The 137,762-nt window shown below is 43.6% G+C and overlaps 3 protein-coding genes across 6 annotated transcripts in view; 1 reads left to right on the forward strand and 2 right to left on the reverse strand.

Annotated features, from left to right (window-relative positions):
- The window catches only part of LOC109904584 (actin-histidine N-methyltransferase-like), a 45,545-nt gene extending 40,067 nt beyond the window's left edge, over nucleotides 1-5,478 (reverse strand). The window contains exon 1 of the mRNA XM_031787901.1: nucleotides 5,357-5,478. The gene's annotated coding sequence lies outside the window, so the exon portion shown is untranslated. The remainder of the gene's footprint in view (nucleotides 1-5,356) is intronic.
- Nucleotides 5,479-20,362: 14,884 nt separating this feature from the next.
- Nucleotides 20,363-110,514, reverse strand: LOC109903223 (coiled-coil domain-containing protein 85C-A-like). The gene is made up of 5 exons (XM_031787902.1): nucleotides 109,115-110,514; nucleotides 53,991-54,055; nucleotides 47,535-47,627; nucleotides 24,631-24,822; nucleotides 20,363-23,070 (listed from the first exon to the last, which is right to left on the reverse strand). Exons 1-5 carry the CDS (start codon nucleotides 109,818-109,820, stop codon nucleotides 22,981-22,983), a joined length of 1,146 nt encoding a protein of 381 aa, XP_031643762.1. The 5' UTR covers nucleotides 109,821-110,514; the 3' UTR covers nucleotides 20,363-22,980.
- A 1,592-nt stretch (nucleotides 110,515-112,106) lies between these two features.
- LOC109904266 (HHIP-like protein 1) lies at nucleotides 112,107-135,079 on the forward strand. Of its 4 annotated transcripts, XR_004202695.1 has the most exons (14): nucleotides 112,109-112,756; nucleotides 115,643-115,875; nucleotides 116,005-116,158; nucleotides 116,401-116,660; nucleotides 122,121-122,264; nucleotides 122,471-122,617; nucleotides 123,002-123,183; nucleotides 124,144-124,270; nucleotides 124,469-124,614; nucleotides 124,847-124,928; nucleotides 125,668-125,750; nucleotides 126,125-126,685; nucleotides 134,349-134,515; nucleotides 134,929-135,079. XR_004202695.1 is itself a non-coding variant. In XM_020501508.2 (13 exons), exons 1-13 carry the CDS (start codon nucleotides 112,466-112,468, stop codon nucleotides 134,402-134,404), a joined length of 2,466 nt encoding a protein of 821 aa, XP_020357097.1. In that variant the 5' UTR covers nucleotides 112,109-112,465; the 3' UTR covers nucleotides 134,405-135,079. The 4 variants fall into 4 exon arrangements, 3 of the variants coding, with proteins under 3 accessions (XP_031643763.1, XP_020357097.1, XP_020357096.1); XM_020501508.2 differs by having other exon boundaries at nucleotides 134,349-135,079; XM_031787903.1 differs by lacking the exons at nucleotides 134,349-134,515; nucleotides 134,929-135,079 and having other exon boundaries at nucleotides 112,107-112,756; nucleotides 126,134-127,197.
- The last annotated feature ends 2,683 nt before the right edge of the window (nucleotides 135,080-137,762 follow it).

Below are 137,762 nucleotides of genomic sequence, written 5' to 3' on the forward strand. Positions count from 1 at the left end.
TTAACATTCTGGCTATAGGCTGACAACAGTGGCTGGGGGAGTGAGAATAGAGAATGGGAGTCTCCTAAATCCTTTTAACAACATGCATGTAGTAGTGACATACACTGAGATTATAAATCAAAAATCTAATGCAAAAGGTAAAGTCTCACAGGAATCACTTTGGTAGATACGTGGTGTGACGTCCTAACTCAGTTTAGTCAGGCTGACTGACAACAGTGGCTGGGGGGTGACAACAGAGAATGGGAGGCTTTTAATCATTCAACAGCATTCAGGGACTGACCAACAAATATATAAACTCAGCAAAAAAAATAAACTTCCTCTCACTGTCAATTTTCAGCAAACTTAACATATGTAAATATTTGTATGAACATAACAAGATTCAACAACTGAGACATAAACTGAACAAGTTCCACAGACATGTGACTAACAGAAATGGAATAATGTGTCCCTGAACAAAGGGGAGGTCAAAATCAAAAGTGTGTGTGGCCACCAGCTGCATTAATTACTGCAGTGCATCTCCTCACGGAGTACACCAGATTTGCCAGTTCTTGCTGTGAGATGTTACCCCACTCTTCCACCAAGGCACCTGCAAGTTCCCAGACATTTCTGGGGGGAATGGCCCTCACCCTCTGATCCAACAGGTCCCAGACGTGCTCAATGGGATTGAGATCTGGGCTCTTCGCTGGCCATTGCAGAACATTGACAGTCCTGTCTTGCAGGAAATCACGCACAGAACGAGCAGTAAGGCCGGTAGCATTGTCATGCTGGAGGGTCATGTCAGGATGAGCCTGCAGGAAGGGTACCACATGAGGGAGGAGGATGTCTCCCCTGTAACGCACAGTGTCTCCTGACCCCTCCTGTCTCAGCCTACAGTATTTATGCTGCAGTAGTTTATGTGTCGGGGGGCTGGGGTCAGTTTGTTATATCTGGAGTACTTCTCCTGTCCTATTCGGTGTCCTGTGTGAATCTAAGTGTGCGTTCTCTAATTCTCTCCTTCTTTCTTTCTCTCTCTCGGAGGACCTGAGCCCTAGGACCATGCCCCAGGACTACCTGACATGATGACTCCTTGCTGTCCCCAGTCCACCTGGCCATGCTGCTGCTCCAGTTTCAACTTCCACCTGACTGTGCTGCTGCTCCAGTTTCAACTGTTCTGCCTTATTATTATTCGACCATGCTGGTCATTTATGAACATTTGAACATCTTGGCCATGTTCTGTTATAATCTCCACCCGGCACAGCCAGAAGAGGACTGGTCACCCCACATAGCCTGGTTCCTCTCTAGGTTTCTTCCTAGGTTTTGGCCTTTCTAGGGAGTTTTTCCTAGCCACCGTGCTTCTACACCTGCATTGCTTGCTGTTTGGGGTTTTAGGCTGGGTTTCTGTACAGCACTTTGAGATATCAGCTGATGTACGAAGGGCTATATAAATACATTTGATTTGATTTGATTGAGATTGCCTGTAATGACAACAACCTCAGTCTGATGATGCTGTGACACACCGCCCCAGACCATGACTGACCCTCCACCTCCAAATTGATCCTGCTCCAGAGTACAGGCCTCGGTGTAATGCTCATTCCTTCGACGATAAACGCGAATCTGACCATCACCCCTGGTGAAACAAAACCGTGACTCATCAGTGAAGAGCGCTTTTTGCCAATCCTGTCTGGTCCAGCGACGGTGGGTTTGTGCCCATAGGCGACGTTGTTGCCGGCGATGTCTAGCGAGGACCTGCCTTACAACAGGCCTACAAGCCCTCAGTCCAGTCTCTCTCAGCCTATTGCGGACAGTCTGAGCACTGATGGATGGATTGTGCAACTCGGGCAGTTGTTGTTGCCATCCTGTACCTGTCCTGCAGGTGTGAGGTTCAGATGTAACGATCCTGTGCAGGTGTTGTTACACGTGGTCTGCCACTGCGAGGACGATCAGCTGTCCGTCCTGTCTCCCTGTAGCTCTGTCTCAGGCGTCTCACAGTACGGACATCTGCAGTCCTCGTGCCTCTTTGCAGCATGCCGAAGGCACGTTCATGCAGATGAGCAGGGACCCTGGGCATCTTTCTTTTGGTGTTATACAGAGTCAGTAGAAAGACCTCTTTAGTGTCCTAAGTTTTCATAACTGTGACCTTAATTGCCTACCGTCTGTAAGCTGTTAGTGTCTTAACGACCGTTCCACAGGTGCATGTTCATGGATTGTTTATGGTTCATTGAACAAGCATGGGAAACCGTGTTTAAACCCTTTACAATGAAGATCTGTGAAGTTATTTGGATTTTTACAAATTATCTTTGAAAGACAGGGTCCTGAAAAAGGGACATTTCTTTATTTGCTGAGTTTATAAATGTGTTGTAGAAAGGAATCACTTGGGTGATATTAAACATCACTGTTGGTGTCTGGGATTTGGGACAGCCTAAATGTGACATTCAGATCCCAATTAAACAGTGTGCAGGCTAAACTCCAACCCTCTTCTTCCACTCAAATGGACAAAGGCTTTGACCCCCTTTCAGTGGTTTTGGCCACTAGCATGCCATGTTATTGTTCACTAGCTCTGGCCCTTGACACTTTTTGAAAGGCTGCCAAGAATCCTCCACCAACACAATCAAGTATGCATCCATTAGGACCAACCAGACCAAATGAGGCATCAGTGAATCAAAGTTCCAAAACCTAAACTACCCTACTGTAAGTCACAAAATGGAGGGGTGATATTGATTTTTAGAGGGAACTATTTATTGATTGTTGTCGGACCCTCCATTTGGCTGGATCTCCACAACCAACATACAGTTGGTTATTGTCCTGTTGAAAGGTGAATGTCTCCCAGTGTCTGTTAGAAAGCAGACTGAACCAAGTTCGCTCTAGGATTTTGCCTGTGATTAGCTCTATTACGTTTAAAGGTTCTTTAAAAGGTTCTTCAACAAAGTACTGAGTAAAGAATCTTTTTTCTCATGGTCAGAGTCCTTTAGGTGCCTTTTGGAAAACTCCAAGTGGGCTGTCATGTGCCTTTTACTGAGGAGTGGCTGCCCTCTGGCCACCCTACCATAAAGGCCTGACTGGTGGAGTGCTGCAGAGATGGGAGAACCTTCCAGAAGAACAACCATCTCCAGAGAGTAACTCTGGAGCTCTGTCAGTGGCCATCAGGTTCTTGGTTACCTCCCTGACCAAGTCCCTTCTCCATTTAAGAATGAAGGAGGCCGTTGTATTCTTGGGGACCTTGCTGCAGACATTTGTTGTGTACCCTTCCCCAGATGTGTGCTTCGACACAATCCTGTCTCACAGCCCTACGAACAATTCCTTCCAAGCCACGAGTTAGTTTTTGCTCTGACATACACTGTCAACTGTGGGACCTTATATAGACAGGTGTGTGCCTTCCCAAATCATGTCCAATCAATTGAATTTACCACAGGTGAACTCCAATCAAGTTGTAGAAAGGATGATCAATGGAAACAGGATGCACCTGAGCTCAATTGAGTCTCATAGCCAAGGGTCTGAATACTTATGTAAATAAGGTATTTACATTTTCTTGTTTTAATAAATTAGCAAAAATGTTTAAAAACCTGTTTTCACTTTGTCATTATGGGGTATTGTGCGTAGATTGATGACGAATTTTGTGAAATTAATCAATTTTAGAATAAGGCTGTAACGTAACAAAATGTGGAAAAAGGGGTCTGAATACTTTCCGGATGCACTGTGGGGTTGCTACAACCTAGCCTAAAAATTCAAGTTTATAACGTAGGTGCACAGGTCAAGATACAAATTGGAGTAATCAAGGTGTGTTGGTTAGCCTTAGCCAGCTAGCTATCAAGGTGTGTTGGTTAGCCTTAGCCAGCTAGCTATCAAGGTGTGTTGGTTAGCCTTAGCCAGCTAGCTATCAAGGTGTGTTGGTTAGCCTTAGCCAGCTAGCTATCAAGGTGTGTTGGTTAGCCTTAGCCAGCTAGCTATCAAGGTGTGTTGGTTAGCCTTAGCCAGCTAGCTATCAAGGTGTGTTGGTTAGCCTTAGCCAGCTAGCTATCAAGGTGTGTTGGTTAGCCTTAGCCAGCTAGCTATCAAGGTGTGTTGGTTAGCCTTAGCCAGCTAGCTATCAAGGTGTGTTGGTTAGCCTTAGCCAGCTAGCTATCAAGGTGTATTGGTTAGCCTTAGCCAGCAAGCTAACATAAATATCATTCCTCTCTGTTTTAGCCGGGTGTTTGAGTAGGCTAAATTAGCTAGCTAAGTAAGTGAAAAAAATAATGAAATATGGAGCTCTCTTGCTGCTGCTTCAACTTAATTTTTGAAGAAATTAATTTGTTCAAAACTGGCCTCCCTCTCTGAGTGAACTACTCACCACATTTTATGCACTGCAGTAGTAGCTGTATTCTCTGATCCTTTGATTGGATAGGCAACATGTCAGGTTATGCTGCTAGAGCTCTGATAGGTTGGAGGACGTCAGTTGTAAGTCATCATAATTACTGTGCAAGTCTATGGAAGGGTGTGAGAATCATGAGCCTCCTAGGTTTTGTATTGAAGTCAATGTACCCAGAGGAGGACAGAAAATAGCTGGTGACGTGAATGTATAGTACAGCTGTATCTAAAAAAGGATAACTTTCTAAATGTTTCAATAGGATGGTCCTCCCCTTACTCCTCTGAGGAGCCTCCACTGGTTTAAATATCACTCTATTCAACATTCTGCCTTGTAGAGACGTGCATTTTTTTTTGTGCAACTTTTTTCAGACTGAGAGCATGGAGTAACCATGGTAACAGTCTGATGTTTTGACAAGCTGTCCACCAATCCAGGATTGTTGAACATTATAAAAAGGGCTTTATTCATCCTGACTTCCCTCAGGGAAGCTTGTTGCTTTAAACTAGCTAATCAATTCCACTGTACTGGCTAGTTCGCAGGATAGCTAGAAAGCTGTTGACACTCACTGGCAACAACAGTTCACTTTAAAACAATTTCCCAGACCAACTGAACTAGCTAGCTTTTCAGCTAAGTCTGTCAAGCTATCTAGGGAGCCAACCGAATCACGCCATCAAACTGGCTAACAGTCGTGGTTTTACAGTGTACTGTAGCAGACGAGCCCATTCATGTCCCTTGTCCAAGAAACATATCGTGGAATGTGATTATCAAACTAGTACGTTAAGGTCTCTCGCTCCTTAGTATATAGAAATGGAAAACAACCTGCAACAATAGTGTTTTTGAAAGGCAAAATTATAACACACACTTGCTAGTTAGCTAACCAGCTAGCTTGGCTCGCAAATATGACAGCGACGTTTGCGCCGCAATGCAGGAGTGACAGGTAAAGCTTTAGCTAAATGGCAAGCATAATGACTAGGAATATCAAACAGTAATTGCATGCACATAATTGCTAATAACTTGCTTTATAAACTAAGTTACCTTGTAATTGAGTACAGTAGCTAGTTCCTCTCCTGTCAAACTGGAATTCAAGCCTCTTGCACAAGGTAGGGGAGCAAAACCTAACATGGATGTTGACTTGGGCGAGCCACGAATGTAACATATTTTTTCTAACGATTTGATTGGATCACAAACGTTCTACACCCACGTAAACAATGTTATCTTTCTTGATTTGTATTGGTTGTTGGAAAGTGTGCGCGTCTTCATGTCTCTGCCTATTGGCACATCTTTGACGGGTTCTTCGTACGGATTGGTCAACATGATCAGATTTCGCGAATGGCAGTTTGGCTTCGGAACGTCAACACAAAAACCATCCCTTCGTGGTTTGTGATTGGACGTTTACTTCAGGGGGATTTAAAAGTATCATAAATTGTTATTTTTCCGGCGGGTCGCTTTAAAAGTCTTACAAAGCGGTTTTGGAGAGCGTGAAATCCGATGGAGGTGGTTGAGCAACATTTGATTGTGACTGGAGCAGAGATGAATGGAAAGGTAGGAGGTGTGAGTTTAGAGTGCGGGATGAGTCTATTGGTGGAAAGGGTGGATCTATTGGTGGAAAGGGTGGAGGTAGAGTAGTGGGAGTAAAGGTTCAGAGTGCAGTGTTGTACTGAGAGTGTTCAAGGTGTTGGTGAAATCTAAGGCCGAGGGCGGAGTCACTCCGATCGCGTAGATTAGGCTAGGGATTTGGAGAGTAAAGCAGGATATGTTGCTGATGTTCGTCAATACTAAACAGCATGACAAGGAGCTCCAACTCAAGCATTGTTCTTCTTCTGTGGGTTTTATGGCGGACTACAACCCACGAGGGTGTATTGCTGCCACCAACTGGACGGGTTGAACCCCCCTGAAAAAAATCCACAGGTAATAGTGAAACTAACTTAAACCACCCCAATAAAAATAGCACATTGCCAAACAAACAAAACTCCCACTTCTTTTTTCCATATCTCCCTTCTCAGGCTCTCGGACCTGAGAGGGTGATACGGCTCTCGGACCTGAGAGGGTGGTACGGCTTGTGCCAATATTCCATGTAACTCCTTCACTGAGAAATCTTTCAGCCCCAGGAACCGCTCTGCTGCATCCACTATGATTTCTATCTTCCTGGACCTTCTCTCCACCTTGGCAGTGCCATTAATTACCATAGCTATGAAGGCCACAAAGTCCACCTTCTTAACCTTTAAAATGTCAGGATCCTGCTGGCATCCTGCAGTGTAGGCCTATCCACCACCATGGACTCTTCTGATGCACCATTCAAACCCTCAACTCTTTTCACAGCTGCTGCTGCATATGAAATGCTCTGTACAGCCCTGACTTTGGCTCCCTCATTCTCTTTCACCCTTGTGGGGCATTCAAAAGATGTGGCTTCATGGTTCCCACCGCAATTACAACGTCACATATTCATTACTTTTATAACACATATCTTATTTTCCACAACTTTGACATATCGGCTTCTCCCTTCTGCAAACACTTGATACATGACCAAAAGCTTTAAAATGATCACACTGCATTGTTCTTGGGATAAATGCTCTGACTCTGTAGTTAATCTACTCTAACTGCACTTGAGTAGGGAGAGACTCCATATCAAAAAAGAACAGATAGACTCTTCACTTTTTCACCATTCACCACATGATTCATTTGACGTGCTTCAATCACTCCAGGAATACTTTTTATCTCTTCAAAATCGACTTCCAACGAGATGCCAGACATAACCCCCTTGAGGGGTGCCCTGTTCCGAAGAGACACACTTCAAACTTCAAAGCATTTCACTACACCTGCAATAACATCTGCTAAACACATGTATGTGACCAATAAGATTTTATTTGACTTTTAATTGATTTGATCAAATCGTTTTAAGACAATGCAAGTTCCTTCAGGTCCGCAAAAGCACAAAAAATCTTATGATGCTCACAGCCTTCACTTTACCTAGCACTCTCTCCACCAGTTTAGATAACTCAAATGGTACTCTGCTCAGCTGCTCCTCATTAACAAACAGTACTCCTACTAGATACGAAGGATCATTCTCATCCCTGTAACTATTTTGTCCGTTTTTCATTATTTTGGTCAATACTCTAATTGTCCTTGATTCTACTGCCATTGTATTCAGAATCCACGTCATCTGCTTCCGCCATCTTTCCTCGCTGGTTCCGAACCTCCAACTCAAGCAGCCATGTAAACATGTGGTTAATAGTAGCATGCTGGATAAAACCAAACTGTAGTGAGTAATGGGAGTTATTACAGCAGTAGCAGAAATGAACAATTCTGCATGCAGGATTTTGCAAAAATATCCTCAGTGTACAATGTAAAAAAACAAATAATGTATGCAGAGCAGAATTAGGCTGATACCTGCTAATTATTAAAATCAAGAAAAGGGCTGTTATATTTTTACAAACACTTAAAAGAAAGCGATTCCCAAACCTCCCATAACAAAGCCATCACCTACAGAGAAATTAACCTGGAGAAGAGCCCCCTAAGCAAGCTGGTCCTGGGGCTCTGTTCACAAACACAAATCATGAGAAAAAAAAAACATAATTACTTGGACACATTGGAAATAATTAACAAAAAAACAGAGCACACTAGAATGCTATTTGGACCTAAAATGAGCGTACACAGTGGCAGAATAACTGACCACAGTGACTGACCCAAAAGTAAACAAATCTTTGACTATGTGCAGACTCCGTGAGCCTTGCTATTGAGAAAGGCCGCCGTAGGCAGACCTGGTCTCAATAGAAAACAGGCGATGTGCACACTGTCCACAAAATGAGGTGGAAACTGAGCTGCACTTCCTAACATGCTCCCAAGTGTATGACCATATTAGAGACACATATTTCCCTCAGATTACACAGACCCACAAAGAATTCAAAAACAAATTTGATGAACTCCCATATCTATTGGGTGAAGTACCACGGTGTGCAATCACAGCAGATTGGTGACCTGTTGCCACAAGAAAAGGGCAACCAGTGAAGAACAAACACCATTGTAAATACAACCCATATTTCTGTTTATTTATTTTCCCTTTTGTACTTTAACTATTTGCACATCATTACAACACTGTATATAGACATAATATGACATTTGAAATGTCTTTATTCTTTTGGAACTTTTGTGAGTGTAATGTTTACTGTTAGTTTTGTGTAGTTTATTTCACTTTTGTTTATCAATTTGACTTGCTTTGGCAATGTAAACTTATGTTTTCCATTCCAATAAAGCCCTTAAATTGAATTGAAATAAAGGACCACTTGAAGGGAGGCTCTCTTATTGAGGCAAAGAGCCTCCAGATAACACCAGATGAGAAAAAGGTAGATAGCCTGTCAGTGCTACTAAACTTTGAAGACAGAAAAAAATACGATTGGGTATATGAGTTACTATGTCAGAGTTTATGTTCCTAAACTGTTGCGTTGCTGTAATCTGTCAAAGGGCATGTGGCAGCGCTGTGTAAAGGCAAAAGGAGATGTGAGACGTGTGGGGGAGGATATGGATATGGGAAATGTGGAGACGTGGTCCAGTTAAAGAGCTGTAACTATGGGGTTTGTGCAGTGATGAAAAGACAGGTGGAAGGGCAGCAGCAGGAGGAGTGAGTGTAAAATATTGTATGCAGAAGCCGTAGTAGTACAGTAATTCACGCAGAAACGAGCGGGGCACCTAGAAGAGTTGGTATTCCAGGGCAGATTGGGATGCAGGTTGGGTGTGATGTAGGGAGCAGAATGAAAGAACACAAGACTGGTAGGAGACATGAAGAAGGCTGTTACATTTGTGACAGCAGCAAACAATTGCTCAGAAACATTACAATCTAAGACTAAGAAGATAAAGATGATAGTGGAGCAGGCAGTGAGGTTTATTGGGATCACAGGACTGACAGGGGAAAATGTACAGGATGACCTCAATAACATTGAGAATCAGTCCAGCCAGGATTCATGTATTGGTTAATTTTCATAATTGTGTTAATCCTCCAATGGAACGCCCCTTACTAAAAAATATTACAGTCCGAGGGCAGTGTATCTGACGTATGCTGTTTGTTTTACTGTCGTCATTTTGCAGTGTAACTGCAATTACTGCAGTTACTGCAGTTTTGAAACTGCAATCTTTTTTTGTAAGGGGCCAAAAGTTTGATGGCTAGTGGGCAAGAGTTCCAAAAGTTTATTGAGGAATTACCAGCGAAACCAGGAGACATGGCTTAAACCTACTCTAGGTGTTGTATTACAAGGTTATGTTGCAGTCCGTAGAGATAGGGGGGAGGAGGAGGGTGTGTTACCTTTATAAAGGGGGCGATCCCATATAGGCGTGTGGGAGAGGGAGTGGAACAGGAGTATCAAATCAAACTGTGTGCCGAATGCAAGACATCAATGTAGCAGTAGAAAAAATATCGGAATATTATATTATAATTTCAAATAAAATAAATCAATGTTGGCTACAGTAGAACACATGTATGAGAATATAGAAGCACATATTCAGATTACAAACTTGTTCTTTACTGTGAAGGTAAAAATATTAAAATCCTACCTTTGTTTTCAAAACCTCCCACAATGACTCCCTATGTCAAGTCCATTTAACTCCCGAGTCCATTTTTTGCTCAAAGTCATGAGCGGGCCTGTGGCTTTGACGTTTAGTCTCCTACGTCTGTTCTGAAGACTGGCTCTAGTATATTTTTTCATTTGGAGTGTTAACTATAACCTGGGTTTTCCCACGATTCAAATTCAGTAGGAAATCAAATCAAATTTTATTTGTCACATACACATGGTTAGCAGATGTTAATGCGAGTGTAGTAAAATGATTGTGCTTCTAGTTCTGCCAATGCAGTAATATCTAACAAGTAATTTAACAATTTCACAACAACTACCTTAAAGACCGTATGTGAGGTTGGGACCTCTTCACTAGCTGACCACCACTACCAAGACCTGTGTCAGTTACTTACAACATCGTCCCTCCCCTCAACCTCTATGTACACATAAGAGAGCAGGTCTGGAATCAGTGTGGCAGGATAGGATGACAGGAGACTGTTGCAGTGAGAGATATGGGGAAAGCAGAGATTTTAGCCCAGCCATTTGTGAAGGTACACAGCTCAAATAATCTGACGGAAGAGGGGCTGCGTGGGAGATGGGTTTAGAGGAGAACATCCGGGGGTCCTGGATCAGAGAGAGATGGTGGGGGATGCATTGAATGACCCTTTTTTCCCCAATGGCTGAGATGAAGAGAGAATTAGCTAAAGCCGGGGTATCATCACCTGGGAAGGATGAGATGTGTTACATCATGATAGCTCATCTCAGTGACACTGCAATGGGGAAAGTATTGGACCTTTAAAAAAACATGTGGCAGGAAGAGAAACTGCCTGGAAGTTGGACGCAGGCGGTAGTGGTGTCAATATGGAAACCAGGGAAAGACCCTACTCGTCTTTCAAGCTACAGACCGATAACATTGACATCTCATGCATGTAAACTTATGGAAAGGATGGTAACAGAAAGGCTGACTTACTTTCTACAGAGTAGAGGACTAATGTCACCAGATGAAAGTGGAACAATGGATCCTGTACTGTGCCTTGAGTTAGTCATACGGAAGGCACAGGCAAATAAGGTTATCATGGGGGTTGGAGGAAGGATAAAATATTGTATTTTTGGGCGATCAATAGAAGTGAGGGTGAGGAGCTCTATGTCAAAAAGCTATGAAGTAGATAAAGGTACCCCCCCAGGGATGTGTCATTCCACTGTTTTAAAGTGGAAGAGAACCCCAAGAAATGTAAAGACACCATCAAGACGTGTGTGTAAACTAATTTAACCTTTTGCAATTGTCTGGATTACAAGATGTTATATATTCAGTAATAGTTGGTACTTTGATATTGAGGGTACCTCGTCCATCGAATAGATGTGTCCATTGCATTAAACATGTCCCCCTCCCCCCACCAGTACTGCACAGCTACTTAAAATATCCAGCTCATCATCAAGCTTTGATTATTTTAATCAGCTGTGTAGTGCTAGCGCCACAACCAAAATGTGCCCCCCTTGGCGTCCCCAGGACTGAGTTTGGGAAGCGCTGTGCTAGTATAAAGTTGTGACCCCTGACCGGGTAGTAAATTATATTTCCATCCCTGCGAAGGACAGGGTCTGGTCCTCCACCTCCTATCCTACACCCTCGCCCGCCTACCCCCCGCCGGGGTACAACCACAGCTACCCTCCACATATGCCCCCAGGACACGGGGACTACCTGCCTGGGATGGGCATCCCTCCTAGCAGCTATCCCCCACACCCTGGAGGACAGATCTAGGTATCCTCTCCACTGCCCCCTGGCATGCCCCTCATCGGTGGCCTGAGTTGAGCTTGGATGGGGGGGTTGAGACTGGATGTGCCAAACCAACACCAGTCTCCTACTACAGGGGAGTTGGGCAACAGTTAGAGCATTGGGCCAGTAATCAAAGGTTGCTGGTTCGGATCCCTGAGCAGACTAGGTGAAAGATCTATTGCTGTACCTCTTGAGCAAGGCACTTAACCCTGTAGGTAGCGCTGGATAAGAGCATCTGCTAAATGACTAACATTTTAAATGTCTCTCCAGTGTTACTAAGATGGCCAATTGAGGAGACAGACCTTATAAACCTTATAAATTCTTTGAAGCTGACAATTTCTGTAATTTTTTGACAAAATGATCAGATTTATAGATATCAAATCAAATCAAATGTATTTATATAGCCCTTCGTACATCAGCTGATATCTCAAAGTGCTGTACAGAAACCCAGCCTAAAACCCCAAACAGCAAGCAATGCAGGTGTAGAAGCACGGTGGCTAGGAAAAACTCCCTAGAAAGGCCAAAACCTAGGAAGAAACCTAGAGAGGAACCAGGCTATGTGGGGTGGCCGGTCCTCTTCTAGCTGTGCCGGGTGGAGATTATAACAGAACATGGCCAAGATGTTCAAATGTTCATAAATGACCAGCATGGTCGAATAATAATAAGGCAGAACAGTTGAAACTGGAGCAGCAGCACAGTCAGGTGGACTGGGGACAGCAAGGAGTCATCATGTCAGGTAGTCCTGGGGCACGGTCCTAGGTCTCAGGTCCTCCGAGAGAGAGAGAGAAAGAAAGAGAGAATTAGAGAGAGCATATGTGGGATGGCCAGTCCTCTTCTGGCTGTGACGGGTGGAGATGATAACAGAACATGGCCAAGATGTTCAAATGTTCATAAATGACCTGCATGGTCGAATAATAATAAGGCAGAACAGTTGAAACTGGAGCAGCAGCATGGCCAGGTGGACTGGGGACAGAAAGGAGTCATCATGTCAGGTAGTCATGGGGCATGGTCCTAGGGCTCAGGTCCTCCAAGAGAGAGAAAGAAAGAGAGAAGGAGAGAATTAGAGAATGCACACTTAGATTCACACAGGACACCGAATAGGACAGGAGAAGTTCTCCAGATATAGCAAACTGACCCTAGCCCCCCGACACAAACTACTGCAGCATAAATACTGGAGGCTGAGACAGGAGGGGTCAGGAGACACTGTGGCCCCATCCGAGGACACCCCCGGCAGGGCCAAACAGGAAGGATATAACCCCACCCACTTTGCCAAAGCACAGCCCCCACACCACTAGAGGGATATCTTCAACCACCAACTTACCATCCTGAGACATCCTGGTTGAAAGATTATTTGAATCGTAAGGGAATAACCAGGAAATCTGGAATCCTCCAAGCAGGATTTTTTGGAAAACCTTGAAAATTTACTGGAATTATGCAACCCTACATCTCCTTCGCCAAACTCAGCACAGCCATGCCTCATTAAGAATCAACCCATTAACTTCCATTGTTAGTGAGTTTCAAATACAATATGTTGTTTATTTGTACTTGTGGCTGTTTTTAAATGAGCCTTTTGGTAACATGTTTATTTGTCATTTTTATATGGAAACTTTTAGACGAGTTTACTGTACAAAGGAATAATGGGACCAAGAAGGAAAATGGCAGCTGCACTCTGAGGCTATTAGGAAACTAACCCTAACACTTACCTAATTTTAACCAATTCTGAAATTACATATCTGTTTCCATGTCTGGAGTGGCCCTACAGCCTTTTCCACTCTTCACTATACCATGGCTTGAATATACACCATAAATGACACAAGCATGTGGACACCTGCTCGTCAAACATCTCATTCCAAAATCATGGGCATTCGTTTTTTGTGATTGCTTACACACTTGTTGCGGAATTTGGCTCATTGTGTCAAAACTCTACACACAAGCCAAATAAGACACAACACCTCACTATGTCAAAATGAAATTTTGCAATCAAAATGTAACATTCCTTTTTCAAAATTGCATTTTTGCAACAAAATGATACACACATGCACCATTTAAATGACTCTTTCAAAGCAGCAACAACACATTGATGTACTTTATACAAAACACTGTTGTCTTTAGTACTTTGTAAACCTTTACAATTGTATACAGGCTTCTGTGAAGGATTGTTCCAGTGCAGCACATCTAGTCACATTTCAATCAACACAAATAGAAAGGCTTCAGAAACAAATATAAACAGCTCTTTTTTTTGCCATTGCAGGTTTTTACAACAACAGAAAAACACAAAGAAAAGTAGAATTACTGTACACTAATCAATACAATATGTTACTGTAAACTCACGGAAAGAAAAATAATTACAGTTAAATTACAGTGCAATGGTAAACAAAAAATAGTATTGTAAGGCCACATCACCTCATCCACATCACAAGCAATGTCATCCCTGGTTAGGCAATGGGGAAAATATCACCTTGTCGTATCCAATCCTGGACTGACCCCACCTCAATGTCGCTGCAGGCCTCTTCCATTGCTTGCAGAAGTGGCAGACGGGCATGTGGTTGGCAGTCATACACTTTCCAACACCAAAGCCGTAAATAATTCCTCAATCGAATTGAGAAGTGTGGAGTAAGGGGGCAAGTATATACAACTGTGACATTTTTGTGGGTGGTGAACCAGTCCCTGACCCCCCCCCCCCCCCGGATCCCCCACGCTTCCCAGGGACATTCATAGTGGCTCTTTATACTATAACATTCCCCCATGCTTCCCAGGGACATTCAGTGGCTCTTTATACTATAACATTCCCCCACGCTTCCCAGGGACATTCACAGTGGCTCTTTATACTATAACATACCCCCACGCTGCCCAGGAACATTCACAGTGGCTCTTTATACTATAACATACCCCCACGCTTCCCAGGGACATTCACAGTGGCTCTTTATACTATAACATTCCCCCACGCTTCCCAGGGACATTCAGTGGCTCTTTATACTATAACATTCCCCCACGCTTCCCAGGGACATTCACAGTGGCTCTTTATACTATAACATACCCCCACGCTGCCCAGGAACATTCACAGTGGCTCTTTATACTATAACATACCCCCACGCTGCCCAGGAACATTCACAGTGGCTCTTTATACTATAACATACCCCCACGCTGCCCAGGAACATTCACAGTGGCTCTTTATACTATAACATACCCCCACGCTGCCCAGGAACATTCACAGTGGCTCTTTATACTATAACATTCCCCCATGCTGCCCAGGAACATTCACAGTGGCTCTTTATACTATAACATTCCCCCCATGCTTCCCAGGGACATTCACAGTGGCTCTTTAGGGTAGCCTAGTGGTTAGAGCGTTGGACTAGTAACCGGAAGGTTGCAAGTTCAAACCCCCGAGCTGACAAGGTACAAATCTGTCGTTCTGCTCCTGAACAGGCAGTTAACCCACTGTTCCCAGGCCGTCATTGAAAATAGAATGTGTTCTTAACTGACTTGCCTGGTTAAATAAAGGTCAAATTAAAAATTACAAAAATTCCCCCGCGTTACCCAGGGACATTCACAATGGATCTTTGTCCTAGAACATTCCGGCCCCAATGCCTGGTTTTAGCTAGATTGAATTCAGAAACATCAATGAAAATTAACTCATGAGGCTGTGTAGCTGCATTAAAGTCCAGGACTCTGTAACAGAAAATGCATACCATGAATATGGTGTAACTCAAAACAGAGAAAAGCTATGTCTACATTTTCACTCAAGGATGGGATTGGTTTGGGTCAGACACATTCAAAACTAAAGACAAGGCAGGTGCCAGAATGGGGCCTCCTAGGTTACACATTCTACCGCCATTACTGTATTCCAGTATAGTACAATGACACTTTTGACAAATGCTGTTCCTTTCAAATGGAACCCTGTACAGCTGCTTCATCATAAGTTGGTGTTGCGGCAGAGTGTCGACATACTGACATGATTGATATTATGGAATGTTGTGTGATCTGCGATGATTTGCTCTTGTAGTTGATGTAGGCGGATGGTGTTGTTTACCAACACTAGCTTGACAGCGGCCTGTTCATGGTGAACAGACGTTGTCTTCCACCCACAGGAAGTGGTCTGGCAGTTCTCTTCACAGTAATATACCTACAAAAAAATTTGCTGAGGAAAATAGACCTAATATTGTAGGACTACATTGTATTGTACTGTGATGCAGAATGATGTGAAACAATTACATAGGTACAGTCTAGTGTAGAATGTTGAAGACATACCTGTTCTCCAGTCTAAATGTCCGTATTATGGATGCTACCGTGAAGCGACTCAGGTTGGTCTGGACTCTGTGCCTCCCTCATTGTCAGGCCATGATTTATGACACGGTCCACCAAAGTGGCCCTAATGTCGTCGGAAATATGTCTCCGTCTGTTGCTTGGTCCCCTTCTTTGTCTTGTCCTCCTCCTCTCTCTCTCTTCCTCTCGCTCTCACTGCCTCCATGTTTGTAAAGTTCTCACCAAAGAGGTGATCTTACCTGAGGTCTGTTTGTAGTGCTGAGGCTCAGTGTAATTGGTGTTCAATTACTGTAGAAGTATTTGCGTGTGTGTGTGTGTTGCCAATTTCAGGTATGTTTTGCATGTTGAATAGAAGTGTTTTCCCGATGATTGCAAGAGATTTCATTGTTGAACGAAGTGTCTAATTAATGTAAGTGCAAGTGTGTTGCAGAATTGCAAACAAAGTGCAAAGGAGAAAATGTGTTTGTACTTTTGCTGCCTTTAAGACATGATTACAAAAGTTAAGGTTTTGATGCTTTTGCCTAAGCATTCACTTTCAGTGTGTAAGCAATCGGCAAAAACTGTAATATGGATTTGGTCCCCCTTTGCTGCTATAACAACCCCCACTCTTCTGTGAAGGCTTTCCTCTAGATGTTGGAACATTGCTGCGGGGACTTGCTTCCGTTCAGTCCCAACCATAAAAAACAGCCCCGGACCATAATTCCTCCTCCACCAAACTTTACAGTTAGTACTATGACTATTCATTCGGGCAAGTAGCGTTCTCCTGACATCCGCCAAACCCAGATTTGTCCGTCGGACTGGTGAAGTGTGATTCATCACGCCAGAGAATGCGTTTCCACTGATCCATTGCAGCGAGTTTTACACCACTCTAGCCGACACTTGGCATTGCGCATGGAGACTTAGGCTTGTATGAGGCTGCTCAGCCATGGAAACCCATTTCATGAAGCTCCCGACATACAGTTATTGTGCTGACGTTTCTTCCAGAGGCAGGGTAGCCTAGTGGTTAGAGCGTTGGACTAGTAATAGCGTTGGACTATTTGTCTATGGAGATTGCATGGCTGTGTGCTTGATTTTTTATACACCGGTCAGCAATGGGTGTGGCTGAAATATCAGAATCCACTCATTTGAAGTGGTGTCCACATTTTATATATATATATATATATATATATATATATATATATATATATATACACACACAAAATGATCTTCCATATGCATTCCTTTCTGTTTCAAACACACTACTAAACCAGTGTTATATTCTGATTCCACTGTATCAAGTATTCCATTGTAACATTGTGCATGGTGTGGAACATAAACACACCCATGCATGGCACACACACACTCTAAATAATCACACAGTTTATGGGATGTTTTAGACTTTATTGAAAAAAGTTTGTGTTTGATTTTTTTAATGTTGAAGTTTTTTTATTACACCTTGTATACTTTCATATCTTCCATTTGTTACTTAGTTGATGTTTGTATATGTCAAGTTACTGTAAGCAAAGTCACATGGCATAGAACACTGTTGTTTTGTCTTTGGAGAAGCTGTCATACTGAAAAGAAGTCAATCTGAACCTTGTAGTTTACATGCTGCCCATTAACTTTTGCCCATGCTTCATGTCATTACATGTGTTAGCCACTAGGGGGTGTCCTTGTCAAGCCATTGAAATTGAGGCCCTGAATGAACCAACACCTTTAAAGGCATCCTCTCTTCCTTGAAAATTTGACCAATGTTGCTTGTTAACCATCTCTTGTTGTCCTCCACAATGAAATTGTGGATCTGTTTTCGTCCGTTTATATGTTAGTCACACGCGCTATCTCAGACTGCACTGGCCTGATTTTGACGAAACTCTGGTGAATTATGCGTCTTGCCATAGAGATCTGCCGTTTACAAAATAACACAGATTGGACTAAGGCGGGAGCTATAGTAATTAACTGAAATGTGTTAGTCACACACAGTATCTCAATTGGCCCAAGGGTGCTGCATCATGTTTACTGTTTTTAACCGTTTCACTAGGGAGAGGCTATAAGGAAACTGCTTACCAAATTCTAAAACTGACCCCTACCTTAACTGTAACAACCTCATTTTAACCAATTCTGAAATGAAATATTGGATTGCAGGTCAGGAGTATCCATATAGCCTTTTCCGTATCACTAAGTTACACTTTCATCAACATTCGTAAACAGGTGAGGGTTTAAAACTTAAACTCCATTTTTATTTCAAAATCATATAAAAGCAGCTTATTTAAATTTTCACATTTTACAATTTGCTAAAATATACATTTTCAGCTACATACAGGTTGTGGGGAAACATAGGCGGGCTAGTTGCAGGTATGCTACAGGAGCAGCAGGTATTTATGTACACAGCACTGTGTATATCCTAGGATACAACTTAAACTGTGCATATCCTAGGATACAACTTAAACTGTGCATATCCTAGGATACAACTTAAACTGTGTATATCCTAGGATACAACTTAAACTGTGCATATCCTAGGATACAACTTAAACTGTGCATATCCTAGGATACAACTTAAACTGTGTATATCCTAGGATACAACTTAAACTGTGTATATCCTAGGATACAACTTAAACTGTGTATATCCTAGGATACAACTTAAACTGTGTATATGCTAGGATACAACTTAAACTGTGTATATCCTAGGATACAACTTAAACTGTGTATATCCTAGGATACAACTTAAACTGTGTATATCCTAGGATACAACTTAAACTGTGCATATCCTAGGATACAACTTAAACTGTGCATATCCTAGGATACAACTTAAACTGTGTATATCCTAGGATACAACTTAAACTGTGTATATCCTAGGATACAACTTAAACTGTGTATATCCTAGGATACAACTTAAACTGTGTATATCCTAGAATACAACTTAAACTGTGTATATCCTAGGATACAACTTAAACTGTGCATATCCTAGGATACAACTTAAACTGTGCATATCCTAGGATACAACTTAAACTGTGCATATCCTAGGATACAACTTAAACTGTGTATATCCTAGGATACAACTTAAACTGTGTATATCCTAGGATACAACTTAAACTGTGCATATCCTAGGATACAACTTAAACTGTGCATATCCTAGGATACAACTTAAACTGTGTATATCCTAGGATACAACTTAAACTGTGCATATCCTAGGATACAACTTAAACTGTGCATATCCTAGGATACAACGTAAACTGTGTATATCCTAGGATACAACTTAAACTGTGTATATCCTAGGATACAACTTAAACTGTGCATATCCTAGGATACAACTTAAACTGTGCATATCCTAGGATACAATGTAAACTGTGTTTATCCTAGGATACAACTTAAACTGTGTATATCCTAGGATACAACTTAAACTGTGTTTATCCTAGGATACAACTTAAACTGTGTATATCCTAGGATACAACTTAAACTGTGCATATCCTAGGATACAACTTAAACTGTGCATATCCTAGGATACAACTTAAACTGTGCATATCCTAGGATACAATGTAAACTGTGTTTATCCTAGGATACAACTTAAACTGTGTATATCCTAGGATACAACTTAAACTGTGTTTATCCTAGGATACAACTTAAACTGTGTATATCTTAGGATACAACTTAAACTGTGCATATCCTAGGATACAACTTAAACTGTGCATATCCTAGGATACAACTTAAACTGTGTACCACAGTGAAAGAGGCAAAAAAAGAGAACATAGAATTTCATCACAGGTTCCACGTAGAGATGCCTCATTCAGAAAAGAAGCCGTGCATTTGAATGTAACAAAAGGAAAATTGTCAAACTTTAAATCAGAACTTTGTGCTTTCAAATGAACATGTAGTAAGTTGCGTGTAGACTGTTAAATAAACCTTTTGCTATAGTTTTAATTTGTGAAGACTGAGTGTGTGTATAGACACGCATTTGTACATTTCTTTCCATTATGAAACTCCTTAGTCATCAATGCCTAACTATTACAACAACAACAACACCGTACAGAACAGTAATGCTTTTATAGCAGTCCTCAATTCAAACACATTTATCTTCCTTGTTGATTTGCTGCTCATTTTGTTCATACAGTCCTTCTATGTTACGAGTCAGATCAGACACACAGCCAGCTGCATCCAGACTCCTCCACACTGAAACACAGCGTATTAATCCCAAATGGTAGTCTATTCCCTATTTAGTGCACTACATTTTACCAGGGTAAAAAGGGTCTCTGGTCAAAAGTAATGCACTATATAGGGTGCCATTTGGGATGAACTCAGCCACTCTTCTGCTATCAATAAAATGAGAATATTTTTTGTGTAAACATAGATTTATACACACTCTTCTGTATAATAACAATTGGGGTATACATGTATTATACCCCGAAATAGATTGACAATGTGTCAAACTCAATTCAGAATAATTTACCAATCTGACATCAAACCTTTTGTTCAGATTTTAGAACACAAATCCGAGAGAATACAGCAAGTTTATTTTAACACAGTTTGTAACTGCCTATTCAGAACTCAACCTAGCCAATATTACTCCTACACTATATAGACTCTGAGTGCTCATAAACAGTATTCACTGGCCTAACATATGCATGTACATAGAACTCAGCACAGCTATGACACTTCATTCATTGTACATGCATTGTACAACTCCCTATAAAGAAGAGATTAGGATATACATAGATGTTATTACTCTTAATGACATCTGTCTGTTAAAACTCTTAATGACGTCTTATGTCAGTCTTATGACGGTGTTATATAGGTAATGTCACCTAAAAGACCCCGTACAATACTGAGATGACTCAAATACACAGAAATCGGCTAGGAGCCACCGTAGAGTATAGAACACAGCTATGAAGCTTCATTTAGCTACATAGTGTATTGTACACTGAAGTCCCGCTGGAAGACCTCACATAGAGATGACATCTATGAGACTTCATACAGTATACATAGGGACCTTAGGATACTTAATTACACACAGTGATCATCTATGAGACTTCATACAGCATACATAGGGATCCTAGGAGACTTAATTATGCACAGTGATCATCTATGAGACTTCATACAGCATACATAGGGATCCTAGGAGACTTAATTACGCACAGTGATCATCTATGAGACTTCATACAGCATACATAGGGACCCTAGGAGACTTAATCATGCACAGTGATCATCTATGACACTTCATACAGCATACATAGGGACCCTAGGAGACTTAAACACGCACAGTGATCATCTATGAGACTTCATTGAACATACATAAGAATTGTATGAGACTTGCCAAGGATTGCTAGACTCACTGATTGTACAGTGATAATCTATGAGACTTCATACAGCATACACAGGCCTAACACATGTCATAATGTACAGGAGCCAGCTAAGACACCTTATAAAGTATACATAGGATCCAGCTCCGAGAACTCAGTATACATGCATTGAGTGAACAAAACATTAAGAACACCTGCTCTTTCCATGACATAGACTAACCAGGTGAATCCAGGTGAAAGTTATGATCCCTAATTGATGTCACTTGTTAAATCCACTTCAATCAGTGTAGATGAAGGGGAGGAGACAGGTTAAAGAAGGATAAGCCTTGAGACAATTGAGACATGGATTGTGTATGTGTGCCATTCAGAGGTTGAATGGGCAAGAGCTCATAGAGAATACTTAGGACTGGTCAAAATAAGTTGTTTTCAAACCGTTTCAACGATTGTCATATATAAGATCTGCAGATTTGTAAGTGAAAAGTCCGACTTCCATCTAGCAAGAGTCTGACTTTCTGGCATGAACCGTAACCTTCCCTTGAGTTCATGTTTCAGTTAATAGTATGACAGCCTTCTAGTCTGGTCCCAGAACTGTTTGCTTTTACCAACTCCATTGCTGTCATTGTAGTCATGTTTGTCATGACAGTTCTATCAGGAGTTTTCAGGAGTGGCTAAGCAGGCTGGCCCCCAGGCTATAAGCTTTCTGCCTTGGGATTACATTTATGAAACTGCACTCGGTGTGCCACTTTCTGTACTTAGTTATAAAGTGTGCATACCAAATGTCACCCTTTTCCCTATATAGTGTTGGTATAAAGAATAGGATGCCATTTGAAGCACAAACAAACATGAACACCAAAAACAGGTCAAAAAAATAGCACTACATTTTGTTAAACATAACCTACTTTAGTGCTAGAATTTAGTTTAACACTTTGAAAGGATTTCCATCTACATTTGTACACATACTTCTCTCAGACAAAAGAGGACTACATTATTAAACAGCATCCTACAGCAGCTAGGTTTCACGTTGTATAAACCTATGGCTTGTGATTCTACACTGAAGGAAATGACAGTATTTGTCCTCATCTATGTTGTAAGGAGTTGCCAGTCAGTTGGCTGTTGAATGGAAAAGTAATGGAAGTAAAGTCAAGAACAGAACATATCAGGGCCTTGACTTCAGAATAGTAGAATGGTTTGTCCTGGAGTGGTTGTCAGTCTTGAACACTTGGTAGGTGAACATTTACAAACACCAAAACAGACGTTGGTTGGAGATGGCAGAGGGTCAGGTAAAGTACTGTAGCTCAGGTGTAGTGACTGGTTGTAAGGGACAGTTTATCCTCTTCCTTCTCTTTAAGGATGACCCCATAACCAACGTTGGCCGTGGGCACTAGATTACCTGGTATTGACAAACGGTGTGTCATTCAACATGTACAATTGTCTTGAAATAAACAGAAAATGAGAGCCAACGTGGTCAGAGGCTATAGGATTGCCAACCGCTGTTTTTAACCCTTCATCGGCGCAGCCTATTTTGTCCGATCTAAACTGAGATTTACTGTACCCAGTATCCAGGTCAGGTGTAGCCTACATTCCTATATTCACCAGGGGACAATGTTAGGGGAGGCTAAGCACAGAGGTTTGGGTTCAGGCTAGAGTTTGTGGGGATCATCTAGCCACGGTCACACAGTGCTGAGAAAATAGGAGGGTGTCATTTGAGATGTGCCCCTTGTTGTTCATTTGAGATGGTTGTTGTTGTTCATTTGTCTGTCTGTCCGTTTGTCTCGTCTGAGTGCTGCTGTGCGCTGGTTAATGTGGTCTTAAGGACTACAAGGGCCCTTTGAACTGGTTCCCAGAGAGATGCTGGCGGATGGAAGGCTTGGATCCTGCAGCGTCACCTAGTTTACGCCACACCACCTGAGAACACAACAGAGTACAGGGAAGTGGGAGAGGGGACACAAAACCCTGTTACACAACGGCTGTATACTATCTACAGTATATCCAGTCCCTTCAGATGAGGGTCTCTAGAAGTGAAATGTAGTACTAATTGACCCTGTGGGTCAAAGGGAGGTCATAGAGAGATGGGAACCATATATATGACTGGAATCCAGCCAACCAATGGGTGTCAACAAAAATGTGCTCCACATAATCTGAGCAGAAAATGCAATTTTAGGGGGACACAACAACAGCTGTGCAACACTTAACTCCCAACTCTGTGATGAGAGAGAGAGAGGTCGACCCAGGACCATGTAACATAGACCTCATTAGTGACCAGGATGTCTTTATGGTAGATGGGATACTTGACTGTAAATGGCTGCATTGTGTCTCCATGTTCTCTGTTTCTCATGTACAGAGCTCTGTATGGAACAACCAACAGGCATGGCTACTGAAAGCCTGGAAGGGCCCCAGGGTTGTCCCTACGAGAACACTGGTCCCATACTACCCTGTACTCCTCGCCAGGCCTGTCACATAGTGTATATTATCTTTATAGTGCACTACTTTCTATCCTCCTATTTTATCCTAGGCCTGGGAGGTTTACAGGGGGAATGTATCTGGGAGGTTTACAGGTGGAATGTATCTGGGAGGTTTACAGGGGGAATGTATCTGGGAGGTTTACAGGGGGAATGTATCTGGGAGGTTTACAGGGGGAATGTATCTGGGAGGTTTACAGGGGGAATGTATCTGGGAGGTTTACAGGGGGAATGTATCTGGGAGGTTTACAGGGGGAATGTATCTGGGAGGTTTACAGGGGGAATGTATCTGGGAGATTTACAGGGGAAATGTATCTGGGAGGTTTACAGGGGGAATGTATCTGGGAGGTTTACAGGGGGAATGTATCTGGGAGGTTTACAGGGGGAATGTATCTGGGAGGTTTACAGGGGGAATGTATCTGGGAGGTTTACAGGGGGAATGTATCTGGGAGGTTTACAGGGGGAATGTATCTGGGAGGTTTACAGGGGGAATGTATCTGGGAGGTTTACAGGGGGAATGTATCTGGGAGGTTTACAGGGGGAATGTATCTGGGAGGTTTACAGGGGGAATGGAGCTTGAAGGCTTAAGAGGCCACAATAAGAGCTTCCATTGTTTCTCCCAGTGAAGTTATTTTAATTACGCTGACAAGTGTGTCGTAAACACTATGGCTCCTTTATGGGAACCTCCAATTATAGCACGGGGAAGTGAAGGGGTGAGAGAGGAGGGGTGAGAGGGGGGAGGTTGAGAGGGAGGGATGGAATGGGGGTAATTGTGCAGTAATTGAAACACTGCTCTCCGTCAAAGCGATGGCAGGCTTGTGATTCGGACAGGCAAACAAACAGAAACTGGGAGGGAGAGGGGGAGGGGGAGGGATATGGAGAGGGAGAGGGAGAGGGAGACGCAACTCATGTATCTTAATCAAGCTCTCATTATTAGCTTACTGGGATAGGATAGAGGAGATGAGAAAGGTAATATGGAAGAGAGGAGAGAGAGAAAGTTTCTTACATTACACATCTCCCTGACGATGGCCTTCTCCTTCTCACTGAGGTCTTCGTCGTAGTCTTCAGGGATCTTCTTCTCCAGGTTCTCATGGACCTCCAGTACCTTCATGGCATGGACCACAGCCTCTGGCTTCTGGCCCACTGGGAGGTAGTCTGCTGGGGGGGGGGGCTCATCACTGGGGGACCTACCAGAGCCCTGGAGAGAGAGGAGAGATGGTCAGTGTGGTCACACACACATGAATATACTTTATTCTCTCTCTCTCTCACACACACACACCATCATGTTAGTAACATCATGCTAATCCCCCCTCTCCCCTCTCTCTCTGGGGTACTATAGTTCACCACCCACCGAAATGAGATTAAATCCTTTCATTCTGGGTCCTGCCCTGGTCCTACCCTGGTTGGGTTACATCTCCCCTGGTAGGGTTACATCTCCCCTGGTAGGGTTACATCTTCCCTGGTGGGGTTACATCTCCCTGATCCTAACCTGGTCCTACCCTGGTGGGGTTACATCTCCCCTGGTCCTACCCTGGTGTGGTTACATCTCTCTTGATCCTAACCTGGTCCTACCCTGTTGGGTTTACATCTCCCCTGATCCTAACCTTGTCCTACCCTGGTGGGGTTACATCTCTCCTGATCCTAACCTGGTCCTACCCTGGTGGGGTTACATCTCCCCTGGTCCTACCCTGGTGTGGTTACATCTCCCCTGATCCTAACCTGGTCCTACCCTGGTGGGGTTACATCTCTCCTGATCCTAACCTGGTCCTACCCTGGTGGGGTTACATCTCCCCTGGTAGGGTTACATCTTCCCTGGTGGGGTTACTTCTCCCCTGGTCCTACCCTGGTGGGGTTACATCTCTCCTGATCCTAACCTGGTCCTACCCTGGTGGGGTTACATCTCTCCTGATCCTAACCTGGTTCTACCATGGTGGGTTTACATCTCCCCTGGTCCTACCATGGTTGGGTTACATCTCTCCTGATCCTAACGTGGTCCTACCCTGGTGGGGTTACATCTCTCCTGATCCTAACCTGGTCCTAACCTGGTAGGGTTACATCTCCCCTGGTAGGGTTACATCTGCCCTGGTGGGGTTACATCTCCCTGATCCTAACCTGGTCCTACCCTGGTGGGGTTACATCTCCCCTGGTCCTACCCTGGTGTGGTTACATCTCCCCTGGTCCTACCCTGGTGGGGTTACATCTCTCCTGATCCTAACCTGGTCCTACCATGGTGGGTTTACATCTCCCCTGGTCCTACCATGGTGGGGTTACATCTCTCCTGATCCTAACATGGTCCGACCCTGGTGGGGTTACATCTCTCCTGATCCTAACCTGGTCCTACCATGGTGGGTTTACATCTCCCCTGGTCCTACCATGGTGGGGTTACATCTCTCCTGATCCTAACCTGATCCTACCCTGGTGGGGTTACATCTCCCCTGATCCTAAACTGGTCCTACCCTGGTAGGGTTACATCTCCCCTGGTAGGGTTACATCTTCCCTGGTGAGGTTACATCTCCCCTGGTCCTAACCTGGTCCTACCCTGGTTGGGTTATATCTCCCCTGATACTAACCTGGTCCTACCCTGGTGGGGTTAGTCTCTCCTGATCCTAACCTGGTCCTACCATGGTGGGGTTACATCTCATGTGGTCCTACACTGGTGGGGTTATATCTCTCCTGATCCTAACCTGGTCCTACCGTGGTGGGGTTACATTCCCCCTGATCCTAACCTGGTCCTACCATGGTGGGGTTACATCTCCTGTGGTCCTACACTGGTGGGGTTACATCTCTCCTGATCCTAACCTGGTCCTACCATGGTGGTGTTACACCTCTCCTGATCCTAACCTGGTCCTACCATGGTGGGGTTACATCTCCCCTGGTCCTAAACTGGTTCTACCCTGGTAGGGTTACATCTCCCCTGGTCCTACCCTGGTGGGGTTACATCTCCCCTGGTCCTAACCTGGTCCTACCCTGGTGGGGTTAGTCTCTCCTGATCCTAACCTGGTCCTACCATGGTGGGGTTACATCTCCCGTTGTCCTACACTGGCCGGGTTACATCTCTCCTGATCCTAACCTGGTCCTGCCATGGTGGGGTTACATATATCCTGATCATACCCTGGTGGGGTTACATCTCCCGTGGTCCTAAACTGGTTCTACCCTGGTAGGGTTACATCTCCCCTGGTCCTAACCTGGTCCTACCCTGGTTGGGTTATATCTCCCCTGATCCTAACCTGGTCCTACCCTGGTGGGGTTAGTCTCTCCTGATCCTAACCTGGTCCTACCATGGTGGGGTTACATCTCCCGTGGTCCTACTCTGGTGGGGTTACATCTCTCCTGATCCTAACCTGGTCCTACCATGGTGGGGTTACACCTCTCCTGATCCTAACCTGGTCCTACCCTGGTGGGGTTACATCTCCCCTGATCCTAACATGGTCCTACCTACCATGGTGGGGTTACATCTCCCGTGGTCCTACACTGGTGGGGTTACATCTATCCTGATCCTAACCTGGTCCTACCCTGGTGGGGTTACATCTCCCCTGGTCCTACCCTGGTGGGGTTAGTCTCTCCTGATCCTAACCTGGTCCTACCATGGTGGGGTTAGTCTCTCCTGATCCTAACCTGGTCCTACCCTGGTGGGGTTACATCTCCCCTGATCCTAATATGGTCCTACCATGGTGGGGTTACATCTCCCGTGGTCCTACACTGGTGGGGTTACATCTCCCCTGGTCCTAACCTGGTCCTACCCTGGTGGGGTTACATCTCCCCTGGTCCTAACCTGGTACTACGCTGGTGGGGTTAAACTCTCCTGGTCCTAACCTGGTCCTACCATGGTGGGGTTACATCTCCCGTGGTCCTACCCTGGTGGGGTTACATCCCCCCGGGTCCTACCCTGGTCCTACCCTGGTGGGGTTACATCTCCCCTGGTCCTAAACTGGTTCTACCCTGGTAGGGTTACATCTCCCCTGGTCCTACCCTGGTGGGGTTACATCTCTCCTGATCCTAACTTGGTCCTACCCTGGTGGGGTTACATCTCCCCTGATTCTAACCTGGTCCTACCCTGGTGGGGTTACATCTCCCCTGTGTCTTTCCATCTCTGGGTCACAGCTGATGCACAAAGAGGTCTTTGAGGGAGAGGAGCAGTAGTCCTGACTATCCTATCCCTCCCCAGTACATGTCAGTCCCAGCACTCACTGTCCAAGCTCTTAGCTATCTCTATCCCTGGTCCTATCCCAATACAGCTCAGTCCCATCACTCACTGTCCAAACCCTTAGTTATCTCTATCCCTGGTCCTATCCCAATACAGCTCAGTCCCATCACTCACTGTCCAAGCCCTTAGCTATCTCTATCCCTGGTCCTATCCCAATACAGCTCAGTCCCATCACTCACTGTCCAAACCCTTAGTTATCTCTATCCCTGGTCCTATCCCAATACAGCTCAGTCCCAGCCTTTTGAGCACCACTCTTGCATTAAATCCTCAACAATCCCAGCCAGCATTCCAACACTGGTGCCCCTGGGGGGGGGGGGGGGGGGGGGTCTGACTGGAGTGTGAGCAACACACACAAAGGAGAGAGGCAATAACAACAGCTCCAGGGTGAATGGTGTAGGCCCCTGCTGTAGAGGTATTATAGAAGAGGAAGGAAGTGAACCTGATCCGCCTGACAGTCTACTGTTACAGAGCCTGTATCAATACCTAGTAGCAATCCTCAGAGAACACTGAGATAGACACCACACTTATGTGCATCCCAAATGGCACCCTATTCCCTGTATAGTGTACTACATTTGACCAGGGCCCATATGCCTCTGGTCAAAAGTAGTGCAATATGTAGGGAATATGGTGGCATTTGGGATGTTTAAAAGAAAACATAAATAGAGGCTCTAGTTTAAAAGACATTAACAACCAACCATTTTTACAAGACAGAATCACCCATTAAAAGTACATTGTAACTGCTACTGTGTCAAAGAGAATCTTGATTGACATTTGATTGGCTGCTCTTGTTATTAGATGGTTGGGATTTTGCCTCAGTCAGTGCTACAGCGATGTGATCACGATCACTGGGCTAATTTTAGCATGTGACGGATGTAGGGGGGTGTAGGGGCTATAGAGGGGGGGTTAGCAGGGGTGGGGGCGACCCCCTCAACAATAGGTACCATCTCTCTCTACGTATCACAGGTAACCCCTCACAACATATTGACGTAGCACACAGGTTATGCCAAACAATAAGCAAATATGTTCTTTATTTCTACAACACTGGACACCACCCACCATAAACTTTAAAGTGTGTATCAGTCCATGTCATTGTCTGAGCGGAATGTGAATAGACGTGAGAGAGAGAGAGAGGTCATAATCAGATGAGCTCCTGCATTTTTCAGCATGTTCTTAAAAAATATAGATTTAGAATTGGATAAACTTGGATTTTTTTTGTCATATACATATAACAGGATGCTACCCTCTACAACATAACCTTCGCTCCAAATCAAAACCCACAGCTAATACAGTTGAAGCTGGAAGTTTACATACACCTTAGCCAAATACATTTAAACTCAGTTTTTCACATTTCCTGACATGTAATCCGAGAAAAATTCCCTGTTTTAGGTCAGTTAGGATCACCATTTTTTTTAAGAATGTCAAATTTCAGCTCTTATTTCTTTCATCACATTCCCAGTGGGTCAGAAGTTTACATACACTGAATTAGTATTTGGTAGCATTGCCTTTATTTTATTTTTTTACTTGGGTCAAACATTTCAGGTAGCCTTCCACAAGCTTCCCAACATTCACCCAGATGGGTGAATGTTGGCCCATTCCTCCTGACAGAGCTGGTGTAACTGAGTCAGGTTTGTAGGCTTCCTTGCTCGCACACACTTTCAGTTCTGCCCACAAATTGTCTATAGGATTGAGGTCAGGGCTTTGTGATGGCCACTCTAATACCTTGACTTTGTTGTCCTTAAGCCATTTTGCCACAACTTTGGAAGTATGCTTGGGGTCATTGTCAATTTGGAAGACCCATTTGCGACCAAACTTTAACTTCCTGTGTCTTGAGATGTTGCTTCAGATGTTGCTTCAAAATATCCACATAATTTTCCTTCCCTCATGATGACATCTATTTTGTGAAGTGCACCAGTCCCTCCTGCAGCAAAGCACCCCCACAACATGGTGCTGCCACCCCCGTGCTTCACGATTGCAAGCCTCCCCCTTTTTCCTCCAAACATAATGATGGTCATTATGGTCAAACAGATCTATTTTTGTTTCATCAGATCAGAGGACATTTCTCCAAAAAGTACGATCTTTGTCCCCATGTGCAGTTGCAAACCATAGTCTGGCTTTTTTAAAGGCGGTTTTGGAGCAGTGGCTTCTTCCTTGCTGAGCGGCCTTTCAGGTTATGATACTTTTGTACCTGTTTCCTCCAGCATCTTCACAAGGTCCTTTGCTGTTGTTCTGGGATTGATTTGCACTTTCGCACCAAAGTACATTAATCTCTAGGAGACAGAACGCATCTCCTTCCTGAGCGGTATGACGGCTGCGTGATCCCATGGTATTTATACTTGCGTACTATTGTTAGTACAGATGAACATGGTACCTTCAGGCGTTTGGACATTTCTCCCAAGGATGAACCAGACTTGTGGAGGTCCACAATTTTTTTTCTGTAGTCTTGGCTAGTTTCTTTTGATTTTCTCATGATGTCAAGCAAAGAGGCACTGTGTTTGAAGGTAGGCCTTGAAATACATCCACAGGTACACCTCCAATTGACTCAAATTATGTCAATTAGCCTATCGGAAGCTTCTAAAGCCATGACATCATTTTCAGGAATGTTCCAAGCTGTTTAAATGCACAGTCAATTTAGTGTATGTAAACTTCTGACCCACTGGAGTTGTGATACAGTGAATTATAAGTGAAATAGTCTGTCTGTAAACAATTGTTGGAAAAATGACTTGTGTCATGCACAAAGTAGATGTCCTAACCAACTTGCCAAAACTATAATTTGTTAACAAGAAATTTGTGGAGTGGTTGAAAAACTAGTTTTAATGAGGCCAACCTAAGTGTATGTAAACTTACGACTTCAACTGTATAAATCTCTATAAGTTTGGAACAGTACTGGTACAGGGCAACCCCAAAAAGTTTCAGCTGGACTTTCACCTAATCAAAGAATTAGCTCAGCAGGAGAAGCTCTCCCTTGAGAAAGATATCCCCACCCCGAGCGGGTCAGACCAGAGCTCTTCATTATATAACCCCACAGACGAGCAACCCCAAGCGGAAAGTCATCCTCCCAGCAGAGTACTACCCCCTCATTGAAATGAAGGATACATTTACCCAGCTGGAGGTAGGGCAGGTGGAGCTGGAACAGCAGGTGATTACACTCCAGTCAGCACAGACCCAGACAACAGTCCAGCACAACAACACCCCCTTCACCAGACCCGGAGAGCTGGGGGTGGAGAGAGACATATCTGCACTCTGGACTGTGGTGAGACAACTTCAACAGGAGAAAGAGCAGGAGAAGAACAGAGCACTAAAGGAGAGGATCAGACTGCTGGTGGTGGGGGTGAGGGGGATGGTGTGTGACAGAGAACAACCCACTAGAGAGGTGGCAACCCCTGCAGAGAAGCCAGCAGACCAGCCCACCTCAGCTCCTGACAAAAGTCTCGACACCACAGCAGAAGAGTCCACCCCAGACCCTGACCACGTCGACATCAGAGTAGGACAGACAAATGAAGAACCCCAAGCCCTGGGGATCTCACCCCTTCTGGGCACCCCCCTGTCAGCCACTCTGATAGCCCCCCCCCCCCCACACACACACACACCCAATGAGGACATACACAAGACACAGATTGTACTCCTTATGGACTCAGACGGAAAATACAGTGGGGATAACAAGTATTTGATACACTGCCGATTTTGCAGGTTTTCCTACTTACGAAGCATGTAGAGGTCTGTAATTTTTATCATAGGTACACTTCAACTTTGAGGGACGGAATCTAGAGAATCACATTGTGTGATTTTTAAGTAACTAATTTGCATTTTATTGCATGACATAAGTACTTGATACATCAGAAAAGCAGGTCCTTAATATTTGGTGCAGAAACCTTTGTTTGCAATTACAGAGATCATACGTTTCCTGTAGTTCTTGACCAGGTTTGCACAGACTGCAGCAGGGATTTTGGCCCACTCCTCCATACAGACCTTCTCCAGATCCTTCAGGTTTCGGGGCTGTCGCTGGGCAATACGGACTTTCATCTCCCTCCAAAGATTTTCTTTTGGGTTCAGGTCTGGAGACTGGCTAGGCCACTCCAGGACCTTGTGATGCTTCTTACGGAGCCACTCCTTAGTTGCCCTGGCTGTGTGGTGTTTCGGGTCGTTGTCATGCTGGAAGACCCAGCCACGACCCATCTTCAATGCTCTTACTGAGGGAAGGAGGTTGTTGGCCAAGATCTCACGATACATGGCCCCATCCATCCTCCCCTCAATACGGTGCAGTCATCCTGTCCCCTTTGCAGAAAAGCATCCCCAAAGAATGATGTTTCCACCTCCATACTTCACGGTTGGGATGGTGTTCTTGGGGTTGTACTCATCCTTCTTCTTCCTCCAAACACGGCGAGTGGAGTTTAGACCAAAAAGCTCTATTTTTGTCTCATCAGACCACATGACCTTCTCTCATTCCTCCTCTGGATCATTCAGATGGTCATTGGCAAACTTAAGTCGAGCGCTGGCTTGAGCAGGGGGACCTTGCGTGCGCTGCAGGATTTTAATCCATGACGGCGTAGTGTGTTACTAATGGTTTTCTTTGAGACTGTGGTCCCAGCTCTCTTCAGGTCATTGACCAGGTCCTGCCGTGTAGTTCTGGGCTGATCCCTCACCTTCCTCATGATCATTGATGCCCCACGAGGTGAGATCTTGCATGGAGCCCCAGACCAAGGGTGATTGACCGTCATCTTGAACTTATTCCATTTTCTAATAATTGCGCTCTCACCAAGCTGCTTGCTTATTGTCCTGTAGCCCATCCCAGCCTTGTGCAGGTCTACAATTTTATCCCTGATGTCCTTACACAGCTCTCTGGTCTTGGCCATTGTGGAGAGTTTGGAGTCTGTTTGATTGAGTGTGTAGACAGGTGTCTTTTATACAGGTAACGAGTTCAAACAGGTGCAGTTAATACACGTAATGAGTGGAGAACAGGAGGGCTTCTTAAAGAAAAGCTAACAGGTCTGTGAGAGGCGTAATTCTTACTGGTTGGTAGGTGATCAAATACCAGGCTCTGTCGTAACCGGCCGCGACCGGGGGGTCCGTGGGGCGACGCACAATTGGCCTAGCGTCATCCGGGTTAGGGAGGGTTTGGCCGGTAGGGAAATCCTTGTCTCATCTCCAATCCAAAGTTAAATCTAGAATTGGCTTCCTATTTCGCAACAAAGCATCCTTCACTCATGCTGCCAAACATACCCTTGTAAAACTGACCATCCTACCAATCCTCGACTTTGGCGATGTCATTTACAAAATAGCCTCCAATACCCTACTCAACAAATTGGATGCAGTCTATCACAGTGCAATCCGTTTTGTCACCAAAGCCCCATATACTACCCACCATTGCGACCTGTACGCTCTCGTTGGCTGGCCCTCGCTTCATACTCGTCGCCAAACCCACTGGCTCCATGTCATCTACAAGACCCTGCTAGGTAAAGTCCCCCCTTATCTCAGCTCGCTGGTCACCATAGCATCTCCCACCTGTAGCACACGCTCCAGCAGGTATATCTCTCTAGTCACCCCCAAAACCAATTCTTTCTTTGGCCGCCTCTCCTTCCAGTTCTCTGCTGCCAATGACTGGAACGAACTACAAAAATCTCTGAAACTGGAAACGCTTCTCTCCCTCACTAGCTTTAAGCACCAACTGTCAGAGCAGCTCACAGATTACTGCACCTGTACATAGCCCAGCTATAATTTAGCCCAAACAACTACCTCTTTCCCAACTGTATTTAATTAATTTATTTATTTTGCTCCTTTGCACCCCATTATTTTTATTTCTACTTTGCACATTCTTCCATTGCAAAACTACCATTCCAGTGTTTTACTTGCTATATTGTATTTACTTTGCCACCATGGCCTTTTTTGCCTTTACCTCCCTTCTCACCTCATTTGCTCACATTGTATATAGACTTGTTTATACTGTATTATTGACTGTATGTTTGTTTTACTCCATGTGTAACTCTGTGTCGTTGTATCTGTCGAACTGCTTTGCTTTATCTTGGCCAGGTCGCAATTGTAAATGAGAACTTGTTCTCAACTTGCCTACCTGGTTAAATAAAGGTGAAATAAATAAAATCGTGCACCAGCGACTCCTGTGGCGGGCCGGGCGCAGTGCGTGCTAACCAAGGTTGCCAGGTGCATGGTGTTTCCTCCGACTCATTGGTGCGGCTGGCTTCCGGGTTGGATGGCGGATAGTAGCTACTAAAACAATTGGATACCACGAAATTAGGGAGAAAAAGGGGTCAAATTCAACAACAAAAAAACAACAACAAAAAATAAATCCTTATGTCATGCAATAAAATGCTAATTAATTACTTAAAAAGCATACAATGTGATTTTCTGGAATTTTGTTTTAGATTCCGTCTCTCACAGTTGAAGTGTACCTATGAAAATTACAGACCTCTACATAAGAGTAGGAAAACCTGCCAAATTGGCAGTGTATCAAATACTTGTTCTCCCCACTGTGTAGCTCATCTCGTGGCAGTAGTACTGTAGACTACTTTATCACTGACCTCATCCCAGAGTCTTTCAGAGTGTTCACGTCCTGCCCATTAACACCCCTATCAGATCACTGCCAAATCACAGTCTATCTGAACAGAGCAATTCTCAATCATGAGGCATCAAAGCCAAAGGAACTGAGTAATATTATGAAAAAAAAGGCAACAACAAATTCAATCCCTTTATGACAACTTCCTGGACAAAACATTCCACTGTAATAGTGAAGGTGTAAATTTGCCAGTAGAAAATGTTAACAATATATTTAACCTCTCAGCTTCCCTATCTAATCTAAAAATGTAAAACAGAAAACCAAAGAAAATGGACAACAATGACAAATGATTTGATGAAGAATGTAAAAACCTAAGAAAGAAATTGAAAAACCTGTCCAACCAAAAACATAGAGACCCTGAAAACCTGAGTCTACGCCTTCACTATGGTGAATCACTAAAACAATACAGACATAGAGACCCTTCACTATGGTGAATCAATAAAACAATACAGAAATACACTACAGAAAAAGAAGGAACAGCACATCAGAAATCAGCTCAATGTAATTGAAGAATCCATAGACTCTAACCACTTCTGGGAAAATTGGAAAACACTAAACAAACAACAACAAAAACAATTATCTATCCAAAATGGAGATGTATGGGTAAAGCACGTATCCAATCTTTTTGGCCCTAACAAAGAACCATTGGCAAAAACATATATGTGATCAAATACAAATCTTAGAATCAACTTTTAAAGACTACCAGAACTCACTGGATTCTCCAATTACCTTGAATGAACTACAGGACAAAATAAAAACCCTCCAACCCAAAAAGGCCTGTGGTGTTGATGGTATCCTCAATGAAATGATAAAATATACAGACAACAAATTCCAATTGGCTATACTAAAACTATTTAACATCATCCTTAGCTCTGGCATCTTCCCCAATATTTGTAACCAAGGACTGATCACCCTAATCTTCAAAAGTGGAGACAAATTTGACCCCAATAACTCCCGGGTGATATGCGTCAACAGCAACATTGGGAAAATCTTCTGCATTGTCATTAACAGCAGACTCGTACATTTCCTCAGTGAAAACAATGCACTCAGCATATGTCAAATTGGCTTTTTACCAAATTACCGCCTGTCAGACCACATATTCACCTTGCACAACCTTATTGACAAACAAACAAACCAAAACAAAGGCAATGTCTTCTAATTATTGTTGATTTAACCAAATATTTTGACTCAATTTGGCATGATTGTCTGCTATACAAATTGATTGAAACTAATGTTGGGGGGAAAAAATTCAACATTATAAAATCCATGTACACCAACAACAAGTGTGTGGATAAAATTGGCTGAAAACACACACTTTTCTATCCACAGGGCCGTGGGGTGACACAGCCTAAGCCCCACCCTTTTCAACATATATATCAACGAATTGGCGAGGGCACCAGAACAGTCTGCAGCACCCGGCCTCACCCTACTAGAATCTGAAGTCAAATGTCTACTGTTTGCTGATGATCTGGCGCTTTTGTCCCCAACCAAGGAGGGCCTACAGCAGCACCTAGATCTTCTGCACAGATTCTATCAGACCTGGGCCCTGACAGTAAATCTCAGTCAAACAAAAATAATGGTGTTCCAAAAAAGGTCCAGTTGCCAGGACCACAAATACAAATTCCATCTAGACACAGTTGCCCTAGAGCACACAAAAAAACTATACATCAGTGCCACAGGTAACTTCCACAAAGCTGTGAACGATCTGAGACAAGTAAAGAAGGGCCTTCTATGCCATCAAAAGGAAAATACAATTTGACACTGCCAATTAGGATCTGAAAAAAATATATATGAATCTGTTATAGAACCCATTGCCTATATGGTTGTGAGGTCTGAACCAAGAATTCACAAAATGGGACAAACACCAAATGGAGACTGCATGCAGAATTCGGCAAAAACAATCCTCTGCATGCAGAGCAGAATTAGGCAGACACCCGCTAATTATCAAAATCCAGAAAAGAGCCGTTAAATTCTACAACCACCTAAAAGGAAGCGATTCCCAAACCTTCCATAACAAAGCCATCCCCTACAGAAAGATGAACCTGGAGAAGAGTCCCCTAAGCAAGCTTGTCCTGGGACTCTGTTCACAAACACAAATAGACCCCACAGAGCCCAAGGACAGCAATAGAATTAGATCCAAACAAATCATAAGAAAATAAAAAGATAATTACTTGACACATTAGAAAGAATTAACAAAAAAACTGAGCAAACTAGAATGCTCTTTGGCTCTGAACAGAAAGTACACAGTTGCAGAATACCTGACCACTGTGACTGATCCAAACTTAAGGAACACTTTGACTATGTACAGACTCAGTGAGCATAGCCTTGCTATTGAGAAAGACCGCCGTATGTAGATCTGGCTCGCAAGAGAAGACAGGCTATGTTCACAATGCCCACAAAATGAGGTGGAAACTGAGCTGTACTTACTAACCTCATGCCAAATGTATGACCATATTAGAGACACATATTTCACTCAGATTTATTTTTCCCTTTTGTACTTTAACTATTTTCACATCATTACAACATTGTATGTAGACATAATATGGCATTTGAAATGTCTTTATTCTTTTGGAGTGTAATGTTTACTGTTCATTTTTTATTGTTTATTTCACTTTGGTTTATTATCTATTTTACTTGATTTGGCAATTTAAACATGTTTCCCATGCCAATAAACCCCCTTAAATTGAAATTGAATTGAGAGAGAGAGAGATATGATGCATTATTCAAAGCGTCACCTTCTGTGTTTGAAGTTGAAGTTCAAAGCCATGCTAATCAGGACAGGAGTCTAAAGTTGGTCTGTATTTCATTTCATTCCAAAACAGACACACACACACTTTTTGCACACGCCACACTCTTGTTCTTTTTTACCTGAGTGGTTACCATGATGACTCCAAAGTTTTTTTTTTATCAGGACCAATCAGAGTTCTGATTAGCTAAAGAAGAGTACTCTCCTCTCTCTTCTCTCCTAGCTCTGCTCTCTCTACTCTTTCTGCTCTCTCTCCTCTCCTCTCCTCTCCTCTCCTCTCCTCTCCTCTCCTCTCCTCTCCTCTCCTCTCCTCTCCTCTCCTCTCCTCTCCTCTCCTCTCCTCTCCTCTCCTCTCCTCTCCTCTCCTCTCCTCTCCTCTCCTCTCCTCTGTCTCTGCTCTCTCTCCTCCCTCTGTCTCTGTTTCCTCTCCTCTCCTCTCCTCTCCTCTCCTCTCCTCTCCTCTCCTCTCCTCTCCTCTCCTCTCCTCTCCTCTCCTCTCCTCTCCTCTCCTCTCCTCTGTCTCTGCTCTCTCTCCTCCCTCTGTCTCTGTTTCCTCTCCTCTCCTCTCCTCTCCTCTCCTCTCCTCTCCTCTCCTCTCCTCTCCTCTCCTCTCCTCTCCTCTCCTCTCCTCTCCTCTCCTCTCCTCTCCTCTCCTCTCCTCTCCCCTCCTCTCCTCTCCTCTCCTCTCCTCCCTCTGTCTCTGTTTCCTCTCCTCTCCTCTCCTCTCCTCTCCTCCCTCTGTCTCTGTTTCCTCTCCTCTCCTCTCCTCCCTCTGTCTCTGTTTCCTCTCCTCCCTCTGTCTCTGTTTCCTCTCCTCTCCTCTCCTCTCCTCTCCTCTCCTCTCCTCTCCTCTCCTCTCCTCTCCTCTCCTCTCCTCTCCTCTCCTCTCCTCTCCTCTCCTCTCCTCTCCTCTCCTCCCTCTGTCTCTGTTTCCTCTCCTCCCTCTGTCTCTGTCTCTGTCTCTGTCTCCTCTCCTCTCCTCTCCTCTCCTCCTCTCCTCTCCTCTCCTCTCCTCTCCTCTCCTCTCCTCTCCTCTCCTCTCCTCTCCTCTCCTCTCCTCTCCTCTCCTCTCCTCTCCTCTCCTCTCCTCTCCTCTCCTCTCCTCCCTCTGTCTCTGTTTCCTCTCCTCTCCTCTCCTCTCCTCTCCTCTCCTCTCCTCTCCTCTCCTCTCCTCTCCTCTCCTCTCCTCTCCTCTCCTCTCCTCTCCTCTCCTCTCCTCTCCTCCCTCTGTCTCTGTTTCCTCTCCTCTCCTCTCCTCCCTCTGTCTCTGTTTCCTCTCCTCCCTCTGTCTCTGTTTCCTCTCCTCTCCTCCCTCTGTCTCTGTTTCCTCTCCTCTCCTCTCCTCCCTCTGTCTCTGTTTCCTCTCCTCTCCTCTCCTCTCCTCTCCTCTCCTCTCCTCTCCTCTCCTCTCCTCTCCTCTCCTCTCCTCTCCTCTCCTCTCCTCTCCTCTTCTCTTCTCTTCTCTTCTCTCCTCTCCTCCCTCTGTCTCTGTTTCCTCTCCTCTCCTCCCTCTGTCTCTGTTTCCTCTCCTCTCCTCCCTCTGTCTCTGTTTCCTCTCCTCTCCCCCCTCTGTCTCTGTTTCCTCTCCTCCCTCTGTCTCTGTTTCCTCTCCTCTCCTCTCCTCCCTCTGTCTCTGTTTCCTCTCCTCTCCTCTCCTCTCCTCTCCTCTCCTCTCCTCTCCTCTCCTCTCCTCTCCTCTCCTCTCCTCTCCTCTCCTCTCCTCTCCTCTCCTCTCCTCTCCTCTCCTCTCCTCTCCTCTCCTCTCCTCTCCTCTCCTCTCCTCTCCTCTCCTCTCCTCCCTCTGTCTCTGTTTCCTCTCCTCTCCTCCCTCTGTCTCTGTTTCCTCTCCTCTCCTCCCTCTGTCTCTGTTTCCTCTCCTCTCCTCCCTCTGTCTCTGTTTCCTCTCCTCTCCTCCCTCTGTCTCTGTTTCCTCTCCTCTCCTCCCTCTGTCTCTGTTTCTTCTCCTCTCTCTCTCTGCTCTCTCCTCGCCTCTTTCCTCGCCTCTCCTCTGTCTCTGCTCCCTCTCCTCTCCTCTCCTCACCTCTCCTCGCCTCTTTCCTCACCTGTCCTCTGTCTATGCTCCCTCTCCTCTCCTTCAGTCTCTCTTCCTTACATCCTCACTTCTCTCCTCTCCTTTCACAGCCTCCTATGTTCTCTCCCTTCTCTTCCTTCCCCCTCTTCTCCTCTCCCTCTTGTCCTCTCTCTCCCCTCTCTGCATTACTGCTGGAGGAAGAGGAGGAGTGTGTGTGTGGGGAGGGGGGGGGGGGGGGTAGAGAGGAAAGGATGATGGAGGAAGAGGATAAGAAGGAAGAAGAGGGATTAAGAATGAGGACAATGATGCCCCCAAGGTGAGAGCTGGAGAGGGGGATGAAAGAGAATGAGAGAGCAGAGGGTGTCTTTGCCCTTCTGTAAGGAGGGACGCTAATTTAATTAGTGGTCTTTAAGGGACGACCTCTGGTTAAACATGGAAGCAACAGAGAGACAGGTGAAATCTCTGGGCTATAAAGGAGAGAGACAGAGAGACAGGCATATAGAGAGTGAAATAAAGAGAGAGAGATAGAAAGAGAGAGGGGGAAGACAGAGTTAATTTATTTTCTCTTTTGTACTTTAACTATGTGCACATTGTTTCAACACCCTATATAGACATAATATGACATTTGAAATGTCTTAATTTGTTTGGAACTTTTGTGAACGTAATGTTTACTTACTGGTCATGTTTTATTGTTTATTTCACTTTGAGAGAGAGAGAGAAAGACCATTTAATTGACTTGAGAGAGAAAGTAAAGCCCATTGAATTGAATTGAATTGAATTGAGAGAGAAAGAGTCTTCAGCTTCAGTCTCCAGCTGGGCTAGAGAATTTGTCACGCCCTGATCTGTTTCACCTGTATTTGTGCTTGTCTCCACCCCTTCCAGGTGTTGCCCATATTCTCCACTTATCCTCTGGGTATTGAAAAAACGTAAGCGCTATGGCTTTTCAACCTCTGCCATATCGTGGATTCGGAGCTATCTATCTAATAGAACTCAAAGGGTTTTCTTTAATAGAAGCGTCTCTAATGTCAAAAATGTAAAGTGGGGTGTACCGCAGGGCAGCTCTCTAGGCACTATACTCTTTTCTATTTTTACCAATGACCTACCACTGGCATTAAACAAAGCATGTATGCTGATGATTCAACCATATACGCATCAGCAACCACAGCTAATGAAGTCACTGAAACCCTTAACAAAGAGTTGCAGTCTGTATTGGAATGGGTGGCCAGTAATAAACTGGTCCTAAACATCTCTAAAACTAAGAGCATTATATTTGGTACAAATCATTCCTTAAGTGCTAGACCTCAGCTGAATCTGGTAATGAATGTTGTGGCTGTTGAACAAGTTGAGGAAACTAAATTACTTGGCGTTACCTTGGATTGTAAACTGGCATGGTCAAAACATATAGATTCAATGGTTGCAAAGATGGGGAGAGGTCTAGCCGTAATAAAGAGATGCTCTGATTTTTTTACACCACGCTCCAAAAAGCAAGTTCTGTAGGCTCTAGTTTTGTCTAATTTTGATTATTGTCCAGTCATGTGGCCCAGTGCTGTAAGGAAAGACCTAGTTAAGCTGCAGCTGGCCCAGAACAGAGCGGCACGTTTTGCTCTTAATTGTAATCAGAGGGCTAATATTAATACTATGCGTGCCAGTCTCTATTGGCTAAGTGTTGAGGAGAGACTGATTGCATCACTTCTTCTTTTTATAAGAAACATTGTGTTGAAAATCCCCAAATGTTTGCATAGTCAACTTACATACAGCTCTGACACACACACTTATCCCACCAGACATGCCACCAGGAGTCTTTTCACAGTCCCCAAATCCAGAACAAATTCAAGAAAACGTACATTATTATATAGAGCCATTATTGCATGGAACTTCCTTCCATCTCATATTGCTCAAATAAACAGCAAACCTGGTTTCAAAAAACAGATAAAACAACATCTTGCAGCACAACGCCTCTCCCCTATTTGGCCTAGATAGTTTGTGTATAGGCATTGTTATGTAGGCTACGTGTGCCTTTTTTAAATGTATGTTGTTCTGTCCGTGAGCTGTTCTTGTTTATTGATGTTCTTTATTATGTCATTCTGTATTATGTTTCAGATTTTGTGTGGACCCCAGGAAGAGTAGCTGCTGCTTTTGCAACAGCTAATAGGGATCCTAATAAAATACCAAATGCCTGTGTTTTCTGTCTGTCTGTGCCACTTCACCTTGTTTGTCAAGCTTACCAGCATTCGTCCTGTCAGCTCCAGTCTTTTCCCAGCCTCTTTTTTTCTCATCCTCCTGGTTTTTGACCCTTGCCTGTCCTGACCCTGTACCCGTCCGCCTGACTACTCTGCCCATCTCTCAACCTGCCTGCCGTCCTGTACCTTTGCTCCACCTCTGGATTACTGAAGTCTGCCTGTCCTTGACCCTGAGCCTGCCTGCCGTCCTGTACCTTTGCTCTTACTCTGGATTATCGACCCCTGCCTGCCTTGACCTGTCGTTTGCATGGCCCTGTGGTTACAATAATCATTGTTACTTCACACAGTCTGCACTTGGGTCTTACTTTGATTCATGATAGAATCAAAGCTAGATAAACAGAATGAGGGGTGGAAGTTAGGGTTAACATGATGTATTGCTGTTGTAAGGTCTACTTTATTACTCTGGGTTATTGGGTAAAGTCTGAGCTGTGTTTACATTAAAGACATGAGGTTATTGTCTCTTAACACTCAGGGTGGAATGTGGAAGAGGCAGAGCAGAGGCAGGGCTGGAGTAAAAGTGCATATACTGGAGACTGACATTCAATATTGCAAGATGGCGCCAACAGAGATGATCGCCTCACTTCAAGTCCTTAGGAAACAATGCAGTAATTTGTCATTTTTTTGTTGTTACATTGTTAGCCCAGAAAATCTTAAGTGTATTACAAACAGCCGGGAAGAACTATTGGATATAAGAGCGACGTCAACTTACCAACATCACGACCAGGAATACAACTTTCCCGAAGTGAATCCTTTGTTCGGACCTCCATGCTGGACATTGGATCTAATCCCAGAGAACGACCCAAAACAACGTTGTTGCCGCAGGAGAGGAAGGAGGAGGGGCCTCCTGGTCAGACTTAGAAGGTGAGCACACCATCCACCGCTTCTGAGCATATTACTCGTCAATGTCCAGTCTCTAGACAACAAGGTGGACGAAATTAGGGCACAAGTTGCCTTCCAGAGAGACATCAGAGATTGTAACATTCTCTGTTTCATGGAAACATGGCTCACTCAAGATATGTTGTCAGAGTTGGTACAGCCACTGGGTTTCTTCATGTGTCGCGCCAACAGAAACAAACATCTCTCTGGTAAGAAGAATGGCGGGGGTGTATGCCTCATGATTAACGACTCATGGTGTAATCATAACAACATACAGGAACTCAAGTCCTTTTGTTCACCTGACCTAGAATTCCTTACAATCAAATGCCGACCGCATGATATAGCAAAATAATTATTTTAGATTATAGTATACCCCCCAAGCAGATACCTCGACGGCCCTGAAAGAACTTCACTGGACTCTATGTAAACTGGAAACCATATATCCTGAGGCTGCATTTATTGTAGCTGGGGATTTTAACAAATCTCATTTGCGAACAAGGCTACCTAAATTCTACCAGCACATTGATTGTGCTGGACCACTGCTACTCTAACTTCCATGATGAATACAAGGCCCTCCCCCACCCTCCCTTCGGCAAATCTGACCATGACTCCATCTTGTTGCTCCCCTCATATAGGCAGAAACTAAAACAGGAAGAGACCGTGTTTAGGTATATCCGACGCAGGTCTGACCAATCGGATTCCACACTTCAAGATTGCTTCAATCACGTGGATTGGGATATGTTCCAGGTAGCCTCAGACAATTACATCGACGTATAGCCTGACTCTGTGAGTGCATTGGAGATGCATTGGAGTGCATTGGAGATGTTGTACCCACTGTGACTATTAAAACCTTCCATAACCAGAAACAGTGGATTGACGGCAGCATTCGCACAAAACTGAAAGTGTGAACCACCGCATTTAATCATAGCAAGGTGACTGGAAACATGACCGAATAAAAACAGTGTAGTATTCCCTCTGCAAGACAATGAAATGAGCAACGTGTCAGTACAGAGACAAAGTTGAGTCGTAATTCAACGGCACAAACACGAGACATATGTGGCAGGGTCTACAGAAAATCACGGATTACAAAAAGAAAACCAGCCCTGTCGCGGACATCAATGTCTTGCTCCCAGACAAATGAAACAACTTCTTTGCTCGCTTTGAGGACAATACAGTGCCACCGACACGGCACACTACCAAAGACTGTGTATTCTCCTTCTCCATGGCCGACGTGAGTAAAATATTTTAGAGGCACTATGTTCAGCATCCCTAGCTGAACATAGTGCCTCTTCAACCTCATGGGGCTGAAGAAATTTGGCTTGTCACCAAAAACCCTCACAAACATTTACAGATGCACAATTGAGAGCATCCTGTCGGGCTGTATCACTGCCTGGTAAGGCAACTGCACTGTCCTCAACCGCAAGGCTCCCCAGAGGATAGTGCTGTCTGCACAACGCATCACCAGGGGCAAACTACCTGCCCTCCAGGACATCTACAGCACCCGATGTCACAGGAAGGCCAAAAAAATCATCAAGGACAACAACCACCCAAGCCAATGCCTGTTCACCCTGCTATCATCCAGAAGGCGAGGTCAGTACAAGTGCATTAAAGCTGGGACCGAGAGACTGAAAAACAGCTCTATCTCAAGGCCATCAGACTGTTAAACAGCCACCACTAACATTGAGTGGCTGCTACCAACATACTGACTCAAATCTCTAGCCACTTTAATAATAAAACATTGGATGTAATAAATGTATCACTAGTCACTTTAAACAATGTCACTTTATATAATGTTTACATATCCTACATTACTCATCTTATACAGTTGAAGTCAGAAGTTTACATACACTTAGGTTGGAGTCATTAAAACTCATTTTTCATCCACTCCACAAATTTCTTGTTAAAACTTCTTGACGCTACCCATCCCTGTAGTGGGATCATTTTCGTCAGCAACCGCTGAATAGCATAGCGCAACAGTCAAATAATATTACTAACAAATATTCATATTCATGAAATCACAAGTGCAATATTGCGAAACACAGCTTAGCCTTTTGTTAATCACCCTGTTGTCTCAGATTTTGAAATTATGCTTTACAGCGAAAGCAATCGAAGCTTTTGTGTAAATGTATCGATAGCCTAGCATAGCATTATGTACACTTAGCATCAGGAAGCTTGGTCACGAAAATCAGAGAAGCAATCAAATTTACCTTTGATGATCTTCGGATGTTTTCACTCACGAGACTCCCAGTTACACAGCAAATGTTATTTTTGTTCCATAAAGATTATTTTTATACCCCAAATTCTTTAAAAAAAAAAAAAAAATTATTTCACCTTTATTTAACCAGGTAGGCTAGTTGAGAACAAGTTCTCATTTGCAACTGCGACCTGGCCAAGATAAAGCATAGCAGTGTGAACAGACAACACAGAGTTACACATGGAGTAAACAATTAACAAGTGAATAACACAGTAGAAAAAAAGGGGGGTCTATATACATTGTGTGCAAAAGGCATGAGGAGGTAGGCGAATAATTACAATTTTGCAGATTAATAACACATAAATGATCAGATGGTCATGTACAGGTAGAGATATTGGTGTGCAAAAGAGCAGAAAAGTAAATAAATAAAAACAGTATGGGGATGAGGTAGGTAAAAATGGGTGGGCTATTTACCGATAGACTATGTACAGCTGCAGAGATCGGTTAACTGCTCAGTTAGCAGATGTTTGAAGTTGGTGAGGTAGATAAAAGTCTCCAACTTCAGCGATTTTTGCAATTCGTTCCAGTCACAGGTAGCAGAGAACTGGAACGAAAGGCGGCCAAATGAGTTGTTGGCTTTAGGGATGATCAGTGAGATACACCTGCTGGAGCGCGTGCTACGGATGGGTGTTGAAAAAATACCGGCGTTTGTTTGTCGCGTTATGTTCAGAAATCCACAGGAAAAAGCGGACTCCACAACGCAGACATATATTCCAAATAATATCTATAATGTCCACATTAACATGTCAAACGTTTTTTATAATCAATCTTCAGGTGGTTTTTAAAATATATATTCGATAATATATCAACCGAGTGTGTAGCTTTTTCCATAACAGCGGGAGGAACAATTTACGCAATTACGCACAAACTCACTCTGAGAGCCTCCACCTCTCCACTTACGCATTGTGATCCTTCACACTAATTTTTCAAAATAAAAGCCTGAAACTATGTCTAAAGACTGTTGACACCTTAGGGAAGCCACAAAAAAAGGAATCTGGTTGATATCCCTTTAAATGGAAGCTAGACATGCGTAGGAACAGAAGGGTTTCAAAATAAGAGGCACTTCCTGGTTGGATTTTCCACAGGGTTTCGCCTGCAATTTCAATTCTGTATATTTTGACAGTTTTGGAAACTTTTGAGTGTTTTCTATCCTAATCTGTCAATTATATGCATATTCTAGCATCTGGACCTGAGAAATAGACCGTTTACTTTGGGAACATTCCCCCTAGCTTCAAGAGGTTTTAACAAACTATAGATTTGGCAAGTTGGTTAGGACTTTGGCATGACACAAGTCATTTTTCCAACAATTGTTTACAAACAGATTATTTCACTTAGAATTCAGCGTATCACAATTCCAGTGGGTCAGAAGTTTACATACACTAAGTTGACTGTGCCTTTAAACAGCTTGGAAAATTCCAGAAAAGTATGTCATGGCTTTAGAAGCTTCTGATAGGCTAATTGGCATAATTTGAGTCAATTGGAGGTGTACCTGTGGATGTATTTCAAGGCCTACCTTCAAACTCAGTGCCTCTTTGCTTGATACCATGGGAAATTCAAAATAAATCAGCCAAAACTTGAGAAAGTCTGGTTCATCCTTGGGAGCAATTTCCAAACACCTGAAGGTACCGTGTTTAGCTGTACAAACATTAGTACGCAATTATAAACACCATTGGACCAAGCAGCCGTCATACCGCTCAGAAAGGAGACGCATTCTGTCTCCTAGAGATGAACATACTTTGGTGCAAATCAATCCCAGTACAACAGCAAAGGACCTTGTGAAGATGCTGGAGGAAACGGGTACAAAACGATCTATATCCACAGTAAAACGAGTCCTATATCATCATAACCTGAAAGACTGCTCAGCAAGGAAGAAGCCACTGCTCCAAAACCACCATAAAAAAGCCAGACTATGGTTTGCAACTGCACATGGGGACAAAGATTGTACTTTTTGAAGAAATGTCCTCTGGTCTGATGAAACAAAAATAGATCTGTTTGGCCATAATGACCATCGTTATGTTTGGAGGAAAAAGGGGGAGGCTTGCAAGCCGAAGAACACCATCCCAACCATGAAGCATGGGGGTGGCAGCATCATGTTGTGGGGGTGCTTTGCTGCAGGAAGGACTGGTGCACTTCACAAAATAGATGGCATCATGAGGGAAGGAAAATGATGTGGATATATTGAAGCAACATCTCAAGACATAAGCACGGCCATCAAGCATCCATATATTTATATGTACATATTCTTATTTCATCCCCTTACATTGTGTGTACAAGGTAGTCATTGTGAATTTGTTAGATTACTTGTTAGATATTACTGCACTGTTGGAACTAGAAGCACAAGCATTTCACTCATCTCGCATTAACATCTACTAACCATGTATATGTGACCAATAACATTTGATTTGATATTGGAAATTGGGATCGTACACCTTTAAATGTAGAGGAGCTGGAGAAGGTTTGAAAGTGTTTGAAAGTCCAGTTCAAAGCAAGTCTGTGAAGTGATACTGAAGTCAGCGAGGGAAACTCTTAAAGCACTTCAAAGGAGTTAAGGCCGCAATAAGAGGAAGAAAATACCGATGTAGGTATAGAAATCTGTGGACTGGTTTCAACCTTGTGTGAGTCTTTGAGACTCAGGAAATGCTTTCCAAATGTCTGAGCTTCCAGAACTCTCTTTCTCTCTCCCTCTGAATGTGTCCCCCATGTGTGTGTTTTTTCCCTGTTGGCTTTGATCTTTCCTGACAGATCATGACCCCTGACCTTGACCCTTATCAGCCGGAGTGAGAACATAAAACAACAATGCTGCTGCCACAAAGACCTCTGCTTTGGTGACCACTGCTATGGTGACCGTTACCGCTGTGACCTGTAATTGTTAAAATATACTGCAAATCGGCTCAAAACAGATACGGTATTCTGGTAGCTAGGATTTATCCACAGAGCCAAACAGAGAGGTCAGGGCTGGGAGAGGGAGTGGTTTGGCGCCATACTGTACGTACATTCTGCAGTGGGTCTTGCTGGTACTGTGAGAGCTGAGACTCAGAGTGGTAGAAGCCCTTCCTCAGACTCTTCAGATCACCACTTTTAGACTGCTGTGAGAGAGGGGGGGGAGCAGCAAGAGGAAGAGAGAGTGAGAGAGAGGGGTGAGAGAGAGCAGCAAGAGGAAGAGAGAGCGAGAGAGAGAGGGGGGAGAGAGAGCAGCAAGAGGAAGAGAGAGCGAGAGAGAGGGGGGAGAGAGAGCAGCAAGAGGAAGAGAGAGCGAGAGAGAGGGGGGAGAGAGAGCAGCAAGAGGAAGAAAGAAAACACATTTAGAGGAGTAGACCGTGCACACAGAAGTCCAAGAGGAGAAAATGTGCTGCTGATATCTGTACAAGAGAGAGGAGCTCAGCACAGAAGTTGAGAGGTTTGATGCTGAGGATTGTCAATAGGCCATTTTAGAACACCTTGCAAGACAGCAGATGTCAGTTCAGTTCATTTATACCCAATCTATCGTATACTTGAAAATGGCCAGCATGTGTTTTGTATCCTCATGCCTGGGGTAAAATAAATGGCATCCCTCTGCCTCAGGACACTGGACTGAGTGTAGCTCAGAACCTGCAGCTCTGCATGTAAAGTAGTCTAGAACTTTGACCAAAGAAACGAGGAAGATCTCATCGATCTCATCAAACAACCATTGGAACATCTGATGTATCTAGTCTTCCAGAAGAAAGAAAGCTACTACTACAACTACTAAGGACATGGTGATCTCTAGTGGACAACCAGAGACTTACACAACCAGAGACTTTCTGTTGAACTATTCGTCGCAGATGGAATGGACAATTTCAACAGAGAGAGATGACAAAGACATACAAGCGTAAATATGTACATTGCATTTCTAAATCCGAATGAGCGGTTGTTGGGGATGCTAAATATCCATATTAACGATGAGCGTATTATTCAACTGTATGTACGATAAAATTCCTTTCTCTCCTTCTCCCGCTCTTTGTTCCCCACCTTTTCATTGTGTAACCAGACATCATATCGGGTTAGTCCACTAGGGACTTTTCATTGCATTATGTTAGTAATCAATTCAACCTTTACTGTGTGTGTTTACATATTTCTGTGTGATTATTTCATTAGTTAAGAAATAAATAATTAAGCCAATTTGTGTAAACTGAGTCATCATGTAGACTAGGGTTCGTGTAGATTAATAGAATATTACGACATTCAGAATGAGACTGATATGAGGAAAACATACATGAATAAGTGACTGTTATCTATAGATATGAATATATCTTATAAGAGTATAATTCGGGAGATAGTAACTTGTTAAATACATTTTCCCGTGGTGCCCCAAGTTACTGAGTTAATTGTAACATTATTAATTTAATCACGTAATCAATTAAACATAGTTCATTGATTTGATAAGTTAACAGTCATCGCGTTAATGATAATAAGTCACAACAAAATGTTATATTATGGCTATGTATAGTGTTTTAAAGTGTCACGTTCTGACCTTAGTTCCTTTTTTATGTCTTTATTTTAGTTGGTCAGGGCGTGAGTTGGGCTGGGCATTCTATGTTGTTTTTCTATGTTTTGTTCTGTTGTTATATTTCTATGTGTTTGGCCTAGTATGGTTCTCAATCAGAGGCAGGTGTCAGTCGTTGTCTCTGATTGGGAGCCATATTTAGGTAGCCTGTCTTCTGTTGTGTTTTGTGGGTGGTTGTATCCTGTGTTAGTGTTTTCACCATATGGGACTGTTACGGTTATTTGTTTGTACTTTTGTTATTTTGTTCAGTTGATTTATTAAATATATCATAATGGACAATTACCACGCTGCACATTGGTCTGATCCTTGCGACTCCTCCTCTGAAGAAGAGGAATTGCATTACATAAAGTACAAAAGGGAAAATAAATAAACATAAATATGGGTTGTATTTATAATGGTGTTTGTTCTTCACTGGTTGCCCTTTTCTTGTGGCAACAGGACACAAATCTTGCTGTGATTGTACACTGTGGTATTTCACCTAATTTTGAATTATTGGTTGGTGAGCGGACCCCACACCTCAAAACCATAAAGGGCAATGGGTTCTATAACTGGTTCAAGTATTTTTAGCCAGATCCTAATTGGGATGTCGAATTTTATGCTCCTTTTGACGGCGTAGAAGGCCCTTCCTGACTTGTCTCTCAGATCGTTCAAAGCTTTGTGGAAGTTACCTGTTGTGCTGATGTTTAGGCCGAGGTAGGTATAGTTTTTTGTGTGCTCTAGGGCAACGTTGTCTAGATGGAATTTGTATTTGTGGTCTTAGCAACTGGACCTTTTTTGGAACACCATTATTTTTGTCCTAATGAGATTCACTTATGGCCTAGGTCTGACAGAATCTGTGCAGAAGATCTAGGTGCTCCTGTAGGCTCTCCTTGGTTGGGGACAGAAGCACCAGATCATCAGCAAACAGTAGCCAGTTGACTTCAGATTCTAGTCAGGTGAGGCTAGGTGCTGCAGTCTGTTCTAGTGCCCTCGCCAATTTGTTGAAATATATGTTGTTCAGGGAGTGTCTCTGTCGCTCTCTGTTCTCATTGGTGTTATGGGTTAGGTTCAGTGGGATGACAGTACTATCTCCATAGACGGGTTGGTTGTTTAGCAACAAATCTCCGTAGTGAAGTCTCTTACGACAGCAGTATGTGTATTATGTAATCACAGAGCTGTATGTATGGAGAAATGTCTACATCAATAGGACACTCATATCTGTGACCCAAATGACACCCTATTCCCTATTCCCTTTAGAGTCCAACACCTCGGACCAGATCACTTTTGAAACTCATCAAAGCCATTCAGGGAATTACAAAAACAGAGTTTTCATCCCAAAAGTCTGTTTAAATGGATAAATAATTTTACAGTGCAGCAGGGTTACTTGCTTCTGTGATTCTTAAAATACAGAGCCTGGAATTAGGCACTGCATCTCAGTGCAAGAGGTGTCACTACAGTCCCTGGTTTGAATCCAGGCTGTATCACATCCAGCCGCAACTGGGAGTCCCATAGGGCGGCGCACAATTGGCCCAGCGTCGTCCGGGTCTTCACTGTAAATAAGAATTTGTTCTTAACTGACTTGCCTAGTTAAATAAAGGTTACACACACACACACACTGACCAAAAAGTTATTTTGTTGCATTTACGTATGTCCCCATTACCAGTAAAACATCATCAAAACCTATTTCTTTCAATTACTTGCTGTGCTGTTTCTTTGTTCATTTGTTTAGAAGTTTCTTTCTCAACCAGGATTTCTGCGAAACACCGTTTGGGTCTTCGCGTGTCAAAAAAGTTACACGTCAAATAACAGTATTTGACGTTTCAAATAATCTTGTTGACCAATCAGGACCTGAATATGACTGCACGTCACATAATAATTTAACGTGTTCATAAATTTTTTACGTAATTATTACACATTGATTACACTATCACTCGTATTTCATATGTCACAACGATTCAGCGATACGTATGCTATGATGCTGGTAAAGTTGTCTCGCGCACCTCCAGTGCTGGTCATTAACAATGTTCTTACCCAAAAACATAGCAAAACAACATAATCTAGGTGTCATCATCTAAAATAACCCTAATTTATAAGACAGTTCTTATTTGATTAATGGTGGTCAGACCCATCTATGTGAAGCTAGCCACAAGAAGGACTAGCCACAAGAGTGGACTTTGCGGTTAGCCTTCAAAATAAAAGTATGGCATTCTACTATTTGTATTAATTTGCATCACTGTCAATGACAGGCAAACCGCAAATTCCACGACTGTGCCTAATCCTTATTGTGGCTAGCTTCACAACACATAACCCGGTCCGGTCGAGCCTCACTAGCCAGATGAAGCTAGCTGGCTGCTTATAACGTTAGCTTTGGGCAACAGGGTTAAGTAGCTGGCTAGCTATTTATTTTCATGAACTGAAGTTCAATTTCAATAGGAGAACAATAAGTGGCAACCTAGCTAATACTTACTCACAAGAATTCCTAAATCATTGCCAAGAATAATGAAAATGACTGCAGTTTCCACTGGTCATTGTTTTCAGGCTGTTTGTATTGGTGCTAGCTATGTACCCCAGAAGTTGCAGTCGAAGAAATGCTTTACCAACGCGGTATTGTAAACACATCGTTCGTGGCCTGTGTCGCTTGTTTGCAAGAATAATGAAAATGACTGCAGTTTCCACTGGTCATTGTTTTCAGGCTGTTTGTATTGGTGCTAGCTATGTACCCCAGAAGTTGCAGTCGAAGAAATGCTTTACCAACGCGGTATTGTAAACACATCGTTCGTGGCCTGTGTCGCTTGTTTGCAGACTTTTTTTTTACAGCTTTGACGGTGCTACTGTATCTTTTTTGACACACAAAGACCCAAACGGCGTTCCATAGTATGTATGTCGTGAAGCTAATAGCAGTGACGCCATTACTGTGTAACTCCGGTAGGGTAACGTCTGAAAAATAGCTCACTTGGTAGTGTGTACCGGTGCTCGACCAGCTGGCGAAAGCCAACATCACCCACGACAGAGAACGGTTGATTGTCAATGGCAATGAATTCCATTATCTTGGCTTTAATGGATTTCACCTTTGAGTTGACTTGCTGAAATTGTCTTACTCTTTCAAATGATTGCTCGACTTGTTAACTGCTCGATCCATAAAGCAGACATTGTGGGCTAGGTTAGGAATGCTACGTTGCATGTGTAGCACAACATTTTACGTGGCGTCATTACGTCATGTACCTACGTTATATAGGTATGGACGGTAGCATTGACAACAGTTTTTAACATCGCCGTTAAACTAGACATCGGGCCGATACCGATGTTGGCATTTTTAGCTAATATCGTCCGATTACGATATGTTCAGCGATATATTAGGCATCCCTATTGCTAACGCTAGCTAGCTAGCCATTTAATATAACTTGTTTTTTCTAAATGTACTGTATCTACCTAAGTTAGCCACGTTATGAATACAACTCTCATTTGCTGTTGACATCAGGATACGATTTGAGAGCATTAATTAACTCCAAAAGTGGTTAGTAATTTTGGCTGCATACCGACAGTGCATTCAGAGCCATCCAGTGGCTAGCCACATTACAACCAAAGACAGTACAGTATGAAGATAGGCAGAAACTGCTTCTCCAATAGAAATCTTTGTAGGCGATGTCATGGCGATATTGGCTAGCTAAGCTCATGCGTAGAAACACGGTTCTAAAAGTCGTCTCTCGCCGAACTGCGCATGTTCAGGCCATCAAATCAAAGGCACTTCTTCGATATAAAGTTGAAATGAAAATGTGTCAGTTTGTCACTTTCATAAGGTTGGAGTAATAACAAGTTCAACTACTTAAGACATTGGCTCAAATCTAGGTTGTGCCTTTAGATTTAAAGAAAATTAACAACTAAGGAAGAATTTTTCACTTCTCTCATTGACTTCTCAAACCCCAAACCCCGGCCTGGTTGGTTTCGCAGACGTTTCCGGAAGTCTTGTGATATTGCACCTCTGGGTTTAGAAAGTCTGTGCTACAACCTTCATTTTCACCAGGTGAAAATGAAGCATATGTAATGACAGTCCACCACCACATACCAGAGAGTCTCCTGATTAGCAAGGGGTAGTCTGTGTTTCATTTCATTGTGTATTAAAAACACAGTTTGAAATCATTGTGAGGGGTTTTCACCAGTGGTCCGAAGAGGGAATTGTTTGCCACAGTAACCAAGAGGGTGGCATTTGGGACACATACCTATTCTATTCACCTCTAGCTGATGTCATAATGATGCTCCCTCTGGTCATTACAATGTTACTAAAAATCTTTACTACTCTGAGTGCACTCTCTTCCCTGTAGTATCCCATCTCTCTCGGGTATGTACTTTAGTGTATATGTGTGTGCATTCATGTGTGAGTAAATGTATGTGAACCTGTGTGTATGTGTTTTAACATCTCCTAGTAGAGAGTAGAGATAGTACAAATGTGTGCCTGTGTTCTGGTTGTTGTGAAATCAGACCCCAGACAGAATGGCAATGAGAAGCAATGAAACATTCATCCCATGAGTGAGTTCTCCTGCTCTCCCATCATTTATCCCAATCCATTATGGAAGTTCACTTTCACTGTGGAGCTGAATTATTCACTTAACCATGTCATCCCAGCAGGTAGAAACAAGCTCTCTCTCTCCCTCTCTCCCTTCCTTCCTCTCCTCTGTGTAGCCGATTACTTGGCAATATTTAGCTTTCTCTATTAGCTCCCACTACATCTCTCTCATTCTCTGTTTATACTTTGAAAATGACACTCTCGTCACTACTGCCTTCTCTGCCTCTCCCACGAGAGAGTTTAGGTTTGAAAAAGTGAGAATGGAAAACATGGAGAGAGTTTAGGTTTGAGAAAGTGAGAATGGGAGACATTAAGAGAGAGTGGAAATTGAAAAACAGAGCGGTGATAGTTTTCACCATGGTAACATACAGTAGCTGAGAGTTTTACCTGTGATAGAAGCTGCTTGTTGTCATCCTCCAGGACCTTGGTCTCCATTTGCCTGATGTAGTTACCTGGAAGAATAAAGAGGCAGAGAGAATATCAATGAAAAGAATGTCAGTCACACTGATCCAAGGCCTGTCTCATATCAATGACAGTGTATGTCTCCCAAATGGCACCCTATCCCCTTTAAAGTGAACTACATTTACTAGGGCTTTGGTCAAAAGTAGTACACTATATATAGAACAGGATTCCATTTGGGACGCAGCCTCTGTTAAATCCAGGTGTCCATTCCGGCTCTGAAACAATGGAGTTCAATAGACCAAGACCCATGTGTGCCCACAGATTCCCTCCAGTCTCTGTTAATACCAATTAGGTTGTGTTTGATGTATTCTGAGTTGGGCTCTGGGTCCCTCTGTGTGACGCTCAGCAGTCCTCTCAGCCTTAATCCCCCACCAGTTCTATTGTTGACTCTCCCATGGGGATTATGTTGTGTTAGCGCTCCACTAAGACCAACATTGCTGTCTTTTCTCTCCTGTAAACTGCTGATACCCAACACTCAATACCGGATTTCACAACTATTTCCTTTAGAGAGATCTATATCCAATACATCAACCAAAGCACTGGAATTCTGGAATTCTTCAGTGGCATGAAAACGTCTTGGTTTTCATTATTTAAATGGTCTGTATCAGCAATGGCAGTGATTATTAGGCCCTACACACACACACACCTCTCTCTATCTGTTCTATCTATCTCTGTTCTCTCTCTGTTCTATAGCCATCTCTCTCTCTCTATCTCTCTCTGTTCTCTCTCTCTGCATAAGCATGCTCTATCCTCCGTCTCAGTAGTTACCTTAATGAGAGGGGAGGCCCTGTAGAGGTGTGTGTGTGTGATGACCTTAGTGATGACTGAAACTTAGTAAGAGGGGATCTCTCTGCCATACAAAGGAACACACCTGTTCCTCCATAACTCCCTCTGAAGGAATGAGAGAGAGAAAGAAAGAGATGGGGACTAGACAGTGGAACCAATCCCAAGGAGACTAATGGTCTAGCTGGTAGACATAAAGATGTGAAGGCCGTGACACATGCCAGAGCTCATCTCATGTACCATATAACCTCTGACCTTATGACTAGTAAATCACAAAAACCCAGTTACATTGTCGCTGGACAAGGGTCGAGGCACAAATGGCACCACATTCCCTATATAGTGCATTAATTAGAACAGAGCCCTATGGGTCCCGGTCAACATTAGTGCACTAGAAAGGCTGCAGGTATCCTAGTGGTCAAGAGCGTTGGGCCAGTAAAGGCTTGTTCACATTGGCAGTCTGAAGTGACTCAAATAAAAAAAATGCATATCCTATTAGAATCTGTTATCTTTTATTGTCTAAACAGCCAAAAAGCACCACCAATCAGCCTACACCACTGTGCACACACCCATCGTTACTATGACAACTAGCGTAGCCATGTCAACAAATGACTGCTGTCTGAAATACAATGTGGTCACTTGTAACTTGCTGTTTGGACAGTCAGTACTCCAAAACAGATTTGAAAAACCAAACTAATTTGAGCATTAAGGCATACAGTGTGAATACAGTGTGAATTCAGTGTGAATACAGTGTGAAGCCAGGTTGCTTACGGCAACTTGTGTCTACTCCACCACCAGGTGTCAGTATATTAAAAATAGAACCAATGACACAGCCAAGGCATTCATGGCCATTAGACTGGCTGTTTGTCGCTGACTGTCTCTGTCTCAGCTGTGAGAATGAGAGGCACAGACAGACAGATACAGTAGTGATTAACTTGATTCATCCCCCACAGGGTGAAGAGAGAGCGAGAGAGAGAGAGAGAGAGAGAGGCAGAGAGAGGCAGAAAGAGGCAGAGAAAGGCAGAGAAAGGCAGAGAAAGAGGCAGAGAGAGAGGCAGAGAGAGGCAGAGAGAGAAGAGAGAGGCAGAGAGAGAGAGAGAGAGGCAGAGAGAGAGAGAGAGAGAGACAGAGAGAGAGAGAGAGAGAGAGAGAGAGAGAGAGAGAGAGGCAGAGAGAGAGAGAGAGAGGCAGAGAGAGAGAGAGAGAGACAGAGAGAGAGAGAGAGGCAGAGAGAGAGAGAGAGAGGCAGAGATAGAGAGAGGCAGAGAGAGAGAGAGAGAGGCAGAGAGACAGAGAGAGAGATAGGCAGAGAGAGAGAGAGAGAGGCAGAGAGAGAGAGGCAGAGAGAGAGAGAGAGAGAGGCAGAGAGAGAGAGAGAGAGAGAGAGAGAGAGAGAGAGAGAGAGAGAGAGAGAGAGAGAGAGAGAGAGAGAGGCAGAGAGAGAGAGAGAGAGGCAGAGAGAGAGAAGAGGCAGAGAGAGAGAGAGAGAGAGGCAGAGAGAGAGAGAGAGGCAGAGAGAGAGAGAGGCAGAGAGAGAAAGAGAGAGACAGAGAGAGAGAGAGAGACAGAGAGACAGAGAGAGAGAGAGAGAGAGAGAGAGAGAGAGAGAGAGAGAGAAGAGAGAGAGAGAGAGAGAGAGAGAGAGAGAGAGAGGCAGAGAGAGAGAGAGAGAGAGAGAGAGAGACAGAGAGAGAGAGAGAGAGAGAGAGAGAGAGAGACAGAGAGACAGAGAGAGAGAGAGAGAGACAGAGAGAGAGAGCGAGAGAGAGAGAGAGAGAGAGAGAGAGAGAGAGAGAGAGAGAGAGAGGAAAGGCGAAAGGCTCCTGTAACTCCTGTAGGCCCCTTTGCCCTTTTGTGACCCTCTAATCTAACTACAGTAGAACTGCTCTGGTCAGCTGACCTGTCCTGTACCCTGCAGCTAACTCCAAAGCCAGGCAGACAGGCCGGCTAGCAGCGGTAACAAGGGGGTAACAAGGGGTTATAAACCCTACAGATAGACCTGGGGCCAGTGGGTAATTAGGGGTTAAACCCTACAGATAGACCTCGGGCCAGTGGGTAATTAGGGGTTAAACCTTACAGATAGACCTCGGACTAGTGTGTAACCAGGGGTTAAACCCTACAGATCAACATCGGGCCAGTGGGTAATTAGGGGTTAAACCTTACAGATAGACCTCGGGCCAGTGGGTAACCAGGGGTTAAACCCTACAGATAGACATCGGGCCGGTTCCTATGTGTCCAAAACACTAAGGACTTAAAATAGTCCACAAACACACCAACACAATCGTGAAGAAGGCACGACAGCGCCTATTCCCCCTCAGGAGGTTGAAAAGGTTTGGCATGGGTCCTCAAATCCTCCAGAACTTCTACAGCTGCACCATTGAGAGCATCTTGACTGGCTGTATCACTGCTTGGTATGGCAACAGCACCACCCTCGATAGCATGGCGCTACAGAGGGTGGTGTGGACAGCCCAGTACATCACTGAGGCCGAGCTCCCTGCCATCCAGAACCTCTATGCTTGTCGTGATGTGTGTTTTGTCCTATATTTTTATTGAATGTATTTGTATTTTTAATCCCAGTCCGTGTCCCCGCAGGAGGCCTGTATCCTTTTGGTAGGCCGTCATTATAAATAAGAATTTGTTCTTAACTGACTTCCCTATTTAAATAAAGGTTAAATAAAATAAATAAAAAGCATAAAGTCTAACACCAACACCAACACTGACACTCCAACACACACACACACACACACACACACACACACACACACACACACACACACACACACACACACTCACTTAATTTGCTCACACACACACACACACATAACATGCACACACATTTACATACAATCATCATATACGCTGCTACTACTCTGTTTATCATATCCTGATGCCTAGTCACCTTACCTCTGTACATATCTACCTCTATCCCTCCAGTATCCCTGCACATTGTAAATATGGTATTAGAAATGACGGACCCTGTATACATTATAACTTACTTACTTACTTATGTTCTTCTTATTTCTTATTTCTCGTGTGTTTTTGTTCTACCTTATGTTATTTTTACTTCTACACTGATAATGATTACTGCATTGTTGGGTTCAAAGCTTTTTCACTACTTGTGTACATGACATTAAAACTCCAAACATAACCGTTGGGTAAACCCAGATAGACCTCCAGTTATGGAATTGATTTAAATCAAATTAGGTCACCTTGCCTCCCCCACTACTCCTGTCATTTTAAAAACTCAAGTAAAAAATGACTCCTACCGTACCTCTGGACACGCACACACGCACGCACACACACACACGCACGCACACACACGCACACACACACACACGCACGCGCGCGCACGCACGCACACACAAAACACTTCCTTTAGGACTGTAACATAGGGATAGTGTATATCCCTACTCTCTCTTCATAGCAGACCCCCTTACAGCAGTACAATAAAGGAGAAGGCCCTGAGCTCAGTGAGGTGAACTCACACAGGAATGATTTCAATTACGGTGAGGGGGGAGTTAGAGCAGGGCCCCTGGAAATGCATTCACACACACACACTTATGTCCACACACACACTCATGTCCACACACACAGCCGCAAGGTCGACCTAGTAATGATTTCAAGTACAGTACCGTGTAGGTGGAGTTAGACTAGAAAGGCTAGTGGGGAAGGGAAAACGCACTCACATGGACACACACTCACAGTGGCCGGTGGGGCAGGCAAACAGTGCCGTATTGTTACGCTCTAGTTCAAAGTGTCGCTGTAGTAACCTGACCTGGCCTGACTCTGAGGCCATAAGGTTCTGATGACTGAGTCCTGGGTCCGGCTGCATAAAACATCTGAAGTGTTTCTCTTAAGGGTTTACCTTAAGGGATATTTTTACCTGACCTCAGGAAATTGTTTAAAGGTGTTGCATAGAGCCCCTCAAACATTTCCTTATAGGTAACTGCATCATTTAAGAGAGAGAACAATGAGACAGATATCTCACCGGATGTAAAATGTGAAACATCCGCTTGGCATTTCCACTCACTACCAAATATGGTAGTGAGAGGAAGCCCACTGGCCGGCAGTGGGAGAAGATGGAACGAGGTGGATTTTAGCCAACATTCAGAAATGTCTATAAAGCATTAGATCTCAATACAGTTTTCTGTTCCTAAAACTGTAATATATTATGAACAGAGTGGACTAAGTTTTGTAGACTTTACCCTTTGTAAAAGTTTTTAAAAATGGCTTTGTTAGAAGGAGTGCAAAGGTGAATTGAGTTATTGCACCCGCGCACTTCACAGAGTAGGCGTTCCCTAACGGAAATATGCATATGCTGCTAGATCGCGCCAATAGGATCTTGCGAGCTCGTGCTTGGCTCTACCCACTTCCTTGCTTGTTCTGCCCACTTTGACTCATTTGTCTATCTTGGTTTATTTATACAAATCTTTGGTTTCACGGTAGTTTGAAGGCATCTAGGCAGAAGGCTTCCAGGTTAAGCGAGCAGTGTGTCAACAGGAGTGGCAGAGTCGTGTTTCGGATGGCTCTCGACCTTGGATCTCGACTTTTGCCTCTCGAGTCCGTACAGGAGTTGCAGCGATGGGACAAGACTGTAACTATCAATTGGATATCACGAAATTGGGGAGAAAAAGGGGTAAAAAGTATATTAAAAAAGTATATATATTTTTATTTCAAAAGACTCTCTGGTTACCATGGAGATGATTCACTGAAGGAACGTCTTGTCAAAGATCTCGCGAGATCGCGACCAAATGATACAGAACATAATAAAACATGTTTCTTTTAGTTACTTTCTTCTCAACTGGTTTCTATTACTTTCTAGCATGTCAAGCTAACTTACAGAGTAGCTAGCTAGCTAGCCAGCTAGCTTTGTAGCCACGGATTGTGTGTGCACCTTCCATTGTTTAGCTGGTGGATGTTTTCCTTTTGAAACCAGGGCAGAGGAAAGCAATATATTCACCTCCACAAATACTGTTTATATTAATATCCATACTGAATGAAGCACTTAAGAGACCTCATAGACAACCATTGAATTTGCTTAAAATGTTTTCTGCAAATTACTTAAAGTTAAGGAAACTTTAAGGGAAGAGATAAGGGGGAAATTAACTTAAGATGTTTTTATTCAACCGGGCCCTGGCCCTACACAAGCCCTACACTGGCACTACACAAGCACTACACAAACCCTACACTGGCACTACATAAGCCCTACAGAGGCCCTACACAAGCACTACACAGTCTGGGATAGGGGAGGGTTTGGCCGGCTGGGATGTCCTTGTCCCATCGTGCTCTAGCGACTCCTTGTGGCTGGCTGGGCACATGCACGCTGACTTCGGTTTCCTCCGACACATTGGTGTGGCCGGGTTAGGCGAGCAGCGTGTCAAGAAGCAGAGCGGCTTGGCAGGGTCGTGTTTTGGAGGATGCTTGGCTCTTGACCTTCACCTCTCCCGAGTCCGTAAAGGAGTTGCAGCGATGGGACAAGATTGTAATTATCAATTGGATACCACAAAATTGGGGAGAAAAAGGAGATGTGCCAAATGGTGGAATTGTGTTTGGAAAATAAAGATTGACGTGTTTTTTTAAATGATAGGTAGTGGTAATATTTAATTCAGTACAGAAATGTGTAAGAGGTTTAACTTACCCTGTCCTGCGGCTCAATTTACCTTATACCTGGGCTAAGTTGTGCCAAGAGACCACTTTTTTTGGACAAGCAATTTTTTTCAAAACTTTACATGAATTCTGATTATTTCCAGGGATACACATCATCCTGAAATATATGTAGATATATGTAGACTAAGATCGAATCGTACTACACCGGCTACGACACTTGGCGGATGTGGCAGGGCTTGCAAACTATTACAGACCACAAAGGGAAGCACAGCCGAGAGCTGCCCAGTGACCAGGCCTACCAGACGAGCTAAAATATGTCTAAGCTCACTTCGAGGCAAGTAACACTGAAACATGCACATATTACTTGTTTTAAGTATAGATTTTTTCCCCCAATAAATATCGATAAAATAATTTTGATAAAATAATAAAACACATGCCATAGATATATACCCACAGCTCTTCTACTGGCTCTTTCAGACACACACACACACACTCACACACATGCCACAGATATATACCCACAGCTCTTCTACTGGCTCTTTCAGACACACACACACACACTCACACACATGCTCACACACACACACACACACACACACACACACACACACACACACACACACACACACACACACACACACACACACACACACACACACACACACACACACACACATGCCACAGATATATACCCACAGCTCTTCTACTGGCTCTTTCAGACACACACACACACTCACACACATGCCACAGATATATACCCACAGCTCTTCTACTGGCTCTTTCAGACACACACACACACACTCACACACATGCCACAGATATATACCCACAGCTCTTCTACTGGCTCTTTCAGACACACACACACACTCACACACATGCCACAGATATATACCCACAGCTCTTCTACTGGCTCTTTCAGACACACACACACACTCACACACATGCCACAGATATATACCCACAGCTCTTCTACTGGCTCTTTCAGACACACACACACACACTCACACACATGCCACAGATATATACCCACAGCTCTTCTACTGGCTCTTTCAGACACACACACACACGCACACACATGCTCACACACACACACGCTCACACACGCTCACACTCCCAGAGGGCTCATTACAGAGAGGTGGGACCTGATCTGGACTGAAAGCCGTAACACAGAGATAAAATGTGAACCCTGCAGGGCTTTTAAGGTCAAACACACACACACACACACGGCCATTGACACACACAAATACACAGACACACACACACGCACACGGCCATTGACACACACACGGCAATGCCCAGTTAGATAAACTGCATTACAGAACAACATAATAAATGGTAGGCTAACTGTGTTAAGCATCATGGCCTCCTAAATCGAATGACTTATTCTGGAGGACACAGCCTGTCTCTGGACACAGACACAGACAATGCTGACCACTGGAGAGGAGAGGAGGGCATCCTAGAATTACAGTCCGTCAGCAGCTGTCCACTTCCTGCTAACTCTTATGGATGGGTGGTGCCCTCTGCTCTGTCCCAGACACAGACAAGGTAGAGGCTGCTGGGGACAGAGGTATAGAGGTGCTGTCTGAATCAGGTGTCACTGGTGGGGACAGTGACACCGTCTCTGATGTCGCTCATTCTGATATTTCTTAATTTCGTACATTTTCTGTATACTGCGTGTATTGTTCATTTTATATACAGCTATACTCAGTCCCACCAGCTCATCATTCTTAATATACAGCTACACTCAGACCCAACAGCCCATCATTCTTAATATACAGCTATACACAGAAGTGGAGGAATTGGGATTTCAGTGTGTGGGGGGGTGAAGGAGGTGTAGAGAGAGATGGAGAGAGGATTTTTAGGTATGATGAAGAATAGAAGAGGGAGTGAGGGAAAGATGTAGGGAGGAATGAGAGAAGCTACATAATTTAATGTGGGGGAGTATTCACACATTGTTTGGTGAAAGTGATGGAGTGTCTGCTTACACTACACACCCCATGTGGAAACCAGTGTCAGCAAACACTCCCCTTTTCCTCTCACCTACAGGACTGAGAACCATGGAGGAGGAGAGGTAGAGGGAAAGAGAGAGCGAGAGAAAGAAAGATGGAGAAAGAGAGTTAGAAGGAAGGAGAGGGAGAGAGAGAGACGAGTCACTCAAGTCTGTGTTTGAGCCAAAGGGGTAAGTAGGAAACCATACATAAAATGAATCAGGTCATCATTTCATGGAGTTTGTGAAGGAAGAAACTATAATGGAAGAGTGGTAAGCAAGTTAGGCCCAAAAAACTGATTGAATTGATTGTGTTAGGGGTTTCATGATCCTATAAGCTTCAATATAGCTTATAGCTATATGCAGCTGTTCAGGGAAGCTAGAAATCATTATACACAGGCAGTTAGAAAAGCCAAGGCTAGCTTTTTCAAGCAGAAATTTGCTTCCTGCAACACTAACTCAAAAAAGTTCTGGGACACTGTAAAGTCCATGGAGAATAAGAACACCTCCTCCCAGCTGCCCACTGCACTGAAGATAGGAAACACTGTCACCACTGATAAATCCACCATAATTGAGAATTTCAATAAGCATTTTTCTACGGCTGGCCATGCTTTCCACCTGGCTACTCCTACCCCGGACAACAGCACTGCACCCCCAACAGCAACTCGCCCAAGCCTTCCCCATTTCTCCTTCTCCCAAATCCATTCAGCTGATGTTCTGAAAGAGCTGCAAAATCTGGACCCCTACAAATCAGCCGGGCTAGACAATCTGGACCCTTTCTTTCTAAAATTATCTGCCGAAATTGTTGCCACCCCTATTACTAGCCTGTTCAACCTCTCTTTCGTGTCGTCTGAGATTCCCAAAGATTGGAAAGCAGCTGCGGTCATCCCCCTCTTCAAAGGGGGGGACACTCTTGACCCAAACTGCTACAGACCTATATCTATCCTACCGTGCCTTTCTAAGGTCTTCGAAAGCCAAGTCAACAAACAGATTACCGACCATTTCGAATCTCACCATACCTTCTCTGCTATGCAATCTGGTTTCAGAGCTGGTCATGGGTGCACCTCAGCCACGCTCAAGGTCCTAAACGATATCTTAACCGCCATCGATAAGAAACATTACTGTGCAGCCGTATTCATTGATCTGGCCAAGGCTTTCGACTCTGTCAATCACCATATCCTCATCGGCAGACTCGACAGCCTTGGTTTCTCAAATGATTGCCTCGCCTGGTTCACCAACTACTTCTCTGATAGAGTTCAGTGTGTCAAATCGGAGGGTCTGCTGTCCGGACCTCTGGCAGTCTCTATGGGGGTGCCACAGGGTTCAATTCTTGGACCGACTCTCTTCTCTGTATACATTAATGAGGTCGCTCTTGCTGCTGGTGAGTCCCTGATCCACCTCTACGCAGACGACACCATTCTGTATACTTCCGGCCCTTCTCTGGACACTGTGTTAACAACCCTCCAGGCAAGCTTCAATGCCATACAACTCTCCTTCCGTGGCCTCCAATTGCTCTTGAATGCAAGTAAAACTAAATGCATGCTCTTCAACCGATCGCTGCCTGCACCTACCCGCCTGTCCAACATCACTACTCTGGACGGCTCTGACTTAGAATACGTGGACAACTACAAATACTTAGGTGTCTGGTTAGATTGTAAACTCTCCTTCCAGACCCATATCAAACATCTCCAATCCAAAGTTAAATCTAGAATTGGCTTCCTATTTCGCAACAAAGCATCCTTCACTCATGCTGCCAAACATACCCTTGTAAAACTGACCATCCTACCAATCCTCGACTTTGGCGATGTCATTTACAAAATAGCCTCCAATACCCTACTCAACAAATTGGATGCAGTCTATCACAGTGCAATCCGTTTTATCACCAAAGCCCCATATACTACCCACCATTGCGGCCTGTACGCTCTCGTTGGCTGGCCCTCGCTTCATACTCGTCGCCAAACCCACTGGCTCCATGTCATCTACAAGACACTGCTAGGTAAAGTCCCCCCTTATCTCAGCTCGCTGGTCACCATAGCATCTCCCACCTGTAGCACACGCTCCAGCAGGTATATCTCTCTAGTCACCCCCAAAACCAATTCTTTCTTTGGCCGCCTCTCCTTCCAGTTCTCTGCTGCCAATGACTGGAACGAACTACAAAAATCTCTGAAACTGGAAACACTTATCTCCCTCACTAGCTTTAAGCACCAACTGTCAGAGCAGCTCACAGATTACTGCACCTGTACATAGCCCACCTATAATTTAGCCCAAACAACTACCTCTTTCCCAACTGTATTTAATTTTAATTTATTTATTTATTTATTTTGCTCCTTTGCACCCCATTATTTTTTTATTTCTACTTTGCACATTCTTCCATTGCAAAACTACCATTCCAGTATTTTACTTGCTATATTGTATTTACTTTGCCATCTTGGCCTTTTTTTGCCTTTACCTCCCTTCTCACCTCATTTGCTCACATTGTATATAGACTTGTTTATACTGCATTATTGACTGTATGTTTGTTTTTACTCCATGTGTAACTCTGTGTCGTTTTATCTGTCGAACTGCTTTGCTTTATCTTGGCCAGGTCGCAATTGTAAATGAGAACTTGTTCTCAACTTGCCTACCTGGTTAAATAAAGGTAAAAAAAATAAAAAATATGAGGTCCTAAACCTAGCATGAAAGTGCATCCATGTAGCAGTGTGACTAATATAGTACAAATGTTTGCCTTGGGGTAAGTTGATCCAATGGTCATGAGGTAAGTTAAGCCAATGGTTGAGCTAATGGCCATGAGGTAAGTTAAGCCAATGGTTGATCCAATGGTCATGAGGTAAGTTAAGCCAATGGTTGAGCTAATGGCCATGAGGTAAGTTAAGCCAATGGTTGAGCTAATGGCCATGAGGTAAGTTAAGCCAATGGTTGAGCTAATGGCCATGAGGTAAGTTAAGCCAATGGTTGAGCTAATGGCCATGAGGTAAGTTAAGCCAATGGTTGAGCTAATGGCCATGAGGTAAGTTAAGCCAATGGTTGAGCTAATGGCCATGAGGTAAGTTAAGCCAATGGTTGAGCTAATGGCCATGAGGTAAGTTAAGCCAATGGTTGAGCTAATGGCAAGTTGAGCAAATGTAAGTGTTTTCTCCTCCGGTGTAATGCAAGACATTATCGCTGGGATATGAGGTAACAACAGGGCCTAGCCTATGTTAAAAATACAAATAAATAAAAGTACAAAGTGTTTGTTAGGTGTTAAGCCTGTTTTAAAAGATGCTTAACATGATTAAAATACTAAAACAGCCAATTTGTTGAATTGTGTTTGGAAAATAAAGATAGACATGGTTTTAAAAATGATACATAGTGGTAATATTTAATTCAGTACAGAAATGTGTAAGAGGTTTAACTTACCCTGTACCGTGGCTCAATTGACCTTATACCTGGGCTAAGTTGTGCCAAGAGACCAGCTATTTTTTCTCAACTTTAATGTTTGCATGAATTCGGATTATTTCCAGGGATACACATCATCCTGAAATATATGTAGATACTATATTTCCCTTGAGTGATGCTGAATGTAAAACATGGGTAAATTTACCTCACTGTCCCCTAATAAGGCACAGCGCAGCACAGACACACACAGCTTTGACCCTGTTGCTCTCCTCTCCTCTCATACCCTCTACCCTCAAAGATACACACACACACACACACACACACACACACACACACACACACACACACACACACACACACACACACACACACAGCTATGACCCTGTTCTCCTCTCCTCTCATACCCTCTTCCCTCAAAGATACACACACACACACACACACACACACACACACACACACACACACACACACACACACACAGCTATGACCCTGTTCTCCTCTCCTCTTATACCCTCTTCCCTCAAAGATACACACACACACGCACACGCACACACACACACACACACACACACACACACGCACACACACACACACACACACACACACACACACACACACACACACACACACACACACACACACACGCACAGCTATGACCCTGCTTTCCTCTCCTCTCATACACTCTTCCCTCAAAGATACACACACACACACAAACACACACAAAAACACAAACACACACACACAGACACACACCAACTCCGTGTGGAAGGAGGCAACCTGCCACCTGATCTTTCAGAACCTCCCTCCCTGTTTTTCATAATGCACCACTGAACTCACACCAAACTGTGTTACTCTGCTATTTCAATACATTTCCATGGGAGACAACTGCTCCTGTGTGTGTTTATGTACCTACATCTGATGCTCCTGTGTTTGTGTATCTAGATGTAAACTCATGACGCCGTTTCAGGGAACATGCAAATCCCAGCCACATCTCCTGCTACAGGATGTTTGCTTCCCAATACGAACATTGCCCTTGACCACAAATTACATCACCTGATAGTTTGAGTCCTACAGGCACTTTAGTTCATCTCTTTCCTCATTTAGTCAAAATCCAACACAAACAGACACGATTTTGTGTTTACTCTTAATGGGTCAAAATTCTACAAAGATCCAGAAAAAAAGGACCTTTTGCATTTCAGGTAAAATAACAACCCAGTGTTTATATCCCAGGATAAATGAGCTAGAAACAGCAAGCCAACTATTAATTCTTAATTCAACTTAATTCTCCATGAATGTTTCATGTGTTTCGACCTGTCCCCAAATTAATATCATTGGTTCAGAGTTTGTTTTGATGTTTCAACCTTTGTGTCCTGATCGCTTCTGGTGTGGAAATTGTTTTTTTGTAGGATTTTGTTTTGATAAATGCCGAAAATAAGGTCTGTAGTAAACACAGGCTTGGGAGATCTGTATTTCATCTTCATCAGTTAACGTCACTTGTTGTGAAATGTGAAGCATGTATGTAATCATAAGAAAGACATAAAGGCGTCATAATTCATAAAGGTCATGTTAAATGACTAACATTATCTCAGAACAAAACGTAGATCTCCTAAGCCTGTGTTAACCTTATTTTTGGTGAATATCCCCATTCATTTCACCCATAGGAATGGCCAATGAACCAATGGTAGAAGCGTTTTTAGGACGACAAGCTGGCAAGCTCTATTCTACTGTAACATATAACTAGTCCATGGCCACATGGAAGCCTGTGATGTGCTCCAGTCAACGGCATAGTTGGCATTGCAGGCATAACACACATGTAGTTAATACACACACACACACAGATGCACACACACACAAACTCTCACACACACTCTCACACATACACACACACACACACACACACACACACTCAGAATGGATTCAGGTCAAAAGTGTCAGAAGGAGCAAGGAGGTTCAGTACAGTAGAGTTCAGTACAGTACCTTAGGGTTCAGTACAGTTCAGTACAGTACAGTAGGGTACAGTACAGTCGGGTACAATATATTTCAGTACAGTAGGGTACAACAGAGTTCAATACAGTAGGATTCAGTACAGTAGGGTACAGTAGAGTTCAGTACAGTAGGGTACGGTAGGGTTCAGTACAGTACAGTAGGGTACAGCAGGGTTCAGTACAGTACAATAGGGTATTGTATGGTTCAGTACAGTACAGTAGGGTACAGTAGGGTTCGGTACAGTACAGTAGGGTACAGCAGAGTTCAGTACAGTAGGGTTCAGTAGGGTTCAGTACAGTAGGGTGGAGCAGAGTTCAGTACAGTAGGTTATAGTAGAGTTCAGTACAGTAGGGTACAGCAGAGTTCAGTTCAGTACAGTAGAGTTCAGTACAGTAGGGTACAGCCGAGTTCAGTACAATACAGTAGGGTTCAATACAGTACAGTACAGTACAGTAGAGTTCAGTACAGTACAGTATGGTACAGTACAGTACAGTACGGTACAGTAGAGTACAGTTCAGTACAGTAGGGTTCAGTACAGTAGGGTACAGCAGAGTTCAATATAGTACAGTAGAGTACAGTTCAGTACAGTACAGTATAGTTCAGTACAGTACAGTACAGTACAGTACAGTAGCGTGTAGTAAAGTACAGTACAATAGGGTACAGCAGAGTTCAGTACAGTACAGTAGAGTTCAGTACAGTAGGGTACAGCAGAGTTCAGTATAGTACAGTACAGTAGAGTTCAGTACAATAGGGTACAGCAGAGTTCAGTATAGTACAGTACAGTAGAGTTCACTACAGTACAGTAGTACAGCAGAGTTCAGTACAGTACAGTACAGTATAGTAGAGTTCAGTACAGTAGGGTACAGCAGAGTTCAGTATAGTACAGTACAGTAGAGTTCACTACAGTACAGTAGAGTTCAGTACAGTAGGGTACAGCAGAGTTCAGTTCAGTACAGTAGAGTTTAGTACAGTAGGGTACAGCAGAGTTCAGTATAGTACAATACAGTAGAGTTCACTACAGTACAGTAGAGTTCAGTACAGTAGGGTACAGTAGAGCTCAGTACAGTACAATAGGGTACAGTAGAGTTCAGTACAGTACAGTAGGGTACAGTAGAGTTCAGTACAGTACAGTACAGTAGGGTTCAGTACAGTACAGTAGGGTCCAGTAGAGATCAGTACAGTACAGTAGGGTTCAGTTCAGTACAGTACAGTACAGTATAGTTCAGTACAGTACAGTAGGGTACAGTAGAGTTCAGTACAGTACAGTAGGGTTCAGTTCAGTACAGTACAGTACAGTACAGTAGGGTTCAGTTCAGTACAGTACAGTACAGTACAGTAGGGTTCAGTACAGTACAGTAGGGTACAGTATAGTTCAGTACAGTACAGTAGGGTACAGTAGAGTTCAGTACAGTACAGTAGGGTTCAGTTCAGTACAGTACAGTACAGTACAGTACAGTACAGTACAGTACAGTACAGTACAGTACAGTACAGTAGGGTTCAGTTCAGTACAGTACAGTACAGTAGGGTTCAGTACAGTACAGTAGGGTACAGTATAGTTCAGTACAGTACAGTAGGGTACAGTAGAGTTCAGTACAGTACAGTAGGGTACAGTAGAGTTCAGTACAGTACAGTACAGTAAGGGAAGATAAAACATTGTGCAGCCCTGAACACCATAACAACTTGGCTACAATGAAGACAGATTGTCTTTCTACCTGTTAGGCTCCTCAGTGTTTGGTCAAGCAAGATAACTACTTTCCATGGTTCAGCTGCAGTGGCCGTCTGAGATTTAACCAACATCCCCCGTCACTCCTGCTCTACGACACTATAATAGAGAGATCCAGACCTGAGATCCAGACCTGGTGCATGTTAGACACCTCTATGTTACCTAGCAAGGCTTTATCTCCACTCTTTCTCCAGTCTGCATGATTGTGTATACAGTACATACCTTCACCTATCAGGTTAGGTTCCAATCCCCTGTGGAATTTACCAGCCTTTAGTAACCCACCAATCCATCCATACCTGACTACATCTCATCACAAACAGAACTAGAATAGCGCCATAGGTTGATATGTCTCTAAATAGTTCTACAATGAAGGAGGACACTTCTACTATTGAATGAGTTGTTGTCAGAAGGGTCCAATTTGGGACACACCTCAGTGAGTGTTAGCATAATCTTGGTCCCTGGTCATGCTTTAGATGGGAAACAGCCATTTTATGCAAATGTGTTTCACACATACAGACCCATACCGTACATTTACACATCTCTACGAGCCTGGTCCCAGATCCATGAGTGCTGTCCTGCCAACTCATACGACAATGACCAGAGTTGACAAGACAGCACAAACAGATCTGCGACCAGACTAGCTTTCTATTACTACAACGGCTGAAATGCAGCCTACATTAGCACAAAGTGTCCCACTCCAAAGATGTTCTATATATTTGATGTTCTAAATGTTCTAAGATGTTCTAAATACGTAACTGTTTGTTACGTTATGTAAGCTACACCAAAAACGTTGTGTACTAACTCCGCCCTCGCAGCATCATAAACACAGCTAGCTAAAGCAAACACAATATGTCCAAAGTTTATAGTCAGGCCTGGGCTTTTGTCTTTAGTGAAGTATGAGAGAGAGAGAGAGAGAGAGAGAGAGAGAGAGAGAGAGAGAGAGAGAGAGAGAGAGGGGGGGGGGGGGGGGGGGTCTTCACAGACCAGGTATAGCAGAGAGAGAATTCTTCACAGACCAGGAAAAGCAGAGCCTAATCTACAGCAGTGCTATAAACAGCCTTTTAGGGTCAATCCCTCTACACATTTTTCAGCACCATGGTTTTAAACCCCCCTGGACGGAGCAGACGTGAGTCACACACTCGGAGTCAGGGAGGAACCGTGTGCATGTCTCACACAATGGCTAAGTGACTGATGGCTTGTTTATAAGGTCAAGTTTGGTTGTGTAATTACTACTAAATGACATAGTTCCAGGGTCTATAATCTAGGTCTACTTCTCCATACCCATAGGTGTTAACAGGGATACAATAACCAGTTGTGAGCTGCCAAATTCTTTGTAACATAAACTTTGTTTATGTGGAGTGAATTAGTGTGGAGTAAATTAAGGCCTTCTTCCTTGTCCCTGTCGCACCATTCAAAGTTGAAACACAGTTGAACAAATAGGTCTCAGTTGGCTGGCCTCACACAAGACTAGAATAAACAGTGAATAAACAGTGGAATAAACAGTGAATAAACAGTGAATAAACAGTGGAATAATCTGTGGAATAAACAGTGGAATAAACAGTGAATAAACAGTGGAATAAACAGTGGAATAAACAGTGGAATAAACAGTGAATAAACATTGGAATAAACAGTGGAATAAACAGTGAATAAATAGTGGAATAAACAGTGAATAAACAGTGGAATAAACAGTGGAATAAACAGTGGAAAAACAGTGGATAAACAGTGGAATAAACAGTGAATAAACAGTGGAATAAACAGTGAATAAACAGTGGAATAAACAGTAGAATAAACAGTGAATAAAGACGATGGCTGGGCTGAGAGCGATCGTTAGGGAAACAATGTGGAGAGGAGATAGACGGCATACCAAGGTATTGATAGCGGTGTCTCCTAGAATCAAGCCTCACTGTTTGACTCCAGGGCCTGGCTACTTTTAAGTTTGAGTGGCTTCCTCTGCTGCAGTCCATATTGATTCACAGTGTGTGTGTGTGTGTGTGTGTCACACCACAGCCCTGCTGCCTAGAGCTAACGTCACTGAAAGAACAAGGCATCTGTCACGACTTCTGCTGAAGTTGGTGCCTCTCCTTGTTCGGGTGGCGTTCGGCGGTCAATGTCACCGGCTTTCTAGCCGCCACTGATCCACATTTCTGTTTCCATTTGTTTTCTGTTTCCATTTGTTTTGTGTTTGTGTTTGTTTGTGTTTGTGCACCACTACTTTCACGCTTCGTTATTGGTTTATTGTTTAAAGTTTAAAGTTTCACCGTAATAAAGATGTGGAACTTCAATCCCGCTGCGCCTTGGTCCACTCACTACGACGGTGGTGACAGCATCGTTACCAACACAGACTCAATGATCTTACACATGAAATATTACAAGGCCAATTACATTGAAGCCACTAGAAAAGTCTGTTTTATTTGTGTGGCTTCAGTTTATATCTAAATAACAGTGAAAACTGCTTAAAATTATGAAAGTTTCTCTAAATCTTCAAATGAGACATTATAAAATCAGGAAAAAAGGCATTTACCACTGTGATAAATGTCATTTCTAAGACAAGGATAATCACTCCACTAATACCAGAATGGAGGAGAGTTGGTTTCATAACTGGGCAGAGACGAGGGAAAATACTACAGACATCCTCGGATTGATATTTAACCCAGACACAGAGAAAGAGAGAAAGGGTGAAAGAGAGGAAGGGAGAGGGAGAAAGAGAGAAAGGGAGAGGGAGAATGAGAGAAAGGGAGAGGGAGAACGAGAGGAAGGGAGAGGGAGAACGAGAGGAAGGGAGAGGGAGAATGAGAGGAAGGGAGAGGGAGAATGAGAGGAAGGGAGAGGGAGAATGAAAGAAAGGGAGAGGGAGAACGAGAGGAAGGGAGAGGGAGAACGAGAGGAAGGGAGAGGGAGAACGAGAGGAAGGGAGAGGGAGAATGAGAGGAAGGGAGAGGGAGAATGAGAGGAAGGGAGAGGGAGAATGAGAGGAAGGGAGAGGGAGAATAAGAGGAAGGGAGAGGGAGAATGAGAGGAAGGGAGAGGGAGAATGAAGGAAAGGGAGAGGGAGAATGAGAGAAAGGGAGAGGGAGAATGAGAGGAAGGGAGAGGGAGAATGAGAGGAAAGGAGCGGGAGAATGTGAGGAAGACAGAAAGAACAACAGAGAAGGAAAACAACCTATTCCTATCAGAAATGATATATAAACGCTCTAAACTGCATGGGTAATGTGAGCGGTGAGCATCATGGGCTGGACCAACATTAGCCTAACTTGGGTATGTCTAATGCTTATCGGGGTTAGGGTTAAATCTGTCCTCTTTCTCCAAAGAATAACTAGATACTGTTAATAATAATAACCCTGTACACGTATCTAGTCTCCTCCTCGAGGTGTAAAGTGTCCCCCCTGAAACAGAGAGTCTGTGTCTTGGGGACATGGGATAAGATACACATCTAGGATCTTAATTTGATCACCCTGTTGTTCCTGACAAAAAATGTTAGCAAAATATTCATTAATTATAATCCACATAATAATTCACATTTCCTATTGCTGCAGAAATGTTTTCATGCTGTGAGAAACTGGACAAATTAAGATCCTACATATGCAGCAGCACTAGTTCAATCTGAATTTGATGTGAGGTAGACATGAAAAATGATGCTGACACACACACACCCACCGTAGAGAGAGTGATGTGGCAACCGGTGACATCATGCATGGCCTGTGTACATTAGGAGTGGTGTGAGGATTTACAGGGTTGACTTCTACTTCTTCTCTTTCATTCATCTCTCTTTCATTATTCTCTCTCTTTCATTCATCTCTCTTTCATTATTCTCTTTCTCTTTCATTATTCTCTCTCTCATTATTCTCTCTCTTTCATTCATCTCTCTTTCATTCATCTCTCTTTCATTATTCTCTCTTTCATTCATCTCTCTCTTTCATTATTCTCTCTCTTTCATTATTCTCTCTCTTTCATTCATCTCTCTTTCATTATTCTCTTTCTCTTTCATTATTCTTTCTCTTTCATTCATCTCTCTTTCATTATTCTCTTTCTCTTTCATTATTCTTTCTCTTTCATTCATCTCTCTTTCATTATTCTCTCTCTCTTTCATTATTCTCTCTCATTCATCTCTCTCATTATTCTCTTTCTCTTTCATTCATCTCTCTTTCATTATTCTCTTTCTTTCATTATTCTCTCTTTCATTCATCTCTCTTTCATTCATCTCTCTTTCATTATTCTCTTACTCTTTCATTCATCTTTCTTTTTCTGTAAATCAGTCATGAAGAATTGCTGGATGTGTCTCTGAAAGACTAAACCCACTGGGCACAGACGTCAATTCAACGTACAGGGCCTTCAGAAAGTATTCACACCCCTTGACTTTCTCCAAATTTTGTTGTGTTACAGCCTGAATTTAAAATGGATTAAATTGAGATTTTTGGTCACAGGCCTACATACAATACCCCATAACGTCGAAGTGGAATTATGTTTTTAGAATTTTTACAAATGTAAAAAAAACTGTCTTGAGTCAATAATAATTCAACCCCTTTGTTATGGCAAGCCTCAATAAAATCAGGAGTAAAAACTTAAAAACATAATAAGTTGCTTGACCTCACTCTGTGTTCTATAATTGTGTTTAACAAGATTTATAATGACTACCTCATCTCTGTACCCCACACAAACAATTATCTGTAAGGTTCCCTAGTCGAGGAGGGAATTTCAAACAAAGATTCAACCACAAAGACCAGGGAGGTTTTCCAATGCCTCACAAAGAAAGGCACCTATTGGTATAGGTGCCCTGAAATCTACCTGTAACACAAAAAAGTCAAGGGGTATGAAAACCTTCTGAAGGCACTGTATATTCCACATTGGTTCAATGTAATTGAAGTGGAAACAACGTTGATTCAACCAGTGTGTGCCCTGTGGGAAGTCATTCAACAAAACAGATCCAGCCATTTCTCCATTAAGAAAGGTATTTCTAAAGCACACAGAGGAAATCTATATGATATTGATTGTGCGTATACAATGCATGAACTACAGTTAGCTCTAGTAGTTTTGAATTTAATAGTTTGTTCATTTCACATGAGTGCTGCAGCGGTAGTCATGAGGCCTCACTCTACAAGTAAGGTTTTTAAACATGTCAACACTCATAAGGCCACAGGGATAGAGGGTATTCCAGGGCGTGTCCAGAATGTACAGACCAGCTGGCAGGCATCTTCACAGACATCTTCAACCTCTCATTGTCCCAGTCTGTAATCCCCACATGTTTCAAGCTGACTACCATCAATCCTGTTCCCAAGAACTTTAAGGCATCCTGCCACAATGACTACAGCCCTGTGTATTATACACATGTGTGTATTGGACATTTGTTTTTTTGCATATCCCGCTCGCCCTGAGAGTTGGGTCACAGCCAGGGATCAGCCATTACTGCTGGAAACCCTGGAGCAAATTGGATGCCTTGCTGAAGACCAGATCCACATATTTCTTCACCTAGTCAGTTCGGCGACTCAAACCAGTGACCTTTCGGTTACTGGCCCAACACTCTTAACCATTAGGCTACCTGCCACCCATAAAATGAAGTGCTTTGAAAGGCTGGTCATGGCACATATCAACTCCATCATCCCAGACCCACTCCAATTTGAATACCGCTCCAACCGCTCCAAGGCTGTTGTATAGCATAAGGCTGTTGAATAGCATAAGGCTACTGAATAGCTAACTACTTCTGCCCTCCCTCTCTCCCAGAGACTAGCTGCACTGACTACATGGTCCTTTGTAGCTCAGTTGGTAGAGCATGGTGTTTATAATTCCAGGGTAGTGGGTTTGATTCCCTGGCCCACACATATGTAAAATGTCTGCACGCATGACTGTATGTAGCTTTGGATAAAAGTGTCTGCTAAATGGCATCTACTACTACCTGCATGGACTCTGTCCATCCTCAGGTCTCTACCATTCAGCCACACTCACCGCTGACACCTCACAAATACACTCACTCATTATCATGCACGCACCACATACGCTGCTGCCGTAAATGATTGATTATAGTGATTAATATTACCATTTGTTGCTGCTATATTGTTTATTAGGATTATTAGTATTGATCAGCCACTAGCCACTTTTACCCGTTTACATGTACATTACTTCCTCAATCACTCCAGCACTCGTGGACACTGGCAAAATGGTACTGGCACTGCATTGACCTGTATATCAGACCTGTGTATCAGACCTGTAAATCAGACCTGTATATCAGACCTGTATATCAGACCTGTATATCAGACCTGTGTATCAGACCTGTGTATCAGACCTGTAAATCAGACCTGTGTATCAGACCTGTATATCAGACCTGTAAATCAGACCTGTGTATCAGACCTGTATATCAGACCTGTATATCAGACCTGTATATCAGACCTGTAAATCAGACCTGTATACCAGACCTGTAAATCAGACCTGTATATCAGACCTGTATATCAGACCTGTAAATCAGACCTGTATATCAGACCTGTATATCAGACCTGTATATAACATTTATTTAAAAAAATAAGTTGTATTTCTTATCTATATTACTACCTCTATTGTGCAAGTTAAGCATTTCACTGTACTGTTTAACACCTGCTGTATCCTGTGCATGTGACAATACAACTTTAAACTTGATAAATGCAGAGAGGTAAAGCCTCTATAAAACTTGAAACTTGAGAAATGCAGAGAAAATCGTTTTTATTGAGTTTCTATTTCCCAAATTAACTCAAAGAATATCAGAATATCGATTTCACAAAAAAACAGTTACCTCTGCCAATCTCGTTCTGAACATCGCATAGCCCGTGAATCTGCACGGACCCGGGTCTCACCAATGAGTTTGTACCACACCAATCTTAGTTGAATATTTATTTACGTGGGGTAGACCTCCGAGGATTCTCTGCGTGGACCGTTCAGGGGACCGTTCAGCTGCTCGATGACGCACTTCTCCAGCGCACCTCTCTGATCGTCCTTTTGATGTCAATGTCCTTTTGGCTTAGGAGTCTGTTCCCTTACCCTTGCTATGGAAGGGGTCTTCTGAGGACAGACAGCTCTGTAGCTCAGAGCTCACAGCATAGGAACAAAACCTTTTAGATACCACGATTCGCTGGGATTGGATGCTAAGGGGGTCCGGCTTGAATTCACCCGCTTAGACACAGCTACTCATCCGTAGCTTGGGTAGAAAATGATTTCTTTGTCTTCAAACTTGTGTTGGGTTCTGGGTTCGTTGACTTTTTAGACCTTGGCTGCAGCTTGGGTCACGTAGTCTTCTCTGTGAATTCTTTACTCACAGGCTTTATACCCTTGGGTCAGAAGTGGGCGTAACCGCCTTTAGGGCAATTCTCTGGGCATACCAAGTTAATGATGGCAAGGTCTAGATTTCACTCAAATCCAATTTTAGACAACTAACTTAACATTTCATCTTTACCAAAACATTCCCTTTGAGTTGGACATTATCCACACAACGTACAATGTATAAACATCAAACATATACTAGGAAAACTCTTCAATGTTTTCGTAATAACGTCATCTATTAACCTTTAATAACAAATCAAAAATGACATACATTTTCATATTCCATCTATCGTCATGACCACCATTGTGGCTGATGGAAACCATTGTTCCAAAGGTCTTTTATTTCATGTTTAATGTTCTGAGGCTGGTTCTCCATAGTAACAGGACAAAGGAATGTATCTGTGGCCTGAGATTTACCAGGGGCGTGAGGGGTCATAAAACCCCCACATCTTCAGACCCCTAGATCTCTCCTCCTCTGTTGGGGTTGAGAGATAATCTGTAGGGTTGTGGTCTCCTGTAACCTGACCTGATCAGGACAGTCATGACAGGGTCCTGTAGTGCTGTAGTAGGGTGATGTGAAGTGATGCTCCTATTCACCCATTCACCATGCTGGGGCTTTGAAGAGCCCCAAACCCTTCTGTCTGCAAAGCAATAGAGTCGGACAGGTGGTCCAGGCAGACACAAGTAAGGGGCTCACAAAACATTTGAATACAAGCATTTCTAAATTTCTATTCTAATGCCACACACAGCCTTTCCGTCCATGAGACTGACAGAGTCGAAGATTTGACAGAGCGGCAGAGCTGGTGGGATTAAGAGATTGGTTAAAGATTAAACCAAGAGGACAACTACACACTCAGGAGAAGAAACCACTCAGGTTTATTGTTGTTATTGGCTTCCTTCATAGTTCACACTAAACACATGTCTGCTCCGTCCAGGGGGGTTTAAAACCATGGTGCTGAAAAATGTGTAGAGGGATTGACCCTAAAAGGCTGTTTATAGCACTGCTGTAGATTAGGCTCTGCTTTTCCTGGTCTGTGAAGAATTCTCTCTCTGCTATACCTGGTCTGTGAAGAATTCTCTCTCTCATTCTTTCTCTTTCTCTCTCTCTCTCTTCCCCCTTATATTATCAGACAGACAATGACAGACAGACAAAGTCTAGTCATAAAGTGTTAGTGCTTACTGAAAACACATCACTATCATCCGTTAGCCACTAGTGGAAAGCTTGGCATCTGATGTGCATCAGAATGACATAAAACACATCTATAAATAAACCCCTTAACAGACAGTCTGTCACATCTAAATGGAGGATTTGGCCCTAGTGACTGGTGACTGGTGACTGCATGGTGAGGTTATTCAACTCATTGGCCCGAGGAGGTTACTCATCTATCCACATGCTTACATAACAGGTTTCTCCTGCACTGCCCTGACCTTTGTCTCCACTCTCACTCTGTCTGGCTGCAGTGTTGCAGTGTTTAAAGGAGAACGACACGCTCTGTGAAACCACACGTCTGAATATGCCACACCCTCTGGGGTTAGAAGATAAGCCAGCCACACCTTCTATAATATAAAGCAGAAACCATGCATACAAACTCACACATACACACATGGACCTCTCACTCATCCTAACCCTTTTTGTTCCCTTCTCTCTCATCTCTCCCACTCTCTGTCTTTTTCTCCCTCCCTACCTCCCTCCCCCTCTCTCTACCAACATTCCCTCGAAGCCATCTCTCCCACTTTTCCCTCTCTCTCTCTCTCTCTCTCTCTCTCTCTCTCTCTCTCTCTCTTCCGTTCTACCAGTCTCCTGGGATCAATCGACCGGAGGAAATGTGTCTGTTGCTATGGCATTTCCACAACTATCACCTCGTAGCCATGAGAGACCAGCCAATCCCGGCCTCCCGCTCCCCTTTGACCTCCTTTTCCATCCAATGAGGTCACTCTCTCCACATGGTCAGGGGATGGGGAGAGAGAGGAGAGATAGAGGGGGGAGAAAGGAGATATAGAGGAGAGATAGAGGCAGGATAGAGGAGAGATAGAGGCAGGATAGAGGAGAGATAGAGGCAGGATAGAGGAGAGATAGAGGGGGGAGTGAAAGAAAAGAGAAATATGAAAATTTCATAACAAAACGTACCCCATGAAACTCTATGCCTCCACATGACTAGCTAGCTCATTAATTCAATCAGAACAGCCCACATTATACTGCTGGAGAGCACAGAGCAGACACAGAAAGTTCTGTAGGGTGCACACACACGCACACACACATACAGACACACACGTGTCTATTTATTTACCTAATGCTGATTTCATATTTCCGATAGGGCCTCTGCTGAGACTGCTCTAGTAAAGTTAACTATTTCCTTGTTGTCTCAAACCCTACAGGTGTGTTCATGCAACGGAATGCTTGGGGATTTGGGAATACAAACTAATTCCTGTTGTAATGTGACAGCCAGACTAAGAAGTCCTATTGGGAAGAGCCCACGTTGTCACTATGTTGCGGTTTTATTTCCTGGGTGTATCCCTTTCACACAGTGATACCCAGTAATATCCAACTTCGTCAATTGTCTGCAGAGGAATGTGGTGGATCCTAACACACACACACAGTTGACGTGATGGAAACCCTGACCGTGAGAATTTCTCCTACCTCTCTGTCAATAAACCAGAACCACTGGGTACCTACCTGTGTATGGCTAGCCTGGTCCCAGATCTCAGTGTGCTTCCGCCAACTCTTAGGACATCACAATAATAGTCTAACGAGTTGAGCTAAAAACATATACAGATCTGGAACCAGACTAGCACTAAACCAGCGTCTGTTTTTTGTATTTTGACTTTGCTGTGTAATCTGATATTATAGAGCCCTCCTGATATTATAGACCCCTCCTGTTATTATAGACCCCTCCTGATATTATAGACCCCTCCTGATATTATAGAGCCCTCCTGATATTATAGACCCCTCCTGATATTATAGAGCCCTCCTGATATTATAGACCCCTCCTGATATTATAGACCCCTCCTGATATTATAGAGCCCTGCTGATATTATAGAGCCCTCCTGATATTATAGACCCCTCCTGATATTATAGACCCCTCCTGATATTATAGAGCCCTCCTGATATTATAGAGCCCTCCTGATATTATAGAGCCCTCCTGATATTATAGACCCCTCCTGATATTATAGAGCCCTCCTGAGATTATAGACCCCTCCTGATATTATAGAGCCCTCCTGATATTATAGAGCCCTCCTGATATTATAGACCCCTCCTGATATTATAGAGCCCTCCTGATATTATAGAGCCCTCCTGATATTATAGAGCCCTCCTGATATTATAGAGCCCTCCTGATATTATAGACCCCTCCTGATATTATAGAGCCCTCCTGATATTATAGAGCCCTCCTGAGATTATAGACCCCTCCTGATATTATAGAGCCCTCCTGATATTATAGAGCCCTCCTGATATTATAGAGCCCTCCTGAGATAGAGAATGAGAAATCTGCGATATTCAAACAAATTGTGATATTCATATAGTTTCCATCTGGAGAGTCGTGTTTGGATTTAATGGGTTTCAAAATGATACAAATCAATTTCAATATATTTATATTGCTCCCTCCACTCCCACTGTGATACAGATGATAAGATATGCAGTTTCCTGAGTTTGACAGCTCTGGGAAAATGCATGAAGCAATATTAAAACCAATATTGAAGTAATAGAATATTATGATTATTAAGGCTCTCATATGGATCTATTATAAAATAATTGAAAACCAAATGTTGTTTGGCTTAAGTAAAGGACTTCCTCTGGGATGGTCTCCAGCGATGCACACACATCACATACAGACACGCAAACACAAACAAACACACACATCACATACAGACACGCAAACACAAACAAACACACACATCACATACAGACACGCAAACACAAACAAACACACACATCACATACAGACACGCAAACACAAACAAACACACACATCACATACAGACACGCAAACACAAACAAACACACACATGGGCAGACAGAGAGTGAAGTCAGACCAACTAGCCTAGTTTACCAGCTGATCAGGTCCTGTAGCCGAGCGTTACTGCAACTAGTCATGGTGAGAGACAGACAGGGGAGTTTGAGGAAATAGAGACAGGTTTTCCTTTTCCTTTTTGTAATTTGCATGTCTCTGTCTTGCATTCTCTGATCTTAGATCAGCAACCCTACTCTGAGACTTTTTTGACAACAGGTCCTGATGATCTATCGCTGTCTCACCCAGCCTGCCTCCCCTGTCTCGGTGTCTCGGTGTCTGGGTCTAGAAGACGCTCAGGCAAAAACATCCCAGTAATCTGAAACCTCAGCCTCCCTGTTGACTCTGGCTCCATGTCCATCTGTCCAACCCTCCACATGCAGACACTGTGGGATGAGGCCTCTCTGTGTGTGTGTGTGTGTGTGTGTGTGTGTGTGTGTGTGTGTGTGTGTGTGTGTGTGTGTGTGTGTGTGTGTGTGTGTGTGTGTGTGTGTGTGTGTGTGTGTGTGTGTGTGTGTGTGTGTGTGTGTGTGTGTGTGTCCAGTTACTGGCCAAGGTTTAAGGGAATCCTTAGAGACAAAACCTTGCGTTCTCCATCTGTTAAATAAAAGAGGTTACTCTCCCTTCAGACAGTACAACTATTCTTACCCAGTCTTTCATTGGCTCACACCCATAAAGGCAGTCTTTCATTGGCTCACACCCACACCCAATAACAACACAGCTTTCTCTTCTCTGTCTCTTCTCTCTCTGGGCTGTGAACAGCTCCAGGCCAGCTGAGCACTAACATGCTAGCTGTAACAATAAAACACACACACTCACACACACTCACACACACACACACACACACACACACACACACACACACACACACACACACACACACACACACACACACAGGGCCAAGAGGAATTCCGTTCACATAAACAAGAAGCATCATCTCAGGGGAAGAGCACTGAAAGGATATTCATTGATCCATCCATCCATTCATCCATATATTCATCCATTCAATGATCCATTCATCTATCTATCCATCCATCCTTCCATCCATCCATTCATCCATCCATATGTTCATCCATCCATTCATTCAGTGGCTCAGACAACCCAAGTCTCCCCATCAACAAATACACAGCCTTCTTCAATGTAAACACATCACCCCACTTTGTCTGTGGAATGCTTATCAAACCCCTCATGGTTTGAAGAATGAATAACAAGCTATGATTGGACCAGACTGCCAAATAACAGGCAATTAACAAACTGACGACAAACTAGGAAATGTAGAAAAAACTCCCCATCCAGATCCTCTGCCCCCAAAGGTTTTAATAGACGTTGTAGCATGAGTCTCCCAATAAAAACGCTGGACATTGTGTCTCCCAATCGTCTACGAAACTCTCCAAGAAAACTCTAGAATCATCTAAGAACAGTTTTTCTCCCTCTACATGGGTTCACCAGGCTGCGGTCCCTAGTGTGTTGTTAGTGGCTCTCTGTGAGGCCTGGGTATGGACAGGCCAATGACAGGCTGATGTAGCAGTCAACACCGGACCAGCCGATGTGTGCCTGCATCCCAAATGGCACCCTATTCCTTTTATAGTGCACTGCTTTCCTGCATCCCAAATGGCACCCTATTCCTTTTATAGTGCACTGCTTTTGAACAGGGCCCATAGGGCTATTCAGCTTTATTCTTATGGGGGTGTAAAAAATATGTAAAAAATATGTAAAAAAATATGTAAAAAAATGTAAAAAAATGTAAAAGATGTAAAAAATATATATACTGTATATTTAAAAAAATATATATATATTTGCAGGGGGGCCGGACATTTTCTACATGTGATTATTATTTGAAACAACTGTATAAAAAGCAACACACAACCACCAATAAAGAGCTTTTCTGTCACGACTTCCGCCGAAGTTGGCTCTCCTGCCTATTCGGGCGGTGCTCGGCGGTCGTCGTCACCGCCCTACTAGCCACTACCGATCCCTTTTTCGATTGTCTGTTGGTTTTGTCTTATTAGGTTCATCTGTGTGTAGTTTAGTTTAATTAACGTCCTTATATGTAGTAGGTTGTCAGGCGTCAGGAGACGAGGAGCGTACAGGACTTTGCTCTGGAGTTCAGGACCTTGGCCGCAGGAGCAGGATGGAACGACAGGGCCTTGATCGATCATTTCAGATGCAGTCTCAGGGAGGACGTCTGCAGGGAGCTGGCATGTCGGGACACTACATTCACACTGGATGAACTCATTGACTTGGCTATCCGTCTCGACAATCTGCTGGCTGCTCGCGGGCGTTCGGATCAGGCCCTGTCGTTTCCACTTCCAAGACCTCCTGCCCCTATCCCTATGGAATTAGGAGGGGCGGCTTCGAGGGGGACCGGAGGAGGAGTGTCCTCCTGCACCAGTTGTGGTCGACGAGGGCACACGTCCGACCGGTGCTGGAGGAACTCGTTTGGGAGTCGGGAGGGCAGGCGGTCATGTGTCGGTCATGTGTATGTGTTGACTTCTTTCCCTGGGTTTTTTCCCTCTCTACAGCATAAGGCGCTAGTCGATTCAGGCACAGCTGGGAATTTCATGGATCGTGGGCTTGCGTTAAGGCTAGGGATTCCCCTTGTGTCGTTAGACCTACCTTTCCCCGTGCACTCCTTAGATAGCCGACCATTAGGGTCAGGAGTAATTAGGGAGGCTACGGTGCCGCTGGACATGGTAACGCAGGGGGATCATAAGGAGCAGATTAGTCTGTTCCTTATAGATTCACCTGCGTTTCCAGTGGTGTTGGGGGTTCCCTGGTTAGCTCAACACAACCCGGTGATTTCCTGGCGACAGGGGGCTCTTAAGGGGTGGTCAGAGGAGTGTTCAGGTAGGTGTATAGGAGTTGCCATTGGTGCGACTACGGTGGAGAGTTCAGACCAAGTTTCCACCGTGCACATTCCCTCTGAATATGCCGATTTGGCTATCGCCTTCAGTAAAAAGAGGGCGACCCAATTACCACCTCATCGTCGAGAGGACTGCGCGATAAACCTTCTGGAGAACGCTGCACTTCCTAGGAGTCACGTATATCCATTGTCCCAGGAGGAGACGGTAGCGATGGAAACATATGTTGCTGAATCGCTGGGACAGGGGTACATTCAGCCCTCCGCATCACCCGTCTCCTCAAGCTTCTTTTTTGTGAAGAAGAAGGATGGAGGTCTGCGTCCGTGCATTGATTATAGAGGTCTAAATTCCATCACAGTGGGGTTTAGTTACCCACTACCTCTCATCGCTACGGCGGTGGAATCTTAAGCCTATGGGGGCGCTATTTCATTTTTGGATAAAAAGACGTTCCCGTTTTAAGCGCAATATTTTGTCACAAAAAGATGCTCGACTATGCATATAATTGGTAGCTTTGGAAAGAAGACACTCTGACGTTTCCAGAACTGTGAGTGCCCCAGAACTCATGCTACAGGCGAAACCAAGATGTTTCTGCAACCAGGAAATGAACAGGATTTCTGAGGCTCCGATTTGCATCATCTCCTTATATGGCTGTGAATGCGACAGGAATGAGCCTACCCTTTCTATCGTTTCCCCAAGGGGTCTGGAGCATTGTGACGTATTTGCAGGCATATCATTGGGAGATTGACCATAAGAGACTACATTTTCCAAGTGTCCCGCACGGTGTCCTGCGTGGAAATTGATGCGCAAAACTCAGGTGCTGGTATTTTTCCATGGGATTCAGAGAAAAACCATGCTTCCACGAACGGCATATCAATGAAGAGATATGTGAAAAAACACCTTGAGGATTGATTCAAACAACGTTTGCCATGTTTCGGTCGATATTATGGAGTTAATTCGGAAAAAAGTTCGACGTTTTGGTGACTGAATTTTCGGTTCGTTTCGGTAGCCAAATGTGTAGTAACAAAACGGAGCGATTTGTCCTACACAAAGAATCTTTCAGGAAAAACTGGACATCTGCTATGTAACTGAGAGTCTCCTCATTGAAACATCTGAAGTTCTTCAAAGGTAAATAATTTTATTTGATTCCTTTGCTGGTTTTTGTGAAAATGTTATGTGCTAAATGCTACGCTAAATGCTAAGCTAGCCATCAACACTCTTACACAAATTATAGATTTTCTATGGTTCAAAAGCATATTTTGAAAATGTGAGATGACAGTGTTAAGAAAAGGCTAAGCTTGAGAGCAGGCATATTTATTTCATTTCATTTGCGATTTTTAGAAATCGTTAACGTTGCGTTATGGTAATGAGCCTGAGGGTGTAGTCACGCTCCCGGATCCGGGTTGGGTAGTTCAGAGAGGTTAACGGGGCGCGCTTCTTCACAAAACTGGACCTGAGGAGCGCGTATAATCTGGTGCGTATCCGGGGAGGAGAAAACCGCATTTAGTACTACATCTGGTCATTATGAGTACCGCGTCATGCCATACGTGTTGAAGAATGCTCCAGCCGTGTCCCAATCCTTCGTAGATGAGATTCACCGAGACCTGCTCGGGCAGGGAGTGGTAGTGTACATCGATGACATCTTGATCTATTCTGCCACACGCGCGGCGCATGTGTCTCTGGTGCGTAAGGTACTTGGGCAACTACTGGAGCATGACCTGTATTGCAAGGCGGAGAAATGTGAGTTTTTCAAACAGTCCATTTCCTTCCTGGGGTATCGTATTTCCACCTCCGGGGTGGTGATGGAGGATGACCGCGTTACAGCCGTGCGTAATTGGCCGACTCCGACCACGGTGAAAGAAGTGCAGCGGTTTTTAGGGTTTGCCAATTACTACCGGAGGTTTATCCGGGGTTTTGGTCAGGTGGCTGCTCCCATCACCTCACTGCTGAAGGGAGGACCGGTGCGCTTGCGCTGGTCAGCAGAGGCGGGCAGAGCCTTCAGTCGTTTCAAGGAGCTGTTCACCAATGCGCCCGTGTTGGCGCATCCGGACCCCTCTTTAGCGTTCATAGTGGAGGTGGATGCGTCCGAGGCTGGGGTCGGAGCCGTGCTGTCCCAACAGCTTTCTTTTCGGGCAAGCTCAGCCCAGCGGAGCGAAACTATGATGTGGGGGACCGGGAGTTGTTAGCTGTAGTCAAGGCTCTGAAGGTGCGGAGACATTGGCTTGAGGGGGCTAAACACCCTTTTCTCATCTGGACTGACCATCGTAATCTCGGGTATATCCGGGCAGCGAAGAGACTAAATCCACGTCAGGCTAGATGGGCCATGTTTTTTACCAGGTTCCGGTTTACCCTCTCATACCGGCCAGGCTCCCAAAACACCAAAGCCGACGTGCTGTCCCGCCTCTATGATACCGAGGAGCGGTCCGTTGAGCCAACTCCCATCATTCCACCGTCATGTCTCGTGGCCGCGGAGATAGAGGAGGCCTCACGGTCAGAGCCGGCCCCCCCTAACTGTCCAGTGGGTACGTGCCGAGGGGGGTCCGGGACAAGCTGATCAGGTGGGCTCATACTCTCCCCTCCTCGGGTCATCCTGGCATCGAGAGGACAGTGCGGAGTCTGAGAGGGAGATACTGGTGGCCCACGCTGGCTAAAGACGTGAGATTTTATGTCTCCTCCTGCTCAGTGTGTGCTCAGAGCAAGGCTCCTCGGCACCTGCCTAGAGGGAAATTACAACCCCTCCCCGTTCCACAACGGCCGTGGACACACTTATCGGTGGACTTTCTTACCGACCTTCCCCCGTCCCAGGGAAGTACTACGATCCTGGTCGTTGTGGATCGGTTTTCTAAGTCCTGTCGTCTCATCCCGTTGCCCGGACTCCCTACGGCCCTGCAGACTGCGGAGGCCTTGTTTACCCATGTCTTCTGGCACTATGGGGTGCCTGAGGACATCGTTTCTGATCGGGGTCCCCAATTCACGTCCAGAGTGTGGAGGGCGTTTATGGAGAGACTGGGGGTCTCGGTCAGCTTAACCTCAGGTTTTCACCCCGAGAGTAATGGGCAGGTGGAGCGCGTAAACCAGGATGTGGGCAGGTTTCTGCGGTCCTATTGCCGGGACCGGCCTGGTGAGTGGGCAAGGTATGTTCCCTGGGCTGAACTAGCTCAGAACTCCCTACGCCACTCCTCAACTAACTTGTCCCCTTTTGAGTGTGTGTTAGGTTACCAGCCGGTCCTGGCCCCATGGCATCAGAGCCAGACCGAGGCTCCTGCGGTGGAGGAATGGGTACAGCGCTCCAAGGACACCTGGAAAGCCGTTCAGGACTCACTACGGTTAGCGGGAGAACGGCAGAAGAGGAGCGCTGACCAGCACCGCAGTGAGGCCCCCGTGTTTGCAAAGGGGGACAGAATCTGGCTCTCGACCGGAAACCTGCCCCTCCGCCTGCCCTGTCGGAAGCTGGGGCCGCAGTGTGTGGGGCCGTTCAAAGTCCTGAGGAGAATAAACGAGGTGTGTTACAGGTTACAACTTCCTAGGTATTACCGTATTAACCCATCGTTTCTTGTGTCTCTCCTCAGGCCGGTGGTGGCTGGTCCCCTGCAAGAAGGTGAGGTGCCTGAGGTCCCTCCGCCCCCTCTGGACATCGAGGGGTCCCCGGCGTACACAGTTCGAGGCATTCTGGATTCGAGATGCCGGGTGGGGGGCCTACAGTACCTCGTGGACTGGGAGGGGTACGGTCCGGAGGAGAGATGCTGGGTTCCGGTGGGGGACATTTTGGACCCTTCTCTCCTGAGAGATTTCCACCGCCTCCACCCGGATCGCCCAGCACCTCGTCCTCCGGGTCGTCCTCGAGGACAGTGGCGGCGCGCTGCAGGGGCCGCGTGTCAGAGGGGGGGTACTGTCACGACTTCCGCCGAAGTTGGCTCTCCTGCCTATTCGGGCGGTGCTCTGCGGTCGTCGTCACCGTCCTACTAGCCACTACCGATCCCTTTTTCGTTTGTCTTATTAGGTTCACCTGTGTGTAGTTTAGTTTAATTAACGTCCTTATATGTAGTAGGTTGTCCCGCCCTTGTTTTGTGCGGGATTGTTTTTGTATTCATGTCATTTGGTGTAGCACTTGTGTTTTATTCTCCGGTCTATTTTGATCCTGTGTTGGATTATTCACCCTGTGTGTTGGATTATTCACCCTGTGTGTTGGATTATTCACCCTGTGTGTTGGATTATTCACCCTGTGTGTTGGGTTGACCGTGTTTTTTGTGCGCCGGAGAATAAACTGTTCGAATCACTGAAACCTGCTCTCTGCGCCTGATTCCACCCACCTTGATAAAACGTGACATTTTCTTCAAATGAAATATTGCTCAACGTAATCAGGAAAGAAGTGCAGGTGGAGTCGAGGTGCAACTCTCGCTCATCATCATTTTGTTTTATGAAGCTTTTAAAGGTAATTAGGTGATTTAAAAATTATCTGAAACTATGCATCTCAATAAATTACAAAGATATGGCAAATCAGGTCATTCCAAATTCCAGTCTGAAATAAGTATGCTTTGAATTAATTTCCCTCAGTCATTAGGTGTCACATTCATTTTTCTAATGAGTCGTTGTGAGCATCAGAGAGGGGAACAGAGACATGTATCTGTTCCTGAGAGTCATAGCTTTCAGGAATGGGGTCAACATATTCATATGAACAATAAGGAATCAACATGCCACATAGTCAGGGGCTCCCAAAGTGTTTCACTCAGGCCCCCCTTCCAGCATCGGGGAACATATATAACGCAGTCGCAAAAACCATCAAGCGCTATGATGAAACTGGCTCTCATGAGGACCGGCACAGGAAAGGAAGACCCAGAGTTCAAGTAACAGACACATCTCAACATCAACTCTTCAGAGGAGACTGCTTGAATCAGGCCTTCATAGTCGAAATTCTGCAAAGAAAAAACACTACTAAAGGACACCAATAAGAGGCTTTGTGAGATGCAGAGTAGATGAACAGATGATCTCATCATGTGTGGTTCCCACCGTGAAGCATGGAGGAGGAGGTGTAATGGTGTGGGGGTGCTTTGCTGGTGACACTGTCAATTATTTATTTAGAATTCAAGGCACACTTAACCAGAATGGCTACCACATAATTCTACAGCGATAGGCCATCCCAACTGGTTTGCGCTTAGAGGGACTATCATTTGTTTTTTTTACCAGGACGATGACCCAAAACACACCTCCAGGCTGAGTAAGGGCTATTTTACCAAGAAGGAGAATGATGAAGTGTTGCATCATATGACCTGGCCTCCACAATCACCCAACCTCAACCCAACTGAGATGGCTTGGGATGACTTGGACCGCAGAGTGAAGAAAAATCGTCCAACAAGTGCTCAGCATATGTGGGAACTCCTTCATGACTGTTGGAAAAGCATTCCGCATGAAGCTGCTTGAGAGAATGCCAAGAGTGTGCAGAGCTGTCATCAAGGCAAAGGGGGTCTACTTTGAAGAATCTAAAATGTTTTGGTTACTACATGATTCCATATGTGTTATTTCATAGTTTTGATGTCTTCAGTAATATTCAACCATGTAGAAAATAGTAGTAGGCGTGTCCAAACTTTTGACTGGTACTGTATATATTTTGTATTATCATTTTGGGGGGGAGGGAGGGGACCACTGCTACAGTTTGGGAACCACTGCTATAGACGCTCAACCGTTTCCTGTGTGTATCAAGAATGATCCACCACCCAAAGGACATCCAGCCAGTTTGGGAACCACTGCAATAGACAACCACCATAGTGCTTGTCATTTTGGCACTGAACATCGGGTTTTGACTGGGATTTTTTTAAATTATCATCTATTAATGGTCAGAATTTTTCAAAGGGCTAGTATAAATTAATAAACGGGATCTGGCCCGTTGAGACAATTGAGACATGGATTGTGTTTGTGTGCCATTCAGAGGCGAGAATGGGCAAGACTAAATATTTAAGTACCTTTGAATGGGGTATGGTAGTAGGTGCCAGGCACACCGGTTTGTGTCAAGAACTGCAACGCTGCTGGGTTTTTCACGCTCAACCGTTTCCTGCGTGTATCAAGAATGGTCCACCACCCAAAGGATATCCAGCCAACTTCACACAACTGTGGGAAGCATTGGAGTCAACATGATCCAGCATCCCTGTGGAACGCTTTCAACACCTTGTAGAGTCCATGCCCCGACGAAGGCTGTTCTGAGAGCAAAAGGAGAGGGGGGGTGCAACTCAACATTAGGAAGGTGTCCTTGATATTATGTAAACTCAGAGTAGGTAGGATACATATACCAGTAGATACATAACTGGGTACTCATATTGCTACATTCAAGAAAACAAGCTCACATCCTCAGCAGTTCTGATTTGTTGATTATAGAATCAGAATTCTGGGAAAATCACATCTGCTTCTGGTTTGTGCCGTTGGTTCCAGAACGTTCCGTAGACGTTTGGCAGACGGATATAGCTTTGATCTCTGTCGCAGTTTCATGTTACTGACCCAAAAACGCATGACTAAACATGTATAACCCACCAGTGGCATGATGGGTTATACAACACAGCAGAGGCCTAGGTATGGATGACCTGGTGAGTACTGGGGCATACACAAGGCATGGAGATTACATGGTCACACAAGATATATGGCTTCCTGAAAGATGGATGTGGGATTCATGTCATATTCCCTATATAGTGCACTACTTTTGACCACTGCTAGAACACTATATAGGCAATAGGATGCCATTTGTGACGCAGCCCTGACTCCTCATGGGATCTTAAAGGATCAAAACAATGGGATTATATCACATCCAGAAATGAGCAACATGACCACCAAACACTCAAAGAGCCTAATACTAATTTGAGATCTGTGCTTTAGTGCAAGTAAGACATTGATGTCAATGGGAGATTTGAAAGAAATAGTCAGTTATATGTATGGTTCTAACATAATGATTCAGCCTGAAGACCCTAACTTTTGTACCAGTCAAAAGACTGATGATCTAAGCCAAGCTGACAGTCTCCAGATCCTCATCCTCTATAATAATCATCTCGTTGAATGTCCTTTTAGAATAGAGCTTATCTGGGCTCTGGAGATGCTCTCTCTGTGCCTTGCACCCATACTGAATTGCCTAACCCCACGTAGCGTGCCCTAACCCTTTGTAAATGTGTGCCCTCTACTCCTACTGGAAACCCCAGGAGACTCTCTCTCCTCTCTCTCTCACCCTCTACCCCTACTAGAAACCCCATGAGACTCTCTCTCTCTCTTCTCTCTCTATTTCTCACCCCCTACCCCTACTGGAAACCCCAGGAGACTCTCTCTCTTCTCTCTCTCTCACCCTCTACCCCTACTAGAAACCCCAGGAGACTCTCTCTCCTCTCTCTCACACCCTCTAGCCCTACTAGAAACCCACAGGAGACTCTCTCTCTCTCCTCTCTCTCTCTCTCTTCTCTTTCTCTCTCTCTCACCCTCTATCCCTACTAGAAACCCCAGGAGACTCTCTCTCCTCTCTCTCTCTCTCTTCTCTCTCTCTCACCCTCTACCCCTACTAGAAACCCCAGGAGACTCTCTCTCTCCTCTCTCTCTCTTCTCTCTCTCTCACCCTCTACCCCTACTAGAAACCCCAGGAGACTCTCTCTCTCTCCTCTCTCTCTCTCTCTTCTCTCTCTCTTCTCTCTTCTCTCTCTCTCACCCTCTACCCCTACTAGAAACCCCAGGAGACTCTCTCTCCTCTCTCTCTCTTCTCTCTCTCTCTCTCTTCTCTCTCTCTCACCCTCTACCCCTACTAGAAACCCCAGGAGACTCACTCTCCTCTCTCTCTCTCTCTCTCTCTTCTCTCTCTCTCACCCTCTACCCCTACTAGAAAACCCAGGAGACTCTCTCTCTCCTCTCTCTCTCTCTCTTCTCTCTCTCTCTCTTCTCTCTCTCTCTCACCCTCTACCCATACTAGAAACCCAGGAGACTCTCTCTCTCTCCTCTCTCTCTCTTCTCTCTCTCTCTTCTCTCTCTCTCTCTTCTCTCTCTCTCACCCTCTACCCCTACTAGAAACCCCAGGAGACTCTATCTCTTCTCTCTCTCTCGATCTCTCTCTCTCTCTCTCTCTCTCTTCTCTCTCTCTCACCCTCTACCCCTACTAGAAACCCCATGAGACTCTCTATCTCTTCTCTCTCTCTCGATCTCTCTCTCTCTCTCTCTCTTCTCTCTCTCTCACCCTCTACCCCTACTAGAAACCCCATGAGACTCTCTCTCTCTTCTCTCTCTCTGTGGGAATAGGGGGCTGAAATGTTATCTGAAAGTTGAAACAGGACCCAAAACCCAATCCGACCCCAAATGGAGTGGCAGATTGAGCACCCTCTGTCCCTAGGTTGGCTAGCTGGGGGGTCTGGATGGTCACATTTCTAGATGCCTTTTTTCTGCAACGCTCTCCTGATTGAAATGTTCATGGCTTTCCAGATGAACAGAGCCACAGAATTACAGTCAGAGAGAAATATAGAGGCTGTAACTGCCGATTCATTCAACAATGACTTACGGACAATTTGACTGTCGTAAAACAATAACAGACACACACTATAGTGTACAAACATACAAACACACACTATAGTGTACAAACATACTAACACACACTATAGTGTACAAACATACAAACACACACTATAGTGTACAAACATACAAACACACACTATAGTGTACAAACATACAAACACACACTATAGTGTACAAACATACAAACACACACTATAGTGTACAAACATACAAACACACACTATAGTGTACAAACATACAAACACACACTATAGTGTACAAACATACAAACACACACTATAGTGTACAAACATACAAACACACACAAAAAGAGGGCCGCAGCTGTATATAGCAGTTTTGGCACGAGACTGACTGGCTGGATAGTGTGACATATTTGAAAAGCTTTTAATTTCGTTGCTGTGTCTGGATGTGTATTGACTTTCCCATTAAGCCTAATCGTTGTGGGGTTCAGAATGATTTATGCCACTAAGTACCAAGGTGGGCTAAGTGAGTCGGGAGAATGAAAGCAATAATAAAAATACTGTACAGAAACAGACACTTTATTCTAAATCTATCCACACATACAGTGCCTTCGGAAAGTATTCAGACTCATTGACTTTTCCCACATTTTGTTACGTTACAGCCTTATTCTGAAATGGATTTCAAAACAATTATCCTCAGCAATCTACACACAATCTACACCATTATGACAAAGTGAAAACAGGTTTTCAATATTTTTGCAAATTTACATTAAAAAAAAAAGAAATACCTTATTTATGTAAGTGTCCATGTAAGTATCCAATTGTATGTAAGTATCCAATTAATTGGACATGATTTGGAAAGCCACACACCTGTATATACTGTATAAGGTCCCACAGTTGACAGTGCATGTCAGAGTAAAAACCTAGCTATGAGGTCGAAGGAATTGTCCGTAGAGCTCTGAGACAGGATTATGTCAAGGCACAGATATGGGGAAGGTTACCAAAAAATGTCTGCAGAATTGAAGGTCCCCAAGAACACCGTGGCCTCCGTCATTCTTAAATGGAAGAAGTTTGGAACCACCAAGATGAGAGCTGGCCGCCCGGCCAAACAGAGCAATCAGTGGAGAAGGGTCTTGGTCAGGGAGGTGACCAATCAGGCCTTTATGGTAGTGACCAGCGGAAGCCACTCCTCAGTAAAAGGCACATGACAGCCCACTTGGAGTTTGGAAAAGGTACCTAAAGACTCTCAGACCATATTTTTTTTACATTAAAAAAACATTTTTACTTATTTAACCAGGCAAGCCAGTTAAGAACAAATTATTATTTACAATGACGGCCTACCCCGGCCAAACCCTAACCCAGACGACGCTGGGCCAATTGTGCGCCGCTCTATGGGACTCCCAATCATGGCCGGTTGTGATACAGCCTGGAATCAAACCAGGGTCTGTAGTGACGCCTCTAGCACTGCGATACAGAGCCTTAGACCACAGTGCCACTCGGAAGCCCCCAAAACAAGATTCTCTGGTCTGATGAAACCAAGATTGAACTCTTTGGCCTGAATGCCAAGTGTCACATCTGGAGGAAACCTGGCACCATCCCTACTGTCAACATCATGATGATTATCACTTGGCTGGAAAACAACATTTTTATTTATTTTATTTTTATTTCACCTTTATTTAACCAGGTAGGCTAGTTGAGAACAAGTTCTCATTTGCAACTGCGACCTGGCCAAGATAAAGCATAGCAGTGTGAGCATACAACAAAGAGTTACACATGGAGTAAACAATTAACAAGTCAATAACACAGTAGAAAACGAAGGGGGGGTCTATATACAATGTGTGCAAAAGGCATGAGGAGGTAGGCAAATAATTACAATTTTGCAGATTAACACTGGAGTGATAAAAGATCAGATGGTCATGTACAGGTAGAGATATTGGTGTGCAGAAGAGCAGAAAAGTAAATAAATAGAAACAGTACGGGGATGAGGTAGGTGAAAAGGGTGGGCTATTTACCAATAGACTATGTACAGCTGCAGCGATCGGTTAGCTGCTCAGATAGCTGATGTTTGAAGTTGGTGAGGGAGATAAAAGTCTCCAACTTCAGCGATTTTTGCAATTCGTTCCAGTCACAGGCAGCAGAGTACTGGAACGAAAGGCGGCCAAATGAGGTGTTGGCTTTAGGGATGATCAGTGAGATACACCTGCTGGAGCGCGTGCTACGGATGGGTGTTGCCATCGTGACCAGTGAGCTGAGATAAGGCGGAGCTTTACCTAGCATAGACTTGTAGATGACCTGGAGCCAGTGGGTCTGGCGACGAATATGTAGCGAGGGCCAGCCGACTAGAGCATACAAGTCGCAGTGGTGGGTAGTATAAGGTGCTTTAGTGACAAAACGGATGGCACTGTGATAGACTGCATCCAGTTTGCTGAGTAGAGTGTTGGAAGCCATTTTGTAGATGACATCGCCGAAGTCGAGGATCGGTAGGATAGTCAGTTTTACTAGGGTAAGCTTGGCGGCTTGAGTGAAGGAGGCTTTGTTGCGGAATAGAAAGCCGACTCTTGATTTGATTTTCGATTGGAGATGTTTGATATGAGTCTGGAAGGAGAGTTTGCAGTCTAGCCAGACACCTAGGTACTTATAGACGTCCACATATTCTAGGTCGGAACCATCCAGGGTGGTGATGCTAGTCGGGCATGCAGGTGCAGGCATCAGATTGAGGATAAACAGCGTCAGCGTAGATGAGGTCCATAAATGGACATCCACATGTTTTATATAAATCCAAAGACTGTTCTGAGACTTAACAGTGCCATATGGTGACATGGTTCATAGGAGAACACAAGACTACAGCATTTACTGTTGAGGGTTCAAGCCAGGCCACATTCTCCTATTACTGGACATACTGTAGGTCATGGGATGTTTGAATAGACTCAATGTTCAAGCTTTCAAGGTTAATGTTCCCATTAAGTTCAAGACATTCTTTCAAAAATACTGAATAAGATTTCTGCAATCAAGAAATAATCAAGATTATTCATTTTTCCCCCAGATATTTTATTTATTTTGATCTGCCACAGGGGGTCATAACGCACAAATGTTTCAGCTCAACATCCTAACTAAACTCAGTGTGCAGGTGAGAGACGGGTTTCTCACATTGAGCCATCATTATAACGTGAGTTGGTGAATATATAACGCTACTGTATAGTTAATGAGGAAGTGACCTATATGGTGTAACATTTCAATTAAAACCACCGGTGTGTTTATTCAAACAAACAGACGCATACTAGAACTAACTGTCTCCTGTGTTACTGAAGGACGTTTTATAGAGAATGTCACCAATGTCAGGTATGTGTTAGTTGAAACTACCTAGATTCAAATTCAAACTCTTCACCAACTGATAACAGCCACTGTAAAAAGTCTTATCTCGAGAGAGAGGTATCCTTGGTTGTTCACAAGGGTGGGGCCTGAGTGTGGCATTGTGCAGATTGCCTTTAGACCTTGGTCAAATACATTATGTATTTGACACAGCCAAATCTCTCTCTCTCTCTCTCCCTCTCTGGGTACTAGTGTTGCACAGTATACCTGTACCACGGTAATATTACGGTACCAAAACATCATGATACTTATGAAACTAACTTTTTGTAATACTGTAGTACTGTAGTACTTCATATAATACTACCGACTTTTTCAGCCCTACACTCTTAGAAAAGCGGTTCCAAAAGGGTTCTTCGGCTGTCCCCATAGGATAACCCAGTTCTGGGTTTGGGTTCCATGTAGAACCCTCTGTCGAAAGGGTTTTACATGGAACCAAAAGGGGATCTTCAAAGGGTTATCCTATGAGGGCAGCCGAAGAACCCTTTCAGGTTCTAGATAGCAAAACAAATTCTAAGAATGTACCGATATAAAGAACTTGCTGGCGCCTGTTCTAAAATGTTTATACAGTCAGTTCTGTTTATAAATTCAGCATATTTCATCAACAGCCACTAGACTATTGTATGTACAGGTACAATAATATCCACTTCACTCACCTGTTCACCACCACGTAATCAACCAGATGTATCATACCAGCCCTCACTCACCTGTTCATCTATTCCTCATCAGTTTTTAAAATATAATTAAGCCGTGATGTCGAGGGGGGATGCAGACCCCGATGAGTCTTCTGTTGTTCCATTTGTTCCATTGGAGCAGCGTGCAGAGCAAGCAATGTTAATAAACTTGTTCAGCCATGTTACCTAGCTAGCTAACAAGCTATTATCTTGACATTAGGTCCAGGCACATTTGATTGGCACAGGAAAAAAGGAAAAGGGTCTGCTACTCATGAGATATGCTTCAAACTGTAGCATTCATATAGGCCCAATGTAAGCCTGAACTACAGTGCCTTCAGAAAGTATCCAGATCTCTTGATTTTTTCCACGTGTGTTTAGGTTACAGCCTTATTCTGAAGTGGATTAAATAAAAACATATCCTCAGCGATCTACACACAATACCCCATAATGACATCACAATACCCCATAATGACATCACAATACCCCATAATGACATCACAATATCAAATCAAATCAAATCAAATTTATTTATATAGCCCTTCGTACATCAGCTGATATCTCAAAGTGCTGTACAGAAACCCAGCCTAAAACCCCAAACAGCAAGCAATGCAGGTGTAGAAGCACGGTGGCTAGGAAAAACTCCCTAGAAAGGCCAATACCTAGGAAGAAACCTAGAGAGGAACCAGGCTATGTGGGGTGGCCAGTCCTCTTCTGGCTGTGCCGGGTGGAGATTATAACAGAACATGGTCAAGATGTTCAATGTTCATAAATGACCAGCATGGTCGAATAATAATAAGGCAGAACAGAGCAGAAACTAGAGCAGCAGCACAGTCAGGTGGAAGTTGAAATGCCCCATAATACCCCATAATGGCATCACAATATCCCATAATGACAAAGCAAAAACAGGTTTTTAGAAATATTTGCAAATGTATTACAAATAAAAACAGAAATACCTTATCTACATAAGTATTCAGACCCTTTGCTATGAGACTCCAAATTGAGCTCAGGTGCATCCTGTTTCCATTGATCATCCTTGAGATGTTTCTACAACTTGATTGGAGTCCACCTGTGGTAAATTCAATTGATTGGACATGATTTGGAAAGGCACACACCTGTCTATATAAGGTCCCACAGTTGACAGTGCATGTCAGAGCAAAAAGCAAGCCATGAGGTCGAAGGAATTATCCGTAGAGCTCCAAGACAGGATTTTCCCTTACTGCCACAATGGCTTGCATATTATTATGCATGTACTGTATATATCCCATTCCTCCAGCCAAATTACATGTAGGCCTTTGAAAATATGAGCAAATCAGCCATTCTATGCAGCATTCTATTATACACTGAAGAGTGTGAAGTTAAAATCAATATGTTGCATTGAACCCCCCCCCCCCCCATACTCGGTATCGTGATACTTGGCTTGGTATCGTATCATTAGTACAATGTTGGTATCGTGACAACACTAGTGGGAACCAAAGAAAGAGTGGGGGGAGAATGGGAGAGACACTGAGTGCAACAGACAGAGAAAGGGGGGGGGGTTCAGAGTTTGGACAGAGGAGGACAACAAGTGCAACAGGGGAAGTGAGGGAAAGAGAAAGAGAGGGGGCAACACAATTAGACCCAACCAAATCATGAGAAAACTCAAGTAGAATTACTTGACAAAAATAATTAACAAAAAAACAGAGCAAACTAGAATGCTATTTGGCCCTAAACAGAGAGTACACATCGGCACCTGACCACTGTGACTGACCCAAACTTAAGGAAAGCTTTGACTATGTACAGATTCAGTGAGCACAGTCTTGCTATTGAGAAAGGCCGTAGAAGGCAGACCTGGCTCTCAAGAGAAGACAGGCTATGTGCACACTGCCCACAAAATGAGGTGGAAACTGAGCTGCACTTCCTATCCTCCTGCCCAATGTATGACCATATTAGAGACACATATTTCCCTCAGATTACACAGATCCACAAAGAATTAGAAAACAAACCAATTTGTGTTAAACTCCCATATCTATTAGGTGAAATACCACAGTGTGCCATCACAGTGGCAAGATTTGTGACCTGTTGCCACAAGAAAAGGGCAATCAGTGAAGAACAAACACCATCGTAAATACAACCCATATTTATGTTTATTTATTTTCCCTTTTGCACTTTATATGACATTTGTAATGTCTTTATTATTTTTGGAACTTTTGGGGGTGTAATGTTTACTGTTCATTTTTTATGTTTATTTCACTTTTCTTTATTATCTAGTTCACTTGCTTTGGCAATGTAAACATATGTTTCCCATGCCAATAAAGCCATTGAATTGAATTGACAGGGGGGAATGAGGGCTTGATAGGGTGGGCAAACAAGTGCAACAGGGAAAGAGAGAGAGAGAGAATAAATGAGAGTAAATGAGTGAGTGAGTGAGTGAGTGAGTGAGTGAGTGAGTAAGCGAGTGAAAGAAAGAGACCCATTGATAAAAGTTTGGGGGGTAGTGGGTGGAGGAGGAGAAGGGCAGCTGGGAAGCAGGGCACAGAACTGAACACAACAGAGATGGCTGAACAAAGACCTCCACAGGCCCATACAGCCTCACACACAGCCCCCAAGCCTGACTCTATAGTGCCTGATCAAACACATCATCCAGGAAGTGAGCCAGGACCCGAGACAGGGCAAAACCAAACACACACAGAGCCATAACACAGAGCACACAGAGCCATAACACAGAGCACAGAGAGCCATAACACAGAGCCATAACACAGAGCACACAGAGCCATAACACAGAGCCATACCACAGAGCCATAACACAGAGCCATAACACAGAGCACACAGAGCCATAACACAGAGCCATACCACAGAGCCATAACACAGAGCCATAACACAGAGCACACAGAGCCATAACACAGAGCACACAGAGCCATAACACAGAGCCATAACACAGAGCACACAAAGCCATAACAAAGAGCACACAGAGCCATAACACAGAGCACACAGAGCCATAACACAGAGCCATACCACAGAGCCATAACACAGAGCCATAACACAGAGAACACAGAGCCATAACACAGAGAACACAGAGCCATAACACAGAGCACACAGAGCCATAACACAGAGCACACAGAGCCATAACACAGAGCACACAGAGCCATAACACAGAGCACACAGAGCCATAACACAGAGCACACAGAGCCATAACACAGAGCACACAGAGCCATAACACAGAGCACACAGAGCCATAACACAGAGCACACAGAGCCATAACACAGAGCACACAGAGCCATAAAACAGAGCACACAGCTTTTAACAGCACAAGTGTTCCAGCAGGACCATTAGACAGGAGGACCAAACCAAGAGGCAAAGCCAACCAAACATACCATAGTCCTAAGAGCAACCGGAACCCATGGACCAAAAATATCTCAAGGTGCATTAAAAATACAGTATTACTGAATACTGATGATTCTGCCCTAATGGAGGTACTGTAATCAGACACAAACCAACAAAGCTCAGTGCTTTCAGGGCCCCACCACACCTCCCCACTGTACTGCTGGGTGTTTCAGCCAAAGTCAACCTCCCCCTCACCTCCCCTCTCTCCAAACAAGATAAGAGTTATCACTGCACTGCCAACTATGTAGACTGTCTAATCACCTCAAAACGGTGTGAAGTGAACAGAGTAGGGGAAAATATTTAGTCAGTTAAACACTACGACCAAACCCTTTCCTGAAAGGCATTCTTGTTATGGACAAGTTTATTATACCTGATTATCATTATGAAATTATTAAAACAACTTCTAAAGTACATAAGTGAGTGGGAAAGCTTAAGAACAATAGAACAAAAGAGTGAAGTCATTGCAATTCCCAGACTGTAGAAGAGACAACAAAAAAAGCCAGATGGATGGAGAGAGAACCCTTTTCAGAGAGAATCCTGTTTAGTCTCATGAGAACGACTGTAAAGCTTTCAGTCCAGTGATGTGTTTTAGTCATAAATAAAGCTGTGTACTTGCTGATTGACAAGCACCTTAGTGGTGTACAGTAGGTTGTATATAAGATGGTCTCACACACAAGCACACACACGGCATGCCACCTTTGCGATAGAACAGGCCTGAATTCTTCAGGGTGTCGGAGACGTTCCACAGGGATGTTGGTTCATGCCGACGCGATGGCATCACGCAGTTGTTGCAGAATGGATGGCGGTACATTCATGCTGTGAACAGCCCGTTCCATCTCATCTCAAACATGCTCTATAGGGTTGAGGTCTGGGGACTGACCAGGCAGGTCAAGTCAACTGAACTCACTGTCATGTTCCAGGCAATGTTTTTCCACTCCTCAATTGTCCAGTGTTGGTGACAGTGTGCCCACTGGAGCCTCGTCTTGTTTTTAGCTGATAGGAGGGGAACCTGGTGTGGTCGTCTGCTGCAATAGCCCATCCGTGACAGTGATCAATGATCAATGAGTTGTGTCTTCCGAGATGCCGTTCTGCACACCACTGTTGTACTGCGCCGTTATTTCTCTGCTTGTGGCCCACCTGTTAGATTGCACGATTCTTGCCGTTCTCCTTTGACTTCTCTCATCAAATCAAATCAAATGTATTTATATAGCCCTTTGTACATCAGCTGATATCTCAAAGTGCTGTGCAGAAACCCAGCCTAAAACCCCAAACAGCAAGCAACGCGCTCTTTTATTCCACATGACGGCCCTTGACTGGATATTTTTTGTTTGTCGCACCACTCTCTGTAAAACCTAATCACTGTCATGCGTGAGAAGCCCAGGAGGGCGGGCGTTTCTGAGATACTGGATACGGCTTGCCTGGCACCGACCATCATACCACGCTCAAAGTCGCTTAGGTCACTTGATTTGACCATTCTAACGTTCCATCAAACAGTAACTGAATGCCTTGATGCCTGTCTGCCTGCTTTATATAGCAAGCCACGGCCATAAGACTCACTGTCTGTAGGGTAAAGGGGCAAAGTGTACCTAATAAACTGTCTGCGCTGGAATGAATCCTCTGAATTTACAGTCGGACTAATCTCAACAAGTGGGCTCTCTCACCATACATATCCCTCTACACACACACACACACACACACACAGAGAGAGAGTCTAAAACTGTGACTGATAACCCTCCCACATGGCTCGGCTAGTAAATAAAAGCAGTGGGTAAAACTGACAGCGACACTGTGGCACCTCGTTCCCCTCAGCTACAGCGGCTGATTTAATAGGCCAGAGCGCAGAGAGAACCAATAAACTGGCAAAAACTCTTAGATTGATCTCACCATGACCACTGCATCACACACAGATGAGAGAATGCTGGAGGAGAAACATTAGTCTTGGTGGGGATAGAATTTCACTGTTAGTCTACACCCGTTGTGACACTGTGACAATGAACCAACCAGAATACAACAGCCAGCCAGGCTCTGACCGAGCAGCTTGTGCCAAAACCAGACCACATTCACACAACATGGCACTATGATCAATACAGTTTGTCCATCAGAGTATTATTAACAAAGGCCACATGCAGGGCTGTATGCCCACTGTAACAATGGCTTTGTCACAGCGACCACCAGCTAGTCACAGACCTGACACTGCAAATTTCACACATCGAATGCATTCCAAATGGCATCCTATTCCCTAGTACTACACTACTTTTGACCAGGGCCCATAGGGCATACCCATAGGGCTCTGGTCAAAAGTAGTGGTCTAAATAGGGAACCGGGTGCTATTTGGGACAGAAACACATTGATTAGCCTTAGCCGCATGGACAAAAGAGACACACATATGTCTCAGTCTGTACTGTAGCTGTATTAAGGAGACGGTCTGTACTGAGGCTGTATTGATGAGATAGTCTGTACTGTAGCTGTATGGAGGAGAAGGTCTGTACTGTAGCTATATTAAGGAGACGGTCTGTACTGTAGCTGTATTGATGAGATGGTCTGTACTGTAGCTGTATTGAGGAGATGGTCTGTACTGTAGCTGTATTGTTGAGATGGTCTGTACTGTAGCTGTATTGATGAGATGGTCTGTACTGTAGCTGTATTAAGGAGACGGTCTGTACTGTAGCTGTATTGATGAGATGGTCTGTACTGTAGCTGTATTGAGGAGAAGGTCTGTACTGTAGCTGTATGGAGGAGATGGTCTGTACTGTAGCTGTATTGTTGAGATGGTCTGTACTGTAGCTGTATTGATGAGATGGTCTGTACTGTAGCTGTATTGTTGAGATGGTCTGTACTGTAGCTGTATTGATGAGATGGTCTGTACTGTAGCTGTATTGTTGAGATGGTCTGTACTGTAGCTGTATTGTTGAGATGGTCTGTACTGTAGCTGTATTGATGAGATGGTCTGTACTGTAGCTGTATTGATAAGACAGTCTGTACTGTAGCTGTATTGAGGAGAAGGTCTGTACTGTAGCTGTATGGAGGAGATGGTCTGTACTGTAGCTGTATTGATGAGATGGTCTGTACTGTAGCTGTATTGATGAGATGGTCTGTACTGTAGCTGTATTGATGAGATGGTCTGTACTGTAGCTGTATTGATGAGACGGTCTGTACTGTAGCTGTATTGATGAGATGGTCTGTACTGTAGCTGTATTGTTGAGATGGTCTGTACTGTAGCTGTATTGTTGAGATGGTCTGTACTGTAGCTGTATTGAGGAGATGGTCTGTACTGTAGCTGTATTGATGAGATGGTCTGTACTGTAGCTGTATGGAGGAGATGGTCTGTACTGTAGCTGTATTGATGAGATGGTCTGTACTGTAGCTGTATTGATGAGATGGTCTGTACTGTAGCTGTATTGTTGAGATGGTCTGTACTGTAGCTGTATTGATGAGATGGTCTGTACTGTAGCTGTATTGTTGAGATGGTCTGTACTGTAGCTGTATTGTTGAGATGGTCTGTACTGTAGCTGTATTGATGAGATGGTCTGTACTGTAGCTGTATTGATAAGACAGTCTGTACTGTAGCTGTATTGAGGAGAAGGTCTGTACTGTAGCTGTATGGAGGAGATGGTCTGTACTGTAGCTGTATTGATGAGATGGTCTGTACTGTAGCTGTATTGATGAGATGGTCTGTACTGTAGCTGTATTGATGAGATGGTCTGTACTGTAGCTGTATTGATGAGACGGTCTGTACTGTAGCTGTATTGATGAGATGGTCTGTACTGTAGCTGTATTGTTGAGATGGTCTGTACTGTAGCTGTATTGTTGAGATGGTCTGTACTGTAGCTGTATTGAGGAGATGGTCTGTACTGTAGCTGTATTGATGAGATGGTCTGTACTGTAGCTGTATGGAGGAGATGGTCTGTACTGTAGCTGTATTGATGAGATGGTCTGTACTGTAGCTGTATTGATGAGATGGTCTGTACTGTAGCTGTATTGTTGAGATGGTCTGTACTGTAGCTATATTGTTCTTGTCTCTCGTTGGCTGGCCCTCGCTTCATACTCGTCGCCAAACCCACTGGCTCCATGTCATCTACAAGACCCTGCTAGGCAAAGTCCCCCCTTATCTCAGCTCGCTGGTCACCATAGCATCTCCCACCTGTAGCACACGCTCCAGCAGGTATATCTCTCTAGTCACCCCCAAAACCAATTCTTTCTTTGGCCGCCTCTCCTTCCAGTTCTCTGCTGCCAATGACTGGAACGAACTACAAACATCTCTGAAACTGGAAACACTTATCTCCCTCCCTAGCTTTAAGCACCAACTGTCAGAGCAGCTCACAGATTACTGCACCTGTACATAGCCCACCTATAATTTAGCCCAAACAACTACCTCTTTCCCAACTGTATTTAATTTTTATTTATTTATTTATTTTGCTCCTTTGCACCCCATTATTTTTATTTCTACTTTGCACATTCTTCCATTGCAAAACTACCATTCCAGTGTTTTACTTGCTATATTGTATTTACTTTGCCACCATGGCCTTTTTTGCCTTTACCTCCCTTCCCACCTCATTTGCTCACATTGTATATAGACTTGTTTATACTGTATTATTGACTGTATGTCTGTTTTACTCCATGTCTAACTCTGTGTCGTTGTATCTGTCGAACTGCTTTGCTTTATCTTGGCCAGGTCGCAATTGTAAATGAGAACTTGTTCTCAACTTGCCTACCTGGTTAAATAAAGGTAAATAAATAAATAAATAAATTGTTGAGATGTTCTGTACTGTAGCTGTATTGAGGAGACGGTCTGTACTGTAGCTGTATGGAGGAGAATGTCTGTACTGTAGCTGTATTGAGGAGACGGTCTGTACTGTAGCTGTATGGAGGAGATGGTCTGTACTGTAGCTGTATGGAGGAGATGGTCTGTACTGTAGCTGTATGGAGGAGATGGTCTGTACTGTAGCTGTATGGAGGAGATGGTCTGTACTGTAGCTGTATGGAGGAGATGGTCTGTACTGTAGCTGTATGGAGGAGATGGTCTGTACTGTAGCTGTATTGTTGAGATGGTCTGTACTGTAGCTGTATTGAGGAGATGGTCTGTACTGTAGCTGTATTGATGAGATGGTCTGTACTGTAGCTGTATTGAGGAGACGGTCTGTACTGTAGTTGTATTGATGACATGGTCTGTACTGTAGCTGTATGGAGGAGATGGTCTGTACTGTAGCTGTATTGATGAGATGGTCTGTACTGTAGCTGTATGGAGGAGATGGTCTGTACTGTAGCTGTATTAAGGAGACAGTCTGTACTGTAGCTGTATTGAGGAGATGGTCTGTACTGTAGCTGTATTGATAAGACAGTCTGTACTGTAGCTGTATTGATGAGATGGTCTGTACTGTAGCTGTATTGTTGAGATGGTCTGTACTGTAGCTGTATGGAGGAGATGGTCTGTACTGTAGCTGTATTGTTGAGATGGTCTGTACTGTAGCTGTATTGAGGAGATGGTCTGTACTGTAGCTGTATTGATGAGATGGTCTGTACTGTAGCTGTATTGAGGAGACGGTCTGTACTGTAGTTGTATTGATGACATGGTCTGTACTGTAGCTGTATGGAGGAGATGGTCTGTACTGTAGCTGTATTGATGAGATGGTCTGTACTGTAGCTGTATGGAGGAGATGGTCTGTACTGTAGCTGTATTAAGGAGACAGTCTGTACTGTAGCTGTATTGATGACATGGTCTGTACTGTAGCTGTATGGAGGAGATGGTCTGTACTGTAGCTGTATTGATGAGATGGTCTGTACTTTAGCTGTATTGTTGAGATGGTCTGTACTGTAGCTGTATTGAGGAGATGGTCTGTACTGTAGCTGTATTGATGAGATGGTCTGTACTGTAGCTGTATTGAGGAGACGGTCTGTACTGTAGTTGTATTGATGACATGGTCTGTACTGTAGCTGTATGGAGGAGATGGTCTGTACTGTAGCTGTATTGATGAGATGGTCTGTACTGTAGCTGTATGGAGGAGATGGTCTGTACTGTAGCTGTATTAAGGAGACAGTCTGTACTGTAGCTGTATTGAGGAGATGGTCTGTACTGTAGCTGTATTGATAAGACAGTCTGTACTGTAGCTGTATTGATGAGATGGTCTGTACTGTAGCTGTATTGTTGAGATGGTCTGTACTGTAGCTGTATTGTTGAGATGGTCTGTACTGTAGCTGTATTGAGGAGATGGTCTGTACTGTAGCTGTATTGAGGAGATGGTCTGTACTGTAGCTGTATTGTTGAGATGGTCTGTACTGTAGCTGTATTGTTGAGATGGTCTGTACTGTAGCTGTATTGTTGAGATGGTCTGTACTGTAGCTGTATTGAGGAGATGGTCTGTACTGTAGCTGTATTGAGGAGATGGTCTGTACTGTAGCTGTATTGTTGAGATGGTCTGTACTGTAGCTGTATTGAGGAGATGGTCTGTACTGTAGCTGTATTGTTGAGATGGTCTGTACTGTAGCTGTATGGAGGAGATGATCTGTATTGTAGCTGTATTGATGAGATGGTCTGTACTGTAGCTGTATGGAGATGGTCTGTACTGTAGCTGTATTGATAAGACAGTCTGTACTGTAGCTGTATTGATGAGATGGTCTGTACTGTAGCTGTATTGATGAGATGTGATGTATGTCCAGCCAACTGTCCTTACTGTAAGAGTAGCATATGGGCCACAGAGTTTATCATCTAGTAAAAAGAGGGGTTGAGGGAATAGGGAGTAGGAGTAGTGGAAAGATGGGATAGAGGTAATTTAGAAGTGAGTGGAGAGCAGTGGATAGCGATAAGTGCATATCTAAGATAAGAAAAAGACTTGGTTTATAGAGAGGCTCCATTAGCAGACTGGGTCCTTTCAACTTTTCAACACAGCTAGATTACTATGAAGTTAAACACAGCTTGTCTAAAAGTTGAATACATGTTGACTGGCGTGCGTCCTACTTAACATGTCAACATATGGACAGTTTGCAGAGCTCAGGCAGTGCACTGTAACAGAAAACTGTAAATTATATGCTAATTTGGGGTATTATCAACAGTAATATACTCTGAAACATTTTACTGCTGCATACTGAAAATGATGGTGCATTGTGGGAAATGTTGTGGGTGTGGAAAGAATTGCTGTAGTTCCAATGGTACTGGAATTTTTGGAGAGCCAAAAGCCTTTTGACCACTAGTGGGGGTGCATGCTATTGTTGTTTCTTGCTCATTAACATATTTTGAGGCATGCCTTGTAAGAGGATATATTTGTTGCACTCATGAGTGAGAACGCCATACCAACTTAACTTATAAGTGGTTATAGTGCCCCATAACTTGTGTAGGGGACAGATTGGCATAGCAGCAGGTCCTAACCCTTTCCTGCAATCAACGACCAAAGGTTCTCTCTTTGCCCTCATGGGTGAAATGTACAAAATGTAAACAAATCTAAATTAGCTATATATTTTTTTTATGTTCTATTCTGAACAGTTTTGTTAAATTTCAGTCTTTTGTGATGTATATAAAGTATAATATTGGGATGAAAACTTAAAATGAAATACATTTGTAATACAAATCTCTTAAATGGTTGAGCATTTTTGGGTCTGTTTTGCATTGTAGTCACTGCCAGTTTAGTAAACCTTTGTTAAGGCCTCTAGAAGTGATACAGAACACCAAATATGTATTAATGTACTGTAATGTGTAAACACTTTACCTAGCAGCCAACCTGCTCTCACCAGTCTCTTGTAATTACAGTAAAATAATGTAAAATACAAACCCCTACCCTCAATGAACTCATTCATTCAATCATTCATTTATTCAGATTATGGTAGCATTTAGTTTTTTTTACAGTACAATATAATACATTTTACGGTGTGGTACTGGGTGTCATTACACAGTACTTGCTTTGATACTGTATGTATATTACAGTCAGTGTACTGTAATATGAAATACAGAATTAGACTCGCCACTGAGCTGCCTGTAAGCTACTGTCAAATTCATGTTTTTTTAAATAAAAACCCTGGTGTGGTTCCCACCTTGAAGCATGGAGGAGGAGGTGTGATGGTGTGGGAGTGCTTTTTAGGTGACAGTCTGTGATTTATTTAGAATTCAATGCACACTTAACCAGCATGGCTCCCACAGCATTCTGCAGCGATATGCCATCTCATCTGGTTTGCGCTTAGTGGGACTATAATTTGTTTTTAAACAGGACAACCCAAAACACATCTAATTGAGATGGTTTGAGATGAGTTGGACCTCAGAGTGAAGGATAAGCAGCCAACAAGTGCTTAGCATATGTGGGAACTCCTTCAAGACTGTTGGAAAAGCATTCCAGGTGAAGCTGGTGGAGAGAATGCCAAGAGTGTGCAAAGCTGTCATCAAGGCAAAATGTGGCTACTTTGAAGAATCTCAAATATAAAATATATTTGGATTTGTTTTTGGTTACTACATGATTCCATATGTGTTATTTCATAGTTTTGATGTCTTCACTATTATTCTACAATGTAGAACATAATAAAAATAAAGAAAAACCCTGGAATGAGTAGGTGTGTCCGAACTTTTGACTAGTACTGCACCTTGGTGGTCAGGGTGTGTGGAGAGGGGTGAGGGTGGGGAACCCACTGGAAATACCCACATCCACATATCTCTACATCTCTTATCTACCATTCAACACTAACAGCAGCAGTAATGTAAACTTCCTCTGAACCCAGTCAGCCACCATGTTATTACTATGTAACAGGGCATGACAGAAAGGCCTAGTTCACCTTCCAAGGAGGTGTTTATGTATAGCATACTAGCTGACTATGAACCGATAAATAAGCATTTGTCACATTTTACATTAGGTTGCACATGAGTCTCTTGTGATAGGACATAAGACACAGTGCAAGGTGTGGTTATGGGTGCACAGATTAGATTGAAATGCAGACCGCATTCAAGGGTGGGAGGGACATTGTTTTAAGACTGTCTGGTTTTGGGGTGATAGGTCCTTATCAGACTTTCCATGTCTCCTTGTGGACCATTAACAGGTCAGGAGGTCATGATGACCTGGGCATGTTCCAAACTGGCCTTACTCCTTCCTGATAAGACATCTTTCATCATGATGTCACTGGAACACTCTGATGTCAGAGGTGTGAGTTAAGGGCATCAGTGTGACAAGTGGGGTTCTATAATTCTAGGTTGTGTCCCAGATGGCTCCCTATATAGTGCCCTACAAGACTCAAAACGAATGTATGTTTTTTGGGCAGGGCTTCAATTCAAACCAATTCTATCACACACTTACAAGTAACTTGTGTGCTTGGCTATATGCATATTAAACTCTCATTCACTTTCTCTACTTACACAGCCAGCTAGGGCAGATTTCAGAATAGCTAATATCTGTAGGCTATATATTTAACACATCTGCATGAAAGGACAGCACTAGGCCCCCTACCAACCATTCACACATTGGAGTCCTATATATCAAACTAAAGATGTAGTCTATAAAATGAACATTCCCATCATCTTCAATAATAAGGTGCACTCTGTAGGGAAACTCACTCACACATATTCTATAATTCACAGGATGTTATGTCTTTCTATGGGACTCACCATGCAGTTCATTAGGGATGCTCCTGTGGATGTATGACAGCGGCGACAGGTCGTCCATAGACCTCCGCAGGGACGCTATCTTCCCCTCGGCTGGCATGTGTATGTGGTTGTGGTCAGGACTACCGGCACTGCCGGTGCTGGAGGTACTACTCCCGTCCCCGACGTCCCTAATGGTTCTGGTGCCCCCGTTCAGGTTGGTCAGGCTGGACTGGGAGTCTATAGAGCTCCGTGACCCGGCTCCGTTCCTCTCCTCCTCCAACATCAGAATGATCTCCTTCAGTTCCAGGTTCTCCCGCATCACAGAGCCCTGGTTGGCTTCCAGATCCTTCAGCTTCTGATGGTACACCCCGACATCCTTCCACATCGATCCTGCGGTGTAGCGGCCAAAGTGTTGCCACTCCCGAGACAGCTTCTTGCCCTTCTGCCTGTCGTCGTCCAGGAAACAGCAGAGCTCCCGGAGCTCGTGGTTGTCGTCCTGCAGCTTCTGGTTGATCTCCTTGAGGCTGCGGATCTCGTGAAGGTGGACCTGTAGTCTCCGGTTCACGTCTTTCATCATGTTCCCGTGCTCCACCATTAAATTCATTTTCTCGTTATCCGTTCTCCGTAGCTTCCTGATGAGCTCATCTTTTCCGAGTCTAGAGAGCTCCTCGTCCGTGAGTTTGCTCAAGTCATCCAGCAACGGTCCGTCTGGGGCATTTCTGTCCATGTTCCCCTCTTGGTGTTGCGCTTCTACGTAGGTTCGATTGCACTCTAAAGTGTCTATAGGATGTCTAAACCGAGCCTAAACGGTGACTTTGTAAAGAAAATCAAATCCATAATAGATTAAGTTATTCCAATGCGACATGAAGGAAGGATAACGATGAATTCAACAGGCCAGGAATCTGTAGCCTAATAAAAACGCGTTGGAGCTAAGCAAGTGACCCAAATAGGCAGGCAAGTAAGCAGGTAGCAGCGTGTACATAATCCCCTTGTCAAATTCAGCAAAATCGCAAAAAGCATATTTTCGTTTTCATTCCGATAAATGCTCTCAGAGTGGAGTTTGGAGAGACACCGTGCCCGCTTTTACGCACCGGACAGACCGGGAGAGAAGTGGTTATCTTTGGACATCGGATTCGCCGAATTACTTGAAAGGATCTCCCACAGCCTCCCTGATCCTCAGCAAGCACTGCATCAACTCGCAATGTAAGAGCTTTTGTGTCCACAGCGCAGGTTTGCTTTTAGCCAGGCAATATTCATTCAAAAGACAGAAATGTTCACGCTAACAAGCGCATACGAGCTCATAAAGCAATTCCTCCTTTACCAGCAAGGCCGACATGCACTAAAGTGACAGTATTCTGATCAAATGATGTCCTCAATCAAGGCAGCAAGGTTGGAATTCGCCCTCTGATCTCAGCATCCTGTCAGCTTCAAGCTTGACGCAACCAACTCAAAAAGATTTGTTCGGGCGACCAATCAGGGACTAGTAGAAACCAGTAACCTAGTAGTTGGAGCAGGTAGATAAAAGTAGAGCCTTGTAGTTTGACTCCACTGTTCACTCTTCTTAAAGGGCCAGCTGGCAGATTTCACGAGGGGAACATCTCCCATTTGAGTTTCAGAAAGTAAACTGAAATGCATTTGTTCGTAAACAAAAAATGAGTGGGCCTATTTGGAATGCAAATAAATACGAGGCCATAGGCTACTGGCTAATAATAGAGGTATAACAGAGTAGCCTATGACTAACTTGGTATGATACTATGATATGTTATGGAATGTGACAAATACACATAGTATATTGTAGAACAATTATTAGCTATGGCTGTAGATACAGATTTAGTGTTTTCTCATTATTTGCCTGTGAGTTTGATGCATAGTTATTATGCATATATGCATATATTCTTCCTCATTCACCCCAACTTAAATTACCACAAGAGTTGACTGTCAGGATTTTCAGGGGGGAGAGGCCCTTAAGAACTAAAGGCCTATGACATTGATTTTAAAGCTTTAAAGCTTTAAAAAATATATATATATATTTGTATCATATTTGTACTGTGTACTTGAGCTTGTGTCCTCAAAAGTGACTACAGCTCAGCAATTTATAAAACATTTGACCAGAAAGGTGAGATTTGAACCTTTATTGGAGTATGCAGCATTACTAGTTATTTTTTATGGTCCTCGTGATAAATAATTACTTTAGAGGATTATGTAGATTGCATATTAGATTAGATTTAGTTCCTACATTTAAGAGGTTAATAGCTGATCATAAATATTATGATCAATAATAAAAGAATGATACAATAATGTGAAAGTTTGATCGTTTACTAAAGTATAACAAGTTGTGAGGCCATGGGTTGGGGCCACAAGAATATTGTGTGAACCGGTTGCCATCTAGTGGCAAAGACAACAGTGCACCAAAAACTGCAACGATGTTGCAACAAGGCAGTTGCATAAATGTCTTATTCCACCATGAAACACTATAGGCTACATTGTTGCAAAACCTCTTCATGCATACGATGCATAATTTAGAAAAAAATCCAGAAAATATCCGGACCAAAAATAAATAAACGCTAGAACGAAATGGTTCTATCAAAGAAATACAATTATTGGTGTGGAATTAGAAATATATATTATTTGCATTCATGTGGAACGTAATTATACATTATCTAATTTAGCTATATTAATACTGTATTAACATATCTACATGAGTGAATGTATTTTTAGAATAATACAAGAGTGCGTTAACTGACTGACAGTCACAGAAGTCATATTTAGCATCTCCTAAGAACAGACACCAATTGATGTCATCCACAGAAGTGGAATAACTCCGGTGGATTTGTCTTCTGTTTATTGCATTAGGCCTTTTCTCAATGTTTTGATGCCTGTCTGAAAACACAACTGTCTCAGACAGGACTGTTACCATGACTTCCTCTCCTATTATTGTGTTTTGTGCGGGTATTAAAGGCAGATAGGGGATATGAATAGTAAGAGTGGAGCAAAGATGAGTTACGTCTGCGATCAAGCACACTTACAAAACGGAGGAAGCAGACAGCAAAATACTCTGCTGCGTTTCTTAAGACTGGGCCGGGACCGGTAGCACGAGAACTCGAAACTAGCCTATAGATAGGCTACAAAGATACGGAGACGACGTAATGTCTTGCGCGGTGGAATAACAAATGAAATGGACTGTATTCCGTCGAAAGTTGATTATTAAAGAAATAGAGCAAAGTGCAGTGAACCGATCGCTCTCTCTCAAACACACAAGGCGTCTACGGGACTGTAGAACCGGAGGGAGCCTCGTTTTTTTGCTGGTTTGCACACATTTCTGATCCATGAGGTTCAAGTGGGGCACTTTAAATGACCTGAAGTAACGTCAGAATGTTGTATTGTTGTGATTTACTCGGCAGTGTTTGGCACTCACCGATCATTCGGTTATATTTGTTGGCATTTTTTATAGCACCTGTGTTCTTACACCCACAATGTTTGGATTTCAAGCCCCCCTTCAAGCCTCAAGATGATCTCCAGTTCTGCGCAATGTACAGGAACTTCGGGTGCTGCGACTCTGCCAAGGACAAGGAATTGATGGCTAAATTCTATAAGATCATGGACAATTTCGACTATTATGGATATGCCAGCTGTGCTGGTTATGTGCAGGACCTTCTCTGCCAGGTAAGCAAAGAACGGGTAAAGGTCGTTACTCGGTTGTTTTCAGAATTACATCATCCATCTGTTCTTTGCAAGTCCCGGCATGTTTGTAGAGGCATATTCTTGTTATACAGCGGCACTTATTAGAAATAACATTTTCTGATCTGACTTTCGTTTTTAGGCACTGGCATAGCACCTGGTACACACACCCACAAGACGGGCTTTGGGACCCCCAACCCAAAGCTTTGTTGGGGTCTCCGAGGCCTCCCAGATAGCATATGAACACTTCATAAGCCATTTAGTTTATTACATGAAATTAGCATTAAAACTTCAAAATGTATGCTCTGCCTCATGGCAAAATGTGTAGAATATCATGAGATATACAACTGGGGAGAGGCTTTACGGACATGCCTGGTGCCCAAAGTTATGATTTTGGTCCAAAATGAGAGGTTGTGGAGCAGCGAGAGTCAGGTGGAGACAAACAAATTCGGTTCATTCAGTTCAGTCAATCATCCCGATGAGCTCTTCCCAGCTAGCTAGTTTATGCTTGTGGATAGAAACTTAAGCAAGAATTTTAAACTTGTTTGCCAAAGTTGGGACTTGGGAATGTTGAAAATCATTCCGTTTTTACCGGAGTATTTGCTTTTTGTTTTCGTACAAAAACATAACAGTAGACGTTAAGGCTATAGTTGTAAATTTTTTGGAGTGCTGTCACCCTTGCCACACTATCTAGCAACACTGAACAAAAATATAATTGCAACATTTTACTGAGTTACAGTTTATAACCTTTATTTAACTAGGTAGGTCAGTTAAGATCAAACTCTTATTTACAATGACGGCCTACCCAGCCAAACCTGGACGACGCTGGGCCAATTGTGCGCTTCCCTATGGGACTGCCAATCGCAGCCAGATGTGATGCAGCCTGGATTCGAGCCAGCAGGTACTACTACAGTGACGCCTGTTGCACTGAGATGCAGTGCCTTAGACCGCTGCACTACAGGTACTACTACAGTGACGCCTGTTGCACTGAGATGCAGTGCCTTAGACCGCTGCACTACTCGGGAGCCCATATAAGGAAACCAGTTCATTAAAATACATGAATTAGGCTCTAATCTATGGATTTCACATGACTGGGAATACAGATATGCATCTTTTGGTTACAGATACCTTTAAAAAAAGGTAGGGGCATAGCTGTACAAAGTTGCTGGATATTGATGGGAACTGGACCACGCTGTCATTCACGTCAATCCAGAGCATCCCAAACATGCTCTATGGGTGACATGTCTGGTAAGTATGCAGGCCATGGAAGAACTGGGACATTTTCAGCTTCCAGGAATTGTGTACAAGTCCTTGCAAAATGGGGCTGTGCTGAAACATAAGATGATGGTGGCAGATGAATGGCACGACAATAGGCCTCAGGATCTTTTCACAGCATCTCTGTGCATTAAAATTGCTATTGATAAAATGCAATTGTGTTCGTTGAAGAAGCCGGGTGTGGAGGTCCTGGGCTGGCATGGTTACACGTGGAGTGTGGTTTTGAGGTCGGCTGGACGTACTGCGAAATTCTATAAAACAATGTTGGAGGTGGCTTATGGTAGAGAAATTAACAATAAATTCTCTGGCAACAGCTCTGGTGGACATTCCTGCAGTAAGCATGCCAATTGCATGCTCCCTCAAAACATGAGACATCTGTGGCATTGTGTTGTTGTCACGGTCGTCCTGCTCTTCATCTGAAGAGGAGAGGCGAGAAGGATCGGAGGACTAAAATGCGGCGTGCAATGTGTTCATGATGAATATTTAATTACAGAAAGTGCTGAACACTGAATACAAAAACAATAAACAAATAACGACCGTGAAGCTATAAATGAGACCTGTGCCGACACAAGCAACTAACATAGACAATCACCCACAAACAAACAGTGCAACCCAGGCTACCTAAGTAAGATTCTCAATCAGAGACAACTAATGACACCTGCCTCTGATTGAGAACCATACTAGGCCGAAACATAGAAATCCCAAAATCATAGAAAAACAAACATAGACTGCCCAACCCAACTCACGCCCTGACCATACTAAATAATGACAAAAACAACAGAAATAAAGGTCAGAACGTGACAGTTGTGTGGCAAAACTGCACATTTTTGTCACAATCGCCTGGAGTGGTGAGTGCAGAGTCAATTGCAGAGAGCTGAGGAACTGGGGAAACCGTCTTTATTTGGATTCCCAAACGAACGCCCAAAACAATAGGCGATAGATAGACAGAAAAATAGTCTGACCCAACACAGGGCACAAACGGACAGGAACACAAACACACACACCCTGACTAACAGAAAACAATCCCACACAAAAATAGGCGGTCCTAACAGGCTTAAATAGACATGAATCAAGAAACAAAATAAGCGACAGGTGCAACCAATAAGACCGAACAAACAAAAAAGGATAAATGGATCGTTGGCAGCTAGTAGACAGGCGACGACGACTGCCGAGTGCCGCCCGAACAGGCAGGGGAGCCACCCTTGGTGGGAGTCGTGACAATTTTAGAGTGGCCTTTTATTGTCCCCAGCACAAGGTGCACCTGTGTAATAATCATGCTGTTTAATCAGCTTCTTGATATGCCACACCTGTCAGGTGGATGGAAAATCTTGGCAAAGGAGAAATGCTCACTAACAGGGATGTAAACAAATTTGTGCACAAAATTTGAGAGAAATTAACTTAAACTGCTAAGATGCATGTTGTCATAACAAGCGTATCTCCTCAAATCGAAAGTGTATGTGCTTCACAGAACCAGGCAAAATGTATAATATGACAGGGGGGCTGCCCAAATGAAAGAGTTTGGTTGGTCCCTGACTCCCTTCTCACTTCTCCATTTTCTCCGCCTTCCTCATTCCCTTTCTTTTCCCCCTCCTTCAGGAATGCTCTCCATATGCAGCTCACCTCTTTGATGCTGAGGACCCCAACACCCCTATCAGAACCCTCCCTGGCCTGTGCCCTGACTACTGTTCACAGTTCTGGCTCAAATGCCGTTCCACCATCACCTTGCTCTCCGACGACCCGCAGCTAGCCGAAGCCGAGCCGGACCAGGACCGCTTCTGCCAGCACCTGGAGCTGGAGGACCCAGACTACTGTTACCCACACCTTCTCAGGTGGGGCTTCCAAGGGTTTGCTTGGAATTGTGGGTGGGGTAGGGCAAATGTTCAACATTTTAATGGGATTCTTATTGACTGTACAGTTTAATTGATTCAATTAAAAAACTTTTGTACACACCTCCTCAGCAACGAACAGCTGACACAGAACTTGGGCCGGGTCCGGGCCGACCCCGAGGGTTGCCTGCAGCTCTGCCTGGAGGAAATAGCCAATGGCCTGCGGAACCCCCTGTCCATGGTTTACGCCAACGATGGAACACACCGCTTCTTTATAGCAGAGCAGGTGTGTGTGCTCACTTTCCTTTAACAGTTTTTGTATTGCATTGTGGTATAATAGGGGCGGTTTCTCGTGCAGACACAAATTAGACCTTGTCCTGACCTGTCCTCAAAAATAAGCTCAATGGAGAAAAGTTTAATCTGCATCCTGGAAACCGCCCTATAGTGTATTGATTTTGTGTATTGTTGTATGTATATGTTGGCCTTACAAAAATTAATATCCGTAATAAAGTTATTATCGTATCGTAGGTGGGTCTGGTGTGGACGTACCTACCCGACCGCTCCAAGCTGGAGAAGCCGTTCCTGAACATCACCAAGGCCGTTCTGACGTCGCCCTGGGAGGGGGACGAGAGGGGCTTCCTGGGCATGACCTTTCACCCCAACTACAAGTACAACAGGAAGCTGTATGTATACTACTCTGTGGAGATTGGCTTCGATGAGAGGATCAGGATCAGTGAGTTCCGCGTCTCTCCCAGCGACATGAACGTGGTGGACCACGGGTCTGAGAGGTACAGTTACAGTGGGGCAAAAAAGTATTTAGTCAGCCACCAATTGTGCAAGTTCACCCACTTAAAAAGATGAGAGGCCTGTAATTTTCATCATAGGTACACTTCAACTATGACAGACAAAATGAGAAAAATTTTAAAAATAAATAAAAATCCAGAAAATCACATTGTAGGATTTTTAATGAATTTATTTTCAAATTATGGTGGAAAATAAGTATTTGGTCACCTACAAATAAGCAAGATTTCTGGCTCTCACAGACCTGTAACTTTTTCTTTAAGAGGCTCCTCTGTCCTCCACTCATTACCTGTATTAATGGCACCTGTTTGAACTTGTTATCAGTATAAAAGACACCTGTCCACAACCACAACAGTCACACTCCAAACACTCCAAACTCCACTATGGCCAAGACCAAAGAGCTGTCAAAGGACACCAGAAACAAAATTGTAGACCTGCACCAGGCTGAGAAGACTGAATCTGCAATAGGTAAGAAGCTTGGTTTGAAGAAATCAACTGTGGGAGCAATTATTAGGAAATGGAAGACATACAAGACCACTGATAATCTCCCTCGATCTGGGGCTCCACGCAAGATCTCACCCCGTGGGGTCAAAATGATCACAAGAACGGTGAGCAAAAATCCCCAAACCACATGGGGGGACCTAGTGAATGACCTGCAGAGAGCTGGGACCAAAGTAACAAAGCCTACCATCAGTAACACACTACGCCGCTAGGGACTCAAATCCTGTAGTGCCAGACGTGTCCCCCTGCTTAAGACAGTACATGTCCAGGCCCGTCTGAAGTCTGCTAGAGAGCATATGGATGATCCAGAAGAAGATTGGGAGAATGTCATATGGTCAGATGAAACCAAATATAACTTTTTGGAAAAACTCAACTCGTCGTGTTTGGAGGACAAAGAATGCTGAGTTGCATCCAAAGAACACCATACCTACTGTGAAGCATGGGGGTGGAAACATCATGCTTTGGGGCTGTTTTTCTGGAAAGGGACCAGGACGGCTGATCCGTGTAAAGGAAAGAATGAATGGGGCCATGTATCGGGAGATTTTGAGTGAAAACCTCCTTCCATCAGCAAGGGCATTGAAGATGAAACATGGCTGGGTCTTTCAGCATGACAATGATCCCAAACACACCGCCCGGGCAACGAAGGAGTGGCTTCGTAAGAAGCATTTCAAGGTCATGGAGTGGCCTAGCCAGTCTAACTTGCACAATTGGTGGCTGACTAAATACTTTTTTGCCCCACTGTATGTGCAGTGTGTTGTGTTCTGCCCCCGAAACTGGCTGCTGAATGCGCATTTCCCCATTAGCACACATCATGATCATTCTTTTTCTCCATGTTCTGTAAAAGGGTCTGCACACTATGGAGGCAGCCCTTACAGAAAAAACAGGCTTCTGGCAAACTGTTGCTGCAATATTTTCACATGCAGTTAATTGTGTGGTAAACTGTTGCGGCAAATTTGCATCAACTTGTGAACTTCTGGCAAACATTTCTGGGAAACTCATGGCAAACATTCTACTGTATGCGGCAAATTTGCTGCAAACTCAATATGAATATGCAAATTAGATCCGGTTTTTGGTTACTGTGTGTTAACAACATTGAAATGTTGTATCTACATATACCAATCACATATCGCTTTAAATGAACTTGCTTCTCACAGAGAACTAAACATATGAAATGTACTAAATATACTAAATACGTATTCAATGTCTTAACAGATAAAAAATAAATCAAATACAACTTGAAATCGTCTGCATGCTGTGAAGAAAAGAGCAAAGACTGGATATTTCCCAAATAAATTGTTGATTTAATATTTTTATGTAGCTACAACATTTACATGAGAGAAATGTGAACACTATGGGTATGTTGACCTTATGATATTTAAAGGGGCAACTACAGAATTTACTTGAGTCAAGTGTTAACTGAGAAATAGCTTTCAACCAATGGAAGTTTAAAAGATAATAAACAACATTTTAATAATTAAAACAACAAAAACTAAATCAAACCCAGTTCAGAGCTATTGCCTTTTTGAGTGAACTTTGGAGATGGCAGCCTTGTGGAAGTCCTTCGTCCAAAGCTTGTTGAATGTATGCACTGAAACAATCAGTAAACACAAAACTAAAACAAAATTAGGATACTGAAAACATTTTCTATTTTGGCATCTTAAAAGGTAGACACAGCAGCTAATGGGCGGGCGGGTTTGGCTTTGTAAAAACGAGGTCAGCTGTTACAAAGTTGCCTTGATGTTGCTAGGCTTCTAACTAAAACTGGCATTCTATATATTTTTCAGCAAGGAAACAATGTTTCTGCCTTTCAAAAATGCTATATAAACAGACAATGTAGCTAGCATGAACTGGGACTTAAGCCTACAAAATCTACCTTTAAATGTGTGGCCAACTGTTCCTAGAGAACCACAGTACACAAGATTTCAAGTCTCAAAACAATTGATTCAAACTAATCAACTAATTATGATATTCAATCTAGACTGTAACTTCCTTTTTTAGAGACAGTTGTCTACTAGTTGTCTCTTCCTTCTTACTCAGGTGTATAAGGCTTGGGTGGAAGAAAATCAACATAAAATTGAGTTATGCCTAATATGGCAATTCATATAATTTTGGCAAAATTAATTATTGTTAACTGACATCTCAAAACCATCCGTGCAAGAAGCCTTGACTTGGTGCACACATATTTCTCTGTCATCAGTTTGATTGAATGCCTCAATCTGACTTTTTTAGTTGTAACTGATTGCTTCTAGAAAGAGAGAAGGAACAACACATGATCAAGATGTGCTAGCTACTAGATTAAAGCATGAAATATCTAATTGTTACAAAGAATGAATGTTTGGGCTACATTTATGAGCATGATGTAATATTAGCATTATATTTGTCTATTGTTGTATATTTATATATACACATACATATATATACACAGTGCATTCGGAAAGTATTCAGACCGTTTGACTTTTTCCACATTTTGTTATGTTACAGCCTTATTCTAAAATGGATTTTAAAAAATTATCCTCATCAATCTACACACAATACCCATAATGCAAAGCGAAAACAGGTTTTTAGAATTTTTTGCAAATGTATTCAATCTAAAAAACGGTAATACCTTATTTACGTAAGTATTCAGACCCTTTGCTATGAGCCTGGAATCATACTACACTGGCTCCGACACTCATCGGATGTGGCAGGACTTGCAAACTATTACATACTACAAAGGGAAGCACAGCCGCGAGCTGCCAGTGACATGAGCCTACCAGACGAGCTAAATTACTTCTATGCTCGCTTTGAAGCAAGCAACACTGAAGCATGCATGAGAGCATCAGCTGTTCCATGCGACTGTGTGATCATGCTCTCCGTAGCTGATGTGAGTAAGACCTTTAAACAGGTCAACATTCACAAGGCCACAGGGCCAGACGGATTACCAGGACATGTACTCCAAGCTTGCGCGGACCAACTGGCAAGTGGCTTCACTGACATTTTCAACCTGTCCCTGACTGAGTCTGTAATACCAACATGTTTTAAGCAGACCACCATAGTCCCTGTGCCCAAGAACACTAAGGTAACCTGCCTAAATGACTACCGACCCTTAGCACTCACGGCTGTTGCCATGAATTGCTTTGAAAGGCAATGGCTCACATCAACACCATTATCCCAGAAACCCTAGACCCACTCCAGTTTGCATACCGCCCCAACAGATCCACAGATGAAGCAATCTCTATTGCACTCCACACTGCCCTTTCCCACCTGAACAAAAGGAACACCTAGGTGAGAATGCTATTCAATGACTACAGCTCAGCGTTCAACACCATAGTGCCCTCAAAGCTCATCACTAAACTAAGGACCCTGGGACTAAACACCTCCCTCGGGAACTGGATCCTGGACTCACTGATGGGCCCAGGTGGTAAGGGTAGGTAACAACACATCTGCCACGCTAATCCTCAACACGGGGACCCCTCAGGTGTGCGTGCTCAGTCCGCTCCTGTACTAAATGTTCACTCATGACTGCATGGCCGGGCACGACTCCAACACCATCATTTGTCATCAGCGTTTGGCCAGTAACCGAAAGTCATTATCATGCTGAAACATGAGGTGATGGCAACGGATGAATGGCAAGCTAATGGGCCTCAGAATCTTTTCACAGTATCTCTGTGCATTCAAATTGCCATCAATAAAATGCTATTGTGTACATTGTCCATAGCTTATTCCTGCCAATACCATAACCCCACCCCCACCATGGGGCACTCTGAACACAACATTGACATCAACAAATCCCTCGCCCACACGACACCACCACACGCCAAATTTTCTAAAATGACAATGGAGGCGGCTTATGGTAGAGAAAATAACATTACATTTCTGGCAACAGCTCTGGTGGACTTTCCTGCAGTCAGCATGCCAGTTGCATGCTCTCTCAACTTGAGACATCTATGGCATTGTGTTGTGTGACAAAACTACACATTTCAGAATGGCCTTTTATTGTCCCCAGCACAAGGTGCACATATGTAATGATCACACTGTTTAATCAACTTCTTGATATGGCACACCTGTCAGGTGGATGGATTATCTTGGCAAAAGAGAAGTTCTCACTAACAGGGATGTAAACAAATGTATGCACAAAATTTGAGAGAAATACACTTTTTGTGCATATGGAACATTTCTGGGATCTTTTATTTGAGCTCTTGAAACATGGGACCAGAATAGAATCCCCCCCAAAATGTAATTTGTTGAGAAGTAATAACTAATGCTACATGGTAAAAACAGCTGGTAGCCATGTGCCATTTCGCCATGACATGATGACATTCTATTTTTAGTTGATATTGGAGAAAATACATTGAAACTTCATATCAAATTGGGATAATGTTGTAGGTTACACTGGCGAGTAGACAATAAGAATATTTGCCAGTGCTAATTATTTATAAATCTTGTTATTTCATATGGAGGAGATGTGGGAAGCTAAAAGGCTGGCTTTCTTGCTGTTTATAGCCAGCTGGCTAGCAAGCTGCTAGTAGATATATCTACAGCCTACTGGGAGGCACAAAACAAGGTTATGCAAATCAAACTTCAACTTTCATTACATAGGCCTAGCTATTCCTTAAATATGCAGTTGGTTGGTGCAGTTGGTTGGTGATTGGTTCTTTCAAATTGCAAACATTACTGTGGTGATGTTTTCAACATGATTATTCTTTGCCCAACTCAAATGGAAAGACAACAGAAAGATCTCTGCTATCGCCCTCTTGTGAACGTTGCTATTTTGAGAGTCTAGAAACGCATGGACCGGCGAGGTATCATGTTACCAAAAGGTGTCTGTGTCATTGCACAGAAATTCAATGGGAGGTTTCTGCTCAAACAAATGGGAGGTTTTTGCTCAAACAAAATCTATGCCAATACGTTTAATGTATGATTTTCTAACACTGATTGTTCTAACACTGTGTCCAACACTTTCTCAGGATCATTCTGGAGGTTGACGAGCCTGCGTCCAATCACAACGGAGGAATGGTGATGTTTGCTGATGACGGTTACCTGTACATTTTCACTGGAGACGGGGGCATGGCTGGTGACCCCTTTGGGAAATATGGAAACTCTCAGAACAAGTGAGAGAAGAGAGGAAAACTTGTGGAACTCGCATTGAATCATATAACTTGAACAATTAGTTACAGCTGTTAACATTAACACTGTTGCTAGTAATACGTTACTTCTATTTACATAAAAAAACATTAAAACTACAAAGACAATCAGTAATCATACTTACAGAAAGACAGAGTGTTATGTCCCACATTAATTCTGCTGTCTTCTGCAGGTCAGCCCTGTTAGGCAAAGTTCTCCGGATCGATGTTGATGACAATGACAGAGGTCCCCTGTACAGGATCCCTTCTGACAACCCATTCGTGCATGAGCGCGGGGCGCGCCCTGAGGTCTATGCTTATGGGGTGCGCAACATGTGGAGGTGCTCCTTTTTCCCACAACTTTACAACGTAATATGCTTTCATTCATGAAACATTACACTGACAACTAAAAAAGTGTGGTAAGAGTTTACATTAGTGCATGGAATAAATAAGTAATAACTTAGTTATAAAGTGTAAACTAGTTGTAATTATTTAAGTATATATATATATATATATATATATCTTTTTTTGTGTAATTACTTAATTTTTTAAAGGTATTTTCTGACTATTGAACACATAGAGAGAGGATGACAGTGGGGAAAGATAGAGGTTGTGTCAAAGGGAAGTAGGTCAGATTCAAACCTATGCCGACACGGTAGACCGCTAGACCTAGGCCACACTTAAGTTGTTTTATTGGTCGACTTGTTCTTGTTTCTCCCATGGAGGTGTTCTGTGGACCGGGGGGACCCCCTGACTAAGGAGGGCAAGGGGCGCATCTTCTGCGGGGACGTGGGACAGAACAAGTTTGAGGAGATCGACATCATAGAGAAGGGAAGGAACTACGGCTGGAGGGCCAAAGAGGGGTTCTCCTGTTATGACAAGAAGCTGTGCACCAACAGCTCTCTAGGTGGGCATCCTGTAGTTTAGCCTAATCCAAGATGAGTTTGTGCTGTATAGCCAACTCCAATGCTAATTTTCTTGCTGGCCTCCTGTAGTTTAGTCTAATCCAATATTTATTTATTATTTCACCTTTATTTAACCAGGTAGGCTAGTTGAGAACAAGTTCAAATCAAATCAAGTTCTCATTTACAACTGCGACCTGGCCAAGATAAAGCAAAGCAGTGCGGCACAAACAACACAGAGTTACACATGGAATAAACAAACCTACAGTCAATAACACAATAGAAAAGTTTATATACAGTGTGTGCAAATGAATTAAGATTAGCGAGGTAAGGCAATAAATAGGCCATAGTGGCGAAATAATTACAATTTAGCAATTAAACACTGGAGTGATAGATGTGCAAAAGATGAATGTGCAAGTAGAGATACTGGGGTGCAAAGGAGCAACAACAACAAAAATCACAATATGGGGATGAGTTAGTTAAGTGGGCTGTTTACAGATGGGCTATGTACAGGTGCAATGATCTGTAAGCTGCTCTGACAGCTGATGCTTAAAGTTAGTGAGGGAGATATGAGTCTCTGGCTTCAATGATTTTTGCAATTCATTCCAGTCATTGGCAGCAGAGAACTGGAAGGAAAGATGAGTTTGTGCTGTATAGCCAACTCGTCATGCTGGAATCCTGTGGCTGGGTCACGGTGTGTTTTGTTCTGTGATTTCCTTCAGCTGTTTTTATTTTGAACTGTTCTTTATTTATCCTTAGACAGTAATGGAACCAGAGTGGGAAGAGATGGGAAGGGTGGACGTGACGTGGGGATTGAACCCCGGTCTCCAGGGTCATTATGTGCTTAGAAGGGAAGTGCTCAGGAGGGAATAAGCAGGAAATCCAGGAATCATCCAGATCAGGATTTCTGGAAAATCACAGGCTCTGCACGAAGTCTCTTATCTCCTACTTCTGTTCTCTTCCAGATGATGTACTCCCCATCTATGCCTACCCTCACAAGATGGGCAAGTCTGTGACTGGTGGCTATGTGTACAGAGGCTGTGAATACCCCAATCTGAACGGCATGTACATATTTGGAGACTTTATGAGCGGGTAAGGATCCTTACTGTACGTGTTCATCATTTTAAGTTCAATCCAAATCCTAAAAGGGTTTATGGATGTTTATACTGTATAACAGGTGTTTTTTATATATATTCAGAAGGTTGTGTTTTATGTTTTCGTATATAGCCTATCAGGAATGCAAACAGAAAAATGTAATAAATTCTAACATGTAGGGTCTCTTCCCTATAGGCGTATGATGAGCCTCCAGGAGAATAAGAACACAGGTCAGTGGGACTACCATGAGATCTGTATGGGCATGGGTCTGACCTGTGCCTTCCCTGGCTTAATCAACAACTACTACCAGTACATCATCTCATTTGCGGAGGACGAGGCAGGTAGGAGGAGTCACATTAAAGATATTTTTGTTTGCCCTTGGTCACAGGCAATTGGAAAAGTTTTTTTTAAGCATCAGATCTCTAGGCTGCAGACATTATGCCATTTTCCCAAACCAAGATTAAGCCTAGTCCTGGACTAAAAATCATGCTTATTAGAGAATCAAATGAAGTCCAGGAAACTAGCTAGATTTTAAATTACTGAAGATGACATTTATTTTTTCTGTCTCAACAGGAGAACTGTACTTCATGTCAACTGGAGTGCCCAGTGCCACATCTCCCACCGGTGTGGTTTACAAACTGGTGGATCCCTCAAGGTAAGGATTTAAAGCCATAATCTGCCATTTCAACAGCCTGACCCTGCCACTGTTTGGTTAGGTGAGGTTTTAACTAAGTTTAGTGGCCAACTGCTCTTTTCTTGAAGATGGCAGAAGCCTAGCAACACTGTCATTGTCTCTTTTAAAAATAGTGTCTAAGACTAAACAAATCTGTGAAACATGTTGAGCATCAATTCATGATTACTGATCTGGTTATTTTAAATCAGAAGAATGTGCCTGTAGTTCTTAATGTGATTTCTATGGTCAATTCAGTCTCTGTGTGTTCTGTGTTCTTATAGCAACACTGCTGATGAACAGTATTCTTTCTCTGATTTGGTGATTGTTGAGGTTTTCTTACCCTCTGTCGAGGTTGGCTCACCCTCCCTTTCACCAGAGTTCTAGGTGAAAGAAGCGGTGTGAAACCCTCTCTCTTGCTCTCTCTCTCTCTCTCTGTTGGCTGCTGCACTATATACGATTGTGTCAAGTTATTTGTTTTTCTCTCACTCACAAAGCTGATTTTAATTAGTCTCTACCACAGCAATGTTTGGAAAGGGAAGAGTAGAATAGGCCTTCAGCCTTATTTTGGCAAAGAGACCAGCTGAAACCTAATCAAATACATCTAAAGAGCCAAGGTCTCAACAGAGTCTGATGAAACTGGTGCAAACCTCTGACTACTCACCCTCTGATTTAGTTGTCTTCCCTGCTGAAGACTTTTCGTTTTGTCTTTTGTCTGTTTTAGACGGGCACCGCCAAGACAATGCCACTATGACCCGCTGCCTGTCAGAGTGAAGAGCAAGCTCATCAAATTCAAACCAAAGGAAAGTGAGTATGCTGGCTGTCAACATTCATCTCTGTCTGTCTGTCTGTCTGTCTGTCTCCCCCTGCCTCACCCTCTTCTGTCTGTCTGTCTGTCTGTCTGCTTTTATTTTGTTTGTTTTATTTTGCCTACTTTGCTCAATCAAGCACTTATGTCAGTGAAACACTAGACCTCACTGCTTCAATTAGATTATTCACTTCATCGTCAATTCACAGATCATGAAGTAATTTGAGAGATGTTTTTAGACCTTTGAGAATGCCAGATTGCTATTAAACTTTTATTACACTGTTAGATAGGCATACATGCTAATTAAAACCTAATCTCCCACAACTATACATTAGGCTTGTCCATGTAGTTATCCAATCCTTATATTCTATAGCATTAACAGGAGTTGAACTACCGACCAAGCGACCCAATCTCTCCCCGCAAGAAGAGCCCGTCAGATCCCATCCCACTGAGTCTGCAGTAAGCGAGTCCGACAAGGACTGGCTTCAGGAGCTCATGGATATTCTGAAGGAGCAAGAGGCTGCCGCTGTCACCACCACACTTCCTCCAACCACAACCACAACCACAACCAAACCACCCAGGCACACACGACGGAAAAATCGCAGGAAGAAGGGCAAGCATCGGTTAGAGAGCGAGTCGGCATCAGCAGCTGTGCCACAGAATGGGGTGGTGAGACTGGCGGGGGACGAGCAGGGGCGGGACGACCGGGGGAGGGTGGAGATCTTCGCCAACGGGGAGTGGGGAACGGTGTGCGACGACCTGTGGAATACAAAAAACGCAGCAGTGGTTTGTCGACAGCTGGGGTTCCGGTTCGCCCTGAAGGCGTCCAAGCACTCGGAGTTCGGAGAAGGGAAGAGTCTCCGGATTCTTCTGGATGATGTACAGTGTGAGGGGACAGAGGAGAGCCTGCTGGGCTGTCAACACACAGGCGTAGGTATGCATAACTGTGCCCATTACGAGGACGCGGGGGTGATATGTGGGAACTCAGACTACGTAGATGCCTAGAAATGAGAGTCCATTGAATTTATTCCTGACTGTGTCCTAAGTGATTGTAACTAAAACAAAGGAATATTGCTGTCTAACTTTTGTCTAATTGTTATCAATGGTGGCACTTATAGGTCTACCTCTTTCATTAAGGTAATATAATGCTGATTTAATTGTTGTGTTAAAGTCTTAAAAGGTTTCTATTTGAATGTAAGGTTTTGCTAATGCAAGACATTGTCTTCTCTAAAGCAAATTAATCTAAACAGTATTTCAATGAATGTATAAGGAATACCAGGTTATTTAATACTCACTCATGATCACATACTGAAATCAATTATCCAACCAGACTCACAAGATGTGTTCAGTTGACATGGAAAAAACATACAGTATATATATACAGTACCAGTCAAAAGTTCGGACACACCTACTCATTCAAGGGTTTTTCTTTATTTTTATTATTTTCTACATAGTAGAATAATAGTGAAGACATCAAAACTATGAAATAACACATATGGAATCATGTAGTAACCAAAAAAGTGTTAAACTTCTTCAAAGTAGCCACTCTTGGCATTCTCTTAACCAGCTTCATGGAATGTTTTTCCAACAGTCTTGAAGGAGTTCCCACATATGCTGAGCACTTGGCTGCCTTTCCTTCACTCTGCGGTCCAATTCATCCCAAACCATCTCAATTGGGTTGAGTTTGGGTGATTGTGGAGGCCAGGTCATCTGATGCAGCACTCCATCACTCTCCTTCTTGGACAAATAGCCCTTACACAGCCTGGAGGTGTGTTGGGTCATTGCCTTGTTGAAAAACAAATGATAGCCCCACTAAGCGCAAACCAGATAGGATGGCGTATTGCTGCAGAATTCTAAATAAATCACTGACAGTGTCACCAGCAAAGCACCCCCACACCCCCACACCATAACACCTCCTCCATGCTTCAAGGTGGGAACCACACATGCGGAGATCATCTGTTCACCTACTCTGCGTCTCACAAAGACACAGCGGTTGGAACCAAAAATCTCACATTTGGACTCTTCAGACCAAAGGACAGATTTCCACCGGTCTAATGTCCATTGCTCGTGTTCTTGGCACAAGCAAGTCTCTTCTTTTTATTGGTGGCTTTAGTAGGGATTTCTTTGCAGCAATTTGATGAAGGCCTGATTCACGCAGTCTCCTTTGAACAGATGCCTTTGAGATGTGTCAGTTACTTGAACTCTGTGAAGCATTTATTTCGGCTGCAATCTGAGGTGCAGTTAATTGCCGATTTCTGGGGCTGGTAATTCTAATGAACTTATCCTCTGCAGCAGAGGTAACTCTGGGTCTTTCTTTCCTGTAGGGGTCCTCATGAGAGACAGTTTCGTCATATCGCGTGATGGTTTTTGCGACTGCACTTGAAGAAACTTTCATAGTTCTTGACATTTTCCGGATTGACTGACCTTCATGTCTTAAAATAATGATGGACTCATTTCTCTTTGCTTATTTGAGATGTTCTTCGTCTTATACCAAATAGGGCTCTCAACTGTATACCAACCCTACCTTGTCACAACACAACTGATTGGCTCAAACGCATTAAGAAGGAAATAAATTCCACAAATGAACTTTAACAAGGCACATTTGTTAATTGAAATGAATTCCAGGTGACTACCTCATGAATCTGGTTGAGAGAATGCCAATTGTGTGCAAAGCGGTCAACAAGGCAAAGGGTGGCTACTTTGAAGAATCTCAAATATTGTAATGCCCGGGGTGTAGTGGAGGAAGGAGTCAGAAAACGCAGGAAACAGAGAGTTCAGAGTAGTGCTACTTCTTTATACACCGACCATGTGAAAACAGACGGTACTCAAAACAAATGCCATAAAACACAGGGGAACTAAACAGTCCCAAAAACAACTCATGTACACGAACAACTGTGACATACAGGCGTTTACAATGAGTACACATAAAACAATCCCGCACACCCAGCAGGTGGGCCGGCTGGCTAATAAAGCCCAACTAATAAACCGAATTAACAACAGGTGTAACTAATAAACAGACAAGGAGGGGGAGGAAAAGATCAGTGGCAGCTAGTAGGCCGGTGACGATGACCGCCGAGCGCCACCCGAACAGGAAGGGGAGCCACCTTCGGTAGGAGTCGTGACAAATATAAAATATATTTAGATTTGTTTTAAAAATTGGTTACTACTGGATTCCATATGTGTTATTTCGTAGTTTTGATGTCTTCACTATTATTCTACAATGTAGAAAATATAAAAAATTAAGAAAAACCTGGAATGTGTAGGAGTGTCCAAACTTTTGACTGGAACTGTATATAGAGAGAGTTTGTGTTAAAGTCTTATTGGTTTTTTACGTTGCTGTTTTTTTTGTTATTTCACTTGCTTAGGCAATGTAAACACGTTTCCCATGCCAATAAAGTGACTTTGGAATTAAATTAGAGGGAGGAAGAGAGAGAGAGAGAGAGAGAGAGAGAGAGAGAGAGAGAGATGGGATAAAGGGGAAGAGGAAATAGTGTGGACTGACAAGAGAGGATTAAGAGTGGGCAAAGTTAAAACTGCCAATTCGAAGCCTGGAATCCAAACGGAATATCGCTCTGTTTCTCTATTCATTGTGGACTGACAAAATGCTAGCCTATTTGTCCAAGTCAAAATCAAATCAAACTTTATTTGCCACATGCGCTGAAAGTGTAGACTTTACCGTGAAATGCTTACTTACAAGCCCTTAACCAACAGTGCAGTTCAAGAAGAAGAAAATATTTACCAAGTAGGTAAAAATAAAAAGTAATAATAAAAAGTAACACAATAAGAATAACGAGGCTATATACAGGGGGCACCGGTACTGAGTCAGTGAGCAGGGGTACAGGCTAGTTGAGATAATCTGTACATGTAGGTGGGGGCGAAGTGACTGGATAGGTAACAAACAAACAGTGAGTAGCAGCAGTGTACAAGCAGTCTAATGGCTTGGAGATAGAAGCTGTTGAAGAGCCTTTTGGTCCTAGACTTGGCGCTCTGGTACCGCTTGCCGTGCGCTAGCAGAGAAAACAGTCTATAACTTGGGTGACTGGAGTCTCTGACAATTTTATGGGCTTTCCTCTGACACCGCCTATTATATTGGTCCTGGATGGCAGGAAGCTTGACCCCAGTGATGTACTGGGCCGTTCGCAGTGCCCTCTGTAGCGCCTTACGGTCAGATGCAGAGAAGTTACCATACCAGGTGGTGATGCAACCATTCAGGATGCTCTCGATGGTGTAGCTGTAGAACCTTTTGAGGATCTGGGGGCCCATGCCAAATCTTTTCAGTCTCCAGAGGGGGAAAAGGTTTTGTCGTGCCCTCTTCACGACTGTCTTGATATGTTTGGACCATGATAATTCGTTGGTGATGTGGACACTGAGGAACTTGAAACTCTCGACCCGCTCCACTACAGCCCCGTCGATGTTAATGGGGGCCTGTTCGGCCGCATTTTCCTGTAGTCCACGATCAGCTCCTTTGTCTTGCTCACATTGAGGGAGAGGTTGTTGTCGTGGCACCCCACACTGCCAGTTCTCTGACTTCCTCCCTATAGGCCATCTCATCGTTGTCGGTGATCAGTTGTGTCGTCAGCAAACTTAATGATGGTGTTGGAGTCATGTTTGGCGACGCAGTCATGGGTGAACAGGGAATACAGGAGGGGACTAAGTACACACCACTGAGGGACCCCAGTGTTAAGGATCAGCGTGGCAGACGTGTTGTTGCCTACTCTTACCACCTGGGGGAGGCCCTCCAGGAAGTCTTTGATCCAGTTGCAGAGCGAGGTGTTTAGTCCCAGAGTCCTTAGCTTAGTGATGAGCTTCGTGGGCACTATGGTGTTAAACGCTGAGCTGTAGTTGATGAACAGCATTCTCACATAGGTCTTCAATTTGTCCAGGTGAGAAAGGGTGGTGTGGAGTGCGGCTGAGATTGCGTCATCTGTGGATCTGTTTGGGGGGTATGCGAATTGGAGTGGTTCTAGGGTGTCTGGGAGGATGCTGTTGATGTGAGCCATGACCAGCCTTTCAAAGCACTTCATTGCTACCGACGTGAGTGCCATGGGGCGGTAATGATTTAGGCAGGTTACCTTCGCTTCTTTGTGCACAGGGACTATGGTGGTCTGCTTGAAACATATAGGTATTATAGACTCGGTCAGGGAGAGGTTGAAAATGTCAGTGAAGACGCTTGACAGTTGGTCCGCGCATGCTTTGAGTACACGTCCTTGTAATCCGTCTGGCCCAGGGGCTTGGTGAATGTTGACCTGTTTAAAAGTTTTGTTCACATCAGCTACTGAGAGCGTTATCACACAGTCATCCAGAACAGCTGGTGCTTTCGTGCATGCTTCAGTGTTGCTTGCCTCGAGGCGAGCATGAAAGGCATTTAGCTCGTCTGGTAGGCTCGTGTCACTGGGCAGCTCGCGTCTGGGTTTCCCTTTGTAGTCCGTAATAGTTTTCAAGCCCTGCCACATCTGACGAGCACCCCAACAGATCCACAGATAATGCAATCCACACTGCCCTTTCCCACCTGGACAAAAGGAACACCTACGTGAAAATGCTTTTCATTAACTACAGATCAGCGTTCAACACCATAGTGTAGGGTTCCCCAACGGACCGCCCGCGTGTCAAATGTAGTTTTCAGAATAAATAAATAAATAAATATTTTAGGGTGAATTTTCATTGTTGGACATAAGACCATCCAGTCAGGGTATTTATTTTTATTGGCCCGCGACTGAATCTAGTTGATGATCCCTGCCATAGCTTAGCGATGAGCTTGGAGGGCACTAAGGACCCTGTGACGGAACACCTCCCTTTGGAACTGGACTTCCTGACAGGCCACCCCCAGGTGGTGAGGGTAGGCAACAATACATCTACCTCGCTGACCCTCAACACGGTTAGTCCCCTGCTGCACTCCTTGTTCACCCACGGCTGCCTGGCCACGCACAACTGCAACACCATCATTAAGTTTGCCGGCGACAGGACGGTGGTAGGTCTGACCACCGACAACGATTAGACAGCCTATTGGGAGGAGGTCAGAGACCTGGCAACCTCTCCCTCAACGTGAGCAAGATAAAGGAGCTGATCGTGGACTACAGGAAAAGGAGGGCCGAGCACTCCCCCATTCACAAAAACAGGGCTGTTATGGAGCAGGTCGAGAGCTTCAAGTTCCTTGGTATCCACATCACTAAGAACCTATCGTGGTCCAAACAAACCAACATAATCTTGAAGAGGGCACGACAACGCATTTTCCCCCTCAGGAGACAAAAGATTTGGAAAGGTAGCTCAGATCCTCAAAAAGTTCTACAGCTGCACCATCAAGAGCTTGTTGTATCACTGCTTGGCACGGCAACTGCTCAGCATCCGACAGCAAGGTACTACAGAGTGTAGTGCTTAAGGCCCAGTACATTACTGGGGCTGAGCTTCCTGTCATCCAGGACCACTATTCCAGGCGGTGTCAGAGGAAGGCCCTAAAGTCATAGGCTGTTCTCTCTACTACAGCATGGCAAGCGGAACTGGGAGGCCAAGTCTGGGACTAAAAGACTCCTTAATAAGGCTAGGCATCCCGCTAGCTGGACACCTGTCGACAGCATCCGGTGATATTGGAGGGCGCGCAATTCAGATAAATAATCGTATGAAACATTTATGAACATACAAAAGTACCTTATATTGGTTAAAAGCTTAAATTCTTGTTAACCTAACTCCATTGTCCGATTTACAATAGGCTTTACAGCGAAAGCATACCATGCGATTGTTTGAGGACGGCGCCCTACATCAACATATTTTTCAACCAGCACAGGCTTCATAAAATCACAAATAGCGATTAAATAAATCACTTACTTTTGAAAATCTTCTTCTGTTTGCAATCCCAAGGGTTCCAGCTACAACATGAATGGTCATTTTGTTAGATAAAATCCTTGTTTATATCCCAAAAAGGCAGTTTAGTTGGCGCCATCGATTTCAGTAATCCACTCGTTCAACATGCAGACAAAGGAGTCCAAAAAGCTACCGCTAAACTATACAAGTCAAACTATACAAGACAAACGTTTCTATTTAATCCTCAGGTACCTTAAAATGTAATTAAACTATAAAATGTAATACGGGAAGAAGTATGTTCTATAGAAAAGTCAAATTAGCAGGTGCGCCTCCTCTTCGTCATGCGCCGACAGACTGATTTTCCACTGGGACTCTATACCAAAACTCCAAATTCTTCCTTGTTTTTGAAGAAACAAGCCTGAAAACTTAAACAAAGACGGTTGACATCTAGTGGAAGCCATAGGAATTGCAATCTGGGAGCTAGAATTGCATAGGACCCATAGCTTTCCATTATAAGAGCCTGAGTCCTCAAAAAATGTACATTTCCACCTACCATATCAATTGTGTTATAGTCTCATATATTATTTTACAATTTCTACAAACTTCAAAGTGCTTTCTATCTAGGGCTACCAATTATATGCATATCCTGGCTTCTGGGCCTGAGCAACAGGCAGTTTACTTTTGGCACATCAGTCAGGTGGAAATTCAGGAAAATAGACCATAGCCCTAAGAAGTTTTAACAGCTTCTACCCCCAAGCCATAAGACTGATGAACAGTTAATCAAATGGCTACCCGGACTATTTGCATTGACCCACTTATTTTATTGTTATTATGTTTTGCACTCACTCTCTTGCACAGTCTCGATGTACACTCACTGGACTTTAATTACACACTCACACATACTACACTGACATTCCAACACACACATTAATATTTACGCACACACATACATTCACACTCTTCACATACACTGTTGCTACTCTCTGTTTATTATCTATGCATAGTCACTTTACCCCTACCTACATGTACATATTACCTCAATTACCTCGACTAACCCGTACCCCTGCACATTGACTCGTTACCGGTACCCCCTATATATAGCCTCGTTATTGCTATTTTATTGTGCTACTATTTTTTTCATTAATTTATTTAGCAAATGCTTCTTACTTATTTAAAAAAAACGTTGCATTGTTTGTTAATGGCTCGTAAGTAAGCATTTCATAGTAAGGTCTAAACCTGTTGTATTCGGCGCATGTTTGACAAATACAATTTGATTGGCACCTGATTTTATCTAGGCCTACTTTTAATGTAAGATGTCCTTGAGTGCCCTGAAAGGTGTCCGACAAATAAAATATATAATCGTAATTATCAATGCTATATACAGAGCAAAAGTTGTGGTTATAGTATCAAATTCAGCAGTCTGAAATAGCCCAAATGTACCTCTTTTCAAACTCCAAAGTCAATGACACCCTGCTCATATGAATCAGCCTGTTGTCGTTGTGAGAGTGACCCCTCTTCCGCTTTGACCAGGGTCATTGATATGCCAAGCATTAAGTAACACAGCTAGTGCCAGGCTTTCCCTGCCAACAAGAGACAGAGTGTGTGTAGTGGAAAGAAAGGCAACCTGTAGATTTTTTAAATTCACTCGACTTTATTCCTGTTGGCACTGACCCTATGGCACTCAGTCTGTAGTCAAGTGTGTATCTATGAATTTGTGGATTTATTTATATTCTGCTTTACACTAATTATGCTTTTGAGCTCTGGGTCCACAAAAACTTGCTAATAAAGTGTTTATTCTCCAGTTTTTTTTCTCTCTCAGGTTTCATTGGCCCCCATCAACAATGGAATGTGTGTTTGACAATTTGAAAGAGAGACCTGTGGTCAGACAGGGGACACCAAACAAAAACATTAGGGTCATATTCACTAGAAACCCTAACCTCGGCAGCCCAGAACGAAAATCTGGCACCAGGTACTCGACTATTTTGCTACAATACTATTTATGTTATATGTTATGTGTCTGTCCACAAGAAATGACTAGGAACCAAACAGAATCAATTGGAAGGAAGCAGACAGGGACTACGTGGATTTGTCCAATAAGAAACTTGTGTGCATTAATCAATACAACCCAGGGTATATTTAGTTTAGAGTGAAAACACGTTTGATGGTACACTCAAATGACAAGTTCCAGATACCACTAGGTGACAGTGGTTTCTGGAGATTAATTTACAAAGATACCATTAGTTAGGGCAGACATTGCAAATTGAGGGGGGATGTTGTAAACTAACACAAAACATTTTCAGTCCACACAATCTTCTTGTCATGTATATACAGTGCATCTGTAAAGTATTCACACCCCTCGACTTTTTCCACATTTTGTTACAGCCTTATCCTAAAATGGATGAAAGAAAAAATTATTCAACAATCTACGCAAAATATCCATAATAACAAAGCAACAAAGTCTTGGTGGTTCCAAACTTCTTGCATTTAAGAATGATGGAGGCCACTGCAGAATGTTTTAGTACCCTTCCCCAGATCTGTGCCTCTACACAATCCTGTCTCAGCGCTCTACGGACAATTCCTTTGACCTCATGGCTTGGTTTTTGCTCTGACATGCACTGTCAACTGTGGGACCTTATATAGACAGGTGTGTGCCTTTCCAAATCATGTCCAATCAATTGAATTTACCACAGGACTCCAATCAAGTTGTAGAAACATCTCAAGGATGATCAATGGAAACAGGATGCACCCTAGCTCAATTTCGAGTCTCATAGCAAAGGGTCTTAATACCTACACTACTGTAAAGAAGCGATTCCGGGATGCTGGCCTTCTAGGCAGTTCCTCTGTCCAGTCTGTGTTCTTTCGCCCATCTTAATCTTTCATTTTTATTGGCCAGTCAGAGATATGGCTTTTTTTTGCAACTCTGCCTAGAAGGCCAGCATCCCGGAGTCACCTCTTCACTGTTGATGTTGAGACTGGTGTTTTGCGGGTACTATTTAATGAAGCTGCCAGTTGAGGACTTGTGAGGCGTCTGTTTCTCAAACTAGACACTCTAATGTACTTGTCCTCTTGCTCAGGACTCCCACTCTTTATTTTCTGGTTAGAGCCATTTTGCACTGTTCTGTGAACACAGCGTTGTAAGAGATCTTCAGTTTCTTGGTAATTTCTCGCATGGAGTGGCCCAACATTAACAATGTCTACAATGTATTTCTGATCAATTTGATGTTATTTTAATGGACAAAAATGTTTTCTTTTCTTTTAAAGAACTAGGACATTTCTAAGTGACCCCAAACCTTTGAACAGTACATACAGTACCAGTCAAACGTTTGGACACACCTACTCATTCCAGGGATTTTCTTTATTTGTACTATTTCTACACTGTAGAATAATAGTAAAAATAAAGAAAAACCCTTGAATGAGTAGGTGTGTCCAAACGTTTGACTGGTACTGTATGAAATGAGTAAAACAGTATGTAAACATTATTAAAGTGACTATTGTTCCATTATTAAAGTGACCAGTGATACCATGTCTATGTACATAGGGCAGCACAACAACCATCAAATACTACTGAACAAAACCACCCCAAAACAATACCACACAAAACAACCTTCAGACACTACCACACACAACTACCGTTAAACACAACCACACACAAGCACCCTTAACACTACCAAACAACCACCCTCATACACAACCAAATACTACCGTACTCAACTACCCTCAAACAATACCACACACAACCACCCTCAAACACAACCACACTCAAACACTACCGTACTCAACCACTACCACAAACAACCACCGCCAAACACTACTGTAAACAACCAACCTCAAATACTACAACAAAGAACCACTCTAAACACTACCATACACAACCACCCTCAAACACTACCACACACAACCACACCCAAACACCACCGTACACAACCACCCTAAAATATTACCAAACAACCACCCCAAACACTACAACACACAACCACCCTCAAAAACTACCACAGACAAGCACACTCAAACACTACCAGACACAACCACCCCAAACACTACCACACCCAAACACTACCGTACACAACCGCCCTAAATATTACCAGAAACAACAGCACCCAACATCACAACACACAACCACCCTCAAAACCTACAACAGATAACCACCAACAAACACTTCCACACACAACCACTCCAAACACGGCCACACACAACCATCCCAAACACCACCGTGCACAAACACACCCAAAACACTACCACACACAACCACCAACAAAAACTACCATAAACACCCACCCCCAAAAACTACGACACAAACCACCCCCAAATACTCCCACCCACAAAAACCACCACACACAACCACCCCAAAAATCTACCACACACAACCACCCCAAACACTACCACACAACCACCCAAAAGCACCACCACACACTACCAACCTCAAACACTACCACACAACCACCCTCAAACACCACTGTACACAACCACCCCCAAACATTACCACACACAACCACCCCCAAACACAACCACCCTCAAACACTACCACAAACAATCACACCAAACATTACCACTCACTATCACCCTCAAACACTACCAAACACTACAATACACAATCACCCTCAAACACTATCACACACAACCATCCCAAACACTACCACACGCAACAATCCCAAACACTACCACACACAACCACCCTCAAACATTACCACACAAAACCAACCTCAAACAATAATGTACACAACCAAACACTACCAATCACACTCAAACACTACCACATTCAAACACAAACAACAAACCTCAAACACTACTACACACAACCACCTCCAAAAATAACCAGACACAATCCCCCCCAAAAACTAACAAACACAACCACTCTCAAACACTACCTCACACACAACCACCCTCAAAAAATTCCACACACAATCACCCTCAAACACTACCACACACAAGCACCCTCAAATCAAAGCAAATGTATTTATATAGCCCTTCTTACATCAGTTGATATCTCAAAGTGCTGTTTGGGGTTTTAGGCTGGGTTTCTAAACCCCCAAACAGCAAGCAATGCAGGTGTAGAAGCACGGTGGCTAAGGAAAAACTCCCTAGAAAGGCCAAAACCTAGGAAGAAACCTAAAGAGGAACCAGGCTATGAGGGGTGGCCAGTCCTCTTCTGGCTGTGCCGGGTGGAGATTATAACAGAACATGGACAAGATGTTCAAATGTTCATAAATGATCAGCAT

This window comes from Oncorhynchus kisutch, linkage group LG14, assembly GCF_002021735.2.
Source record: "Oncorhynchus kisutch isolate 150728-3 linkage group LG14, Okis_V2, whole genome shotgun sequence".
Lineage (NCBI taxonomy): Eukaryota > Metazoa > Chordata > Actinopteri > Salmoniformes > Salmonidae > Oncorhynchus > Oncorhynchus kisutch.

Excerpts from the sequence above, each read along its gene's own strand:
- LOC109903223 (XM_031787902.1), bottom strand. The coding sequence starts at position 109,820 with ATGGACAGAAATGCCCCAGACGGACCGTTGCTGGATGACTTGAGCAAA. Across the intron at positions 24,823-47,534 it reads AGCAAGACCCACTGCAGAAT|GGCTCTGGTAGGTCCCCCAG; the intron begins GTACGTACAGTA and ends CTCTCTCTCCAG. Across the intron at positions 23,071-24,630 it reads TCGTCAGGGAGATGTGTAAT|GTGGTGTGGCGTAAACTAGG; the intron begins GTAAGAAACTTT and ends TTGTGTTCTCAG.
- LOC109904266 (XM_020501507.2), top strand. The coding sequence starts at position 112,466 with ATGTTGTATTGTTGTGATTTACTCGGCAGTGTTTGGCACTCACCGATC. Across the intron at positions 115,876-116,004 it reads TGTTACCCACACCTTCTCAG|CAACGAACAGCTGACACAGA; the intron begins GTGGGGCTTCCA and ends ACACCTCCTCAG. Across the intron at positions 116,661-122,120 it reads GTGGACCACGGGTCTGAGAG|GATCATTCTGGAGGTTGACG; the intron begins GTACAGTTACAG and ends ACACTTTCTCAG.